Here is a 144,179-nt window from a genome sequence, read left to right on the forward strand (position 1 = left end):
CATTTAATCTATCCCTTGCCTGACTGTGTGCTCCCTTTGTTTGGCAGAGAAAACTTACCAAAAAAAATTTTGGAGGAAATCTCTGAAACTTTAGTTTTGTCAATCTCATGCTTGCTAATTTTAGTGCTTCAATATTGTATAGGCTAGATTAGAGCTCACATTACAGAAATCATTCCAGCTAAGCTGAGTAGAAAAGGATTTAACCAAGGAAATTTGGTGCTTACAAAATAATCGGAGAGCTGGGGTTGGGTCTGGCAGGCTCCAGGCTGAACTTCTAGGAATGATTCACAGAACAGCACTGCAAAACCGGCCCATAAAGAGCTGCCACCTTTGCTGCTGTCAGGAAACTGGGCATTGGAAACCACATAGGATCCTACTGTTTTGCCTCAAATTAAGCCAGCCATAGGAAGTCACTTGCTTCTGAACACTTACATGCTAAGTCACTTCCGTCATAGGTCAGCTTAATGATGTTAAGTTTTAATTTCCTCATCTGTAAATAGGAATGGTAATAATATGACTACTGATAGAGTCATTGTGCAACTTAAGGGAAATAGTGTTCTGAAGTGCTTAAAACTTCACCTGGCACATAGTAAGCCCTCTGATGGTGAGACTTGTTTCTTTTTTTTCCACCACCTTACTACTTTTTGTTCCCTTGATTTTCAAGTACACCATCTCTTTAAGTCAAAATCTTACATCTGCCACTGTTGTTCTAGAGGCAATTAACTTCCAACATCACAAAATCCACTGATCTTTATTCAGTCCTCATTCAATTTGGTTACTCTCCTTGATTTGACATCGTTCATTATTCTCATCCATTCTCACACCATTGACGCTGATGGCGCACACCAGCTTTCATGCTCTCCCTGCCCAGTTCCATCCCTCATGCTTAATCTGTCACAGTAACTACAGCAGTATTTGTAATCATCTTTTTCTTTTTCATCTCTCGTCCTGGAGCTAGCTCTCATTATCTTGTGCCTGTGCAGATTTTTGATTCACATACTGCTGGCTGACATTTTTCATTATCTTGGCTTCAATTCATTTTGTGTACCAACCAACAAAAGAATATCTTTAAAATACTGATTATGTCATTCTCGTGCTCAAAAATTTTCAATGACTTTCAACTGTCTATCAAATTAAGTTCGAATACATTGGTCTGGTTATCAAAACACTTCTCATTCATCTCCTACCGTGCCTTTTAGCTTGCCATCCAGTAATTTCTGAAATGTGGTGCTCATCATGTACTATGGTTCTATTGAGGCCTTTCTTCTTACAGAAATTTTCCTGGAATGCCCTCTCCCCAGCCATTTCCATCTCTTGAATTTTTATTTATGTCTCTAACTCTAGTTAAAATGCTTTTTACCCTTGACTAACCCCAATTAGGAGTAATCAGTCTCCCTTTTCACAACATTAAAGATTGATATTCATCACTGGGTGCACGACATACATGTTAGAGCCATTTTTTTGGTAAATATCACCTAACTGGTATATTATACCAGGGTCAAAAATCTTCCTTAAAGGCCAGATAGTAAATGTGTAAGTAAATATGGCTTAAGGACCATATGGTCTTTGTCACAATTACTCAACTCTTTAGTGAGAAAGCAGCTGTAGACTGCTTATGTAAACAAATAGGCATGGCCATTTTCCAAAAACACATAATTGACAAAACAAAAACAGTTGGCCAGCCCAAGGGTTGTAGTTTGTTGATCACTGCACTAGACCATCAACTTCTGAAATGCTGTATTTATTTGAACACAGTTAATACTACCACTCCAAAATCACTGCAGATGGTGACTGCAGCCATGAAATTAAAAGACGCGTACTCCTTGGAAGGAAAGTTATGACCAATCTAGATAGCATATTAAAAAGCACAGACATTAAAAAAAAATAAAATAAAAAAATAAAAAGCGGCGACATTATCTTGCCAACAAAGGTCCGTCTAGTCAAGGCTATGGTTTTTCCAGTGGTCATGTATGGATATAAGAGTTGGACTGTGAAGAAAGCTGAGCACTGAAAAATTGATGCTTTTGAACTGTGATGTTGGAGAAGACTCTTGAGAGTCCCTTGGACTGCAAGGAGATCCAACCAGTCCATCCTGAAGGAAATAAGTCCTGGGTGTTCAATGGAAGGACTGATGTTGGAGCTGAAACTCCAATACTTTGGCCACCTCATGCAAAGAGTTGACTCATTGGAAAAGACCCTGATGCTGGGAGGGATTGGGGGCAGGAGGAGAAGGGGACGACAGAGGATGAGATGGCTGGATGGCATCACCGACTGGATGTGCATGAGTTTGAGTAAACTCCAGGAGTTTGTGATGGACAGGGAGGCCTGGCTGCTGCAGTTCATGGGGTCGCAAAGAGTCGGACACGACTGAGTGACTGAACTGAACTGAATACTACCACTAAGGAGACATTCACTATTCCACTATAGTCTATTTCAGGAACTATGGCAAATGCTTTTATACATTGTTTATAATCACTGCAGTGACTTTAAAGGTAAGTATTGCTATATTCCTTTTGCAGGTGAGGAAATTAAAGTGCTTACCACAAATCAAAATTCTTATTTTTAAGTATTTGTTTACAGAATTTTAGTTTTCTCTAGAGGGAAACTATAAAAACAAAGAACACGTCTGTCTCCTTTGCTATTGTTTCTGGCACAACATAGATATTCAAGAAGTGTTTATTTAATCAATTAATGAAGGAATTAAGCACAGAACAGCTAACTCTTTTCTCCAGGGTCACACAGTAAACAATATGGCAAGAATTCAAATTCACATTTTCCTTCTCTCAACATTTCTTCATTTATTCCAAGCAAAGATTTCTTGAAAACTCACCATATGCCATGGGCTATGAAGAAACCCAGATTCAATTCCTGGGTTGGGAAGATCCCCTGGAGAAGGAAATGGCAACCCACTCCAGTATTCTTGCCTGGAGAACCCCATGGACAGAGGAGTCTGACAGGCTACAGTCCATGGGGTCACAAGAGTTGGACATGACAACTAAACCACCACATGAGTTTTCAACCACACAGGACTGCCTATCATATTGTAAATAAGAACAGGCAACACTTACAGAGAACTTACCATGTACTAGGCTCTGTTCATATCAACTTATTAACAATCTTATAAGGTAGGTATTGTTATTATCACCTCAACAGATAAAATTTAGGCTCAGAAAGCTTAAGCAACTCACAATATCTAGTAAGTGGTATAATCCAGTACTTTTAAAAAAGTATACTTTCTTGCCTTTTGATAAGTAGTTTCTAAATGCTGATAGACATTGATTTTTCTCCTTACCTCTTCTTTTGTACTAGTCAGTTGATTATGTTTTATAATAAGCTGCCTTACACAACACTGGGATCCACTGCCACCTAAAATTAAATTTTAATTCTGGTGACTCAAACCATCTCATTTTCACCTTTTCATTTGCTCTTACTACTTTCCTAATCTGGAATACCTTCCATTTTCTCTGTTTTTCTAAACTCTCTCAAAGTAGGGAGCTATATAAGTTTAATAACACTATCTCCTAGAAAATAGAAAATGTTCATTTAACCTTTAAACCAAGCTTGAATTCATTCAGTAATTAGTATTATTAGAATGAATTAGCCTGTATTGTTGCTGTTCAATGGCTCAGTCATGTCCAACTCTTTGCAACCCCTTGGACTGCAGCATGCCAGGCTTCCCTGTTCTTCACTATCTCCCTGAATTTACTCAAACTCATGTCCATTGAATCAGTGATGCTATCCAACCATCTCATCCTCTGTTGTTCCTGTCCCTTCTTCTCCTGCCTTCAATCTTTCCTAGCATCAAGGTCTTTTCCAACGAGTCAGTTCTTTGCATCAGGTGGCCTAAGTATTGGAGCTTCAACTTCAGCATCAATCTTTCCAGTGAAATTCAGGGTTGATTTCCTTTATGATTGACTGGTTTAATCTCCTTGTTGTCCAAGGGACTCAAATAAGCCTGTGAGTGAGTGAGTGAAGTCACTCAGTTGTGTCTGACTCTTTGCGACCCCGTGGACTGTAGCCCACCAGGCTTCTCTGTCCATGGGATTCTCCAGGCAAGAATACTGGAGTGGGTTGCCGTTTCCTTCTCCAGGGGATCTTCCCAACCCAGGGATCGAACACAGGTCTCCCACATTGTGGGCAGACGCAGGCAGATGCTTTAACCTCTGAGCCACCAGGGAAGCTCCCAAGTGAAAGTTCCTCAGTCGTGTCAGACTCCTTGACCCCATGGACTGTACAGCCCATGGAGTTCTCCAGGCTGAAATACTGGAGTGGGTAACCATTCCCTTCTCCAGGGGATCTTCCGAACCCAGGGATAGAACCCAGGTCTCCCACATTGCAGGCGGATTCTTTACCAGCTGAGCCACCAGGGAAGCCAAAACAGTGCCTGTGAAAAGTTGCTCAGTCATGCCCGACTCTTTGTGACCCCATGGACTACAGTCCATGGCTCCTACAGCCCACCAGGCACCTCCATCCATGGAATTTTCCAGGCAAGGGTACTGGAGTGGGTTGTCATTTCCTTCTCAAGGGGATCTTCCTGCCCAGGGGATCGAACCTGGGTTTCCCGCATTGCGGGCAGACGCTTTATTGTCTGAGCCACCAGGGAATCCCAAAATGTTCCGTTGAGCCCCTTTTTTTGGGGGGGTGGTGGGCAAGAATACCGGAGTGGGTTGCCATTCCTTTCTCCAGGAGATCTTCCTGACCCAGGGATCGAACCCAGGTCTCCCGCACTGTAGGCGGATGCTTTACCGTCTGAGCCACCAGGGAAGTCTAATAAGCCTGTAGGTCATACCTAATGTTTGACATCTTAACAATAGCACTCCATTTCACATAATAATGAGCTAGTAATATGAACAAAATTCTGCATTCAATTTTTATCTTTTTGCACATTATATATAAAATGTATCATTATAGATCAAGTGAGACATTAGCCATCCTTTAACTCTTCTTTCAGGTATTTAAATATGTCATTCTTCCACTTCTGGATTGTGATTTGGCTAGAAGCAGGTACTATGACTGATCCATCACAGTATTTTGTATAGAGTGCTCCTAGTCACATATGAAATGAACTAGATGGCTAGTTCATATATGCATATGCGACATCTACTTTATCTTCTTCTTAACTTAAATTAACCTCCTAAATACCTCTCAGACCTCTGTTCTTGTTCTTATTTTGCCACAATTCAGGCCCCCAGAGCCTTTCACCAACATTCTTAGAACAGCTATGAGCCAAGCCTCCTTATGCTTCACTTCGCCCAGCTTCTCAGTTCATCCTGTTCTTTGCTTCCAAACCGGGAAATTAGGTTTCATTATGGATTATATAGTTGGCTGTCCATGTCCACAGGTTCCATGAGTCAACATTATAACTTCAAAAAAAAAAAAAAATTCCAGAAAGTTCCAAAAGGCAAAACTTGAATTTGTCACATTCTGGCAACTATGTACATAATATTTACATTTTTAACAACTATTTACATAGTGTTTACATTGTATTAGGCATTATAACTAACATGGAGCTAATTTAAATTATATAGGAGAATATGCATATGTTGTAAGCAAATACTGTGCAATTTTATATAAGGGACCTGAGCATCTGTAGATTTGGGTATTTGAAGGAGGTAGGCAGGTGTGGTCTTGGAACCAGTTCCCTGTGGATACTGAGGGAAGATTGTACACCCTTCAGTGTCCTCCCTCCCATAGTATAGATGTGGGTCAAAACTCCTTACAACTGCCTATAAGTCCTTCCCCCACCCCACTCCCCTGCCCAGCCATCCTGGTTCATTGCTCCCGTTCACCTGCATTCTGTATCCAGTTACACTGAGTAGAGTACTTCAAACTTTTGGAACACCACAAGCTCTTCTCTTCAACCTTGACATGTGGAGATGTATTTCCTTCTGAATGGAATACCCTTTTTCCCTCTTTGTATGAAATGCACTTTTCTCCCAGTATGACACTTAAATATCATTTACCACATGAAGCCTTTTGCCAAGCCAAAAACTAAAACTTATTCTCTCTCCTCTGCTCCTGTAGCCATCTTTCTTTCTGAATATAATATGTTTATATAGCTGTTTTTCCCATTGAACTGGAAAATCTTTGAGAGCAGCAACCTTTAAACAGTTGTAGCCTTGTCACAATGCTGCCATATAGTTAAGCCAAAATAAGAACTTTTCAATGAATGATTTAAGTAATCAATCAATAAATCTATGCTGATGTTAAAGAGGTTAAATACATGCTATAGAGGTAAGTGTCATTCAAAACAAAATTTTGGAACTATAATGTTGACAAAAAGATTTTGAGTATATTCTTTAAAATCATGATATGAAAAAAATAAATAAATAAAATCATGATACGTGGTTATATATGATATCCTCATAACTTTATTTGGAAAGAAAATGTCACCTGTAAGTGATTAAATAGCTTAATCAAATAATAACTGGCATTTGAAAATAGATAACCTGAAAATTAAATTGTAAGAAGTTTCTATTTAAAAATGAACATATAAAGGAAACTGGCAACACTATAAAAATTAATTATAGACTTATATTAAATGTACCATGGATGTATTATTTTTCCTAAGTGATATTTAATTGTTGGTCTCCAATTTTCCTATTTAATTACTGCTAGTTGCAAATTTAATGAGTATTTACTTTGTTGAGAACAATACCAAAAAAACCTTATTTCAAAAGAAAAATCTATACTAAAAATTGGAAGAATTGTTAGGATACTGATGGGGCAGGTAGAGTAACATTCTAGTACCCTACCCTAGCTGCCCTACCCCATTTACACAGTTTATGATGTTTGTGTGAGGGAAACTGCAAGCGATAAAGTGTTTGCTTTTACTAGCCAAATCAAAGGAATTGTCTGGTTTATTTTATCATCAACATCACAGGAATTTGAGGCATCTTTAAGTTACTTAGTGGGACATTTGATCAGAAACAATCTTAGGAGACTGTCATAATATCGATCTTTTCAGAAAGAGAACTTTGATAGAGGGTGTGAATAAATGGTATCAAGATACCAGTCTTGGCAAGAGCACTTTTCCTCAAGTGGCTCCAAAGTCTGTTAGGAATCCAAAATGCCTCTGCCTTAGATAGTGGAGTAGAGGTTCATATTGAATCATAACCAAAGTTTCCCAGGGAAAATTATAATGCTTGAGCAAAATAAATAAAATTGTTGTTGTTCAATCACTATGTCATGTCTGACTCTTTGTGACCCTGTGGACTACAGCATGCCAGGTTCCTCTGTCCTCCACTATCTCCCAGAGTTTGTTCAGATTCATGTCCATTGCATCGGTGAGGCTATCTAACCATCTCATCCTCTGCTACTCCCTTCTCCTTTTGCCTTCAATCTTTCCCAGCATCAGGGGCTTTTCCAGTGAGCCAGCTCTTTGCATCAGGTGGCCAAATTATTGGAGCATCTGCTTCAGCATCAATCAGTCATACTAATAAAGTAGAAAGGAATATTCAAGTGTGGTACATTTTTTTAACAACTGGTAAGTGTTGTCTGGCAAAATATAGTATTTAGAGCTTAAGATGAAGTTATTCATCCAGTAGGTATTCAATAGATATTGGTTGAATGAGTGAATGCTGTAATTCAAGTTATAAATGTACCTTGAAATAACACACTCACTTCTCTTAAAAAAAGAAGAGAAGACTCCTAGTTGGAGAATATCCAATTTTAGGATGTCGGAGTTACATCCAATGAATACAAATTAGCCTTTCCAGTGGTTGCCAGTGAAACCTCTCACAAATTTTAACTAAATACTCATAAAGAACATGGGAAAAAATGTTTGATTTTCATATTTATTGACAGAACCTGGGAAGTATTATAAAAGATCATAATGATTCTGGTTTCAGCGAATAATTGATGGTCACAGAGTCAATGGACATAACTTTGAGCAAACTCTAGGAGATAGTGAAGAACATAGGAGACTGTTAGGCTACAGTCCATGGGATTGCAAAGAGTCAAACACAACCAAGCACCTGAACCAACAACAGACACTTCATCTCATGAAGAAATCCCCTCTCTCTGCTTAAAATAAAATTGGAAGACAATGTATCCCTATCCTCTACACCTTTGTCTACACCTTTGCCAAGAGAACCAAGACATGTAAAAACCATAAAATTTTATAGCTGCCTCTCCACCTTGGAAAGGTCACTAGCCTCCTGAGGACAAAGTGTGTTTATTTTAGATCACTGCTTAATTGATGGTGTCTGGTACCTACTTCCGTGTTTAGTAATTATATTTCAAAACAATGAGTTATCATAAAGCATTTTTTAGTATTATGTCTCTAATTTTAATTCTCCCTTCTCTCTGTGGACCCCACAAAGAAGATCTGAAGAAACTTATTAGTGTAAATTAGATAATGTACCTTTCTTTATGGTGTCCGATTCTTTCGACCCCATGGTCTATAGCCCACCAGGCTCCTCTGTCCATGGAATTTTCTAGGCAAGAATACTGTAGTGTATTGCCATTTCCTTCTCCAAGGGCTCTTCCCAACCCAGGAATAGAATCCAGGTCTCCTGCATTGCAGGCAGATTCTTTACCGACTGAGCTATGAGGGAAGCTTTCTTTATACATCACCAATTAACCAGGCAAAATGACTGGGAGAATATCCAGTTTTAGGATGGCAGAATTATGTCCAATGAATGCCAAGTAGACTACAAATTTTATCTAAGGAAATGGATATTCACCTGTCCCCTAGGAAATGAGGTGTTATATTAAAATATGTTTACTGTGTGGTATATCAACAGATTCTGAAGGTAGGATGTAAGTCCTCATTTGTGGTTTTTGTTGATTTCTATGGTGTATTTTAAGACCATATGACTTAAAGCAGTAATGGAACTGGTCCAAGATACTACTACCTCCATGTACTTATACCTTGGTAACAAACTCTTACACAACAAACAAACAAAATACATACATGAAATCAGTTCAGTCACTCAGTCATGTCTGACTCTTTGCTACCTCATGGACTGCAGCACACTAGGTTTCCCTATCCATCACCAACTCCTGGAGCTTACACAAACTCGTGTCAATTGAGTAAGTGATGCCATCTAAGCATCTCATCCTCTGTCATCCCCTTCTCCTCCTGCCTTCAATCTTTCCCAGCATCAGGGTCTTTTCCAGTGAGTCAGTTCTTCCCATCAGGTGGCCAAAATATTGGAGTTTCAACTTCAACACCATCCTTCCAATGAATATTCAGGACTGATTTCCTTAAGGAGGGACTGGTTTTATCTCCTTGCAGTCCAAGGGACTCTCAAGAGTCTTCTCCAACACCACAGTTCAATAGCATCAATTCTTTGGAGCTCAGCTTTCTTCACAGTCCAACTCTCATATCCATACATGACCACTAGAAAAACCACAGCCTTGACTAGATGGACCTTTGTTGGCAAAGTAATGTCTCTAATTTTTAATATGCTGTCTATGTTGGTCATAACTTTTCTTCCAAGGAGCAAGCATCTTTTAATTTCTTGGCTTCAGTCACCATCTGCTGTGATTTTGAAGCCCCCAAAAATAAAATCTCTCACTGTTTCCACTGTTTCTCCATTTATTTGTCATGAAGTGATGGGACCAGATGCCATGATCTTAGTTTTCTGAATGTTGAGTTTTAAGCCAACATTTTAACTCTCCTCTTTCACTTTCATCAACAGGCTCTTTAGGTCTTCTTTGCTTTCTGCCATAAGGGTGGTGTTATCTACATATCTGAAGTTATTGATATTTCTCCTAGCAATCTTGATTTTAGCTTCTGCTTCATCCAGCCCAGCATTTCCCATGATGTACTCTGCATAAAAGTTAAAAAAGCAGGGTGACAATATACAGCCTTGATGTACTCCTTTTCCTATTTGAAACCAGTCTGTTGTTCCATGTCAAGTTCTAACTGTTGCTTCCTGACCTGCATACAGATTTCTCAAGAGGCAGGTCAGGTGGTCTGGTATTCCCATCTCTTTCAGAATTTTCCACAGTTTGTGGTGATCCGGACAGTCAAAGTCTTTGGCATAGTCAATAAAGCAGAAATAGATGTTTTTCTGGAACTCCCTTGCTTTTTCGATGGTCCAGCAGATGTTGGCAATTTGATCTCTGATTCCTCTGACTTTTCTAAAACAAGCTTGAACATCTGGAAGTTCACAGTTCACGTATTGCTGAAGCCTGGCTTGGAGAATTTTGAGCATTACTTTACTAGTGTGAGACTTCCCTGGTGGCGCAGATGGTAAAGTGTCTGCCTACAATGTGGGAGACCTGGGTTCAATCGCTGGGTCAGGAAGATCTGCTGGAGAAGGAAATGGCAACCCACTCCAGTATTCTTGCCTGGAAAATCCCATGGATGGAGGAGCCTGGTAGACTAGAGTCCATGGGGTTGCAAAGAGTTGGACACTACTGAGTGACTTCACTTTCACTTTCTTTACTAGAGTGTGAGATGATTGCATTGTGTGGTAGTTTGAGCATTCTTTGGCATTGCCTTTCATTGGGATTGGAATGAAAACTGACCTTTTCTAGTTCTGTGGCCACTGCTGAGTTCTCCAAATTTGCTGGCATATTTGGTGCAGCAGTTTCACAGAATCATCTTTTAGGATTTGAAATAGCTCAACTGGAATTCCATCACCTCCATTAGCTTTGTTCGTAGTGATGCTTCCTAAGGCCCACTTGACCTCGCATTCCAGGATTTCTGGCTCTAGTTTGGTGATCACACCCATGTGGTTATCTGGGTCATGAAGATCTGTTTTGTATAGTTCTTCTGTGTATTCTTGCCACCTCTTCTTAATATCTTCTGCTTCTGTTAGATCCATGCCATGTCTGTCCTTAATTGTGCCCATCTTTGCATGAAATGTTCCCTTGGTATCTCTAATTTTCTTGAAGAGATCTCTAGACTTTCCCATTCGCTTTTATAAAGAGTTTCTTTAGTTCTTGTTCACTTTCTGCCATAAGGGTGGTGTCATCTCCATATCTGAGGTTATTGATATTTCTCCCAGCAATCTTGATTTCAGCTTCAGCTTCATCCAGCCCAGAATTTCACATGATGTACTCTGCATATAAGTTAAATAAGCAGAGTGACAATATACAGCCTTGATGTACTCCTTTCCTGATTTGGAAACAGTCTGTCTTTCCATGTCCGGTTCTAACTGTTGCTTCTTGACCTGCATACAGATTTCTCAAGAGGCAGGTCAGGTGGTTTGGTATTCCCATCTCTTGAAGAATTTTTCACAGTGTTTTGATCCACACAGTCAAAGGCTTTGGCATAGTCAATAAAGCAGAAGTCGATGCTTTTCTGTAATTCTCTCGCTTTTTTGATGATCTAACAGATGTTGGCAATTTGATCTCTGGTTCTTCTGCCTTTTCTAAATCAAGCTTGCATATCTGGAAGTTCATAGTTCATGTACTGTTGAATCCTGGCATGGAGATTTTGAGCATTATTTTGCTAGCGTGTGAGATGAGTGTAACTGTGCAATAGCTTGAACATTCTTTGGCATTGCCTTTCTTTGGGGTTGGAATAAAAACTGACCTTTTCCAGTCCTGTGGCTACTGCTGAGTTTTCCAAATTTGCTGGCATATTAAGTGCAGCACTTTCACAGCATTATCTTTTAGGATTTGAAATAGCTCAACTGGAATTCCATCAATTCCACTAGTTTTGTTCATAGTGATGCTTCCTAAGGCAGGATGTCTGGCTCTAAAAAAGATGTGCTTTTCATTATAGGAGACTAGAAGGCAAAAGTTGGAAGTCAAGAGACACCTGGAGTAACAAGCAAGTTTGGTCTTAGAGTACAAAATGGAGCAGGGCAAAGACTACCAGAGTTTTTCCAAGAGAAAGCACTGGTCATAGGAAGCACCCTCTTCCAACAACACAAGAGAAGACTCTACACATGGACATCACCAATGGTCAATGCTGAAATCAGAAAGCAAGAGGGTTCCAGAAAAACATCTATTTCTCCTTTATTGACTATGCCAAAGCCTTTGACTGTGTAGATCACAATAAACTGTGGAAAATTCTGAAAGAGATGGGAATACCAGACCACCTGACCTGCCTCTTGAGAAATCTGTATGCAGGTCAGGAAGCAACAGTTAGAACTGGACATGGAACAACAGACTGGTCCAAACAGGAAAAGGAACATGTCAAGGCTGTATTTTGTTAGCCTGCTTATTTAACTTCTATGCAGAGTACATCATGAGAAATGCTGGGCTGGAAGAAGCAGAAGCTGGAATCAAGATTGCCAGGAGAAATATCAATAACCTCAGATATGCAGATGACACCACCCTTATGGCAGAAAGTAAAGAGGAACTAAAAAGCCTCTTGATGAAAGTGAAAGAGGAGAGTGAAAAAGTTGGCTTAAAGCTCAACATTCAGAAAACTAAGATCATGGCATCCAGTCACATCACTTTATGGCAGATAGATGGGGAAACAGTGGAAACAGTGGCTGACTTTATTTTCGTGGGCTCCAAAATCACTGCAGATGGTGATTGCAGCCACGAAATTAAAAGACGCTAACTCCTTGGAAGGAAAGTTATGACCAAACTAGATAGCATATTAAAAAGTAGAGACATTACTTTGCCAACAAAGGTCCGTCTGGTCAAGGCTGTGGTTTTTCTAGTGGTCATGTATGGATATGAGAGTTGGACTGTGAAGAAAGCTGAGCACCAAAAAAATGATGCTTTTGAACTGTGGTGTTGGAGAAGACTCTTGAGAGTCCCTTGGACTGCAAGGAGATCCAATCAGTCCATTCTAAAGGAGATCAGTCCTGGGTGTTCATTGGAAGGACTGATGTTGAAGCTGAAACTCCAATACCTTGGCCACCTGATGCGATGAGCTGACTCATTTGAAAAGACCCTGATGCTGGGAAAGATTGAGGGCAGGAGGAGAAGGGGACGACAGAGGATGAGATGGTTGGATGGCATCATTGACTAATGGACATGGGTTTGGGTGGACTCCAAGAGTTGGTGATGGACAGGGAGACCTGGCCTGCAGCGGTTCATGGGGTTGCAAAGAGTGAGACCCGACTGAGTGACTGAACTGAACTGAAATCAGATTGATTATATTCTTTGCAGCCAAAGTTAGAGACGCTCTATACAGGCAGCAAGAACAAGACTGGGAGCTGACTGTGGGTCAGATCATGAACTCCTTATTGCCAAATTCAGGCTTAAATTAAACAAAGTAGGGAAAACTGCTAGACCATTGAAAGTGAAAGTGAAGTCGCTCAGTTGTGTCTGACTCTTTGAGACCCCATGGACTGACTATAGCCTACCAGGCTCCTCCATCCATGGGATTTTCCAGGCAAGAATACTGGAGTGGGTTGCTGTTGACCATTAGGTATGACTTAAATCAAGTCCCTTATGATTATACAGTGGAAGTGACAAACAGATTCAAGGGATTGGATCTGATAGGCAGAGTGACTGAAGAACTATGGACAGAGGTTTGTGATATTGTACAGGAGGCAGTGATCAAGACCATCCTCAAGAAAAAGAAATGCAAAAGGGCAAAATGGTTGAGGAGCCCTGACAAACAAATAAATGATACTGTAAAATGGAATAATATAAAAGTGTTCATCACTGTTTGCTAAGTACTATAAAATTCCTTTATTTGCTGCCTATCTATTCATGTATTATAGTATTTATTATTTTTATTATGAAAATGCTGTGTCCATAGCAGATTGTAATTTACTTATAAGGAAAATATTAATCCAGTTATTTATTCAAAAATTTATTTTTTTTGTCAACTGTATGAATTCTCTATATTATAAAACATAGTAGACTTACTACAGAGTGGGTTTGAAAACAGGTTTTTTTAATAAGCTAAATTCTTTACAGATTCTCTATAGTCCTGTCAGCTGCCCAATTTCCTCTCTGACTGATAGGCTCTTGGATATCATACATTTTCAGGTAATATTTGTTGTTTGCACTACTCACAAGAAATTTAATTTTTATATGTCTTTACCTATATTTACAGATAAAGAACTTATATCCAAAACACAATAAGTTTCTTCTAGGTAGAGATTGGATTTTATTGTTCTGGGTCTTTAGAACCCAGTCAAAAGATTTTTATGACTCAAGAGTTCTTTTATAGCTCTTTGGTTTCTAGAAAATTAGATTCTCAATAAATATTGGTTGCATTTAACAGAATGATTTTCTCAAGCTCTTAAATAATTCTTCAGTTTCTTGATGTAGCTACAAAATTTATATGAAAACTGAACATGTCACTGTTATAAAATATTGGTTTAAAGGCTATATTTACTCCTCCATTTTAAAAACTATATATCCAAAATATATTAATGTTTGGGATACAATGATAAAATGAAATTTTTCTAACTGGTTAACCATTGGATATAAACCATACCATATTGCCAAATATAAGAGAAATATATTTTATATATATATAACATTAATAAATTATTGAAATAAAATTGTTAGCCTTTCTGTTGAACATTTTTCCATATTAACAGAATACATTCCTTGAATATCTCCAAGTGTTCTTTAAATTAGGGGAAAAAATGATTCTAATAAAATCTTTAATGTTACAACCATACTAACTCTGTCTGTATTTTGCTGAAATAACAAAAGGTTGTTAATCTAAAAATATAAAGAGTTGGAACTAAAGCATTTTTGACTTTCCATCCAGATATGAGATACCTTGCAAACAAAGCTACTCATAAAGAGTGTGAGTCTGCAGTATTTCTTTTAAATTATGAAAAAACTAAAAAACAGAAAGAAAAGTGTAAACTGATTCTATGTTAGGTAATCTATTTTCTTTTCAAAGTAATGAATAAAGAAGTATACATGATCTAAGCTGACAATGCCATACTCCAATAAATATGCTCACAAGGGTATCATATATTTTATCAAGCAGAAACTATAAAACTGCCTTCTATGAATGTTTTAAATGATTTATTAAATGTCACATTTACTAACGTAAGGTGTGGCTTTAGAATTGGCATTGGTACAGTATCCAGTGAGAAAATTCACTTAACCTTTCTCACGATTATTCTGTTGTAGAATATGGATATTTTCCTCCCTACTCAATTGATGTTTCATTTTAATGTAAGTCCTATTTGATTTTTGAAGAAGTGATACATTTACCTATTCAAAAAAAAGTACAAAGTATACTGTAAACATTCTTTCTACTACCATTATCAGTTTTTCATTACCAATTCTCTTGTCTATTGCTGTTGTTCAGTGACTAAAGTCTTGTCCAACTTGAGATGTCATGGACTGTATGTAGCATACCTGTCCCCCACTATCTCCTGGAGATTGCTCAAATTCATGTCCATTGAGTTGGTGATGCTATCTAACCATCTTCTGCTGCCCTCTTTACCTTTTGCTTTCAATCTTTCCCAACATCAGAGTCTTTGCCAATGAGCCAGCTCTTTGCATCAGGTGGCCAAAGTATTGGAGCTTCAGCATCAGTCCTTCCAATGAATATTTAGGGTTGATTTCCTTTAGGATTGTCTGGCTTGATCTCCCTCCTGTCCAAGAGTCTCCTCCAGCACCTCAGATCAAAAGTATCTATTCTTAGGTGCTCAGCCTTCTTAATGGTTCAACTCTCACATCTGTATATGACTAGTGAAAAAAAACATAGCTTTTACTATATGAACTTTTGTCAGCAAAGAAATGCCTCTGCTTTTTAATATGCTGGCTAGGTTTTTCATAGCTTTCCCTCCAATGAGCAAATGTCTTTTAATTTCATGTCTGCAGTCACCATCCACAGTGATTTTGTAATGTAAGAAAATAAAATCTGTCACTGCTTCCACTTTTTCTCCTTCTATTTGCCATGAAGTGAGGGACCAGATTGCCATGATCTTAGTTTTTGAATGTTGACTTTTAAACCAACTTTTCACTCTCCTCTTTCACTTTCATCAAGAGGCTCTTTAGTTCCTCTTCACTTTCTGCCATTAGAGTGGTATCATCTGCATATCTGAGGTTGCTGATATTTCTCCTGGCAACCTTGATTTCAGCCTGTGATTCATCCAGCCCGGCATTTCACACAGTGTACTCTGCATAGAAGTTAAATAAACAGAGTGACTGAATACAGCACTGTAGTTCTCCTTCCCCAATTTTGAACCAGTCCATTGTTTCATGTAAGGTTCTAACTGTTGCTTCTTTATCTGCATACAGGTTTCTCAGGGGACAGGTAAGGCGGTCTGGTATTTTCATCTCTTAAAAAATTTTCAACAGTTTGTTGCTATTCACACAGTCAAAGCTTCAGTGTAGTCAAAGAAACAGAAGTAGATGTTTTTCTAGAATTCCCTTGCTTTCTCTATGATCCAGTGAATGTTGACAATTTGATCCCTGGTTCCTCTGCTTTTTCTAAATCCACCTTGTACAAGTGGAAATTCTCAGTTTATGTGCTGCTAAAGCCTAGTTTGAAGGATTTTGAGCATAATCTTATTAGTGTACTAAATGAGCACAATTGTATGGTAGCTGAATATTCTTTGGTATTGCTCTTCTTTGGGAATGTAACGAAAGCTGACCCTTTCCAGACCAGTGGCCACTGCTGAGTTTTCCAAATTTGCTGACATATTGAATGCAACACTTCAACAGCATCATCTTTCAGGATTTTAAATAGCTCAGCTAGAATTCCATTACCTCCACTAACTTTGTTTGTAGTAATGCTTCCTAAGGTCCAGTTGACTTCAAACTACAGTATGTCTGACTCTAGGTGAGTGACCACACCATCACAGTTATCTGGGTCATTAAGAATTTTTTTGTATAGGTCTTCTGTGTATTCTTGCCACTTCTCCTTTATCTCTTCTGCTTCTGTTAGGTCCTTGTCCTTTATTTCTTTTATTGTGCCCAATATTGCATGAAATGTCCCCTTGATATCTCCAATTTTCTTGAAGAGATCCCCTTGCCTAGAAGCATTAAATGTTGCATATTTTTGTTCTACCCTTCCCTATGCATAATATACACCAACATTTTTTAATAAAAGAAAAGATACCATTCAGGCCTCCTACATCTTACTATTTTTTGCAATTTAGCAATACATATTTTAGGAATCAGTTCTTAACAGTGCATAAAGCTCTTCCTCTTGTTTTTTTTTTTAGTAGTTCCATACATTTCTATTGAATAGCTGTTGCCATAATGTATTTAAACAGGTGTCTATTGATGACCTTTGAGGTTGTCTCAGTTTCTTACTAATACAGACCTTCCTTGATTTAAGATAAGATTACATCCTGACAAATTCATCATAAGCTGAAAATATTATGTCAAGAATTCATTTAATACACTTAAACTACCTAACACCATGGTTTGGCCTCTCTACCTTTAATCGTGCTCAAAAACTTATATTAGCCTACATTTGGGCAAAATCATCTAACACAAAGCTTATTTTATAATAAAGTATTGCATATCTCATGTATTTATTGAATAGTGTATTGAAAATGAAAATCAGAATAGTTATATGGGTGCAGAATGACTGTAAGTGCATTGGTCCTTTACCCTTGTGATCGTGTGTCTGTGTGACTAGGAGCTTTGTCACTCTGCAACTGTCCAGCATCATGAGATGTCTAGCCTGGCAAAAGATAAAAATTTAAAGTACTGTTTCTACTGAAAGTGTATCATTTTCCACTGTTGTAAAGTCAAAAAATTATGAATCAAGCCATTATAAGTTAGACACAGTTAGTATAAACAATGCTGATATGAGTATCATTGAACATACATCATTTTGCTCATGTGTGAGAGTATCTGAAGAATGTAGTCTTTGCAGTAGTTTTGTGGGGAAGAGGAATGTGTGCATTTGTAGTTTTGATTTTTGATGCAATAAAAATTGACTTCCATAGAGGTTGCATTAATTTATATTTGTACTATCACTCCAATAGAACATTTTCTTCTTATTCCCCAGTTAAAATACTTCTTACATTTCTGCCATTTTCATAGTTGAAAAACATAACTTCATTTTTTAAAATGAAAAATGATACATGTTCAGAAAAATGTGTAAAATATTAACTGGATTAATTCATTTTTACCAGGTGAACAAGTCCATATAAGAGAAAGGAATTAATGACTAAAGAATAAAAATAAAAAGATGAAACATAATTGGACTTAACAAAGTAGAAATATGTGTTCATTCCACTCTTAGTTTCTCTTTTTGAAAAATATAGTTTCTGTATTGTCTCATTTTAAACTACCCAAATTCCCCTTTATAAGCATATTACTTAATTTATTTAATATTAGACCCACTGTCAAATATTTATTGCTCACTAATGGTTCTTCTCTATAATGTCCCTGCCAGGACAGGATCAACTGAAAATAAGAAAATTTCTACAAGCAAGAAAATTCAGTGTCTGTATACCAAAATAGCATAAAGAAATCAATAGCTTTTCTATACACAGAAAAAAGAAGCATTTTAAAGATATAGTGAGGAAATGTGTCTATTCACAACACCAATACAATTATTAAAAAATAAATATAGGAAAATATATAAAATCTCTATTAAAAACTGTCACTGAGGGAGGCCAAAAAACTTAGAGAAACAGAAGAGCATATAATTTTGAATAAGAAAACTTAAAGATGAGTTTTTTTAGTTTAATCAAAAGGTAGTGCAAAAACAATAATAATACTTTTAACATTTTATTTTTAATCATTATTTCTCTTGTCTTAAGTGACTATATATAGTCAATACAATGTAATTTGCTATTAATAGATACAGTTTTTAAGTATTTTACAGCATAGTCTACATGATTAGTCCCAGAATAAGAAAGATTAGAACTACTGGATTTGGTTTTATTTCTTCTTGTGACTTTCTCAATTAATTGCTTTATTAATAAGATATTTTATCATTTAGCACTTAGATATTAATACTCATGTTTTTTTTAATACTCATATGTTATGTGTGAATTGAGGTCTTATCATTACAAAGTGATTCTTTTCTCATTTAACGTTTGTTTTCTCCTGAATTCAACTTTTTCTAAAACTATGATAGTGAGCCTTGCTTCTTTTTGTCTGCATTTACCCCATATAACTTTCTCTCCTTCCCTCCTGCCATTCCCCCATGTCTATATGTGTTTTTATGTGTTTGTATGTGTGTTTATAATTTTACATTGTTTCTTGAATATAACAGATCTAGATTTTGTGTTAGGATCAAGTCATTATAATCTGTTTGCTTTGTTTGGGGTACCTGTATCTTCTGTTATTTTTCAATGTTTCCTTTGCTTCTAATGGTTAACAAATGTGTATTTCTGTATAATACCCTGATTCTCTACTTCTTTAGATAATATCTATTGATTTCTCACCTTAACAAATGATGTCATTATTTTATCTTCTCCTGTTCACTCTTCCTTTTCCTTTCTCCCCTTTTCTCTTTGCAAATTATTTTATTTTTCTCCATGTTTTTCTTTGTTTTATTAAGTATGTTTGTACTGGATGTTATCCACTTGTTTCTCAAGAACTACTCACTATCTGTAATTCTCCATTCTAATCAGCGACCTAAGATGTTGACATATATAATATGGGCTGTATCAAGAGTTTCTGTTACCTTCTGGCTTGCATGTGGATCAGTCCATGGAAACCCCCATTGAGTGACCCTATACCATATAATGGGCTTCCTGGGTGGCACAGTGGTAAAGAATTCATCTGCTAATGCAGGAGATGCAAGAGACACAGGTTTGATCCCTGGGTTGGGAAGATCGCCTCGAGCAGGAAATGGCTACCCACTCCAGTATTCTCGCCCAGAGAATTCCATGGACAGAGAAGCCTGGCGGGTTACAGTCCATGGGGTTGCAGAGTCAGACATGACTGAGGACATACACACATACTATGTAATAGAAACTCCCTTGCCTTCATGTTTAGAGTACTGAGAGTTCCTCACTGTTGCTAGCTCCTGGCGAATTTACCATTTCTAGCTGGTTTTTTTTTAACTTTGCCAGCATTAAAAAAAAATCCACTTGCTAAATCTTCTCAGTTATCTCACTGAAGCATGTCATCTGCCTCCTGCTGAGACCCTGTCCAATACATTATTTTTAACCCTGCTCACTGATTTCTGATTTATCAGCTTCACATAGTATCTCTTGAAATTTTGTTAATAAATATGAGAAATTAAGCAGCTTATATTCCCTCTCATCATCTCTCCTCCTCCCACTCTTACTTTTTCTTTTTGAAAAATATAATTTCTGTGTATCTCAGTTTAAAATACTCACATTCATTTTATAAGTGTATTACTTATTTTATATTAGACCCACTGTCAAGTATTTAGTGTTCCCTGAACTAAACTGAACTGAACCAGCTCTTCTGCTATAACATCCCTGCCATCCTTGGTTATGGAAATTTGTATTGTGGTTTTATCTTTAAGAAAGAGTCAGGAGATTCTAACATCTCTCATTTCTTACTTCTTACATGTTGAAAATATTGGTGCTTCACATTTGAATTATATTTGGTTGAGTAAAAAATTTTAGGTTACAATTTTATCCCTTGAAAACTCTGTAGGATCCTCATTGCACACTCTTCTTCTCCATGCCCACAACATTCATATTTATGTATACTTATATATGTGGTTCAGACAGTAAAGCGTCTGCCTACAATGTGGGAGACCTGGGTTCAATCCTCGGGTCGAGAAGATCTCCTGGAGAAGGAAATGGCAACCCACTCCAGTATTCTTGCCTGGAAAATCCCTTGGATGGAGAAGCCTGGTAGGCTACAGTCCACTGGGTTGCAGAGTCGGCCACGACTGAGCGACTTCCTTCACTTTCACTTTCAATCGGGTAAAGAAGACGAAGATCTTCCTCTTTTAAAAATCTTCAACTTTTTAATACAGTTGCTATCTTTTCTAAGATTTGATTTTTAAAAGGATTACGAGATTTGACTCTTTGGCTTGATTCACACAAATTTTGTGAGGCAGGTGATTTCTTTTTTTAAATTTATTTTTAATTGGGAGAAAGTTCGGCACTTTCAAATCTTCTTTTAATTTTGAAAGTTTTCTCTGTTCCTTAATTGTTTATTTCTTCTTTGTGGAATCCTATAAAGTATACTTCAAATCTCCTTTTTAAAAATTTACCCATATTTATCATTCTCTCTTGGCAACTCACTCTAGTATTCTTGCCTGGAGAATCCCACGGAGATTGTAGAATGTAGCCTGGCAAGCTACATTCCATGGGGTCCAAAGAGTTGGAAATGACTGAATCAACAGCAGAGCACATCATTCCCTCTGTCAGGAACAGTTCAGTTCAGTCGCTCAGTCTTGTCCGACTCTCTGTGACCCCATGAATTGCAGCACGCCAGGCCTCCGTGTCCATCACCAACTCCCGGAGTTACTCAAACTCATGTCCATCTGGTCGGTGATGCCATCCAGCCATCTCATCCTCTGTCGTCCCCTTCTCCTCCTCCCCCCAATCCCTCCCAGCATCAGGGTCTTTTCCAATGAGTCAACTCTTCTCATGAGGTGGCCAAAGTATTGGAGTTTCAGCTTCAGCATCAGTCCTTCCAGTGAACACCCAGGGCTGATCTCCTTTAGGATGGACTGGTTGGATCTCCTTGCAGTCCAAGGGACTCTCAAGAGCCTTCTCCAACACCACAGTTCAAAAGCATCAATTTTTCGGAGCTCAGCTTTCTTCACGGTTGCGGTGGCCGAGAGGAGCTACCCCACGCCTGAGGTCAGGGGCGGCGGCCGGGAGGAGCTTCCCCACATCCAAGGAGCGGCGGCTGCGCGGGCGCAGGAGGGCCGAGAGGAGCTACTCCGCGTTCAAGGTCAGGAGGGGCGGCCGTGAGGAGATACCCCTCGTCCAAGGTAAGGAGCGGCGGCTGCGCTTTGCTGGAGCAGCCGTGAAGAGATACCCCACGTCCAGGGTAAGAGAAACCCAAGTAAGACGGTAGGTGTTGCGAGAGGACATCAGAGGGCAGACACACTAAAACCATTCTCTCTATAATCTTTGTCAAATGTCTATTATCCCCATTTATTTTGTTCATTTGTATTATTCTCACCTTCTATGCCCCTTACTGTGTTTTCAGCTACTTATTCTTTACTCGCTTTCAGTTTTATCTTTATTTCTTCTATTGTTCTCATCATCTCTTCCCTGAATGCTTGTATTTCTGCCTTGTACATTTTCTTTCATAAGAATTATTTATTGCATTACTAATTCTGAAGAGTATATAGCCATATTTGAGCACAATTTTCTCTTCCATAATAACATCTTTAAATTAGGTGATTTTCATCTGGAATGTGTTTTTCCTGTTCCTTATTTTTGCGTTTTCTCATAATATTGATATTGTGATCGTTCTTATAGATTCTTCATATTGGAATAAAGGTAGGAAGTTTTTTTTGTTTTTTTTTCTTAATTAATTATTTGCAGAAATTTTCTGTTGACAGATGCCATGGCAATGTTTTGGGCCAGCAGAAATTTTTCTTGGTATTTAGTAAATTCTTTTAGCCTTAACCTCTTTCATACTAGTAGATCTAAGTATCTGTAAGATTGCTGTCTACAAGAAGACTCTCTTTCCTACTCTGGTACTTAAAACCAAACAAGATAAACAGAAGAGACCATTGCTAATATTGTGTATCTTATGTCTTTCCTTGTAGATATGAGATTTTGGTTTTATATTTAACATTGTTTCCTCTACCTTTGGAGGGTTTACTCTGAAATTCTTCTGAGATCTGAAGCCTTTGGCATTCTCTCTCTCTCCCTTGCTTTTACTGTGGCAAAATATATATAACATAATATATACCATTTTAATCATTTTAAGTATACAATTCAGTGGTATTAAGTATATTGACAATGTTGTATACCATCACTGCTATTTGTTTGCAAAGCTTTTCACTATTCCAAAAGGAAATTCTATACTAATTAAATAGTAACTCACCAACCCTCACCCTAGCCGCTGGCAACATCTATTCTCTTTTTTATCTTTATAACTTTGCCTGTTCTATGTACCTCATATGAGCAGAATCATACATTTTTCCCTTTATTTGTTTAGTTTACTTCACCTAGTGCCATGTTTTCAAGGTTTATCCATATCTGCAGCATGTATCAGAATTTCATTCCTACTTAATGGCTGAATAATATTATATTGCATGTATATACCACATTTTCTTTATTTATTCAAGTACTGTTGGACACTTGCATTATTTCCACCTTTTAAAAGTTATGAATAATGCTGCTATGAACATCAGTGCATAAGTATCTGTTTCAGTCCCTGCTTTCGAATCTTTGGAATATATACCTAGGAGTGGAATTGCTTGATTAACTTTTTTTTTTAATGTTAATTAAACTTTTCACTTTTGTTGATGTTCATAGTTTGTGGTAATGCTTCCACATATATTATTGATTATATCCATAAGACAGCTTATGGATTTGTTACAGAATGTGTTTATATTTCTGGTTTTTATTTTTCTTGCTGATTTTGGGTATCATCTGAGAAGAAAATGATAATTTTACTCTACTACTTTGAGCCACAGCATTTAACCAATTCTTACTGTCAACTGATTTGTCCAGGAATACAATATCAATGCTAAATTGAAGTTTATCTCTATTTTTCATGTATACAAAAACTAATAATACAGTTTAGTCCCTAAAGAAAAAAATGAATAATAGTTCAGCACCTACTATACTCTGGGATGGATGCTTGGGGATTTAAAATTATATATTATTACTTAATTATTTAATTTAATCATTTAAGTACCCTTAATATTTATTACTCCTATTTGTTAGATAGGTTAAAATCTGTAACATAGAACTTGAGTAACTTTTCAAAGGTACATGTCTAGCAAGTTTTCTGAGAGTATACCCAGTTCTTCCTAACTCTATAACTCATGTTATTTTCTCTGTACCAAACTCTTACCCACTGTAACAGGTAGTTTAGTTTTCAATAAAATCAAATACCTCAGCTTAGATCACGAAAAATTAGAAAAGATAGGCATTAACCAATTGGCGACTTTTAGACATAAGTGTAAAATCTATTCGGTCTAATTCATTTTATATATACATATATATATATATATGTATATATATATATATATATGCACTCACACATATACAACAAAGCAAAAAAAGTCCAAAAAATATTAAGACGAAGTAAGAGTTTTGACTTGATTTAATCTCAAGAGACCAATGTCACACTTAAAATAAGAAAAACATAACGTCAGCAGTTACCTGGTTATGAATTAAAAGATTGACTCAACCTGCCATTCTATTGATCTTTTCATATTTCTCCGGCTTTTGTACATACATCACAGATAAACACTGAATACTGACATATCTATAATAAGGACTAGCAATGAACACATATATAATAAATAAATATGATATATATTATTCTGCTGCTGCTAAGTCGCTTCAGTCATGTCCGACTCTGTGCGACTCCATAGACGGCAGGCTCCCCCATCCCTGGGATTCTCCAGGCAAGAACACTGGAGGGGGTTGCCATTTCCTTCTCCAATGCACGAAAGTGAAAAGTGAAAGTGAAGACGTTCAGTTTTGTCTGACTCTTAGCGACCCCATGGACTGCAGCCTACCAGGCTCCTCTGTCCATGGGATTTTCCAGGCAAGAGTACTGAGTGGGGTGCCATTATTATTTATTTATTTATTATATTTATTTATTATTTATCTATATATCATATATATTATATATGAATTTAATATATATATATGAATTTTATATTTATATATAATATATACTATTAATATATTATATTATAATATATATTTTAATATAATTAACACATTATATTATAATATATACTGTATATAATTAATATAGTATATAAATACATATTAAATTCATATATATACATAAATATATATAACATATATTAAATTCATATATATAATATATATTGTATATAGATAAATAATAAATAAGTATATAATAAATAAATAAATATAGTATATTTATTATAATATTTATAATATAATATATAAAATATATAATAAATAATATATAGTAAAGTATATAATATATATCATGATAAATATAATAAATAAAAATAAATATTGTTTCTCTTGATGAAGGTCATTAATTAATATGCCTCAGTGAAAATATGTTTTCAATTTCAAAGTACATTTGCATGCTGTATATCTTGCATGCCACAACAGGTACACTGAACTTAGTGAAACTTGAGTGACATTTAAAATAAAATTCCATTTATAAGCCACTAAAGTAATATTTGTATAGTACTATAAAGAGAATTGTAATTTTAAATATTCTCATTTGTCTTTTTATTATACATTAATTAATTTTCAGATTTCAGTGTTTTTATGGATCTTAAGAAATATAGTCATATTTCTCATTGGAAAAGACCCTGATGCTGGGAAAGATTGAAGGTGGGAGGAGAAGGGGATGACAGAGGATGAGATGGTTGGATGGCATCACTGACTTGATGTACGTGACTTTGAGCAAGCTCTGGGAGTTGGTGAAGGATAGGGAAGCCTGGAGTGCTGCAGTCCATGGGGTCACAAAGAGTCAGACATGACTGAGCGACTGAACTGAAGAAATATAGTATGTATCTATGTACTGTGTTGTTTCAGAAATAATTTAAAGCAATGTATAAGTGGATATGTAAAATTAAAAAAAGAGTAGGGAGAATCGAAAAAAAAATAACTGACATACACATATATATAAATTATAGATCTTGATATGTTGAAGTACTTTCCCAAAAATATAACCAAAGATATGAACACAAAGGAAAATTTTTGTGAGTTTAAATATATTACAGAAACAATTTTTAAAATTCTATATATGAAATAAAATTTAAATAGAATAGGTTAAATATATATATATATATATGTTGTAGACAAAGTTGTCAAATATTTATAAGGAAAGATGAAATAAGTAAGGCAGTTTCAGAAATTCCTAGGTGCCTGGCCCAATTGCCATATCTTAGTAGTATAATATCTCAATTTATAGTAATGCAGTGTTTCATATTGTGGATTGACAAAGACTGATACTTTTGAAAAAATAAATTGTGTGAAGGATTGAAAACAAAAACTAAAGAAAATAAAACAAAAGTGGAAGTATGTATTGATAAGATAGTCCTCAAGTAAATTTGAATTGTATATGAGGGTAAAATTTGGAAGAAACACAGATGTCTGAAAAAAAATATGATCAGATGGATACATCCAGAGGATACTTAGTATACTTGTTACAGTGTGCACTCAGTCATGTTTGTTTCTGTGTCACCCCATGGACTGCGTCCTCCAGGCTCCTCTGTTCGCGGAATTCTCAAGGCAAGAAGACTGGAGTGAGTTACTATTTCCTTCTCCAGGCGATCTTCTCCATCCAGTGATGGAACCCACGTCTCCTGCATCTCCTACATTTGCAAGAGGATTCTTTACTCATGAGTCATCAGAGAAGCCCTTTGTCCAGAGGTTAAATGAATATATAATCACTAAAATGTTGTTGCCAATAAAATATTAAGATACAGGAAGATATTTATTATATATTGATAAGTAGATGTCTGGTTAAAATGTAGTATAGTTTAATTTGCAAATGTATACTGTTGTCTTTTTCCTATCTAAACATTTAGATATGGATTCTTATTTGGAGACTGTGTTGAGGTTGTGTGTGTGCTATGTCACTTTAGTCTGACTCTCTGTGATCCTATGGACGGTAGCCTGTCAGGCTGCACTGTCCATGGGATTCTCTAGGCAAGAATACTGGACTGGGTTGCCATTTCCTCCTCCAGGGGATCTTCCCAACCCAGGCATCAACCCGCGCCTTTTACATCTCCTGTATTGGCAGGCAGGTTCTATACCGCTAGTGCCACCCGGGAAACTCCTCTTGAGATTATTTATGGGTGATTTATTTTCACTTCTGATTTTTCAATTGATATTACCCTCTTCAAATTTTCTACAGTGATCATGCACTGCATTAGTAACCAGAAAAATTATTTCTATGAAATAAACCGGTTGAAAAATGAAAGAAAAACAAAGGTAGGGACATATGTAGGTACTGAGTATTTAGCAAAACATGGATCCTCAAATGACCTAGCCATTTAACCTGAACTCTTAGAAGCCAATAAGGAGTTTAACTTCATTCATAAAAGGAGAAAGGAATTGTTCAAAGGAAACCAAGCAGTCATGGTATTAAGGTCAGATATGAATTATTCTAAGGTTGCTTTTTAAAAACAGCATTCTGAGATGAAAAGCAATATCTTTGGTAACATCCTTAAGACAAAGGATTTAGTAATAGTGTACCAAATGGTCCTTTTCCTTGACCATTTTTCACTCATTCTTCAGATCTTTAATTGGGATAGTGCTTTCTCTAGCAAGGCTTTCTGAAACCTCCAGATTAAATCCAAACTTCTCTTCTTGGCTCCTAGGGCACCTTGCATTGTTCCCACAACAGCACTTTCCTTTCTAAGTTGTATGTATCAGTATATACCTGATATGCATACATCACCAGGCTCCATAGGAGCCAAAACATCTCTTTTGGTTTGCTGTCATATCCCTGGTCCTCAGCCCAGTAGTTACCACATAGTAGATGCTCAATAATTGTTGAACTAGACTGAATTTCATATGATGACCTGTTATTATAAATTTCAGTGTAAGCTGTTGGCATCATCAAATCAGAGAACAATTTACAATAAGTAATTTGGGATATGTAGCCTTTGTAGTATACTTTGTTTACCTCTCGCCTGGTCTGGCTTGGTATTTTAGAATATCTGAGAAGGTGAATGGACTGTTTGTTCTGCATAAAATTGTTCATGTACATTGTATCTCTCAAATAAATATTGGAAAATATTTGGTTTTAGTAAGTTTAAATTTGTTTAGTAACTGGTGCAAGGTTCTGATGCACAAATATTTTTTTCTTTTTCTTTTTTTTTTTGGTATCAGTTATATAAAGACTCATAAGCCTTAACAGATAATGGAAGATAATGATAAACATCCATCTTGAAAGTTGTCTGGAAACTCATCAGTAGGATTAACTCTTTTCTTTGAAATATTTTGATTTCATTTTTGCACATGAGCAAATTTAGATCTGAATTATGTACCTTATTTCACTGACGCAATGACTATATGCTTCAAATAGAAGTTAGGCAATGCAAATTCAACTGTTTTTGCAATCATTAGAAACGTGATAGGTCAAAAAATACCCAGTCATTTGATTTATGGCATTATGCTTTTTATAAAGAAGTCAAAATTTTGAAATCATTTAGTAAAACACTGTAGTGGTTTAGTCGCTCAGTCATGCCCAACTCTTGTGATTCCATGGACTATTATAGGCCTCCAGGCTCCTCTGTCCATAGGATTTCCCAGGCAATAATACTTGAGTGGATTGCCATTTCCTTCTCCAGGGGATCTTCCCAATCCAAGGATCAAACCTGGGGCTCCTGCATAGGTGACAGATTCCTTACTGATTGAGCTACCAGGGAAGCCCCTAACTTTACTCATAAAATTATTGATTTTAACTCTGTTTTTTGGCCACAATTATGCACCAGAACCAATCAAATGCTATGGCTTGAACTTCATCATGTGGACTACAATTGGTGAACCTAAATCAAGATCAATATTATCCTTCTAATTTTAATATTAACCAGGTGACAAATGTCCCTAAATATAAGAATCTCTTGCTAACTAGCTATACAAAAATGTTAATACACATTTGAACTGCTAATAAGATTGACGCTATTAACTCAAGTGACAAATGTAGATATTTCAGACTTCTATCAAAAAAGCTAGATAGTAAGGAGATTAATTAGAAATAGAATTAAAACCTATCATCAGTGCTTATTCAAGTGTGTTTGACAGTTTTTCAATTTCCATGAGCTTAATCTTTGTGTAAACCTACAATGTATCTTTCACAAAACTGAAGTAGAACCACTGTTGCTCACATGTTAACTGTAGTGCAAGAACGATCTCTATAACCCACTGGGTATATTTAATTACTTTGCAAAGAATTATTGGTTTTAGACATTAGCACTCAATCCATAATGGTTGATGATATTATTCTTCACTTTATCAATTCAATTCATATCAGTTGTTTTCAGTAGTTAATGTTATCATAGAATGTCATTTATTTAATAAGCTTGAAGAATATTTACTACTTTCTCCTTGCTTTATGTAGGGACACAAATGGCTAAATGACTCTCAAAATCCAGAGGTAGTTAGTGATAAAACTGGGACAACTTCTTCATTCTCTTAACTCTCAATTTAGCACATTTATTTCCCACAAAAGAAATTTTAAAATTTAGATGCAAATTATTTACTTATGCCTGAATGTATGTTTATAGAGATTTTTGACATATTTACTGAATCCTTGGGATACAATATTCTATAGACTTATTTTTGAATCATTAAATTCAGTTTTTATTTGTAGACAGATAAAAGAGAGATATGTCTCTGCATTACTCAGGACAAATTTTAATAATATTGTTTCAAGAGGAAGTGACTTAAGAGATAGCAGTCCTAAGAAACATCAGTATAAGTTGGTCTCTTCTCAAGAAACCATAGCCTTTGCATGTATTAGATTTTTAAATTTATTTTCCATATTGAACAAATCAGTATTTACATTTTATTATTTACCCTAAAATATAATGTTAAAATAAAATCATATTTATTTTTCCATTTTTGTACTTCTGAATTGCTCTGATACTTAACTTTTCAAAATATCCAGTTAGATATAAAGTGTTAAAGCAACTGCCATCTCATGACCATCATTCATGATACTGCTGCTCTCTGTCAGATGATGCAAGGTATATACAATACCTTAACAGATTCTTTTTAAAATTCAGGATGAACGAAAATTTAAGTCAAGGAATCAATCATTGAGGGGAGCACAAAATACTGTTCAACTATTTTTTCACCTTTAAAACTCTTGTTTTCAGAAACTGTTGGAAGCATATTTTGGTAATAGACAAACTATCAAAATCCATCTTTATATGAAAGAATGAGATATATAAGGAAAAGTGCTTGTAAAGGTCAACTGCTTCCTGATGTTTCCCTCAGAATTTCAAGTTATTCAATACAATTTGTGGAAAATATGATGGCAAATTATATGTAATCTCTCTGAAAAAGCATTGGTTAATTAACTTTTGACTAAAGACCAAATATAATTTGTTAGTTTCCAAGACATAAACACTATTCCTTGCACAGAAGCTGTTGGATTATTGCCAACATCTGAATTCACTTATTTAGCTTAAAACAACAGGTCCCTATATTCCTAACCACAGCTTTTCACAATCAAAACTGCCATATTCTTCACATAATTACATTAAACACATCATTAGCCCTCTTAACAATTGTCTCCATGTTGTTTTTTTTAAATTCTTACAATTGAAATCCATAACTTACCTCTAAATTTTTCTTAGCGTTCTGACATTTAAAAAGCAGCATGCTGTATTTACCATTCTATGTTAACTTCTTTGACCCCATGAATTTCCTCCTTTACTTTTTGCTCTTTCCTTGTTCCAGAGTTACCTTTGGTCTTCTGTGCCAATTAGTCTATCTCCAGAACATCCCGTTAATTTTCTTATCTTTCCTGTAATTTTTCTATCCAGAATAGTTTCTGCCTTCTTTCATTGATCAGTTCCTCTTGCAGGTTTAATCCTGGAAGACAACTGTTTTCATTATAGACCTTGTATTTTCTTACATATGCTTAAGACCCAGAGCAAAAAACAATATCCGGCAGCAACTTCTTATATTTATAGCATCATTCTTATGTCTACTTATTCACTGAATAGACACCTTTCTAGATAGGGGGTGAATAAAGATCAATACAATATTATCCTTTCCCACATGGAGAACTAGTTTAGTAAGGAAAACAGTTATAAATAAATAAGTGCAACAATACAGGTTTCAGTCAAGAAACTAATGAATCAAACATTTTACATGCATCTGATTGAGGGCCTGCATAAGGCAGGCAATGTACCAAGCCCTGAGAGAAGATAAGAAATAAATAAATAAATAAACATGGTTTATCCTCCCTTGTGGAATTTATATCTCAATGAGGAGATAGAAATTGAATGTAGTCATTTAAATAGCACTTTGGAGACTGCTAATTTATCACCTTTATTTCTTTAATGCTGGAAGTACATTCTCATGCTTCATATTCTGAAGATAAATATGGCATTAAACAGAATGCTTTGACCTACATTTTATGTATATCAGGCTTCCTGTAATAATGGACTGAAATCACAATGATCATTACTCCCTGGCTATTATTTGCTGCAGCTGCATCTGTGAGCTGAGAGGCTTCCAACCATAAGGCCATGTGGAACTGTTATTTATCTTCATTCTGCAGGATAATATTTCATCTCACCAGTATCCCCATATTGACAAAGTTTACGGGGAACATTTTTTTTTCCTTATAAATCTCTGGGCTTTGGACATATTGAAACAAATTTTTCTAATTTATAGATATCATTATTTGCCAAAGAAAATCAAGGATAATGACAAAGTTTGCTTTCCTAGAGGAATGAAATCTCAGTGGATTAAAGCAATGATTCTTCATAAAAATGCTGTGGAATTCTGAAGTAAAATCAGCTAGTGAATCAAAAACACAACAATTTTGTATGTATTATCTGCTTTGATTTTTACAACAACTTTTTGGGAAAGGTAGGACGGGTGTTACAATCTTCATGTTAATAGGGAGAAATCTGAATGATCCAAGATCATTGTCCACAAGGGTCCTTTGGATTCCAAAGTGAGGGCTCTTCTACTACAAATGGAGAGAGGGATAGGAATGCATCTGGATAAGGGAGAATGTCTACTTTGTGTCAGGAACTGTATGGGTGGGTCAGGCATGTTATCCCACTTAATTAAACAAAAGATATAAGAGAGATTCAAGGATGGCTGACAAACTGATATCTAAAGAAGCCTTACAGAATAAGAATATAAGAATGTGCAAGTAGGCCTAAGTAGTAGGCTCATCTGGTTCTGTGTTCATATCTGCTTGTGCCACCTAAGTGCAGGGCATCTGTGACTGGACCTCAAAATTTTGGTGTATTACCTACTATAGTGATGACAATGAACAAGAGATATATGTAGAAGATACTAGCCTGGCAAGGTGACCTAGGTTCTAGTTCCAAATCCCCAGCACATTCATACACACACACACACACACACTTACTACTAGCTTTATAACTTTGAAACACTCAAATTTCTCTGAACTTCAATTCTCATGATCTTCTCTTCTCATTAATATAGTCATTTTTACCCGTAATACTATATTTATTATTTATTTATTTAAAAATAATTTTGACTGCACAGGATCTTCATTGCTGTGTGTGGGCTTTCTCTAGTTGCAGTGAGTGGGGGCTTCTCATCATTGCTGTGCAGAGTCTTCTCATTGCAGAGTCTGCTCTTGTTAAGCAGCACGGGGCCTAGATGCATGGGCTTCAGAAATTGGGGTGTGAAGGCTCAGTAGTTGTGGTGTATGGGCTTAGTTGCCCAGTGGCATGTGGGATCTTCCTGGACCAGGGATCAAACCCATGTCCCCTGCATTGGCAGGTAGATTCTTAATCATTGGGCCACCAAGGAAGTCCTTTACCAGTGATAGTTAGAGTGGCGTTATAGTTACCATAAGAAGCCTAAAGTCACTGACTCATTGAGTTCACTGACTTCTGAACATAGTTTAGCTGACAAGGATTAGAGAGAGGTTTGCTTAGGGGTAAAATACCATCTGCAGCAAAAAGAAAACTCATTTATTTTGTTCCCAACCTCATGTTCCTTTGAAGGCATATAGGCAACTTCTGATCCTGATGAAGAAATTGTGGCAAGGAGATAATTCCCTGGTGCCAACTCTCATTGCTGGTTCTGCAATCCATATAATTATATGCACGATTTTCTTCTTTGTTAGCAATAAAGCTAATAACTAGGCTGGCTTATCCAGGGTATTTCAACAGCATTCTAGGATTGCTGTTCCACTTTACCTCTGCAGAATTCTGCTAAAACATCAGACTGGCTATATTACCAAGATGCACCAATCAAATGCTTGGTAGAACTGATGAAAAGTTTTCCAAATAAATACCATAGCAAAACAATTCTACCAATTTGGCATAAAACTGTAAGATGTTTTGACTTTATGATAGTTGCTAGTCAGAAGCTCACTATTGTTTTCCATGCAGAATTTCAAAATTGACATTGATCTTGTCAGTGACATCCTACAATTCATTTTTTTCCTTTAACATGAAAAGAGTACTTTAATTGGTGAGCAGACACAACTGTGGGACCTTTATGTGGCAGAGTCCTGTTGATATTTGAGCCTCAGCATATATACAACATCCTTCATTACTCTTTATCTTTGTACTTTTTCTCCTTTTCTTTCTCTATGTGTTGATTTCATGGGTATCCTTGATGGGAGAACGAGGATGTTTTTCAAAAGATGAAGTATACTGGAGTCTTAACATCCTTTACACAGCAGGGAAACCAAATAAAAGTTCTCTTTTTCAATGTTGTGCCTAACTGTGCTCTCAAGAATGTTAATTAATTGAGAAAAACTACCAGAAATAGAGGTATAAGCATTAGACTTTGAAGATGAACCTGGAGTCACATATGTATTTGTTAATGGATAAAAGAAAAGAATGCTTTCAGGAGGGATTGCTGAGTCTTTATAAGGTGTTTTTAAGATAGATTGAATGTAAAAGGTTCATATCTACTGGGTACATTTTTCTCAGTTCTTGTTCAAAAACAGCAGTTTTTGAAATGAATGACACCAGCCTAAGATATTATATAATGTGATATCCTAAAAATAAAATGTCTGAACATCAAATTTCCTCAGTGTCCTGAGGTTCCCAAGATGAGTGGGAAAAAGGCTCTAAAATAGGGCATAGGACAGTGAGCTGTGAAAAGAAAGTAAAAACATACAAAACAAGGGCAAAGAAGCTTAGAAAGCACTTTTATCTACTCATTTCATCTACATTTCTGCTGGAAGTAGTGTTTCAATTAACTAATCAATCTACTTTCTCTTTGATGTCATAATGCAGTTGTCTTTTATTATTTTATTTAAAATATTAGTTTTCTTACATTTGTATTTCATCTCAGGATAGTGTTTGCAAACTTACAAGGGGTTTGATGTTTCACATCCTATTATGCAAAGATTCTAAAGCTATACATTTATATGCCAGTTTCTCATTTATCCCATAAACTGAAGTTACACGGACTTAAGCAAGAATGTACACACATCCTGACTCATTATTTAACTCTTCTCATGCCATCTCTAGCCTATTGTTACCCATAACCCTGCCTTGATTACTTTCCACATTTACATTCTTGAAATATATTAGACTGAGATTCTGTGATGTTGCATACTATATTTCTTGTCTTTAACAAGTATAACTGGGTTTAATAAATATGAAATAGAGGAAGGAAAGGGATATAATCTCTCAAATTATATCTCTCAGGTAGCAAAGCAATTTGTGACCTTTTTATTTTCTTTGGCAGAAGTTAGCTATTTCTTCAAGAATTCCTTCAAGATGCTCTGTGTATCGATAGTAACCATCATTACAGTACAAGAATTCTGTTCATGTCCCAGATTCCCAGATAGAGTTTTGCAGGTTTTTTACTTTGTCTTTTCTTTTTTTGATGCTGTTTCTGAGCACCACCAGTCCTGAGTATCTATAAGTAATTCCTGCTATGAGTGGTAGGAGAGAAAAGGAAGAATAATTGTATATTTTTCCCTTGTAATTTTCACTTTTCTTGTTCCATGCCTTAAGAAGCATCAGTCTAGGAGATCTGAAGGTTTATATCTTGCTTAGAGAGCTTTCAAAATTAATTTCTCCTATTATCTCTCTCACAACACTGTATTATTTTCCTGTAGGACACTTATCATAATTTGTAAAACTGTGTATTGGGAATGGCCTGAAGAGAGAAAACTCGTTTGAAGGAGAACTCCAAATAATAAACACAGACTTTCTCCCCTCCAGGAGGTGAAGCTGACTCTCCTCCATTTGAGTGTAGATTGGACTCAGTGACTCCTTGCTGATGAAGAGTAAAGGAAGGTAAAAATAGTAACCTTCCAGTGGAGAAAACTGGCTCTACTTCTTGGCCAAGGTTAACATCACCAACGATATCCTGCTGAGAGCATGTATTTCCTGGTATAATATGATGAAAGTGTATTTTACTGCATTCCAGTCCCCTATAATAAAAAGGACATCTTTTGTGGGTGTTAGTTCTAGAAGGGTTATAGGTTTTCATAGAACTGTTCAACTTCAGCTTCTTCAGCATTACTGGTCGGGGCATACACTTGGATTACTGTGATATTGAATGGTTTGCCTTGGAAACGAACAGAGATCATTCTGTCGTTTTTGAGATTGCAACCAAGTACTGCATTTCAGACTCTTTTGTTGACTATGATGGCTACTCCATTTCTTCTAAGGGATTCTTGCCCACAGTAGTAGATATAATGGTCATCTGAGTTAAATTCACCCATTCCAGTCCATTTCAGTTTGCTGATTCCTAAAATGCCTATGTTCATTCTTGCCATCTCCTGTTTGACCACTTCCAATTTGCCTTGATTCATGCTCCTAACATTCCAGGTTCCTATGCAATATTGCTCTTTATAGCATCGGACTTTACTTCCATCACCAGTCACATCCACAAGTGGGTGTTGCTTTTGCTTTGGCTCTGTCCCTTCATTCTTTCTGGATGTATTTCTCCACTGATCTCCAGTAGCATATTGGGCAAATACTGACCTGGGGAGTTCATCTTTCAGTGTCCTATCTTTTTGCCTTTTCATAGTGTTCATGGGGTTCTCAATGCAAGAATACTGAAGTGGTTTGCCATTCCCTTATCCAGTAGACCACATTTTGTCAGAAAAAGCAAGAGAGTTCTATAAAAACATCTACTTTTGTTTTGCTGACTATGCCAAAGCCTTTGATTGTGTGGATCACAACAAACTGTGGAAAATTCTTGAAGAGATGGGAATAGCAGACCACCTGACCTGCCTCTTGAGAAATCTGTATGCAGTAAGGAAGCAATAGTTAGAACTGGACATGGAACAACAGACTGGTTCCAAATTGGGAAAGGAGTACTTTAAAGCTATGTATTGTCACCCTGCTTATTTAACTTATATGCAGAGTACCTCACAAGAAATGCTGGGCTGGATGAAGCAGAAACTGGAATCAAGATTGCCAGGAGAATAACCTCAAATATGCAGATGATACCACCCTTATGGCAGACAGCAAAGAAGAACTAAAGAGTCTCTTGAAAGTGAAAGAGGAGAGGGAAAAGCTGGCTTAAACTCAACATTCAGAAAACTAAGATTATGGCATCTGGTCCCATCACTTCAAGGCAAATAGATGGGGAAACAGTGGCAGACTTTATTTTTGGGGGCTCCAAAATCACTGCAGATGGTAACTGCAGCCATGAAATTAAAAGACGCTTGCTTCATGAAAGAAAAGTTATGACCAACCTAGACGGCGTATTAAAAAGCAGAGACATTACCTTGCCAACAAAGGTCCATCTAGTCAAAGCTATGATTTTTCCAGTAGTCATGTATGGATGTGAGAGTTGGACTATAAAGAAAGCTGAGCCCGCAAGAATTGATGCTTTTGAACTGTGGTGTTGGAGAAGACTCTGGAGAGTCCCTTGGACTGCACGGAGATCCAAGCAGTCCATCCTAAAGGAGATCAGTCCTGAATATTCATTGGAAGGACTGATGTTGAAGCTGAAACTCCAATACTTTGGCCACCTGCTGTGAAGAACTGACTAATTTGGAAAGACCCTGATGCTAGATTGAAGGCAGGAGGAGAAGGGGACGACAGAGGATGAGATGGTTGGATGGCATCACCGACTCGATGGACATGACTTTGAATAAACTCAGGGAGTTGGTGATGGACAGGGAGGCCTGGCGTGCTGCAGTCCATGGGGTCGCAAAGAATCAGACAAGACTGAATGACTAACTGAACTGAACTGTACTCCTGTAATATCTTCCCCCTAACCCACAACCTCAGTCTAGCCATGAGAAAAACATCATACAAAGTCAAATTAAGGACTATCTACAAAATTCCTTACCAGTATTCAAGCTCATGAAAAATAAGGTAAAGCTGTCACAGATGGAAGGTGACTATGGAGACATGATTTAATGCAATGTAGTATCCTAGATTGGGCATGAGAATAGAGAAAGAACACTAGTGGAAAAACTGGAAAAAAAACAAATAAAATCTCTGGTTAATAGTATTTATCTAGGCTAATTTCTCACTTTTAGCAAACATGCCATAGTTATGGAAGATGTTAATAATAGGATATCAAAATATCCTATTAAATATACTATTAAATAGGATTACTATTTAATGTACTATTAAACTGAAATGTACTATTGAAATAAATAGGACCCTGTGGGGCTTCTGAACACATGATCCCCATTTTTATTTGTGGGTAATAGACACACAGCTTCCATGACCTTCCCTGAGTTGCAAAGGGCAGATTGAAACAGTTGCTAATCAGGGAAAGGAAGGAATGCATAGACAGAGGAGAAGCAGTTAAGAAACAATAGTGCAGCCTTGGGGCAGAGTCCTGGTTTCCCTCAAGGGATACTGGTAACAATGTCTTTAAGCTCTTCTGAGTGCTTCACAGATGGTGTTCCCAGTGGTGAAGAACCCACTTGCCAGTGCAGGAAAGGTAAACTCAGGTTGGATCCCTGGGTCCCTGAAGGAGGACATGGCAACTCATTCCAGTATTCTTGCCTGGAGAATCCCGTGGACAGCGGAGTCTGGCGGGTTACAGTCCATAGGGTCACAAAGAGTCGGATACAACTGAAACGCCTTAGCTTAGCTCACAGCAGAACTAAAACCGCCATCAAATGAAAGATGTTTCAGAGAGAAGGTCACAGTTTGATAACCTAGAGAAGTTCAACATGGGACCACCTGAGGCCAGATTAAAGGAACTACCAAAACTCATGAGAATACCATCTGAGGCCAGGTTAAAGGAGTGCAAGCCCTTCACATACCTTGATCCTTATCAGCACTCCCCCTTGAACTGTTGCTATAAAAGTCTTCACCTAACCCTCCTGGGTTGGGACACACAATTTTGAGGCAGGAGCCTGCTGTGACCCCTTTGCCTGGCAAAATAATAAAGCTGTTCTTTATACTTCACCCAAAACTGTCTCCAAGATTTGATTCAGCAGAGGTGCACAGAGGACAAGTTTTCAGCATCAAATTCTCTCCTTCTTTTGTGTAAATCTAAAAGTATTTTACAATAAAATTTTTAAAGGAGAGTGAAAATATTTATTGGGTACAGATTTGTTTAGTGTCTACCTTGCTCATGATACTGTAAGCTTTAAGAAGCCAAAGAACATGACTACTATATAAATCTTTTTTTTTCCCCCCTAAGGCCTGGAATTGTAGTTTCCTGGTAAGACCTCAGGAAATTGTGATGTTAGTCACTCAGTCGTATCTGACTCTTCACTATCCTATAGCCCATCAGGCTCCTCTGTCCTTGGAATTTTCCAGGCAAGACCACTGGAGAGGGTAGCCATTCCCTTCTTCGGGGGCTCTTCCTGACCCACGGATCAAATCTGGGTCTCCTGCATTGCAGGCAGATTCTTTACCATCTGAGCCACCAGGGAAGCCTGCTTGTTTAAATAAGTGTGTAACTGATTCGATAGACATGGATTTGAGCAAACTCCAGTAGATGATGAAGGACAGTGAAGCCAAGTGTGCTGCAGTCCATGGGGTTGCAAAGAGTAGGAATGAGTTAGTGACTGAACAACAACAACAAAATAAGTGTAAGTGCATGCCAGGATTTCTCCAATATCTGCCGTTTGCTGACTTTACCAGGATTTATACCCACACTGGGGTGAATTCAAGACAACATGAGCATAATATGAGACCCAATACATTCTCTCATTGGAAAAAAATGTGTACTTTGTCCTATTGTTTCTGTCACAGAACTAGGTTCATATGCCTGACATATAGCAAGCCAAACACTAAAGGTTTATAGCAGAGAAACGGTTAAATCACAAGGCAGCCAAGCAAGGGGGTAGGGAAGTAAATTTCAGATTTGCTTCTCCAGAAGAGAAGGGTTAGGGCTATTTTGGTGGCTCAGCTGGTAAAGAATCCACCTGCAATGCAGGAGACCTGGGTTTAATCCCTGGGTTGGGAAGATCCCCTGGAGGAGGGCATGGCAACCCACTCTACTGTTCTTGCTTAGAGAGTCCCCACAAACAGAGGAGCCTGGCTGGCTGAAGTCGATGGGGTTGCAAAGAGTTAGACATGACTGAGCAACTAAGCACAGACACGGCATGGGATAAGAGGCAGAGTGGTCTAAGGCATGGGCAAAGCTGATTGCAGGCAAGAGAAGTGAGGTAATGAGTGGTCTGTGCAAGCGTGGTCTAGCTTCATGGCTCTGTAGGACTCAAGTTCAGATCACATTCTGAGGGTGGAGTATTGGGTCCTCTGAGGTCAAGAGGTCACCCATGGGACACTCACATAGGCCCATTTGAATGGTTGGTGGTCTCAACAGGTCTGAACTGGGCGAGAACTAGCTAAATGTTCCTTAAAATCAACTTAAACATTATAATGAGGAGGTGGGAGTTTAGTTCAAAATCAATTGAAAGCCAGTGACTAAAAGCAAGTGAGGGCACTTCCCTGGTGGTTCAGTGGCTAAAACTCTGCTCCTAGTGCAGGTGGCCTGGGTTCAATCCCTGTTCAGAGAACTAGATCCCTGACCTCAACTAAGATCTGGTGCAGACAAATAAATAAAAGCAGGTGAGGTGGATTATGCTTGGTGGTATTAAGCAGGGTCACCCCTGCTTTCATTTTCATTGATCACATTTTAAAATTTCTATTTCTGATGCAAATTTCTTTGGTATGTTGATGGAGTTCAGGATAAGCTATTCTAAAATATGACAACTTGGGATTGAACCCAGGGATCGAACATGACAACTTGGTTGGTAGGTCTAATTGCTAAGCCGTGTCTGACTCTTGTGACCCATGCACTGTAGCCAGCCAGGCTCTCTGTCGGTGGGATTTTCCAGGCAAGAATACTGGAGTGATTTGCCATTTCCTTCTGCAAGGGATCTTCCCAACCCGGGTTCGAACCCAGGTCTCCTACACTGCAGGCAACTATTTATCATGCTATGACAACTTAGCATGATAAATATTTGAAGCTGAAGGAATTTGAGAAATGGCATATGCAGGGAAGACTTTCTGACCTTCCCTTGAAGTCGGCCTTAAAACTCTCTTGTGAGAAGTGATATCCCAATACTCAGAAGAAAGGAACTTTCTTATCTTGGAAGATGAAGGGACAAAGATAGAACTCCAAACAAAAAGGCCTTGCTAAGCTTCCCTCAGTTTACTATACTTAGCTCACCTTTGTCCTTTCACATCTTTCTAGGACTTTCCATTATTCATCAAACTTAGCACGAAAACACTCATGTTTATCTATTTCTCTGTTTCTTTATTTTCTTCTGAAGCCTCCTTCCTCATAATATTCCTTATGAAGTATTATGTCACAAAATATTTATGTTAAATCTGTATGTTTGTCTCTTATAAGTCTGTCTTCTGTTAGGAGGAATCCAACTAAGAACTTAAACAAGTAGGAAAAAAAAATGATTTTTTTCCCACTATATTGTTTTGATCCAATTACTAAAAGCCAGATCTGACAATGAAGTCTGCCATTTGGAATCTTAGCATTTTAGAGCTAAAAATGCATTCAAATAATAAGGGCTTACTTTATCTTTAAACAAAACAGTTAGTGAAATTCAAAAGGGGGTCAAGAGTTCACCTGCTCTATTTTACTTGAAATCCTACTTATGTGACTTCCTCCTTATACTTGCAGAACTTCAGGAGACCTGGAGCTCTGTGGAACCCAGTTTGAAAACCAGAGCCATCATTTTATTGCTAGGGAACACTAAAGCCCTAAGAAGCAAAATGATTTGGCCAAATATAACTTATAGAAATTTTGATAAGATCAGGAGAAAACCAAAACTTTCTTGAGAATCATTCCTAATGAATTCAGTTAAGTTGCTTAGATGCAAAAGAACTGGGCATGGAACAACAGACTGGTTCCAAATAGGAAAAGGAGTACGTCAAGGCTGTATATTGTCACCCTGCTTGTTTAACTCATATGCAGAGTACATCATGAGAAATGCTGGGCTGGATGAAGCACAAGCTAGAATCAAGATTGCTGGGAGAAATATCAATAACCTCAGATATGCAGATGACACCACCCTTATGGCAGAAAGCAAAGAAGAACTTAATAGCCTCTTGATGAAAGTGAAAGAGGAGAGTGAAAAAGTTGGCTTAAAGCTCAACATTCAGAAAACTAAGATCATGGCATCCAGTCCTATCACTACATGGCAAATAGATGGGGAAACACTGGAAACAGTGGCTGACTTTATTTTGGGGGCCTCCAAAATCACTGCAGATGGTGACTGCAACCATGAAATTAAAAGATGCTTACTCCTTGGAAGGAAAGTTATGACCAACCTGGATAGCATATTAAAAAGCAGAGACATTATTTTGTCAACAAAGGTCCATCTAGTCAAGGCTATGGTTTTTCCAGTGGTCATGTATGGATGTGAGAGTTGGACTATAAAGAAAGCTGAGCGCACAAGAATTGATGCTTTTGAACTGTGGTGTTGGAGAAGACTCTTGAGAGTCCCTTGGACTGCAAGGAGATCCAAACAGTCCATCCTAAAGGAGATCAGTCCTGGGTGTTCATTGGAAGGACTGATATTGAAGCTGAAACTCCAATACTTTGGCCACCTGATGCAAAGAACTGACTCATTTGAAAAGACCCTGATGCTGGGAAAGATTGAGGGTCGGAGGAGAAGGGGACGACAGAGGATGAAATGGTTGGATGGCATCACCAACTCAATGGACATGGGTTTGGGTGGACTCCAGGAGTTGGTGATGGACAGGGAGGCCTGGCGTGCTGTGGTTCATGGGGTCGCAAGGAGTCGGACACAACTGAGCAACTGAACTGAACTGAACCGATGCATTTTCTCCATCATATTGAAAGTCAAACTTATTTTCCCTAAAAAAAAAAAGACATTTTTGACCAAATAAGATAAGAAAAATAGTACTCTCCATCTGCCCATCTTCCTCCTGCTTTTCTTCTTTGTTTTATGAGATTTTATTTTCTTCTTTCAGAGCCCACCAATATATATATCTATGGGCAGAGAGATGTTGAGGTCTTTCATGTAAACTTTATAAATTATGTTTCTCAAATCTTAGTTTTCATGATGATGGGCACACTCATATGAAGACTTACAAATTTCTCTAAAAGTTGATCTACCCTGTGTACAATGAAGTTAAATTTTAAGAATGACATTTATATGAAGATTTGTGAATCTTTCTGAAAATAGACCCTTCCCAGTATATAATGAAATACAAGCTTAAGTGGGAAAAAAAAATTAGAGTGTGTATTCATCCTTTCTAGGTAACTCAGAAAGAAATAAATGACTTCAGGGCATAAACTATGTTAACTGAAAGTAACAGTATAATACAGTAGAAAACTTACTTGAGTAGAGCATCAGGGAAATCTGGACTCTACCTCTGATTGTTTCATACATTCTACATATTCATTTTGAAATTTCTGAGCTTTGAAGGGGTAAACAGGAAAAGATGAGGTCCTTTTCAAATGTATGTCTAAATCTGAATTTACAATAACATCTTTGCAGGAAGTGAAATGAGAGTTGCTTTTAAAGAGGCATTTCCACTACTTTTCCAGACCACCTGGAATACTTCAGACATGTGTAAAGAATTCTGATACCTGATCTTTACCTTCATGCATTTCTCATGCCATTGCACCTTTCCTATACTAATGAGGCTTTTCTGTTAAGTCTTTTCCTGCTAATGATGTCTAAAAACCAAAGGCCAAGTAATGAGCAGATCAATAGCTTCTATTAAAGTCTCCGTAGAAACTTTTCTAATTTTATCTCCTATGGTGTGACCTCCAATTTGCATAAGAGAGATACTACTTAAACTTACAGGCAGGATTGATTGATTGACTGAACCTGACAAAGGTGGGAGAGTGAATGCCTAATTTAAATCACATCCAAAAGATGAGGAAATGATTAAGATCTGTGCTATAATTACTCTCATAATTCTTATTTCTGCTATTTTTTAAAAAAATAAGTTTTATGTACGCATGTATTTATGTGGCAGGGCTGGGTCTATTTTGCCGTATGGGCTTTTCTCTAGTTGCCGTGAGTAGGGGCCACTCTCTAGTTGTGGTACACGGGCTTCTCATTTCAGGGGCTTCTCTTGTTGCAGAGCACGGGCTCAAGGGAACTCAGGCTTCAGTAGCTGTGGCTCCTGGGCCTTTAGAGCAGAGGCTCAAAAGTTGTGGCACACAGGCTTAGTTGGTTAGCATCATGTGAAATCTTCCCGGACCAGAGATTGAACCCGTGTCTCCTGTATTTGCAGGCAGATTCTTTACCACTGGGCCACCAGGAAGCCCTCTCCTGGTTTTTAAACTTAACTTTCTCATATCATTGTCAAATTAATACCCCCTAAATTTTTGTATCTCTTAGGTCAAGGAATAAATACCACTAAAATAATTCTAAATCAAAGGGCAGTGAACAAAGCAGCAGGCATTTCAGGTACTAGAAGCAGAATAAGAAATGCTTTATTGAAATATATTTTGTTGCCTAGAGTCCAAAATTTTACATTCTGGTTTGTAACATCCTCCTAGGGCATTCTTCCTATATTTCAACAGTCAATTATTTTAATGTGTTTGAGTTGGCCTCAGAGATCCCTCTACCGCATTCACTTTCAGCTGCTCCCTTATTCTTACATCATACTTCCAATGTTTTCTTTGCTGACCAGGGTCACATCTCTTCTTTCTTGGAGCCTCTCTTTCCAGATAATTCTCTCACCCATATCTCTTTTTGTGGAAAATGTCTATTTTACAGTCTAGTTTTTAATGCAATAAGATCCTAGAAATATTTTCTTGTATTTTGAGTGTTCCTATTCAATTTATCTTTCTCTATTATTCCTGTTACCATCACTGAATGAATGTCCAAGGTTTAGAGAAAGTACATCATTGGGCACAGTAGCATTAAATTGATATTTAAAATTATAGCATCTAATATATACCAGGTGCTTACTATGTGTCTGGTCTTGGGGTAAATACTTACTTAAATCTTCTGACTATTCTCATAACATCTTTATTAAGTAAACACCCAATCTGTCCCCATTTATGATGAGGAAGCTAAGCCTTGTTAAAAAAAAAAAATTCAACAGAGTAAATCTGAAGATCTAATTGGTTTTGTTTAATGACTCATAAACTGGGCAGCATCCCATCTAGACAATGCAGGAGTCGGAGACGACTGAGCGACTAACACATACACACACACAAGGGGTTGCTCCAAGGTGGAGCAAGAAGTTATGAGCACAGGAGAAGAAAGAATTGTTTCTGGCCAGGCCACCTTCTTTTGGGGAAATGGAAAGGCAGGGGTCTTTACCATGCCAATTATTTCCTGTTAACCAGGAAATTTTAGATTGACTCTTTTCAAGGTCACATTTCTGGGATGGGTTGAAACTGCAATTGAGCATTGTTTTGCTGTCATATGGGGCAAATGACTCCATTCTGGCCTTGTTATTTCTTTCTAACAATTCTTACCTTTGATAAAACTCTCTGCCTGAGAAATGTGATCAAAATTGACAGCATTAAAGCCACTCTAGGCTACTGCTCTATAGTTCTTACAGGATTTTCTGATCCTTTGTGTGGTATCATTAGGTCATGATGTTTTTGCTTAATCCCTGTGACATTCTCAGGTCAGGGCTTCAGGTTTGCAATCTTTAAGTTAGTTACTCTCTTGGCTTTTTTCTTGACATTCCAGTATTATGGAGATCATGTCTAGTGGTCAGCTGCTACAAAAAAATGCATTTAAAGCTTTTGATAAAATACAATGTGCCAGGAAGAATATACACAGGATAATTCCAAAAGTTTGGAGTGGGCTTCAGAGCTATGATCTCCACAAAGTGAAGTGAAAGTTGGTCAGTCGTGTCTGACTCTTTGCAACCCTATGGATTATACAGTCCATGGAATTCTCCAGGCCAGAATACTGGAGTGCATAGCCTTTCCCTTCTCCAGGGGATCTTCCCTACCCAGGGATCGAACCGGGATCTCCTGCATTGCTGCTGCTGCTGCTGCTAAGTTGCTTCAGTCCTGTCCGACTCAGTGACGGCAGCCCACCAGGCTCCCCCATCCCTGAGATTCTCCAGGCAAGAATACTGGAGTGGGTTGCTGTTTCCTTCTCCAATGCATGAAAGTGAAAAGTGAAAGTGAAGACGCTCAGTCGTGTCCGACTCTAAGCGACCCCATGGACCTCAGCCTACCAGGCTCCTCCGTCCATGGGATTTTCCAGGCAAGAGTACCGGAGTGGGTTGTCATTGCATTGCAGGCAGATTCTTTACTAACTGGAATATCAGGGACTCCCTGAGCTCCAAGACCTGAATCAATTAAAGAAGACCCTATCGAAGTTTCCCTAGTGGCTCAGACAGTAAAGCATCTGCCTGCAATGTGGGAGACCTGAGTTCGATCCCTTGCATCGGGAAGATCCCTTGGAGAAGGAAATGGCAACCCACTCCAGTACTCTTGCCTATAAAATTCCACGGATGGAGGAGGCTGGTAAGCTACGGTCCATGGGGTCACAAAGAGTTGGACACGACTGAGCAACTTCACTTATTGAAGGTCACCCTTTTAAGCCAATGGCTTACTTCATGATCTTATGTAATTGAGTTTCAACTTTCCCAGAATTTTCAGTCTGGATCCAACACAAGATGTTGGCCACAGCACAGACATCTCCTTGCTTTGCTAAAAGATAACCAAGGGCTATCCTGTTGTTGGGATTTCCCAGGTGGTTCAGTGGTAAAGAATCCACCTGCCAATGTTTGATCCCTGGTCGAGGGAGATCCCCTGGAGAAGGAAATAGCAACCCACTCCACTATTTTTGCCTGGGAAATCCCATGGACAGAGCTGCATGGCAGGCTTATAGTCTATGGGGTCGCAAAGAGTGGGACGTGATTTAGTGACTAAACAACAGCAAATCCTGTCATGAGTAACAACTTTCACCAGAGAGTCTATGGATGCTTTGGGGGCAACAATTTTCTTAGCAATGGAATGTGTAATGTTTCTAAGAGTCAATGAGTGATTTCTGATCACATTTTCATTTGTATTTACTCCTAATCAGGGACTAGATTTACTCTTGGGAATTTCTGTGTTTATCCATTTAATCCAGGGATTAGTCAGGTTTTTAGTGTATGTGAGAAGAGAATTTCCTAAGGCTTCCCAGGTGGCACTAGCGGAAAAGAATCCACCTGCCAGTGCAGGAGAGATAAGAGACATGGATTCGATCCCTGGGTCTGGAGAATCTCCTGGAGAAGGAAATGGCAACTCACTCCAGTATTCTTCCCTGGAGAATATTATGGAAAGAGGAATTTCCTAGCTTGAGATAAATTCATTCTCTGATTTGGAAAGAAAGTTGCTTCTGGTGAAATCTCTTATTGAGTAGGGGCAAATCTGACCTATATTAGCATGAGAATGTGGGGTGAAGAAAGGGCCTTGTCTTTCTAGGAAAATGTGAGAATAAAGAAAAGAAGAAAAGGGTTCATGTTCAGTAGAAGTATGAAGTCTTGATCTGTCATCTGGGACAAAAGGAGTCTACCTCAATGTCTATTTCTCCTCTCATCAATTTGATTCAGAGGTCTCCAGAATTCCTACAGGTGTTGTGTGAAATCTTTAGCTATGAGATGTGAATCCAGGGCTCATGGCCTTCTAGTTTTGCAGTAATGTGATCAGTGGTCAGGGGCACTTGCAAGGTCCTTTCCAATGTAGTTACATGAGTGTCTTAGTTCTGAGTGAGTGGGTGAAAATTGTAAACATTACTTTGGTGAATTGTAGCCAGATACTTGAGGAAACTAGAATTCAAACTTCAGTCCAGTTTAAGGTATACAACAAGACCCCAAAGACAAATAAGACTAGAATCTAATATCCAAAAAGGTTCAAACATAATTTTTCTCTGTACAATTATCTTTTCTTTTTAACTAGAGATAATCACAGTAAAATGAATTTGTTTGACAAGGAATATGAAAATAAGAATACTGACTGAGAGTTTCTGAATTCTGAGGAACAAGGTAGGAGAAAATGTAGATGCTTTACTTCTTTATGTAAAGGTATATCTTACCAATTACTAAAGTGTTGATAGTTGTAGAGAAAAGATTTCTTTAAATCTGGAAAAAAGTTAAGAACCTGTAATATTTTAAACACAAAGTCATAAAAATTATAATCTTCCTCATCAGTTCATTTAATTCCATGTATTAATTCTTATTGTGTTTTATCCATGTTTTAAATTCTTTTGACCTTGACTAATGATTGAGGGTAAGGGACAGTAATAACTCATGGATGTTTGCAAACTTTTCATTAAGACTCGTATGAGTTCCCAGTAAAGTGGGTGCTTGGATCACTGAAAATTTACCACAAATTAGAAAAAAACACTTTCTAACTTTCTTTGCCACTGTGATGGCATTAACTTTGTAACAGGGAAAGACTTTAACTCATCTGGAAGCTATATGTACAATAACAACAATATATTGATGTAGTTATCAACCCATACTAAGTGGGAGTTTAATGAAGTCCAGTTGCAGGTGTTCAAAGAATCTATAGAGAAGAGGTCTGAGGACTCTAGAGATGAAAATAATTTTTCTTAAATGCACTGTGGTGGGTGAAGGAATACAAAACCCAGAAAATGGGCTTTCTAAGGCACCAGAAGAAACCAAACAGCTGTCTTGTAGTTCCATGGCCAAGCCCGAAATGTTCATTAATTTACAGTTATATTTACTTATTCTTATTGCTCTAATTTAGGAGCAGACTATTGCCATGTTACTAGGACATCAGGTTGGCAAAAGTCTGACAATTGAGTGAGTGGTCATTTTTGCAAATGCAGAACAAATTTTACCTACTTTTTCCATAATCCTAATAGATTCTCTTGTTGCTGCCTTTGCATGAAAGTCAGCTAGGATATTTCCCTGATATTCAGATTCAGTCCATTTAGTGTGAACCTCAATTTTGTCATCAAATTACTTTCAGAAAAAGAAGAGCACTGAGAAGATCACCTATTTGTGGTCCATTTCACCATGGTCCCAGAGAACATCATACATTATAAGACAATGGCTAGAATTACAAGTGATAACATTATACCAGGGCATATCACCTTTCTAGGAATTTCACACAATTTCTAAACACTTCCATACGTATGGCAATACAAAATAGAGAAGGCCTACCATTTACTTTAAAATTATATTAAATATTTACTAAACACATAATATACCAATAGCACATTATACCAAACAAATATTTAGCATTAGAATATATTTAAGTATTATAGATCACAACTATCCTAGAACAATGTTTGATATATAACAGCTATCCGATACATATTTGTTGAATATATAGCTAAAAAAACTTCAAATGTATGAATCAATTTGTATCAGTAAAAAAGTAAGCCTTTAATATCAAATAGTGATCTGAAGATATCTAGAAGGTAAAACTATTACTGCTTGTGAGTCATTGTTAAACAATACGGGAGGATGACCCATATGTTACAGCAAACATGGGAAATTCCTTTTAATTTTACTTATTTTATTTTTGAAATTTAAATCACTTTAATTGTCAAAAAATATGCAATGCTCTTTTACTTGAAATATAAGGAAAGGAATATAAATTGTTGATCTTACTGTACTGTAACTGTCTCATAGGAACAATTATACATAAACTTTGAAATGTCTTGCCCACTCTCTACCATGTAATGTGCTAAGTCGCTTCAGTTGTGGCCGACTCTTTGTAACCCTATGGACTATAGCCCACCAGGATCCTCAGTCCATGGGATTCTCCAGGCAGGAATACTGGAGTGGGTTGCCCTGCCCTTCTCCAGGGGACCTTCCTGACCCAGGAATCAAACCCGCATCTCCTGAGGCTCCTGCATTCCAGGTTGGTTCTTTACCGCTGAGCCACCACCATGGAATAACCCCATTTAATTAAATTTGTTGTCATTTATTTTTAAATACTTTTTTCTATTCTTTTTCAAATTCTTTTCCCATTTAGATTTTTATAGAATACTGAGCAGAGTTCTTGGTGCTATATAGTAGGTCCCTACGAGCTATATACTTTAAATATAGCAGTGTATACATGTCAATTCCAAACTCCCAGTCTATCCCTCCCCCCAACTCTTGCCCAGTTGTAACCATAAATTCATTCTCTAAGTCTGCAATTTTGTTTCTGTTTTAAAGATAAGTTCATTTGCATCTCTCTTTTTTTTTAAGATTCTGCATTTAAGTGATATCATACCTTTGTTATTCTGTCTGACTTACTTCGTTTAGTCTGATTATCTCCAGGTCCATTCATGTCACTACAAATGGCATTATTTCAATCTTTTTTTATGGCTAATATTACATGGTACATATGTACCACATCTTCTTTATCCATTCATCTGCCAATGGACATTTAGGTTGCTTCCATGTCTTGGCTATTGTAAACTATGCTGAAATGAACATTGAGGCACATGCATACTTTCAAACCAAGGTTTTCTCCAGATATATGTCCAAGAGTGGGGTTGCTAGATCATATGGTAGCTCTATTTTTAGTTTTTTTAACAAACCTTCATATTATTTTGCATTATATTTTATTTGGCAATGCTGTCTAGGTAATTTAACATATCAAATAAGCTTAGGTACTTGAATAAATCATTTGGAATGTTCCAGAGACTCTCTGAAAAATTCCCAAGTTAGTTTGCAGTCAGAAGACTTCATGTAAAATTTGATTTGGGGAAGTTTGTCAAAATGTCAAACTGTTCTAAAACACTTGATGAAATAGGATTACAGATTATGATGACATAATACTTCTATTAACAAAATTTAGCTTTTTAATATTAAGAAGTTAATATTAAGCTTTCTTAAGTAATCAAATTTCCTGATAAAAACAGGAAACACAGATGTTTATCTTGATGTGACACGAAACCTTTGTTTCCTAGGCCAATCACTTAAAAGATAAAGAAAATCTTTGTTTACAATTTCTTATTAAGAGGTGATCAACAATCCAAGAAAAGTTGTCCTTTAAGGAGATAAAAGAAAACTGGAGTTTAGTTTTATATAATATAAAAACCTATTTCCAAAAACCAAAGTGTTCCAAAATAGCAACACTTTTTTAAAGCCAACTTGACCATTCAAGGAAAGAATCTCTCTCTCTGAAACAACCAAAAGTTTTAGATTAGATAAAACTACTCTAGTGTCTCTTAACAAGAATGTATCTCCATAGTGTTGGTCGCTCAGTAATGTCCAACTATTTGTGATTCCATGGACAGTAGTCCACCAGGCCCCTCTATTTATGGAGGTCTCCAGGCAAGAATACTGGAGTGGGTTGCCATTCCTTTCTCCAGGGGATCTTCCTGACCCAGTCATTGAACCCATGTCTCCAGCACTGCAAGCAGATTCTTTACCATCTGAGCCACCATGGAAGCACATACTTTTTCTTAATCAAAAACACATCCTGCTTCCCTTGCAAGGAAACAACTCTGTTGTTTCCTTTATTATTTCTAGTAGTTTCAATTATACACATCAATTTTTTTAACCTTTAGAAACCTTTAATTTCTAGTGAAAACTAAGAAATAAGCAATTATAGGCTGTGGATTGTCAGATTTATACTCCCTATAATTCCTGAAAAATGTGCTTTTTCATAGAAAATATCCAATGTGACAATAACAGATTTACAGTAGATACAATTTTATCTTTTGTTTCTCCACAATTGGAAGCCAAAAGTAGATAAACCTTGTAGCGTAAGGGAGTTAGAGAAGGCGAGGTTTGGAAAAAGAATGAGACCGGCACTTTACGGGCACAGATCACCTGTAATGAGGCGAGAAGGGGCAGCAGTCAGATTAGTGAGCTGCTGCACTAACCCAAGAAAAAGTAAGTATATACAGGCATATATGTGGAAATCTACTGTCTTAAGGGGGCCTGTTCTTCTCCAAGGTTGTTCGGAGTAGTTATCTCTTAAACAGCTGGGACAAGGAATTCTGGGGTTCGGCCGAGGCTGGACTGGCTGGGGAGCTGGGTATAATCAACTTTAATGTCCATTTTTTTTTTCTTCAGGTGAAGGAGTTCTTTGTTTTGCATAGAATGGTGGGGAGGACTTGGAGGAGAGTTTAAACTCCAGGCTATTTTGAGCCATGTAACTTTCCTTCAAACCTAGTTTAGTAATTAGTGTTTCATTATTTTATCTTGCAATACCATTCAGAGGTAGAAAAACATCAGACATCTACAACACACACAGACACACATACATACACACATATATATAGACAATCATGAACATATAGACAGACACAGAAGCTTCATAGCTTCCATTCTAAAAATTTAATCTTAGGATGAATATGGTAATACAAAACTTGTAACAGGGAAGAACAAAGTCTGACTCCATGTTGGATCTATTTCTTTTTAACCTTTGCTTTCTGTTGTTTCCTTACTATAATCGCTAAAAAATTTTGTCTATAGCTATACCGGTACATAATGGCCTGCCTAGGGGAACACTACCCCTCTGTCTGAATGTTAAACTAAAGTGCCTTTGTTCAGTTCACAGGGAAACATCCTGATCCTGCCCACTCATGAATGCCTGCAGGGTGGAAAAAAGAAATTAGCACACACCCCACCCCCAGACTGGCCAAACTTGGAGATACTTTGAAAGACTTTTTACTTTACTTTTTTACTACCTCCTCCTCTCTGACCTATAAAAGATACTAGCATCCAGAACCCGATAAGCTGGTACTTTAGGACTCTAGTCTGCCATCTTCTTTTATCCCAGCTTTCCAAATGAAGTCCCTTTCCGAGCCTCAACACTTGGTCTCCTGATTTATTGGCCTGTCCTATGGCAAGCAGACTGAGCTTGGACTCAGTCACAAACTCACTCATTTATAAAGGAACATTTGGATCCAAACTATTTTTCTGACATGAAGAATAAGTTGTTCCCTGCTCTAATGACTAAAGTTGGTGTGTGTGTGTGTGTGTGTGTGTGTGTGTGTGTTAAAAATTTTTGGAGAAGACACATATTGTTTTTTAAGTTTCAAATGACCTGTTTCTAATGACCTTTCCCCTTTCCCATGAGAATTACTTTCCTAAAGTTTGCATTTCAATGAATGGCTCTTAGGTCATAGAGAAATGACAGTAGAAAATCGGCATTATGAAGATAAAGATAAGGTGCAGGGAAATTCTATTTACAATGCCCTGATCTCTTCAAGTGGTTTGAGATGAAAAGTTAAGGCAATGTGTATTGGCACAGAAAAAAAAAGCAAGTGAGCTTTGGACCTACAGAGCCATATCATTGGCCTGTAAATATTTGATTTGTGAAACAAAAACAGCTGTATCATTTTGAATGTTTTTCTTTCTCTCTGAGCACATTTAAACTTATGGGAGAAGCCAAAAAAAATCCTATCAGGCTTTGAATATTAGCTTCCAATTTGGTCAAATTTCTGACTATAAAGTTATTAAATTCATTCAAATATCTTGTCAGGTTTCAGCTGGAAAATCAGTAAATATTTCTGGCAGTACTGAACAACTCCATTAATTTTAATTTATAATTTCCCCTTTACTGTTTAAGGTAATAAACTTAGCAGTTTAGTAGAAAAACCCCTCAGAGTCCAGTCAACTTTGGGAGGAATGCTTGTGGGAGTATTTGAGTTGATTTTGATGAATTTTCATTGAACCTTTGAGGACAACCTCTTATCCAATCTCCCAATTGATTACAATTGACATATCAATTTCTGGGACAGTGTTTTGATGATGAATCCCTCGGACAGTGGAACAGAGGAGACTCAGATGTTATTCTGGGTCTCTGGCCTTGGAGCTGAGGCAGCTACAAAGCTATTAACTTTGCAGATTTCTGTTTGAAATTTTGTTCCAGAGTCCTTTCTTTTTTTTTTTTTTCCCAGAGTTCTTTCAAAATGCTCAGCAATAGTCACAAGTTTAAGCAGGTTAATGGCCTCCTATCCCAGTTTCTGCCTTTTTAATCCACTAATTTCAGACGATAATCCATTCACAAGTGGGCAGCTAGAACAGGTTGGGTGACCTTAGTACCTGTATGAAACTCCAAATGCCTTAAAAAGAGAGCTTCCCAGTGGGCTTTAAAGTCTGCCACAGATTCATCTTTCTTTTGTTTACATGATTGAATAACAGACCAGTCTGGTGGGCAGGGAAGATTTTAGGAATGGATCATGAGTACACAGGTTAAAAAGAAAAGAGGAGCCCATGGTAGTCATATAAGTAGTCACATCAGTCCTTTCACCTTTTCTCTTAGATGTCCCTAATGTCTTTAATTTTTCATTAGCCTTGGGTAATGACTCTTTTAATGAAGCTATTTTGGAATCTTAAAGCCTTTTATGAGCTTCTGCATACTAATTAAAGTAGGAATTCCATTCTATCTGTCCAATTTGGGATCTCTTTCTCTCAAGTGCATTTTCTTAAATGAGTGACAGGTGTAATGGAACGTTACCCATAATGGCCATTATAATTATAGATTGTTTTTAGTAACATATGACCATCTTATTAAATATCTTAAACTTCCAAGACTATAGTCGTTAAACATAAAATGAACAGGTGTGCTGGAAGGTGGTACACTTAAGATTTGGATATAAAGGATCCCATTTTTTTTAGCTAGACTTTTGGTTCTCTTAGAGTTAAACAAATACCTAGAAGGGATAGCCACGGGGTTGGGAATTATGGGGTGTTTTACAGTGTATTTTGTTGCACAGAAATTTTCTTGAAGTTGGTGGGTGACTGGTGTCAATCTAACCTGTTCCATGATTAACTTATCCTATCACAGGAGTCTTCTTGAGATGACAAGCACTCTAACAGCTTTTAAATGCCTACACTCATGCTCATCAACTTTTGTGACTTTTTGGCTTCTGGGATTTCCATAAGCAATGTCCTTTATCTCATGCACATATCAACAGAAATCAGCAGTTAACTAGAAAAACTAGTGGCTGGGAAAAGGATTGAACTAAAAGTTTTCAGAGACCTGCAGATTGACTTCTAACAAATGGAGAACTGAAGCTTCCACCAGCAGTTCCCAGAGTGGGATCTGGGGAAGGAGTCCAAATAAATGAGGAACTACAGCAGTTTCCAATGCAGTGCCTAGGAATAGAATTAAGAGCTGAGGTTTCTCATCCAAGGAATTTTGGTCTAAAAAGCCCAGGGATTAGGCTTCAGGTAGAACTGTCTGTCAGATCTATTGGACTCCAAGCAGAATTGTTACTTCCCCTGTGGCTCAGCTGGTAAAGAAGTGGACTTCCCTTGTAGCTCAGCTGGTGAAGAATCTGCCTTCAATTTAGGAGACCTGGGTTTGATCCCTGGGTTGGGAATATCCCCTAGAGAGAAGGAAAAGGTGCCCCACTCCAGTAGTCTAGCCTGGAGAATTCCATGGATTGTATGGTCCATGGGGTCACAAAGAGTCAGACACGACTGAGTGACTTTCCCTAGCTGCCCTGCCCTGTAAAAGAAAGCCAATCAGACTGGGAGCCTGAACACAAAGAGGGGCGCTCAAACCAATAGGAATGAGAAAGTGACCAATGGTCCCTGAGAACTATAAGAAATGCAGTGAATTCAAAAGGATTTGTGGAGTGCCATCTCTGTGAATCTCATTTTCCCCAAATGCCACCAGAAGTTTGCCTCAGATCCCACTATAGCCACCAATTTGTTAAAAAATAAAGTTCAACAGAGTGCATTTGAAGATCTGATTGGTTTTGCTCAATAATTCATGAATTAGGGAGCATCCCGTCAGGTAAATAGAAGGGCATGCACTCAGAGGGCTATTCAAATGAAAGGTTTTTATAGGCCAAAGGAAGGTGGAGTAAGTAGGTATTAGCAAAAGAAAATAAAGAAAATAAAGTATTGTTTCAGGCTAGACCACCTTCTTTGCAGGGAAGGAAATGACATTGGTCCTTATCATGCAGATTACCACACTAGGGTTGATCAGAAAATTTTAGATTGATTATTTTAAAGGTCACATTTCTGGGAGGGGTTGGAACTGCAATGAAGTCTTGGTTTTCTGTCATGGGGGCAAATGATTCCATTTTGGGCTTGCTAACAGACTTAAGATAGTACAAACAGAAGTACATTTAACCCACAGATTTGGATGCTTATCAAAATTACTGAAAAGTGGGAGGAGAGGGCTGCACTTGGGGTCTCTGGGAACAACATCCACAAACATCACAGGACAGGAGTGATGCCTGGTGAAAGGTGGGGGATCAGGAGATTCTTTGCTAAACTACTGAGTCTAAGAACACATAGCTGGAAGTGCAGACCTTGGAACTAGAAGAAAGGACCAGGAAGCCCTTGAAGCCATCCCCTCTTGATACTAGACATTAGTGCACTGCTGTAGAAAATGCTCCTATTTCTATGATAATTTCAAGCAGTAGAGTAAACTAAGTGTAGTGCGGTCTACCTGGCCTACATGTTCTCTCCCCTACCTTTCAAAACTTTGGTGAATGCAATCAAAGAAGTGAACCTAATATGTCACCAGGTTCTGGCTACAAGGGAATCTGGGAAATGAAATTTTTAGCCTTTTGACTTCTACTGTAAAGGGAGTCATCGTAGCAGGAGTTAGAATAGATATGAAGTGCCAACCGAATAAGCTAAATCCAACAAAAAGAATAAGTGACTGTGACACAGTAGAGAGAGAGAGTAAATCGTGAAGATCAGAGTGCAACTCAGGCTGACTTGTTTGCAAAGTCTGACAATTAACCACTGTACTACACTGCCTCTACAGCAAGATGCTCCAAATTTCCAAACACGTGTTTTGAGAAACATTAATTTTAACAGGAAAAAGCACCCTAAAAAGGAATTGAAAATAGAAAAACTATTACCTGTTATCTTTCCTTTATTCAAAGTTATTAGCCTTATTACAGTAATTAATATACTTATATATATACATTTTTGATGTAGATAAAGACATGCTTACTTACTTCATGTAAATTATGCCAAACCAGAGAATGTGCCTCCTTTGAAATATTCTGTATTCAAATCTTATCATGCTGTGAACTGGAGGGAGGCAGATTCTTTTGATATTATTGTTATAATTTTATAGCCTTCACAATCTATAATTTAGAAGTCTAAATATTTATTTCAGGAGATTTTGTCAGATTCTGCTGGTATCTTCAAGGTTCTGGGATAAGCATCTACAACTGTCAAAATGTATCTGACTTTGGTACACATGGTGTCCAGAGATGAGCTGGGCTGACAGCATTCCTCCACCAAAGGAAGTGTAGGGAAAACAAAGATGCTAACAGCAGAGGCTACCCTCCTTCTCCCTACCAATGGGAAGTGAAGTGACAGATACTGCTACTGCTATCCCACCTGCCTCATGTTCTTTAAGATATTTATGTACCTTAGGTTTTTATATACCTGTAATATTTACTAAGCAATTTTCTGAAACTGAGAACTTTTACTTAGCCTTTAAAAAAGATATTGCTGTTACTGTTATTACCAACTTCAGTGACTTTTCTCTTTCACTGGTAGGTCTGTGGAAAATTCAATAACTGTATTGAGTGTGTTCATGAGACTAGGGCATGTGGCTGATAGTCAGAATATCTGACTTCTCTACCCTTGACTTAATGTGTAAACTGGACTAAGTCACTCCACTTCTCTCATCTCATTCATACTCAAAAAATAGAAGACACATCATTGGATAATATTTGAGTGAAATCAATATTAAAAAGAATCTCAAGATTCCAGTTTCACATATCTTCCTGGACTCCCTATTTTATTAAAATAATAAAGAAGATGGAAAAAAATAAAATAATAAAGAAGATGGAAAAGTCTTTTTACATAGCTTTCAATCACAGGGATAAGAATAAAAAGTTAATGTGGCATTTGCCATATTCATTAATTTTTTCCTTTCTTTGGTTTCTCCTTGCCAAAATGTTTTCTACTATGCTGCAAGGAAACTACTGCCTCCAGTAAGACAGGTAGCTTGATTTTCTGAAGAAAGAAGGGCAGTTATTTGAGAGGCAGAAGCTTGGAAATGTGCTCGAAGAAAATGCGATTTATGTGAATGTGTGGAAACTATTGTGTTAAAAGAAAAAAAAACAGGAAAAATTCCCATTCCTAGTTGCTATTTCTTTTTGATTTTCACAATTGCAGTGGCAAGATAATAAACAGGCTGCCAAAAAGTATGTAAACATACTCTTTTGTCTAGTCTCCTGAAACAGTCTCAATAAATAGGGTCAATTATTAATAATGATCTTTGCAGCCATGAAATTAAAAGATGTTTTCTCCTTGGAAAAGAAAGTATGACAAACCTAGACAGTGTATTCCCCTGGAGAAGGAATGGCAACCCACTCCAGTATTCTTGCCTGGAGAATCCCATGGACATAGGAGCCTGGTGGACTGCAGTCTATGGGGTCGCAAAGAGTCAGACATGACTGAGTGACTAGCACACTTTAATACTTTGACAGACAGTGTATTAAAAAGCAGAGATATCACTTTGCCAACAAAAGTCCATGTAGTCAAAGTTATGGTATTTCCAGTAGTCATGTAAGATGTAAAAGTGGACCATAAAGAAAACTGAATGCTGAAAAATGGAAGGTGTTGAATTGTGGTGTTGGAGAGGACCCTTCAGAGTCCCTTAGATTCCAAGATGATCAATCTAGTCATTCCTAAAGGAAACCAATCCTAAACACTCATTTGAAAGACTGATGCTGAAGCTGAAGCTCCAATAGTCTGGTCACCTGTTGTGAAGAAGCCAACTCATTGGAAAAGACCTTGATGCTGGGAAAGACTGAAGGCAAAAGGAGAAGGGGGCCACAGGGAATGAGAAGGTTAGATAGCATCATAGACTCAATTGACATGAATTTGAACAAAGTCTGGAACACAGTGGAGGACAGAGAAGCCTGTGCTCTGCAGTCCATGGGGTCACAAAGAGTCAGACACGACTGAAGTGACTAAGCACACATGCATTTGTTGATCAATGTGATCAAAATCTTTCTTTCTTACTTTTGGCTTGATTGCCAAGGACCTCTATTCTTTAAGAAGGTGAATATCCAAGGGAAAAATAACAAAATGAGGTAACAGTAGAAAAGTTCTCTCCTAAGATTTACATGGCAATTATGTAAGTTCATTCAGTTCTGTCTAAATTTGTCAATTGAACCAGAGTACTTTATAGATTACTTGCAATGGATGTAAACTTCTGAAATTCAGACTCCCCAAATTCAGGGAGTCAGTATGAATCTCTTTTTTATCATGTTTTAAAGCAAAGATAACTTCTGACTCTTTCAAATCAGTTGTAGCATTTTGCCTTCTTCTTGTGGCCCTGGGGAAGGATGTGGTTCTAACAAAATAGTAACCTCTTTGACAAACTGATCTTCTAAGGAGGGTTTTTCTCTCTTGCTTGCATCCCTTTTTGATTTTGTTTATTCTTCTACACATTGTTTAAAAGATCTTTCCACAAGAAGGAGTACTTTTCTTTGGCCAAGGGTATTTCTCTCTTTTTTACACCCACTATATTTTAGACTCACTGAAGCATAGAGTGGACGTTCTGTCTTAGTTATCCTTTTATTTTCCTATAGCTGTATTTTCTTTACCTACTTATAGTATAAAACAGCCATCAATCATCTTTATCAAATCTGTTTTTTTAAGTGTGACATTTTGGTTGTGTCAGGCTCTCTACCAAGTAACATAAGGTAGAGTGATTACTGACCTCTTTGAATTTATTTCCAAAAGAGGCACTGCTACAAAAATAGTTCTTGGCATTATTCATATTTTCATCACTATTTCATCATTTTTTATCACTTTCTTTTCCCTGGTATTCTGCTCAATTATGACCATATTTGTCTGTCTGTTTTTCCACTTGATTAATTCAGCGAGAGAGAGACCATCTTTGTTCTGTTTACCACTCTTATCAGCCACCTTGTGCTAATTGATTTTATATCCATTGTATCACTTAAACATCAAAAGCAGCCCATGTTTAGGAATCACTATCTTCCTTTTACAGACAGGAAAACTAAGCCTCCAAGATGTTAAGTATCATTTTAAAAGTCACACAGCTGGTAAGTAGGGAGGAATGATTATTACTAAGAGATCTGTGGCTCTCACACATACTTTCCACAACATCTCTACAATATCTCACTGCTGCTGGAGTTCTAAAAGTGGAAGAAAAATATGCTCTACATGTGATACAAGACTCTAGTTCACCTGTAATTCTGAATCTACCTTGTAACATGAGAACTGACAAAACTTGTTTTGATAAAATAACAGCAGAGACGAACAGCTTCCCACACCCCTAGATGTGGTCCAAGCATCCAGAGTGTTCAGTTAAAGGTGTTATATAAATAGGTAATCCCAGGTGGTGCAGAGGTAAAGAACCCAGCTGCCAGTGCAGGACACACAGGAAATGTGGGTTCAGTCCCTGGGTTGGGTAGATCCCTGGAGAAGGAAATGGCAACTCACTCCAATATTCTTGCCTGGAGAATCTCATGGACAGAGGAGCCTGGCAGGCTACAGTCCACAGTGCCACAAAGAGTTGGATTATATAGGTGACAATGTAATTTTTAAATTTTAATAGTTTTTATCTTGGTTTGTTTAATCCTTCTACCTAATTAGTTTCTTAAATATGCCACCTGACTTCATACTCTCCAGAGAACATTTGCTATTTATATTATTTAAATATATCCAAACTCATTTCACAGTAATGCGTAACATAATGACATTAACAGCTTTCATTCATGAAGTATTTACTCTGTGCCATCATTCAGTTGCTATCTTCAAAGCAAGACATTAATACTTTAAATAACCTTATGGAACATTCTATCCTATCATTATTCTCATTTTTCAGATAAGGAGACTGAGGCTTATTGAATTTTCTTCATATTTAAGGCTCAACTCATGTGTCACCTACTTAAGAGAGTTTTCCTAATCGCCCTGTATCAGTTTGTATTTGGGTTTCCCATGCCCCCACCATCTCGTGTTACATACCTTTACAAACAAAAACAGACATGTAGAACAGAGTAGTGGAAAGCTGAGTGCCGAAGAATTGATGCTTTTGAACTGTGGTGTTGGAGAAGACTCTTGAGAGACCCTTGGACTGCAAGGAGATCAAACTAGTCAATCCTAAAGGAAATCAGTCCTGAATATTCATTGGAAGGATTGATGCTGAAGCTGAAACTCCAGTACTTTGGCCACCTGATGCAAAGAGCTGACTCATTGGAAAAGACCCTGATGCTGGGAAAGATTGAAGGCGGGAGGAGAAGGGTACAACAGAGGATGAGATGATTGGATGGCATCGATGACTCGATGAACAAAAGTTTGAGTAAGCTCCAGGAGTTAGTGATGGACAGGGAAGCCTGGCATGCTGCAGTCCATGGGGTCTCAAAGAGTCTAACAGGACTGAGTGACTGAACTGAACTGAACACTACTATTTGTAAAATAAGTAACAAATGCGTGAAATTATAAAGATATGATTCTTTATATGTTTTACATATATACATATACACATGTATATATATGACAACTTTTTGTTGCTGTTCTGTTTTATCAAATTGCAACTAAAATCTATAATGCTGTGAGCTTATTTTGTTACCACTGTATCTCTAATATCTGAAACAGCCTACAGCACAGACTTAATGTTAGATAAATACTTGTTAATGAATAAATAAATTAATGAGACAATTGATTTAAAAACAATGTTCAGAGCTGAGAAGAAGGCCAAGGTCTTTTTACTTCTAGTTCAATTTTCTTTGAACTATTAATATATTATATAAGGTTAAACAAGGAAACTGAGTTTACAAAGTTTGGGAATAGAAATGCTGAGCTTCGTTTTTATTTTATTTACATCTATATCATTTCCCTTAAATTGTACTAGGTTAGTGTGATTGAAAGCAGAAGTTTTTAATCTTCTGGAAGAGCAATCTCTTCAGAGAACTGTGTGTGGTTTGGTGCTTTTATGCATAATTCAATTACATTTGTTTATGAGAGTAGGAATCCTTATTGAACAATAAGATATTACCCAAAGTTTGAGTTACTATACTATTCAGAATATATTTATTTTAATTTCTTTTAAAATTGCCTAAACTTCACACTTTTACGCTCTTTGATTAGTTGGTAGCAGTAAAGCCTTACTCTGTGTCTACATAGACTTCTTTGATATGGCTTGCCGTCTTTGAGTCAGAAAATTGACTTTTTATGAAACCTCTTTTAGTTCACTTTGCCACAAATTAGAAGAACTAAAGGAATGAGAGCTCAAGAACTGAATTTGTAATAGGGTGACTTTTAAAAGAACAAGTCAATTATCAAAGAAGTTTGCAAAGGTGGAATCATTTCCTTTGGGAATCTGCCAGGTGGGGTCCTAATGACTACATCTGATTAACTTGGCTGCTTTACTTTTCCAGAAACCCGTGTTCTAGATGGCTGAGTCTGGGGACCAAGTTGTAGCAAGGATTTGTGCAGCAAAGCTGCATATATTTTAGATGACATTTATTAGAAATTGATGCCAAATGTGGGTGATGGACCTTGTAAATTCCAGTTTGAAACACTGGATTTGCAAAGCATCTGCTGTATGCACTGTTTTTGCTTCAACTGGACTTCATTTTATTTTAAAATTCTTGTTGGGGGACTTGTCTGGTGGTCCAGTGGTTAAGAATCTGCCTGCCAATGCAGGGGACATGGGTCCAATCCCTGGTGCAGGAAGATCTCACATACCTCAGGGCAGCTGAGCCTGTGAGCCACGATTACTGAGCCTAAGCATCCTAGAGCTCGTGCTCCACAAGAGAAGCCACTGCAATGAGAAGCCTGAGCACCACAATGAAGAGCAGTCCCTGCTTGCTGCAACTAGAGAAAGCCCACTTTCAGCAACAAGACCCAGCATAGCCATAAATAAATAAATAAAAATTTTAAAATAGTTCTTTTTGGGTAGATGCAAGGTCATGGCAGAATTTCTCAGCAGGTGGATTTTATCACATGATCTTAAGGTTCTCAAGTGGCTACATGACTTTTCCTAAATGAGAATACATACACAGAGAATAACACACGTACTACCAAGTTTGGCATTTAACTGTCTCACACCAGCAATGAAGAAGCACCCTGTATTCGGAATTACAATTTTAGGAAGAGTGTAATGCATTGGGTGCTCAGTCTGGGAGTTGGCATAAGCCTCTGTGATCTCAGAACTGAGTTGAACCTGGGGGGCAGCAGGTGGGGGAGAGGTATTTTCCAAGGATGGAATGTGGCAGCAAAAACATGGCTGTGGACCATAGTTACTATTAAAAGGACTGAGTCAGGGACTCAAATTCAAAGTGTTAAGTTAAAAATTATCCTGGCATTTGTTAAAGATGGTAAGGAAGCCTGTATTTAAGGGACTACTGCAATGGTGTTTTGCAGTAGAGCAGAGGAATTAGACTCAACTGTGAATACAAGGAAAATTAGAAATTTATAGCCAAGGAGCATGTAGGGCATCTGTGGATGGAAAAATACTAAAGGGAAATATCAGAAGTTAAGGAGGGGGGAATTCTGGGTAATTAAACTGACTGGACAGGATTCTTGCTGAAGGCAGATTAGGGTGATCAGATATCACTGGGGGAATGACAGGAATGAGTAATTTGATCAAACACTGGGGATGGTCATGTATACAAGGTGGAGGAGCCTCTCTAAACTGATTTAGCATGGTTCTTGCCCTTGCAGACAAGGCCCAGGGATAGGGCCAAATCAAAAAACTGTCCAGAGGAACCTGCCTAAAGTTTGGTTAAGGAAAGAGTCTTCATCAAGGATAAGCCTATAAGTATGCAAAGGCAAGAAAATGGTTTATACAACCAAGGTCTCCATCAGGGACATCAAAGAATCAGCAGTGAAGGGTAGCTCAGGATAAGACTCCATGCATGCAGAGTGGTCAGTGGAGTTTCCTTTATATGCTGATGTCCAAGATCATGAGGGTGGTAGTCAGGACAGCTTGGAAGAGGAGGAGAGGCCTGAGTATAGTGATCAGTTCTTTGCTCCCTAAAATGAGGGTCCCCTAAAGCTAGCATTGTAATAAAAATGAAAGCAGTGAGTGAAAAAATTGTTCTTGTTCTCAAATATGAAGCTTTTGGTATCCTATCAGCTATCATCAGCCTTATCTAGATTTTTCATCAGCTTTTCAAAGCTATTATAGATGTGTTTTGTGGTAACACTCCCAAATCCTTCTTGAAGTCTATTCCCTTTCTAAGGTTTATAAAGGTGATCATTAATTTCCTAATATTAACTAAATTCAAGCAGTTTTCTTAATGAAAATTTTCTAGGTACTTTTATATACTTTATCTTGCAACAGTCATAAATGGTATGTGTGTGTGAGTGTTTGCATGTGTGTCCATTAATGTTCTTTCAGGTTAAGAAACAAAAGCAGAGAGGTAAACTGACTTGGTCAAGGGAAGTAGCAGCTTGGAAGTAGCAGACATGGGACTTAAACATGAGGTTTCCAAATCCAAATCCTGGACCTTAAAACAATATTTATATCAGAACATTAAACATAATAAAAAACATGTATGACTCTTTACAACCCTAAGGACTATAGACCCCCTGACTCCTCTGTCCATGGAATTCTCCAGGCAAGAATACTGGGATGGATAGCCATTCCTTTCTCCAGGGGATCTTCCCAACCCAGGGATTGAAGCTGGGTCTCCTGCATTGCAGCTGGATTTGGAAGATGTTATATTTTTTCTCTTGTGTTAAAATTGTGTCATCAAAAAATAGAGAGGGCTTCCATAATTTTCATACCTCCTTTCTCAAAAGATAATATACACAATTGCTTGTTTGATGCTTGCTAAGGACCAAAATACACTCCTGTTAGTGCTGGTCTAGTCATCAAATGATGGAAATATAAATGCATCTAATTTTTCAAAAGTATTTTCATCAAGCCACATGGAACCTCTGGGAGGCTCGATACCCACAAATTCACTAAGGGTCAGTTTTTGTCAGTTTAGGTGTTTGGGGCCCAGGCTAAAGAAGCCATGATGAAAGGCAAAGCTCTTGGGAGAACCAGTGGACTTTCTTCTGCACCAGTGTCAGGTGCCTCACTAGTAGAGCAGTGTCTGACTGCTCTACTAGTGACTGAAAGGGAAACTGCAGCAGAGAACTCTTGAACTCTGGCTGATGGATTGATGGGCTGGTTCATTTACTCACGTACAGTCTACTTTACACTTCACAAACTATCGGCAATTCTAAGAGGAGAGACAATGTGGTCCTCTTTTCAAAAAGTTTATTATTTCTTGTTCGGTGGTATGGAAATGCTTGCAATATCATGAAATAAACAGAAGCTGGAAGTGCCCGGAACACAGAACAACAGAATGTAGGAGAGTAGCATGGACACCATAATTAGAGTACAGACTCTAGGGTTAAACTGGCCAGTGTCCGAATGCTCTATGTACAACTTACAAGCTGTGTGACATGAGCCAAGATATTCCACCTCAGGATCTCAGCCTGGTGCTCTTTGATGAACTAGGGGGTGAAACGGGTGGTTAGATGGGAGGTTCAAGCAGGAGGGGAGGTATGTACACCTGTATACTTGTGGTTGATTCATGTTTTTGTACGGCAGAAACCAACACAATGTTGTAAAGAAATTATCCTTCAATTTAAAATAAATTATAAAAAAGATATTCCACCTTCTTTTGACTCAGTTTCTTCATCTGGAAAATGAGCATGAACTTACAGTGGTAGGGCTAATTTGATGATTAAATAGGTCATTATTTTTAAAGAGCTTGGCATTTAAGCACTGAAAAAGGTTTTGCTAAAGAAATAAAATTAGATATCTTGAAAGGCAGGAAATAAAATTGGAAAGGCGATCAAAATGAACATTGTGGAGTATTTGTGAATGCCAGGTACTCTATAACCTTTAACTCTTAGCTGTCAAAGTGACATGAGTCAATAGGTTTATGATCTCCATAATGCAGAGTTCTTCAACCTCAACACAATTGACATTTAAGAATGGATAATTCTTTGTAGTGGGGAGCTGTCCTGTGTATTGTATTATATTAGTAGCATCCCTAGTTTCTGTTCACTTGATCCCAGTGGCACCTTTCTCCTGTTTGTGAAAATAAAACATGTCTGTACAATTGACAAATGTCCCCTGGGATACAAAATCGCCCTCAGTTGAAAATCAATGACTGCTAAAAATCGGGAAAATGAGGCTGAGAGAGGTTAAGCAATTTTTCCAAGTTACACAGTGAATTACAGTAAAACAACAATGGGAAATTAGTCTGTATGACTCATGTAAAGACAAGGATATAATGAATAATTTTCTGTAAAGATGAGAGAATAATGAATAAACCTTAAGGAAGTTCCAGTATTGGGTTGTGAAATCCGTTCTATAGTGACTGACCTGATTTTTCTTTGGGCAATAGAATTAATTTGATCAGGCATATGTTTTGTGTATAACATGACACATAGATTGAGGAAATGAAGAACTGAAAAGTGAGAAGTTATGCAATTATCTAGATGTGGCATTTGAACTCAGGCTATATAGAACAAAAGAAACAACGAATAAAACCATTGCCGAGTACAATTTGTTGAAATTCTTCATCACTGTATTCAGGCTATGTGAAGGACTCCATATGCCCTTCTGATTTTACTTTTGGTACCCTTGCCACAAGATAAAGATGCAAGCTTAGTCACTCAAGTCGAGACTGATTCTTTGTGATCCTTTGGACTCTATAAGCCTGCCAGGCTCCTCTGTCCATGGGATTCTCCGGGCAAGAATACTGGAGTGGGTTGCCATTTCCTTCTCCAGGGGATCTTCCCGACCCAAGGATGGAAGAGAAACTGTTCTTTGACTTCACACTTTAGAGATGTGGCTCAAGTCCTGACAGATTAATTACAAGCACACAAGGTCATCCAGATAGTCATTGGTTCTTAGTCTTTCATTTTAATCCCTGGAACACCGTGTCTCCTTACACTTCCTTCTAATCTAAATGATCTCCTGTTACTGACTGCAAGAAAATGGATACTTACAAAGCTAATCAATACCAGTTTAATGTATCTGCTTCAATCCACTTTACTTAATAATGGCACAATCCTGAATAGCCTTTTCAAACAGGAGAGATGCAGATCCTCTCAACTGTTAAGTCTGATATAAATCCCTTCTTCCTCTTTCCATTTATCTCCTTGCCTTCCCTCCCTCTCTCATCATTTCTTTTCCTCTCCCTCTTCTTTCAGTGTGATACAAATTTTACAAAGTCCATTGAAGTTAATAATCATTATAATAGGATCAACAAAACAACTAACATTTATTAATATTTTGCCATGTGCCTGGCACAATTTTAAGCTTCCTGCATTTTTAGCTCATTTAATCTTTACCACAGTTTTATAAGGAGGATATAATTCTTATCCCCATTACACAGATGAAAAGCCAGGCATACTTACTTCCCAGCATTTTGAGAGTCAGATGAGTTAGTAGATGCACTAGCAAACTGCAAGACATGACAGATTTGAGCTGTTGTTATTAATTCACTTTTCTGACTTCATTCTAACAAAGTGAAATCTGACAACTCTACTTAACCTAAACCCTTAAAACCTACAAACAATAATTGGAATGGAGAGCAGATGCTTGCTATTTAACAAGGCTTGTTCTAACAAACAACAAAAGCTCTATGGTTCCTATTTACTTAGTTGAAAATGAATTTTGGTTCACTTTAAATCAGGTCAGGCATAATTAGGATTAAGGACTAACTGGACTTGAAAAATGATTGAACATAAGTGTCATCTATCTGGCCAATACACCTGTATTAAAAGAATTAACATGAATGACTGAAATGCACTGACCTTGTGCATTTGATTTCTCTTCTCTATTCAAAATATTGAGGGATGGACTTGGTGAGAAATAGACTTTCCACCAGAGGCTAATTTTGCTTCTCTACCTTATCACAGCTATTAAGACTAAGTACACAAATCAAGCTAAGAGGAATATACTATGATGTGAAAATCTGATTTTCTCTTAAAACTTTAATATACATCACCAGCCCACACACACTGTCATGGTGTGACTTCTTTTCTGTTGTGATCTCTACTCATTTTTCATGAAAGGGCTTCCCTGGTAGCTCAGCTGGTAAAGAATCTGCCTGCAATGCAGGAGACCTAGGCTTTTGATCCCTGGGTTGGGAAAATCCCCTGGGAGAGGGCATGGCAACTCACTCCAGTATTCTTACCTGGAGAATCCCCATGAACAGGGGAGCCTGGCGAGTCATAGTCCATGGGGTTGCAAAGAGTCGGACATGACGGAGAGACTAAGCACAGCACAGCACAAGCTATGTTAAGCAATTCAAGATGGATTCACATTGGCCAAGGTGAACTCCATGATAGTTGCTTTCAAGGGTGTGATATAGGACTGCAAGTGTCTCTGTGTGATAAATAAGACTTTACCAGAACAAAATTAGCAACTATGTGCTTCCCAGATGGCCCAGTGTTAAAGAATCCGCCTGCCAAAACAGGAGATGCAAGAGAAGCAGGTTTGATCCCTGGACCAGGAAATCCAGATCCCCTGCAGAAGGAAATGGCAACCCACTCCAGTATTCTTGCCTGGAAAATTCCATGGGCAGAGGAGACTGGTGGGGCTACAGTCCATGGGGTTGTAAGAGTCGGGCACGACTGAGTGAACACTCATACACACACAGGAGCAAATGACAGAGAGAAGACTTCGTAACCATTGTGATAGAGACAATCTTTCTAACCAAGGGTGTAACCATTAGGGAATACTAGCAGATTCCTTAAAATGAGACCACTGAGCCAAGCCACTTGAAGGCTCCTTGTGCGAGGCCTTGACTCCAGGCTGCTGGGAGCTGCCTTAGTTGGCACTTTCAGAAGCCCTATTGGAGCAAAGGCTGACTTTCCACTCAGATTCTTTTGAGATCTGCTGCAAACTGGACTCACTGCTCATCCTGAGACACCCCATTGCCCGAACTTCTCCCTGGAGTGGTTTCTTACCTCCTTTTCTAATTTCCCCACTTGGATTAACCTGTGTTGTGTACTGATCGTGTACAATATACTGAGTGATTTGTGAATTGATTAGCTACTTTTCAAATATTTCCAATCTGTGATCTTTACCTGGGTTTACCTCTGGGCCCTGTGATGCAACACACAAGCTATATCTCATCTCTTTTGCCACAGTATCATAACTATCTTCTCTAAACTGATTTCTTTTCCATCGCATCCAAGTTGAAATGGTCGTATAAGTGGTTCCATCAACTACCAAGGAATGTCTGGTGGTCGGATACAATGGCATCATGTCGGGCTTCATCCTTTCAACTATTCTTCACCACTTTTCCTTGAACTTGCTTCACTTTTCTCCTCTTCACTCCTGAATTTCTGCTTTCTCAGAATATTCAGTTTAGAGTGTCCATCTCAGTCTTTTTTCTGTCTCCTTCTCTTCTCTTCTCCCTACTTGCCTCTTCCTTTCCCTCTCTTCCTCTCCCCACTCCCTCCCCCGACACTCCTGTCTCTTTCTCTTTTATTCTTTCCTGTAGACTCAAATGATACATTTGTCTAGATGATGCTTGAACTCAAATGCTTTATGACTTTATAAATGTTCTCATAGTCCTCAAAATAGAGGCAGTCTCCCTCACTGAGCTAAATTATACTTTGATGTCTCTGGTTGTGATTTAAAATATCTCAGGACATCCATAGACCAAATCCAGTGATATGGTCTCACTTTCCTTTAATGCTTATGAAACAATGCCAAGAAATACTTATTCAGTTCTTGTCCAAGGTGGGATTTATCAATGTTCTGAGAAGTCCAGCCAGGGCTAGCTGAGTGAAAAAAACTGCATAAAGAAGGATTCTTGCTGGTTGCCAGGCACCTATGAGCAACTCTTTCATCAAAAAAGAAGGATTTGTTCAGACTCCTTTCATTATCCTTCTTGTGAAGAAATTAGGCAACATCCAAGCATAATTTTGTTTGGCTTTATTCAATATTCAAAGGGACATATTTTCCTACAAGTTATTTATTTAGGCATAAATATACAAAGATAAATAAACATGATTTCTAAGTAAAATGACTTTTTAGTAGGAAATTTGCAGATGTTGTGTTATCTCTTAATGTGAGAAAAACGGCCTACCTCCTTGGAAAGGGCAATCACATTACTAAGAATCTCTTACTTAAGACCAATAGAAAGTAGTCACCATTGTTAGTTCAATTTGCTTTCAAAGCAAAGAAAAAATTGCTACTTGGTGGTATAATGGAGAGGATTCTCCCAGAATAGTCCTCTAACACTACGAGGTTTGAGCTCCACATGTATTTCCAATCTTTTAGGCAACAACAAAGAGATGGCAGGCAGATTTTTTAACCAAGTTACAGACAAAATTAAATTTACTGATTTAATTGCAAAATCTGCTCAGTGACCATATTTCCAGGTTCAAATTATATAGTCAACATCAAGCTAACCCTTCAAACTACAAAACTCAAAGTTGATTTTTTTTCTTTTCTTTCTTCTTTACCCTACATAAGCAATCAGTTCCAAAATCCTGCTGTCAGGCATTATTTATTGAATATTAAGTCCATGAAAGTTACAAAGACCTCCACCCCTTTTTCTATCTTTGCCACTGCCTTAGTTAGCTCTCCTATGAGCCTATTGCTGCAGTCACCTCACTAGTATTCTGGCATTCAGTTTCTCAGCTTCCAATTTTATCTTTCCTCTGTTTCCTCCCTTCCTTTCTACATCTCTAGGCTTAGCTCTTCCTATTGCTTCCTTGAATATTTTACTGAACTTTTATATTTTCTAGCCCTTTAAACACTTTGTTCTTCCTTTTCCCCAACTCTTGCTTGTATTTCATACTGTAATATAGATGCTGCTTTATTTCTTACTAATTGCTCTTCACTAACCACTCTCTTGAAAAATCAAAAATAAAATAAATATGAAAATCCATAGCAGCTGAGTTAGGAAATTTCCCTAATGTGCTCAAAGGCCTTTCTCCTTCCCCACCGTAGTACTCATCTCATATAGCAATGTCATTGCTGGTGACACAGGTACCATTTCCTTTTTCTCCCATAAGCACCTGTCCGTTCACCCTGTTATGCCACTCACAATGAATATGCATCAGTCTGCTCACTACCCAGATGTTCCATGGATATTCATAACTCCGTGACTTTAATCTTTCTCCTGGTTCAATATTAAATATGCACCAATAAATTATTTGTATTCATTCACTTAATAAATACTTATGATTTGTTAATTGGATGTATGTTAGCTATTGGGTTGATGCTGTGGGTTCACACATCATAGTGCACCTTCTTTTGGATCTCATTCTCATTATTTTGAACTTTTATCCCTAGACTGTGGTTCTCAGCTCATGTCCATGAAATCTTTCCTGATAACACCATCACATTTAACGCTCCCTCTCCCCCATCTCCATAAGTTGTTTCAGTCGTGTCTGACTCTGTGTGACCCTGTGTACTGGAGCCCGCCAGGCTCCTCTGTCCGTGGGATTCTCCAGGCAAGGATACTGGAGTGTGTTGCCATGCCCTCCTCCAGTGGACTCTTCCCAACTCACGGATAGAACCCACGTCTTTTATGTCTCCTGCATTAACAGGTGGGTTCTTTATCATTAGCACCACCTGGGAAGCCCTCCCTCTCCTCAACTTCTCCCATGTTCACAAGTCTACTTACTACTTATTCATTCTGCTTTCTATTTGTGGTCAGTTGCTTACATAAATCTGTCTCTGTTAGACCTCTCAGAAGACAGAATATGCTCTATTCACTTGCTGATATCACAGTTTCAAGTTCATATAGGTTTGAAAAAAAGCCTTAATAAACATGGAAACTCCAATTACCCAAAACAGCAATTGCTCATCAAAGAGAAATGTTGCCTGAGAGTTTCCTGTAGAATGTAATAAAGAAAAAAGTTTACTATACCCTGGCTTATTATACCCTGGCTAGTCTGTCACAGCATAAATTCCGTTTGTTTGACTCACATATGTGTTCTCAGCACATGATGCAGTGCCTGAACATCCTAGGCTCTCAATAAATAGCTCCTCAGTGAAGAAATAAATTACTTACTCTTCTGTTGACTAGCTATGTGCCTAAAACGTCAACTCTTTGAGCTTCAATTTCTGTTTATAAAATGTTAAAACAAATTTTAACCCACAAGCTCTTTGTGAGGCTTAAACAAGTTAGACCTCACTTGTGAATGATGAGCTATTATTATCATTATTTGCTAATTTAAAAATCATGTCTTGGGAGTCTTAATCACAATTAAGGTCAGCATGATTTGTGTGCTCATTAATGAGATAATTTAAATGAACACACTTACTGGTCTTCTACAATTTTTCTTCATTTTCTCTGCTCAAAAAATGATGTGTGCATACTCAGTAGCGTCCAACTCTTTGCAACCCCATGGACTATAAACTGCCAGGCTCCTGTGTCCATGGGATTTTCCAGGCAAGAAGACTGGAGTAGGTTGTCACTTCCTTCCCCAGAAGATCTTCCCGACCCAGGGATCAAAGTCTTATCTCTGACATCTTCTGCATTGGCAGGCGAATTCTTTATCACTGAGCCACCTGGAAAGTTCCCTAGAAAAAGTGTACAGGTAATCAAAAGCAGGCGGTGTTTCATATTCCCTGCTTCACACCCTGGAATTCTAATATATGGCTCATTTTGACAAGGAAGTTTCACTGTATTTCATAAATATCATATATATTCATATAATTCACATTAATATATATTTCATAAATATATATACAAATATATATATTTTAAGACTGGTTTGGACCATTGTAGTCAGCTTATTCTTTCTCCTCTTAATGAATGCACAATTTAATTTTCAATAATCATTACTTCTTGTCACCAAACCTCAACCTTAATACCTCTGACACTAGAAGCTTAAATGCATGATGTCTTGCCTTCTCTTGTAGTGAAAGTCTGCCCTTTCTCAGTTTTCCTTTAACTTTTAAGAATTATTCCTGTTCACCTTCTAGAGCTGCACTGGAAAATCCTACTTCTCCTTCTGATCATCTGAACCGTCACCGTCTCAAGGCAGTTATTAATTCATCTTTAGATAGTTTTTATCCAGCTAAGTATTTCCAAATCCTACAACCAACCTCATACTATATGGTTCTTGTATCTTCTGGTATTTTGAATGTCTTCCTGCTAAATCAAATTAACTTTTATTTTCCAGATAGTGTTGTCTACATAATTGGAGGGGGGCAGTACAAAATGAGAATGTGAAACCTCTTGTTAAAAATCTTCATAATTTAGTGTAACAATAGCAGAATCCTAAACTAACTGTAGAGTCCTTCTAGGTATGGAAATCTGTGTAACAGCACAAGTTGCATGCTGATGAAATTCTGGAGAAATTTCATTTGCATAGTCTTTCCTGACACCTCAAAAAGAGCTCTGAACTCTATTGTGTGGTCACTTTGCACACTATTTTCCTTTGTGTGTGGTTTAGTCGCTAAGTTGTGTTCGGTTCCTGCTATCCCTTGGACTGTAGCCTGTTAGTCTCCTCTGTCCATGGGACTCTACAGGCAAGAATACTGGAGTGGGTTGCCATTTCCTTCACCAGAAAATTTTCCAGACCCAGGAATCAAACCCAGGTCTTCTGCATGGTAGGCAGGTTATTTACCAACTAAGCTACAAGGGAAGCCCTTCCTTCATATATGGTGACATATATTCTATTCCTGATTCATATCTGTTTCCACACTACAATTTTTATACTGAAACCTTACACTATACTCGTTTGGATATTAAACCAAATGAATATACTTCTGAAGCAGGAATCAAATCTATTTTGTCCATCCCTGTATTTACTAATCCTTCACAGTGCCTATAAAATAATTGACCATATAGTAAACTAAGTGATACTGATCACAATGAGAGAAATTGGGGAGAAAAGTTTGGCACATTAACAACTAACACGAAATCTCAATTTTCTTTAACTTTTGTGCCATGATGTTTCATATCAATTTGTATGCTGCTGTGCTATGCTAGCATATTACAAAGCAGAGACATCACTTTGCCAACAAAGGTCCATCTTAGTCAAGGCTATGGTTTTTCCAGTGGTTATGTATGGTTGTGAGAGTTGGACTGTCAAGAAAGCTGAGCACTGAAGAATTGATGGTGTTGGAGAAGACTCTTGAGAGTCCCTTGGACTGCAGGGAGATCCAACCAGTCCATCCTAAAGGAGATCAGTCCTGGGTGTTCATTGGAAGGACTGATGCTGAAGCTGAAACTCCAATACTTTGGCCACCTCATGCGAAGAGTTGACTCATTGGAAAAGACCCTGATGCTGGGAGGGATTGGGGGCAGGAGGAGAAGGGGACGACAGAGGATGAGATGGCTGGATGGCATCACCGACTCGATGGGCATGGATCTGGGTAGACTCCGGGAGTTGGTGATGGACAGGGAGGCCTGGCGTGCTGCGATTCATGGGGTCGCAGAGTCGGACACGACTGAACGACTGAACTGAACTGAACTGTACTATGCTTAGTTGCTCAGTTGTGTCTGACTCTGTGACCCCATGGACTGTAGACTGCCAGGCTCCTCTGTTCATGGTGATTTTCCAGCAAGAATACTGGGATGGGTTACCATGCCTTCCTCCAAGGGATCCTCCCAACCCAGGGATTGAATCCCAGGTCTCCCACAGTGCAGGCGGATTCTTTACCATCTGAGCCAACAGGGATGCGTGGCGCTGCTGCAGTGAGCAGCCGCTGCGTGGCGCTGGAGCGGCAAGCTGCCGAGAGGAGACACCCCATATTCAAGGTCAGTAACAGCGGCGATGAGAAGATACCCCACGTCCAAGGTAAGGAGCAGCGCCTGCGCTTTGCTGGAGCAACCGTGAAGAAATATTCCACGTCCAAGGTAAGAGAAACCCCAGTAAGACGGTAGGCGCTGAAACAGGGCATCAGAGGACAGAAAGACTGAAACCACAATAACAGAAAACTAACCAATCTAATCACATGGACCACAGCTTTGTCTAACTCAGTGAAACTAAGCCATGCCCTGTAGGGCCACCCAAGATGGACAGGTCATGGTGGAGAGTTCTGACAATATGTGGCCCACTGGAGAAGGGAATGGCGAACCACTTCAGTATTCTTGCCTTGAGAACCAAGGAACAGTATGAGAAGGTAAAAAGATAGAACACTGAAAGATGAACTCCCCAGGTCAGTAGGTGCCCAATATGCTACTGGAAATCAGTGGAGAAATAAATCCAGAAAGAATGAAGGGATGGAGCCAAAGCAAAAACAACACCCAGTTGTGGATGGGACTGGTGATGAAAGCAAGGTCTGACACTGTGAGCAATATTGCATAGGAAACTGGAATGTTAGGTCCATGAATCAAGGCAAATTGGAAGTGGTCAAACAGGAGATGGCAAGAGTGAACATCAACATTCTAGGAATCAGCAAACTAAGATGGACTGGAATGGGTGAATTTAACTCAGATGACCAGTATATCTACGACTGTGGGCAGGAATCCTTTAGAAGAAATAGAGTAGCCATCATAGTCATCAAAAGAGTCCAAAATGCAGTACTTGGATACAATCTCAAAAATGACAGAATGATCTCTGTTCATTTCCAAGGCAAACCATTCAATATCACAGTAATGCAAGTCTATGCCCTGACCAGCAACACTAAAGAAGCTGAATGGTTCTATGAAGATCTACAAGACCTTTAAGAACTAACGCCCAAAAAAGATGTCCTTTTCATTATAGGGGACAGGAATGCAAAAGTAGAAAGTCAAGAAACACCTGGAGTAACAGGTAAATTTGGCCTTGCAGTACAGAATTAAGCAGGGCAAAGGCTAATAGACTTTTGCCAAGAGAACGCACTGGTCATAGCAAACACCCTCTTCCAGCAACACAAGAGAAGACTCTACACATGGACATCACCAGATGGCCAACACTGAAATCAGATTGATTATATTCTTTGCAGCCACAGATGGAGAAGCTCTATATAGTCAGCAAAAACAAGACCGGGAATTGACTGTGGCTCAGATCATGAACTCCTTATAACCAAATTCAGACTTAAAATTGAAGAAAGTAGGGAAAACCACTAGAACATTCAGGTATGACCTAAATCAAATCCCTTATGACTATACAGTGGAAGTGAGAAATAGATTTAAGGGACTAGATCTGATAGACAGAGTGCCTGATGAACTATGGACAGAGGTTTGTGACATTGTATAGGAGACAGGGATCAAGACCACCCCCAAGAAAAAGAAATGCAAAGAAGCAAAATGACTGTCTGAGGAGGCCTTACAAATAGCTGTGAAAAGAAGAAAAGCGAAAAGCAAAGGAGAAAAGGAAAGATATACCATTTGAATGCAGAGTTCCAAAGAATAGCAAGGAGAGATAAGAAAGCCTTCCTCAGCAATCAATGCAAAGAAATAGAGGAAAACAATAGAATGGGGAAGACTAGAGATCTCTTCAAGAAAATTAGAGATACCAAGGAACATTTCATGCAAAGATGGGCTCAATAAAGGACAGAAATGGTATGAACCTAACAGAAGCAGATGATATTAAAAAGAGGTGGCAAGAGTACACATAAGAACTGTACAAAAAGTATCTTCATGACCCAGATAATCACGTTGGTGTGATCACTCACCTAGAGACTGTCGGTCCTTTATTGGACCGGAACCTGGTGGTCCGGAGTCGACGATGAGAGAGTGAAAGAAGGAAAGAGGCTAATATTTCCTGGGTTACGCAGCTGGCTTTCGTGTTCCAGGGAATCAGTCAGAAATAAAAAGAGAAAGAGAGGAAGACAAAGAAAGAAAGAAAGACACGGGGACCAAAGCTCTGGTGGAGCAAAGGTGTTTTAATCAACATGGCATGGGCATATATACTGTCTTACAAGGTAGTTATTCTCAGCAAAGATAAAGATTAAAATTCCAGACTTACAAAACACAAGGCAATCCCTATTAAAGAGAGAAGAGGGTACTTATTACCATAATGAGAAACTAACGAAGGAAACACCTGGATTCCTCAGCCCCAGGAAAGGCGTGCCTCTCCTCTTAATTCCTGAATATTCAGGAATTAATAAGGGCCAAAGGTTTCTTGACAGATCCAAAGCAGCACACAGGAAGCCTCCTGTTAAATGCATCCTGACAAGAGACAAGCATCCTAGAATGTGAAGTCAAGTGAGCCTTAAGAAGCATCACTATGAACAAAGCTAGTGGAGGTGATGGAATTCCAGTTGAGCTATTTCAAATCCTAAGAGATGATGCTGTGAAAGTGCTTCACTCAATATGCCAACAAATTTGGAAAGCTCAGCAGTGGCCACAGGACCGGAGAAGGTCAGTTTTCACTCCAATCCCAAAGAAAGGCAATGCTAAAGAATGCTCAAACTACCAATAGCACTTATCACACTTGCTAGTAAAGTAATGCTCAAAATTCTCCAAGCCAAGCTTCAATAATATGTGAACCGTCAACTTCCAGATGTTCAAGCCTGTTTTAGAAAAAGCAGTGGAACCAGAGATCAAATTGCCAACATCTGCTGGATCATCAAAAAAGCAAGAGAGTTCCAGAAAAACATCTATTTCTGCTTTATTGACTATGCCAAAGCCTTCGACTGTGTGGATCAACATAAACTGTAGGGAAAATTCTTCAAAAGATGGGAATACCAGACCACTTGACCTGCCTCCTGAGAAATCTGTATGCAGGTCAGGAAGCAGCAGTTAGAATTGGACATGGAATAACAGGCTGGTTCCAAATAGGAAAAGGAGTACGTCAAGGCTGTATATTGTCACTCTGCTTATTTAACTTATATGCAGAGTACATCATGAGAAACGCTGGGCTGGATGAAGCACAAGCTGGAGTCAAGATTGCTGGGAGAACTATCAATAACCTCAGATATGCAGATGACCTCACCCTTATGGCAGAAAGCAAAGAAGAACTAAAGAACCTCTTGATGAAAGTGAAAGAGGAGAGTGAAAAAGTTGGCTTAAAGCTCAACATTCAGAAAACTATGATCATGGCATCTGGTCCCATCACTTCAAGGCAAATAGATGGAGAAAAGTGACAGACTTTATTTTTGTGGACTCCAAAATCACTTCAGATGGTGACTGCAGCCATGAAATTAAAATATGCTTGCTCCTTGAAAGAAAATTTTTGATAAACCTAGACAGTATATTAAAAAGCAGAGACATTACTTTGTCAACAAAAGTCCTTGTAGTCAAGGCTGTGGTTTTTCCAACTCATGTATGGATGTTAGAGTTGGACTATAAAGAAAGTTGAGTGCCGAAGAATTGATGCTTTTGAACTGTGGTCTTGGAGAAACTCTTCAGAGTCCCTTGGACTGCAAGGAGATTCAGCCAGTCCATCCTAAAGGAAATCAGTCCTGGATATTCATTGGAAGGACTGATATTGAAGCTGAAACTTCAGTACTTTTGCCATCTAATGCGAAGAGCTGAGTCATTTGAAAAAACCCCGATGCTGGGAAAGATTAAAGGTTGGGAGGAGAAGGGGATGACAGAGGATGAGATGGTTGGTTGGCATCACTGACTCAATGGACATGAATTTGAGTAAACTCTGGGAGTGGTGATGAACAGGGAAACCTGGTGTGCTGCAGTTCATGGGGTTGCAAAGAGTCGGACATGACTGAGTGACTGAACTGAACTGAAATCTAGTATGTGCTAACACTGGTCCTGTGGAGAGGGGACTACAATGGATGTAGAATTGACATAATTCTAGAAGTAGCTCTACTATTGATTGGCTGTATTACCCTAGGCAACTCATTTAACTTTTCTTAGCTTGAGTTTTCTTATCTATAAAATTATATAACTAGATTTTAAAAAGCAAACTATATTTTGCCCTCAAGGTCTAATATTCTCCAATTCTGTGGGTTAAGTGCTTCTGTTGTACTATAGAGTATACTGCTTGCTTGGTTGTTCAGTCACTAAGTCATCTGACTCCTTTGTGACTCCAAGAAATATAGCCCACGAGGCTCTACTGTACATGGGATTTCCCAGGCAAGTATACTGGAGAGTGTTGCCACTTCCTTCTGCAGGGTATCTTCCTGACCCTGGGAGCAAAACTGCATCTCCTTCATTGGCAGGCAGAGTCTTTACCACCGAGACACCAGGGAAGCCCATAGGGTTCACATCTGAGGTCTATATGATTTGATTATATAGAGCTTTAAAAGAAAAAAAAAAGAGTTAATTATATTCAGTTCAGTTCAGTTCAGTCGCTCAGTCGTGTCCGACTCTTTGCGAACCCATGAATCGCAGCATGCCAGGCCTCCCTGTCCATCACCAACTCCCGGAGTCTACCCAGATCCATGCCCATCGAGTCGGTGATGCCATCCAGCCATCTCATCCTCTGTCGTCCCCTTCTCCTCTTGCCCCCAATCCCTCCCAGCATCAGGGTCTTTTCCAATGAGTCAACTCTTTGCATGAGGTGGCCAAAGTATTGGAGTTTCAGCTTCAGCATCAGTCCTTCCAATGAAACACCCAGGACTGATCTCCTTTAGGATGGACTGGTTGGATCTCCTTTCAGTCCAAGGGACTCTCAAGAGTCTTCTCCAACACCACAGTTCAAAAGCATCAATTCTTCGATGCTCAGCTTTCTTCACAGTCCAACTCTCACATCCATATGTGACCACTGGAAAAACCATAGCCTTGACCAGACGGAACTTTATTGGCAAAGTAATGTCTCTGCTTTTTAATATGCTATCTAGGTTGGTCATAACTTCCCTTCCAAGGAGTAAGCGTCTCTTAATTTCATGGCTTTACAGAAGCCAAAATAAATTCATGCAAATATGAGACTTTGTAAATGTCATAGGTAGCATTAGAAATCAGTAAAAATTTGAGGCATTAAATAAATTGTACTGGCACAATTGACTTATATACAGAAAAAAATAGTATTGATATCCTATCCCACACTTTATATAGAAGTAAATTCCATGTTGATTACAGATAAAAATGTGCTAAGCAATACTTTAAAGCTTTTAAAAGAGAATGCAGGAGACTATTTTTAAGTCCTATTTGCAAAGACTTTATAAATAAGTTAGGGGAAAAAAGTAACAAACCGTAAATGGGAGCATCAATAAGTCAATGCTGTAAACAAAATTAAAAGAGAAACCATACCCTGGGAGAAGATATGTACAATGCATGTAAGAAAATAAAATTCACATTCAATATATGTAAAGAAAATCTACAAATCAGTAAGTAAAAGGCAACCCATTAGTTAAATGGATAAAGGATGTGGACAGAAGGCATAAGGATATACTTAAATAAAGGGCATTCAACCGTACATTTTCACACCCATCAGATTTAAAAACTTAAAAATCTGCTAACATAAAGTATGCAAGATTTAGAAAAGAGGAAGTGTAAATTGAGAATGGTATTGTACTCATTGGAAAAGGAAATGGCAACCCACTCCAGTACTCTTGCCTGGAAAATCCAATGAACAGAGGAGCCTGGTAGGCTATAGTCCATGGGGTCACAAAAAGTCGGACAGGACTGAGCAACTTCAATATTGTACTCAAAGACGGGGCATTCAGGTGGCCTTCCCAGAGATTTTGGAGGAAGCGATTTAGGGGTCTGTCATTTTAGACAAAGCTTGCTGAAATGTGACTAGGAATTTAACAGGTTTCTCAAGTGGCGCTAGTAGTAAAGAATCTGCCTCCCAGTGCAGGAGACTTAAGAGGTATAGGTTCAATCCCTGGGTCAGGAAGATCCCCTGGGGGAGGGCAGAGCAACCCACTCCAATGTTCTTGCCTGGAGAATCCCTTGGACAGAGGAGCCTAGTGGGCTACAGTTCATAGGGTCGCTAAGAGTTGGATGCGACTTAGCATACACACATGCACATTTTAACCCTAGAACATCTAAGGCATCAAGTCATGGAGGTAGTAAGTGGTTCCTAAAGTTGATCACTTTAAGAAAAAAAAAAAAAAAGTATAGTAGCAAAAGAGGTGGAATCCAAATGGTTAAAAAAAAATCAGATAACCTTATGCATGTTTTGCCATTATCCAAACATGAAACTCTTTACTTTAGGCTTGTCCTGAATTTGCCTTCTAGGACCTTATGCCACTAATCATTTTGTTTTATTCCCTTGGCATAATGTTTCCAGTAATAGCTCTTCCCCAGTGGCTCTGATTTTATAACTTGGTTCTTCCTTCTCCTAGCTAACTGCTAATTGATAGCATTATATATATTCATATTCAGAACATACATATATGTATCTCTGCTCAGCCATTCCACCTTTTTTCATCACCCATCAGAGGCCAGTTTTAGTCAATTTCTGACCTCTTCTACCACAGCTTCAGACCTGGGTTACCTGTTCTTCAGCCTAGGACCTGAAATACCCAGTACATTTTGGGAAAACACAAGAATCCCAGGCTGGCTGAAATAGATTAGATTCATAAAAGGACATCTTGAAAAGTGTGTTGGGGCTACATGATGAGTGACTTGATAGTAGACTAATGGTTTGGCAAGCATTTGTTCCACCATATGAAATAATAACTTTGGTTGGATCATTTGTTTTTGTCAACTGATTGTTTCCTGTGTTTCAAATTCAACAGTTACCTCTGGCTGATTTATTTTTTTTTCCATTTCCCTGCTTCACTAAGAAAATAAGATTTCTTCCCCTTCTTCAGAATTTATCTTATTCTTTGTGACCTCTGGCTTTCTCTGATAAATCAGGTAGCTACATTACTTGCTGTTGTCTCTACCATGGAGACACTTTCTGTGTCACTGCTGACACCAAGATTTTTTTAGGCTGACGAGTTGTTGTTGTGTGAAAATATTTTGCCTTCATGACATGAACACAATACTCCTGGGTATGCAAATGGAATTAGGCTTGCTAGGCTGAATCAGTGCTGGTTCTGAAATAGGGGGAGAAATAACAATAATTCACATGAGGAAATAGAACTTTGGAGATTTAGAAACAGATTTTGAATCGTCAGGTCAGTCATCTATGGGAAATTAGAAACATTAATTAACCTTTCTGAATTTTAGTCTTATCATACAAAGTGAGTAAATTGTCACATTTTCTTAATTTTAAGACATCAAACGTAAGGCATGTTAGCAATTTGATAATAGCACTTCACAAAAATTATAGGCTATATCAAATGCAATGTATGCATCCATATAAAATGTATAAACAAGGTTTTGTAATAAAATAAAAGTTCTCTTTATAGTAGGCACATCTGTAGGTATATATGGCACATAGTAGCCATCTTATCCTTATTTAACTGAAATATCAAATTATATATCACTATTTTAAAAAAAAATTACAAAACTGACCTGAACCTACAAAGTCTAGTTATGTCTAATGTCTTCCTGACATTTCTGCACATCCATCTGGATTTACACCCTCCCTTCTAGCTCTTGTTCCTGGTGCTTGCTTCTCTTAAGCTCTGACTCATCTCATTTTCTGTGTCTGTTTTCTTTTCTCACCTCTGATTTTCCTTTGATTTTTTTCTCTCACTTAGGCTTTTGTGTATATGAGAGGCTTTATGAATGTTTAGAGTAACTGGATTTGATCACCATAAAATATTAAAGATGAATTATAAGCTAGTTATTTCTGTTCATAAAATCCCCTTGTCTGCTTGGTCAGAAATTCTTTCCTAGTTATGTTTTCCTCTGAGTTGAGTTCTGCCATGTTGCTTTCTTTCACCAGCACATTCTTCATTTCCTACTTTTTCTGCTACAAAACCTTGGTCATTTCTCATGCAGAGTACTTTTTTTTCTCTATGCATATTTAATTATATCATTTTAACCTATGTGCTTAGAGTTCTACGTCCTGCATCAGCAAGACTAACCAATATACACTCTGACATATACAGAATTCTCTTCTTAATAAGTCAGATGCTGGTTTTCAATGTATTCTCCCAAACAGTTACAGTTTACGCAGGACATGTTCAATGTTGTCGAAAATGTTGAACCCAACTTTCCGTCTATACTCTACCTACACCCATACAACTGAATATGGCCGTAGAGAAGCAACAACTATGCTGACTGGTCTTACTTTAAATTTATGACCATGATCTTCAGATATGCTCTTAGTGCTGCCTAGAAATCATACTGTGCTTCCTCACTCAATACATTGCCTCCATTCTCATAAATGGCCACTTCACAATGCCTCATTATTTAACACACATCCATGCATGTACATACACACACCTCCCTTACCACACTTCCTCTCAAGCTTACTCCCTTGTATCCAATTGCTTACATCATATCTCCATGTGAAAGCCAGATAAGTATTTTAAGTTTCTGTGTGGAACTGCTGCTTCCTCATCCCTCCTCCGCAGTTCTTTCCATTGATTACATTCCAAATCTTAATTGATGGTAACTCCATTCACTCATTCAGACCTCAAATCTTAAAATTTGATGCTTCTCTCTATCACATGCCACCCCAAAGAGCAAATTCTGTTGATTTTGTCCTCCATATATCACAGATATAACCACTTCTTAGGACCTTCTTTTCTATCTCTCACCATCATTTAGCTACTGAACTATTATAATATCCGCTTAATTGATCTCTTTTCTGGCTTTCCCATAGATTCTTCTCAAAAGCATATTTAGAGATATCCTGTTAAAATCAAGTCTAATCCCATCATGATTCCACTAAAAATGCTCCCATGGCTCCTCAATTTCCCAGAGTAAGAGCTAGTCCTTTTAATGATCACAAGGCTCTGGTAATCTCTCTGCCCCACCACCTCTCTGTCCTCAACTCCTATGAGTGGCTCATCTCTCACTCTACTGCAGCCACATCAAGAGCCTGACGCCTCCTGAAACTCACTAAGCGCCCTCCTCCCTGAGGATGCTTGAAGTAGCAGCTCCTTCTGACAGAATGCTGTCTCCTCATTATCCACACAGCTCATACCCTTGACCCCTTCAAGTCCTTCCTTTAATGTCACCTTCCACTAAATCCGACCTCCAATACATCATTAAAATTAGAATTACTTTCTGTACCCTGGCATTCCTGAAAACTTTTACTCATCCATTTTCCACATAAAATTTATTATTTTCCTGCTTAACATTTAATTTACTTACTTTTTTGTTTAATATTTTCAATATCAGGGTTTAAGTTTTGCATCTTTTTTATTATGGATCTCTAGTAGTTGGAATAACAATCAGCAAAGCATAGACACTTAGTAAGTATTTATTGAATGAATAAATAAGTGAGTTGAATTGAATTACCTATTGAATGAATAAATACATACAATAATTCACTAATTCATTCAATTATAACACAGAGAAAGATACTGAAGCTACAACATGAATACATTTTAACAACTGAAGATTTTATTGGGAGAGTTAAGTATATAAATAAAGGTAGCATGAAACAATAAAATATATCATTAGAGAGTTATGAAAAAGAACTCTGGGAGCATATAGAAGACTAATGTGGAAAATATGGGCAACTTTAAACAATGTTTTGATGGTTCATAGGCTATAACTGAGAAATGAAAGAGATTATAACCTAAATAAAGAGACTGACATGTATAGTAAAAGGCAATGAAAGTCTTTTTATTCCATTTGTTTCTAATACTGTATGACTGATCAAGTCAATTCAAAAGAGGTGTGCTCCATAAGTAAGACATTTCTGCCTGCTGTATTCACTGCTATACCCCCAGGACCTGGAACAATATTTGGCTATGGTGGAGTCAGTATTTCTCTGTAGAGTGAATGAATGGACTTCCTGTCAAAACAAGAGGGTTTTGTCAAATGAATTTAAAGTATTTTTTAGTTACATTGTCCTAAGTTACAATGAGTATGCTTTGAATTGTCAGGAAGACCCTCAGTGATCAGACCAGCCTCAAATCAAAGTGGTGTTAGAGAAACTGGTAATCTCCCTTTTCAAAAAGGCTTTGGCTGTTTAAAGGTCTACACGATCCCTTTCCAAGACATTGAACAAAATATTTCTGAATTTCATCAGGAGTTATGCTAATGCCTGTCTTGAGTTTGAGGCTCTGAAGATGACTTTAAAAAAAGTCCATGCAGTCCTCTCAGAAGCCATATAGTGAATGAAAAAAAAAAAAAAAAAGCAACAACTAAGCTTTTGCCAGCTCTGTGCTTCATTTGGATAGATCCCTGGTTAGCCCATAGTTTTAGGTGCTGTTGTTGACAAAAGCATTTACCTGAATGTGGGCTATCTTTCATAGCCACATAAGTAATTAAATTGCAACTCATACTTAGAAGAGAAACTCAGAGAAAGTATTTAGAAACTATGGTCACAGTTCTGTGTCCACAAAGTTTTCTTAAGACCTAAGGAACATAAAAAAAGAAAAACAAATGTTATAAAGGAGGATAAGTTTTATATTGTGGAAATTATAATAGAAATGTTACCATTAGGCAATGTATATGTATTAATAACTTCATTAGTGGCTCGTATTTATTATAGGACCTCAGAGATACTGTTTATATTTTTAATTCAACAACCTCTAAAACCAGCTGAGTCTGCTCAACACACACCTCTGTTGGAGTGCCATTTAATCACTAAAGAGGACTCAGAGGTTCAGGTCATGACTCTGATGCAGGAGCCCCCTGTACTGACCATCTGATACAAAATGGACAGTTTTATTTGGACTAATTTTACTTAAAGCTTTTGGTTCTTATTGAAATGAGAACTTGTTTACAAGTCCCTTGAGTATCAGACTCTAATCCAAATAATTCTACAGTTTTCCATTGTCTCCGTGTTTTTTCCTTGAGGATCTTATGGCAGAGAAAATTTTAAAGTTCTGCAAACTCTATTTCTGCTGAAATTCACCCCTACCAGGTAAACTAGACAGGATGATGAATGAACTTTTGGGGAATTTTTCTTTTGGCTTTCCCCTTTTAACTCTATAAACTAGAGCCAATCCAATCACTCTATACTTTCTTTCCTCTTTGGAAAGGATGCATTACAGTTTATTGATACTAAGCATGGACTCCAGTAACAGACACACCTATTTGACCTATGTTCTAATCCTAATGCGTAATACTGACTTTGTGATTTTGGGTGTATTAGGTGACCTTTTTACACATCAGTTTTCTCATCTGTACAATGAGAATAATAATACTTGCTTCATAGTTATGAAGAATAATTGAGATCACATGCAGTAGGCATAAAGTACCTTGTCTGACTTATATACTAAATATATTATAAGTTACAGTAATTTTTATGCAGGGCAGTTCATTCCTCACTAACCCTCAGTTATATCATACCAGCTATAGGATAGAGTAGAGCAAATGGCTTTAATCCAAATTTATGTTTGATCTATTTAATTTTTCTATAAAAGATTTCACCTCCAGTCCTTTGAAGAGATACAGGGAGTTCCCATGTAGAGCCGCCTCATTTATTCAATTTTTCTTCGCATACGTGTTTGATGCCAGCACATCCACATGACGTTAGACCAAAAGGCAGGGGGGTGGGGGGGCGGGCTCTCTGATCAACACCATTTCCCTTTAAAGTGTTCATGCTTCTTGAAAAACTTGTTTCTATGCCATGTGGTCATCAAGGTGAAAACTTTTGGGGTTACAACTTTGCATTAAAAACAGAGCTTAGGAAAAATAAAATAAACATTGTATGCAATGTTCTATAATTGAAGATACCCAGTTAATCTGTCATTCTATGAGGAGGTTACATTTCTGAGAACTACTCAGTGGTCTCAGGGGACAGATATCTAGAATATTATCCTGCTGCCACTGCATAGGATGAGAAGAGGAGAATGACTGATGGGTCCCTGGGGCTATTCAGTGATACTGTGCATTGCCAGAAATAGGACACACAGGGGACAGTGACACAGTGAATATCTTTTTATCAGAGACATGCTAGCTACTCTTGTGCTGTGGGAAGAGAGTAGAAGGAACCTGGATCTTCCATCTGGACATCCAGGTGACACTATGCAGTTGCTGCAACCAGACTGGTTGCAGAATTCCAACCTGGTTGGAATGCTGGTTGGTTCCCAGAATTCCATACTAGTGAGCCCCTGAAGTCATTTATTCATCCAGCAAATATTGACTGAGTGCCAGCACATTCCCAGATGCCAAGAACACATTGGTAATCAAGGCAAAAGGAACCCGTGCCTTCAAATATGTTCTACATCAGAAGACACATAAAATGAGAGTTGCTATAAAACTCATAGAAGTTGGGACCACCGATTCCCCACTCCTCTCATTTCCATCTTTTCTCGCCCCCCTCACTCCTCATTAATGTCTTCCCCAACAACAGAATGCCTGCCTGAATGGTGAATTGCAGGGGAGAACTGAGAAACCCTCTGGTTTCTCTCTTTTGAATAAAGAACCTCAAGGGATTGCATACCTCTGAATCCTCACTTCTCCAAGAAGATAGTTCAGCAGAGGGATTTTGGACCTACATAGGGAAAGCTAGAAATGGTAAAGATTGGTTTAATTCAGACTTCAGTATCAGAGCCAAACTACATTCTCCAATCAACTTTACATATCTAAAAATGAGCTAATATTTTGATAATCATCCATCTGTCCTGAGCTTAATTTCTCAATAGATTCTAAACTTAGAAGAGAAAATAAACATGTTATTTATTGATGTCCCTTATACGCCATCATCTTACAGTATTTCCCAAATATCTGAGAAGTGTGTGCAAGAAACCGGCATTTAAGAACCAAATTAATCCATTGCAAATAGAGATTGAGGGTTTTGACTTAAACTGAGGAGATACTGAAATTGGCAGTGCTTTAGGAAGTGTACCTGTGTGGGGCTTTGACTTTTGTCACTAGAGATGGTGACACTGGCTTGTCACCAGGGACTGCAGCCTTTATGACTGACCTTGGGATGTGATCTAAGAAGACACATAGGGATCAGGTCATAGAGGAAAGAAGTCTATGTGTCCTACCTAAACCTCATCTTAACATAGGCAGTACTTCAATACATTGGCTTTTTCAGGTCTTACTGAGAAGAACAATTTTTTCCTGCATTTACTGAATTTCTCAATGAAAACTACAAACTGAATCTTCAAATTATAAAGACAGCTAATCTCAGTGAGGGCTACCAAACACTGATACATGTTTTGTGTCAGGCATAGGAAAGAAGTGCAAGCTTATATACCCCAAATTCTGCTTTTCTCTATGTAGACCATGGTTTAGAACTAATTGGGGGAACAAATCATGGCTAAATTCTAGGATTTGCTTAGGTTATCTACAAGCTTCTGTCTCAGGTTAGTACTGATTTATTGGTTACTTAATCCTTGACCAGACTTCCCTGGTAGCTCAGCTGGTAAAGGATATGCCTGCAATGCAGGAGACCTGGGTTCAATCTCTGGGTTGGGAAGATCCCCTGGAGAAGGGAATGGCTACCCCCTCCAGTATTCTTGCCTGGAGAATTCCATGGACAGAGGAGCCTGGCAGGCTACCATCTATGAGGTTGCCAAGAGTCAGACATGACTAAGCACAGCACAGCAAGCCTTGACCATGGTTTTTAGATTACAAAGATTCATACCTTGGTATTGATCACAGAAGTGTGTTAGTTTTTATTAATTAACAATTAATTAATATTTTGAAAGCAATGCAGAATCTGGCTTCTTTTTGAATTGACATAGAGAAACAACTCCATGAACTTTTTGCAAACTCATGAGTTACTCATATATTACTCAGCCTTTAAAAGTCAAACTTGCTGAACAAATGAAACAGGGAAAGATAATTTAAAAATCTGTGTATTTCTTGTCATTGGAATAGTAACAGTAGAAAAAATTAAATTCAAAAGGATCAAAATGAGTTAAAGAACATGAGAGTTGTATTATTTCTAGATCAATAATGATAATGAAGTACAATGAACAGAAAAAGAGAGTTGAGTTTTTAGAAGATCAAGGGTTACTTCTCTAAAGGAGCCTGGAAAGGCAAGGTGTTGAGGAGCAGATGGCAGGTGTTTTGGTTCTCACTAGGCCCGTGTTGCTCAGGTTCAGAAGCATCAATAATATTTACAATGCAGGAAACTGATGATTCTTTAGTATAAACCAATATGGAAAAGAGATACCAAGTGTTAAAGAATTTTCATCACAAGGAGCAGTGGCAATGACCAATATTGCAGAATACAAAGATTTCTCATAAGAAGAGGGTGGAGCCTATGTCACTAGACAAAACACACAACCCAGCCTTAATGCTAGGGAGCTAGAGGGAGAGCAGGAAGAAGAGATTTTGTATATGACAGAGGGGGAAGAGGCAGTGTCTAATAAGATCTCATGATGGGAGTTGCTACTTGTTCTCAGTTCTATTGTCTTTGAAAGATGGCAGGGATGTCTCCAATGCTGTTCTCCGAGGCTTGAGATAATATATATAGGTAGATCTTTAGTCTCTATTCTCCCCTTGGAAATGGCAAACATAGTATTACAGTTAAACTTACAGGAGCTTTTTCTAATAAGAGTTTGACTTCATAGGCGGAAGCCTTCAGATAGGCTTCCCAGGTGGTGCAATGATAATCTGCCTGCCAGTGCAGGAGGTGCAGGAGAAGTGAGTTCGATTCCCTGTGTCAGGAAGATCCCTAGGAGGTGGAAATGGCAACCCACAGCAGTATTCTCGCCTGGGAAATCCCACGAACACAAGAGCCTGGCAGGCTACAGTCCATGGTGTCACAAAGCATCAGACATCTGAGCCACTAAGCAACAGAAGCCTTCAGATAACCGACACAAAGTAACAGGCATCCTGGCAAATCTCTAAAATGATTTCCCTGTATCACTCCTCTTTCCTCAGCTACTAAGCTTCTGCTCTCATTTTTCTGGCAACAGCAACATGGGTCTGGACTGCACAGAGTTTGGGGTTCTGGGAACTATATCTCTGTAGAGGCTAGAGATTCGATTTTTAAATTTTGTAGGTTGGGATTGATGTTGTGATATTCTTTTACATCTGAATATTAGAAAAAACTATGGCACATAAGAGATTTTAGGTTGGATTAATTCCACAATGAACATGACTTAGAAACTACACATTTTAGAAGAAGCTGTCTACCCAGTCACATCTCTACCCAGTCATAACACTGGAGAGCTCTCTGAGTCAGAATGAGCAGAATAAGAAATCGGGTGATTGTGATGAAAGAATCTTACATTCTATTTGGTCTTAACTTGTAAAGAAAAAATAATATAATCTTTAGATCTCCTTTCATATACATGTTTTTCATAATAGGAGACTTTTTTTAAATTCAAATTTGGGACTACTTTAGGATTGCTTTTAGAGAACGTGCCTAGTTGTAAATTAGGATGAAAAACTAAATAAAGAATCGAGTTTTATCCAGGGTTCAGAAGTTGGTTCCATTCTGGCCCAATTCAGAGCCTTTTAGAGGCAAAAGCTAAACTGCCCACCAGTTGCCTGGAAGGACTTTGAAGGATAAATGTCTGATATGATGAAGTAGCCTCAGAAAGGTGATAGCATTATCATCCTAGTATCTTCCCACCAGTAAACCAGCGACATCAATAACTGACCATTTACTTAATGAATAAACTTAGTGGGTTAAAGAAATAAAAAGCTGGGGACATTGGAGACAGATACTAATTTTACATTCCTGATTTTTCAAAGGGACGGGGACTGGAGAGAGGAGAGAATTCCTACTCAGCTTCTGGAAAAGAACGGTTAGATAGAAGGTTCTCAGTTTCCCTCTAGTTCCCCCTCTACAGTGCCTTGTCTGACACATCAGTTTCGGAGAAGAGATTCAGCTCAGTCCTTCTGTTTTTCCCCTGCTTTGGGAGCAACTCTCTGGCCTGCTCTTTACAACGCCTGCAATTGGGAGATTAAGTCTAGTTCAGAGAGAGTTGTAGAAGTCCATCTGGCTGCCAATTTATAATTATATTATTCAGTCAATTTTGCTTTCTCTGTTTGTCTTTATCTTATTTTTCTCAGTTGGCCCTAATTTGAGATTGAGGCAGGGTTTTTATTTATTGCCTCTACTGAAACCATAACAATGGCAAGAGTATACAATATTGGCTTTCCTGGTGAACCTTTTAAATATTTAAACAAATATAAGTTGTTGGGCTGGGCAAAAAAGTAGTAAGGATAGCTGGTAGTGGAGCAGAGAGCTTCCTAGACTAAAGGGAATAGCTATGCCAGGTCAGGTCATGGTGCTGATAGGGCAAAACTCATTAATAAACTGAAATAAGTACAATAAGATCAGAGCAAAAAAAGTACTAAGTAAGTGTATCTATACTAGAGAAACATTATGTAGAGCTTGGCTATGAAGTTGAGACTTTTGCCCTAAGGTGGGTTTGCCAGATTAAGTAAATAAAAATATAAGACTGTTTAATTTGAATTTCAGATAAAAAATAATTTTTGGTGCAAGTATGTCCCATGCAACACTTGCAATATGTGGAATATACTTACACTAAAAAAGTATTCCTTGTTTATCTGAAATTCAAATTTAACTAAGAGTCCTTTATCTTGTAACTCTATCCTTATGGAAATGGCAAACCACTGAAGTCTTGAAAACATTCAAGTGACATGATCAAAAATCAGAGAGAAAGAAAATTAGTCACAGCAACAGGCCAACATCTCTTTCCAGATGTTCTGTTTTCTCTAGCACTCCTTCCAGTGGCCTCACCATAAAACCTATAACAACGAGAGCCTGTAATATCCCATGACTCATGATAATATTGTCAATATAGCTTGATAAAGATAACTTGCAATCTCAGTAATATGGCAAATGAGGTTGACAAAAAAAAAAAAATTGGAGCTTGGATTCTATCTCTTGGCATTTGTGATCTGTAGAGAAAAAGCAATATACACAAAAGTGCCTGACAAACATATTAATTTCACTTGCCGAACTGGGCACATTCACTTTGCATCCATTAAAATCTAGATTCTACTCTTCCCTAATCTTCTACAAAGCCTATGTTTATTGTGCCTGACATTTTCAGAATGCAGTGACTTCTGCTGAGTTCATGGCCATCTCAATCTTATTCACAGCAAAGTGTTTTAAATGGACTGACACTGCGATTATTCAAACATGAGCCATTAGAAAACAAACCGAGGCTACCTGCAGGAGAAATGGGCACAAAGTCAGTGAACAGAAACTGTTCTCCTGACTTACTATCCATTTGCTAAACCCAAATCCTCATTTTCATTATAACTTCATGTGTTTCCTAAAAACCTCTATGCCCCTTCTTTGTAACCTTTTCTCTAGCAGTTCTCTTTTATGGCAGTTGTTAGGATTCTAACTGCAACTCTCTGGAACAGAGTAATGGTCCAGTTGGAACAAGTTATTATCACCAACCAATCAGTCAATTTGTGGGCTTGCAGCTCTGTGAGTACATGCATCACCAGGAAACTAGTCTCTCTATAGGAGGTCAATAACCGTGAGCAGTAGGAACAGTGTTAAAATGGAAAAGAAAAGGCCAAAGACAAAGTTTGAGAAAGCACTGACATCTTCTTATAACAAGGCCAGGAACGTAGCTGCAACACATTGTAGGTAGTTGGGAACACCTCTCTATTCCAAAAATGTAACACATCATTGCTGATGTTCAGTATGTCCATCCGGTCCTAGTATCAGTATTACAAAAATGAAAGTGAGGTACAGGAAACCCAAACCTGAGTATGTGGCCAGAATTTCTAGCTTTTCAGGCAAGCCAAGATCATTCTACTTGAACAGAGTTCAGCAAAGTAATATCAGCTTTGGCTAACACTTGATGAATGCTGACCATGTGAGGAACTGTCATCAAAACTTTAATTATAACTATTTAGTGACAACTAGAGCTTCCCAGGTCAGTAGTAAAGACTCTGCCTGTCAACACAGGAAATGAGAGTTTGATCCCTGGGTCTAGAAGATCCCCTGGAAAAGGAAATGGCAACCCACTCCAGTATCCTTAGAGGGGCCTGGCAGGCTACAGTCCATGGGGGTCGCAAAAGAATCAGACACAACTTAGTAACTAAACAACAACAATTTAATACTTACTACAATTCTACAAGGTAGGTCTTATTATTTTTGCTATTATACAAGTGAGAATTGAAACGCATGAACACAAGTTATTAGCCAAGATTACACAGCTCAAGAGTGACAGATGAAAGATATAATCCAGGCAATTTGACTCTTAAAGCTGTACTTCACATCACTAAACTACTCGTTTTCTGGGAAAGGAGCCCCTTTTAACAGTGGAGAGCCCTTGCATGGTCTACAGAATACGAATGGAGACTAACTTACATTGCTTTGCTTTGGTAAAAAGTTTAGGTCTAACAATTTTCTCAGTTGCCCTTTCCTGTTCCATGATTCTAAGTAACTTTGCAAGAATTTATCTTACATACAAAAAGTAGGTATGGTTGTGAAAAATACCTGCTCAAAGCAACAATCAGTTCTGTGCTTTGATTGAATCTATATCCAATTCATTGAATCTATATCCAAATACTGCTCTTTATTCAAAACTCATGCATGGAGTGCCTGCTGACTGAGGTGCACTAAATTTGGTTATCAAGACATTGCTCATGATCACAAGACTTGAACAGCCTATAGGAATATATAGGCATGTGAGGAGACAATTAGAATGGTAATTACATTGGCAGTTTAAGCTTTCTAATTGTAGGCTAGGCCTTTAATGCTCTGTGAAAGTCTTAATTGCTTAGTTGTGTCCAACTCTTTGTGACCCCATGGACTGTAGCCCACCAGGATTCTCTGTCCATGGGATTCTCCAGGCAAGAATACTGCAGTGGGTAGCCAGTCCCTTCTCCAAGGGATCTTCCCAACATGGGGACCACAGATTCTTTACCATCTGAGATGCTCTAGAAAATTGTAATTTAGTGCTTTAAAGATTCTCTTGCTTTTCCCCCAACTACTCACTTGGGACCATCTCACCTCTTGCAAATTATCCCCAGTGATTTCTAGAAATAACCATGGATGCTTCTTTTGGTAAAGGAACTGAACCATTAGCTACAGGGACTTTATAGTAGACACACTGATTAGGAAAGCCACAGGAGGAGAGAAGGAAAACTGTCTTGTTTTCATTAAATTGCTAATGGGAACTTCACTAGGGCCACTATTGATGGTGGCCCTAAGCCACACCTCTCCTTTGGACCACAGTGGTGTAGAAAAATTGCCCATGATCTGATTATGAGTTACTTAGTAGGATTTGGTTAGTAGGGCATTCTATATTATAGCCCAGTGGTACTCAAGGTCTCAGAGACTCTCAGAAAAGCAGTATCCACAGTTGTGAATCTTCTTTTCCTAAAAAAAACAACATATCCAAAGGATCAGGCAGGAACATATGTTTCATTGTTTTTCATTTTTGTTTCTCTCTTAAGAACTTGAAACAAACCGATAAAGCACAAATAAAACAAACCTTTCCCTTGTTCTTTAGCCAAAATACATAAAAAGTTTCATGCAAAATATTCATGTGAATTGTGGCCACCAGCCTGCTAATAACATGCACACCCTGATTTAGTTTGGATTCAAATAGGACACCCTGCTATACATAGGACGTGGTACGTGACATAAGGCATGCAGAGGATCACTGCCATGTCTGGGAGTTCTGGAAATCTTTGTCAACCAGTGACTGTTAGGCTCGATCATGAAAACTGAGCAGTGGTTTATTGTTGGATGAAGCGACATTATGGCATTTGGGATAGGAAACTGTATAAAGGGTCTGGGTATATGGAAGAACCTGGAATTCTGGGATGAGTGGGTGGTGTAATGCTTGTGTTAGGCTGTCCCTGTGGGGATGCAGTTTGGAGAAGTGAGACTAGGGGAAAAAAAAAGAAAAGAAAAGGATGGGACCAAACTCAGAGAGGCCATTATTCTGGGATATTTTCAGTCAAAACTTTTCTAAGTGGATCTCAGTTTAAGAGAGGAAAAAACTATTTTTCCTTTCTATCCATCTGAGGTTCCTTGGCTGGGGTCCTATAAATCAGACTAATAAAAGACAGATGACAAAGAGGAAGACAAACAAGTGTATTAGCATGCACATCATAGACAGACACAGGGGGGTACTCAGATATGAGTAACTCATAGGGGTGGGTAGCACTTGAGTTTGTATAGCATCTTTTTTTCTTCTTCTTCTAAGCTTAATTCACTTTTATTTTAAAATAAAATATTTTTCAAATAAAAAAATTGAAATCAATTTTGTTTTAAACTAAGAAATTTGGGAGAAAATATATTATGATTACCTGAAGAAAGAAGATGTTATTTTCGTGGTGGGTGTGTGCTAAGTTGCTTCAGTCATGTCAGACTTTTTGAGACACTATGTACTGTAGCCCACCAGGCTCTTCTGTCCATGGAATTCTCCAGGGAAGAATACTAGAGTGGGTTGTCATTCCCTTCTCCAGGGGATCTTCCTGACCTAGGGATCAAACTTGGGTCTCCTGTATTACAGGCAGATTCTTTACCATTGGAGCTACCAGGGAAGCCCAATTTTATGATACATGTGGGTAAAGGAGGTGCTTTTAAAGGGCAGTATTTAATGCTGGGTTTAAGAGATGTATAGGAATTCAACAGACAGGTAATACGATTGGAAGAAAGAGAACATCACACATAAGGCCATGAGGAATTGGATCTTCAGGGAAGAATAAGTCCTCTGTGCTCATAGTGGAGTTCATCTATAGCATCTTAACAAAGTAGTAATAAATTTTAGAGAAGTGACAAGACAAAAGCAAAGAGCTTGTAGCTTCTAGGAGCAGCATATGCAGAAAGCAAACTTATGGAAAAATGAATGGTCGATAAGAACCAGTTTGAGCAAGGTTTGTTACGTTGGTTCCTTTAGTGTCTTCTCTGTGTTGATACGGATTTAGACTTGTCTCCAATAACTAACTTTTCTTTTTCTTTTTGTCTGTGCTGGGCTCTTCGTTGTGGCATGGGCTCTTTGGTTGTGGCATATCAGCTTAGTTTCCCTGTGGCATTTTGGATCTTAGTTCTCTGACCAAGGATCTAACCCAGGTCCCCTGCATTGGAAGGCATATTCTTAATCACTGGACTACCAGAGAAGTCCCTCCAATGATTAACTTTTGTTCTTCCTTATGCAGGGGGCAGGGGAGGATAACTTCACAAGTTTATGTCCTACTTTTAGGCAAATATTGGGAGGGCAGAAAGCTTTTCTCATATCTTCATATTATCAATTGACTTAGCTATTAATCTCTACTGCTCACATTGCTCTCATATAAATTTCCCCTTTGATCTTCATAATAAGTTCATGGAGTTGGAAATGCAATGGCATTATTCCTATTTTATAGATGAGGAGACAGTACCCACCCACCCCCCAAAATGAAATGGCTTACTCAGCCTGTTTCACTTTCTGGAATCCTGCATTTTGTCATTTAGAGAAATCCACCCATATCCTGGATGCCCAGTCCTACCTTTATAGTGTTACAGTAGGATTATAACTTTGGAGTGGTGAGGGCATTGGCATGAAAAAGGGAGGCTTCATATCTTTGCTCTGGCCCCTACTAGCTAAACCTTTAAGTGAGTTACTTATGGTCCTTGGAGCACGTCTCCTACTCTGTGACATTAAGATGGCAATCCCTGTCTCTCAGGGTTGTGTGCGTTAACTGAGAAAGTATATGTATTAGTATAAACAGTGCCATACCTGGTACTTAATAAGAACTAAACATATCAGTGCTTAATATCATTATTATGAAGTAGCAGTAAATAATAAGAAATATGCAAATGAAGGGACTTGTAGATTCAGGTATTTTTTCTGATTCCCTGCCATGACTTTCAAATTCAGATTCCCTGAAAACAAATTTTTACTTCCATCCATATGTGCTTGCATTTGAAAATTCAATTAGGTCTGATGGCTGCTATTAATGCCAGAATGCTGGCTGAGCTTGGTTGCTTTACAGTCTCTCACAGCTTTGTAAAGTTAAAAAAAAAATCCCTGAATTATTGTGGGGGGTCATATTTATGTTATTATTTGTGTTGCTGGACCACTGTGAGCACTCAAATTTGTTTTTATGATCATGCTCACTTTTGTGTAACTTAAGGTTGTTTATTTGGTCAACGAATGAGTGCAGTATTAATAAAATTATGAGGTAATGATCTAACATCACTATTCCAACAAAATGACTTATTGATATGTAATGTAACATTAACATTGCCTTAGAAAATCTCTAATACATGCTTTGAACATGTATATCCATGTTCTCCCCTGAAAGAAAATTCTATTGCTTATTTAATAAGTCAGTTAAGCTGAAACCAAAGACTATATTCTATTTTTCTCTGTATATAGAAATAGTAATGTAATTTGACCTTCTGTCATCAAAAGTAAATGTATGAAGAAAATCAATAGTCAACATTTTCCAGTGTAAGCTTCAGCTTATTCTTGTTGGCTGTCTGAAAGGGGCTGCTGCTATGAGAGGTGCTTGTCTTAAAGATTTCCCTATGCTTGACACCTGGGATAACTTCAGTAGCAGGAGCTCTGAAAATCTAAATTACTCATCTCTGCTCTGTGTTCATTGCTGTCATTCAGCTGAATGAAATTAAACTTGCCACTTGTATCATCACACAGAAGAAAATGATAAAACAACTTTTTTTGAAAAATGTTATTTCATTTAATTAAGGAGTAAATAGAATTCTGTCCTACTTCAATTGTTTGGTATAAAAACTACAACATAAAAAAAGGGGAAGTAGTAAGTTTCCATGAGAAGTTCAGCAAGTAGAAGAAAAATCACAGATGGGCGGTACTTTTAGATATTCTTTGTACTTTATTTATCAGAAGGACTCACCAATAACTAAAATTTTACCATTCTTGCTTCCTTGTTAAATTCTGTCCTTAGTATTTGGGGGTGGGAGTGGGGAAGAGGTTCCTCTTGAAATTACTTTCATTTTTGGAGATGTTTGATTAATTTCTTTTTTTAAATTTTTCACAGTTGAAGGATAATTACAATACCATGTTAGTTTCTGCTGTACAATGATTGTAAATCAGCTACAAGTATAGATATCTGGACCCTCCCTCCCCCTCCCCATCCCACTCTTCTACCTATAGGTCATCACAGAGCGCAGAGCTGAGCTCCCTACGTTATACAGCGGTTTCCCACTAGCTATCTATTTCATACATGGCAGTGAATATACTCAACAGGGAGAAAACAATAAAGAAGTCTGGGGCAGATCTTTTTCTTGGTTCTCATACTTCTTTTTGTGTTCACATTTAAGAATGCATAAATTTCACATGAAAATTGGGATTGGTGGGTTGTTTTGAAAAGTCAGAAAAACTGGCCATGCTAAGTCTATGTTTTGGCACGACAAACATCAGTGAGCAGCTGCCTTCTTTGAATGGACACTTGAAATCCAACCGGCCGCAGACCTCACCAGTCTCTATTGTCTCTCTGCTCAACCAACCTGCTTCACTCAGTTGAATTGCTGGCATGAACCTGAAGATATTTGTATTTTTATATATATTGACCTATCCATCTATATTTGAATTGATATATATTATTAGTATATTACCATTTTTTAACAGCTGAAGAATACCTACAAGGACAAAGTCTATCTCTGATTACTTTAAATATTTTTCTAGGTTATTGATGACTTTAGGCATTTCACATAGATAATTTTTTCATTTGTAAAGCTGGAGATAGTTTTAACAATTCCTATCTTTTTCAGTTGTATGACAATTAATAATATGATGCATATAAAGCATATTGCAGAGTAGGTATGCAATAAGTGTTGGCTACAGTGTTCTGTGATACAACAAAACAAACTTGGCTTTAAAAATTGATTCTGCATTCCTATCACTCCATTTCATATAAATGATGCCATGGATCAAGATCTTTGATTTTCAGTTGCATTTTCCCCCTTGAGTGGTCGGGGATAATTGCCAATGGACATGGGGCTTCTGTCATTCTGGGTGAATCTTTTGGTCTTGAGCTTTGAGCGGGATAATGAATGAATTAGGAAAGCTGAAGCAAACATGTGGGTGGATAGCCCTTGTCAGAGCTTTGATTTCAATTCCTTACAGAACAACAGAAATATTCGTTATATTTTCATCCCTTTCAAAATGCAAAGAATAGCAGAGCTTCAAAAACAGGACAGTAAGGCACTATCCTAGAGGAAGTTGTTTTAGCCAATTTAAAAGCAGCCTTCAGGAATCAGGGCATAGATGCTTTCCTCATTATTCTTCCTGCTCATTATTTGGCACCATTATCTGTTTTGATCCCTTTCTACAGATTTTTCAACGTTAATGTGCTGCAAACATGACTCTTGGATCCAATAGAGGGTCTGCACCTCATGCTAATGAACACAGTAGATCATTAAACAGATTTCTGATTTACTACCTTTAATTTCTTCTTCAGGAGCAACAACAGAAGCTTGTGGGTGGAGGTGGAGGATCTCTGATTACAATCATGGATAGAGAAATGGTTTCTTCTGACATTTTTCTTTCAGAGAGACTAAGCAAAATTGCAGTACAGTTTAACAGTACTCTTAACTCACTGCAGGTTACTATGGAAACAGGAATCTGGCACCAACATGAAAGGCATTTAGGGAATCTGTTAGGCTTTAACATTAGCATGATCTAAGCATTCTTGCTCACCACTAACAAGTCTAGCATCTCTTTTAGAATAACATTAATATTCATTAAATTTCTCTGCATGTGGTTTGGGGATCTTCATATCGAATTTGAGGTCATTTTTTTTGTGAGTGACCAACTCATCAGAGAACATGCATTTTGTGGAACTATACTTAGCTCATCTAGCATATGAAACAAGATTCACTCTCCTTACACTGTTATTTTCCCATGATCCAGATTTAGATTTTAATAGAGAAGAATATGATTGCAATGGCAATTAAAGAAATCTGCTAATAATTAGGAAGTTTATTTATAATAAAGAAGAACCAAATGGGAATTTTTGTTCTATAAAAAAAAGTTTAATAGAAACAGGCCCTTTGATCATTTACTTGTGCTAGGTAACTTTTAGGTTAGCTCTCATGTGTAAGTTTAGTTTGGCTAAGTATGTACATATATATTAGTATTTGTTTTTGACGACAGTTTACTTTGGAATCTTATAACACTAAAAGCTTATGTTGTTGGCAAAATCAGTTGGACTTTTTGTTTTTCTCTCAAGGGCTGTATGACTGTGATTTAAAAGCCACCAATTTGTTTAAAGCAATTATAGCAATGACTAAATTACAATTTTCTTTTGTTTCACAAAAGAAGAAAATTTTTGGTGGACTTATTGGAAAAAAATGAGACATTATTTTTGAATTATGTTTCAAACTCTTCCAATTATTTTTATGTGAATTAAGTCACTGGTTCATCAGTTAGTCTCCTTCTCCAGTTGACCTCCCAAATTGGTACTGTGTCTTTCCTGTTGAAAGTTTCTGAGTGGTATTTAATGCCCATTCCTAGGGCAAGCAGCAAGTATTTTGTGATGAATACATCAGATTTGGAGTCAGAAAGCCCAAGTTCAATTCTCAGCTCCACTTTTTTCCAACTGGATGGCATTTTGGGTAAGGTATCTAAACACTTTCATCCTGTGGTTGTTACAAAGATTGAGATAATGCTTATGCAGTACTTAGCAGATTTCTGCTATAATATATACATACTAACATATAACACTCAGTGAATTTTAATTACATCATTATTATATTAATTTTATAGTTTGAATAATCTGACAAGACTGCTAAGCTAATATTTCCCTTTTTATTAAAACCAAACATCCTAGCAGAAATTAGTTCTTTCTTTTTCATGAGCTTGCTGTTCATTTTCATGAAAAGTGGATTACAATTAATAAAGTCTCCAAAACTCAGAAAACAGGTAAGAAATGAAAATAATGAGACCATGCACAAACTGGAAATTTGATTGGTAGGTGACAGGTTAAACAAAACCAACCTACTCTTCAGCTGTAGTTGAGAAGAGTCAAAATGCGTCTAGCAGCAGTCAAGTTGCTGGCTCATCTAGCTTTTAGACCAGAATCAATTTGTCTGTAATAAATTATTTATCATGAACATATTCAGAATCTATGATTATTTTAACTTGATATTTAATTTCTTGAATGTTGAGTTTTAAACATGTAAATTAAGTATTTCCCTTTCCAAGCCACCTGACATGGAAGCAAAGTGTAAAAACAAAATGGTATTGAATGGAGACAAAAGGTGAACTCGATTAATGACATAAATAATTAGCTCTTGAGAATATGGCTTAGCTTTGGGGTAACAGTGGAATTTTTTTTAAGTTTCATCCCAGAATTAGACAAATGTAAACACCCAGGTACTGGAAGCACTGGGAAAGAGTTTTAGGGGCCAAGATCACTACTATAAAACTTGTAGCATGAATGAGAATAGAATGATGGTCACAGTAGGCAGAAAGCTTCCAGAGACAAAGGCGAGAACAACTGAGATGCTGAGGTCCAGTAGATGCTCTGGCCAACATCAGACTGGAGTACATGCTCTGTGGAGGCAGGCAGATCCAAAAAGAAAGGAGTGGGGAGAGTAAAGCCAAGCCAAGCTTTCCCAGTTTCCTATTGCCCAAATCACCAATCAGATGAGAGGAGTGACTGAAGTCGGAGTATTATTCTGATCGATGGTCCTCCACGTTGGTAGAGAATAAATGCATTAGGTGATGATGCTGTAACAAAATATCACAGAGTGGGTGATTTAAGCACCAGAAATGTATTATCTCACAGTTCTGGAGCTAGAAGTCCAAGATCAAAGTGTAGCTTTGGCTTTTTTCTGAGCGCTCTCGTTCTTGTTCCTTTGGTCTTGCAGATGACCCCCTTCTCACTGGACTTTCCTTTGTGTACTTATAGCATCGGTGTCTCTTTGTGTGTCCAAATTCCCTCTGCTTATAAGAATATCAGTCAGATTGGATTAGGACCCACTTAATGACCTCATTTTAATTAATCATCTCTTTAAAGGCCCTATCTCCAAACACGGTCACACACTGAGATACTAGAGATCAGAACCTCAACATAATTATTTAAGGGGAATACAGTTCAGTCCATAACAATCAAAGTGCCCCATAACAGCCTAGTAATAACTAGAGATTGCACATCATGATTAATTCTTCTGTAACTTCCTTTTTTCTTTTCTTCTTTCCAGGACCCAAGCTGCCTTCACAATGAGGCACGATGAAGGGCAAACCTGTAGCCAGTAACTTATAGTATTAATGATGTACAGAAACAAAATGAGAAATTGCTAAGGCTATCTTTAAAAGACCATTTACCACCTGGTTTCTTGATGGACATTTTAAATTCCAGCAAGTTCAAAATGTTCCAAAATGGCTAATCTTTTCAGAAGTGCCAATAAAAACGAAAGGATAATTTATTTTTTGAAAAATGAAGGATTATATTTTACCAGATATATTTTGTTATATTTCTGTGTGACATGGAGTTCTAAAATTGCATTGAAACAATTTCCTGCTGGAGAACAGTTTGTTTTAATAAAGCTAAACACAGAGAGTAAGAATAATGATAAAGCCTGTTAGCTTTGGAACAAATAACTATAAATGAAATGAAATTAAGTGAAACCATAAAGAAAAATCTTTTTTTTTTTTCCACAGCATCTTTCCACAGAGACATCAAGAACTTTATAAATGCTCATTAGTTAGGTTATCTGGTGCACTGCACCGTGGAAATTGCCTTTGTAGTCAAATCTAAACTTTTCAGATCTTGCAACCTGACCATGGAATCCAGGAAAAAAAGAAGTTTCTTTAAAAATTTCCAGATTCATACCTTCGTTCCTATGTTCTTCTCATTCTTTGTGTATGCCATGTAAATGGGAAAGGTTTATGACCAGGCCTTACCCCAAATTTCTGGATTTCACTTTAATCCATAGGCAGATATTAGAAAAAAATGGAATCTGGAAAGAAAAAAAAAAAACTCAGTCCCTATTTTTTCATTGCGTTTAAATTACTAATTTTAATATCAAGAATTAAGACTAACTGAGTACTATACTAGACATAATTCAAACTACTTTTAAACACAGTGACCATGGCAGTCTGGGTTATGGAAATACCAACATATAGAATGAAACATAGTGTCTAGTCCCAGGGTGTTCACAGTCTAATTGGGAAATTAGACATTAGCAACTGTAGTATAATCATAGGTTATATACAATTTTATATATAATAACTGTAGTACTTGCTTATGAAGTCTAGGTTATTTAATAGTAACATAGGAAGCAAAGACTCACTTTGTTTAGATAATCAAGGAAAGGTTCTCAGAGGAGAAGACAATTAACCTGGGACTTGAAGGATGTGAAGAATTTTGTAGGAAAGTATTTCCCCAAGGTTAAGGCAGAACATAAGAGAACAACAGAGAAAAATACATATAAGACACAGTGATGGAACACTTGGTGTGAAAAATCAGATAATAGAGGATTTTGACTAAGACTTTGAGAAATGGGAGAAATAAAAATACTTGTTCTCCTGGAAGACGGTTCTAGAAGCATGTGAGGGTGGCATGCACATAGGAAAGCAAACAGGTAGACGATTTTTCCTATGAGAGTTTACAAGCCAGGTTTTCAAGGGCAACATGAACATGATGTTCTTTCTTAGTTAACTTCTTGCTCCAAATATCCAAGAGCTTTGAAGATGTGGTCGCTTTAACACAATGTTCTCACACAGTCTATCATCTCCTCCTTGAGGAGCATAACATAATCATAAACAGATAAATTCTGATTTGTCTCATCAACACAAAATCTAAATTCTTTCCAGACCACTCCTTTATTGAACACTTTACATGTTTTCACATTGTTTATGGTTCTCATTTTTCCCCAGACTCTAAACAAAATCCTATTCAAAAATCAGGTAGTCAATGATAAGCATGGCTTTTTGTCTCCACTTTACAAAATCTCTCTCTCTCTTACCTCTGCTACTGTTGACATCTCTTACTTGGTTGTGCCATTCATTACATTTTTCAGCCCATATGCCATTAAAAGTGCAGCCAAAGGTTGGCTGGAAGCCATTCTCAGATGTTTTAGAGAAACAGATTGGTTAGCATCACAAAGTGTTTACCCCCCACTTCTTGGCTGGTGAAACTGGGGAGAGATTTCAACTTCACACTAAGGCTTTTATTTTTTTAAACAAATTCATGATGTCTGTTGATTAATGTGTGTGAAACAAATTACACTGGAGTCTGGGAGTTTTTACCTGTGCTGGCAAATTGCTCTTAGTTTTTGATTGGTCTTCACTCAACGATAACTCTAAACTGTAGAATCTCTTTGTGTATAGTCTCTAGCACAACCAAATGTCTGGTTGACACCTCCACTTGGATTTATCACTGACATCTGAAATCTAACATGTCCAAACACAGGCTGCCTCCCACAGCTCTCCTCTCCATTTTATTAAATGGAATCACTATTCATCCAGCTGACCAGGGTTTATACTTCGGAGATGTCCGATGCTCCTTTCTTTTTCTCATCCTTTAAATGCAATCTATCACCAAGTCTTATTAGTTGAAGTCTCAAAATATATCCCAGCTATAAGTTCTTCCTACCAACTTCACCACTGTTTACCAAGTAAAATGGCCTGAATTGCTGCTTAATCCTTTCAACTAATGTCCCTGCTTTTGTCCTTGAGATATACCTCCATTCTTACTGTACCAGCAAAGCAATACATCTTATAAACATGTAAATCCTATCCTATAACTCCTTGGCACAAAATTCTCCAATACTTTCCTACTGTGGTCAAAAAATATCCTTTTCACAGACCACAACTAAAGTCCATCACCCTTTACCCTCCAACTGGGCAAACTGATTAGAAGGCTTAACTGCACCTTCCTTTGGTGCAGGTGAAAGATTGAAAACACACAATATCCTGACAACATGGGAGCTATTGGCCCAACCCTCCTCCAACCACAATGAAAACCCTAAGTCAATCTCCTTTTTTGCACTGTCATTTTTGAATCAACTCAGGAAGCCTACCCTGTTCTTCCAGAAAGCTATGTAAGGAACAAACCTTCTCATACTCTCTTGGTGTGTGTATGTGGTCATTGGTCTTGACAACCCAAACAAATTTTGAGTGTGGGGGGATCCATCCTTGCAGTGCTACTATCTATCAATCTATCTATCTATCTATCATCTATCAATCATCTATTTATCTTCTCTCCTCATCATCTGGAGTTTTCATATGTGCCTCATTTACTTTTGGTGGTGTGTATACCTTTTGCTCCAACTTCTCTACATTTAAAATTTCTATAAAAAGACCCCTATCATTTCTACATATAGACTTAGAGTTTAGGCCTTTATTCCTTCTCCTAAAAACTTTCTTTATATCATTTATTACAAATTATTATCACTGACAATGACTCTCTCCTGAACCAAACTCTGATAGGCTCCTCTGAGCCTGACTCAGCCCCATCTTTGACATGTTTTCAAGATTCTGGTTTAGTAAAAATCCTGTGTAATCAGTTTAGCAAGGATTCCCCTTCCCCTGGTGTTTATACTTAGTAGTTTTCTATCCACAGACCCCTACCCTGCTCTTTGGCTATAAATTTCTCTTTTTCCTTTCTGTTTTTAGAATTGAGCCCAATCTCCCCAATATTGCAAAAATCTATTGCAGTAGTTCCTACACCTACCAAGATAGTTTTGAATAAACTCTGTCTTTCCGTTCTAACAAGTGTCAGAATAAATATTTCTTTAGTACCAACCTTGGATATTTTGAGAAGAGAGAGAGAGCTCTCTTCCGTTTATCAGCTTGCTTGTCATTAAGAACAGTTCATTTGCCCTAATGGGAATTTGACCTTCTTCTATTTATCTCTGTCAAATTTTCTAGCTTTTGAGAAATTAATTTTAAGTACTGTCATCTTATGGTCAGAAAACACAATGTCTGTCACTTTAGTACAATCTCTATTTCTACAAACTCATCAATTTTCTTGGTAATCATTTCACGCTTTTGATAATACTGACCACCCATATGAGCACAGATACTCAAATCCAGAGTCTCTAATAGTATTCACCTACAAATAATACTTTAATGTGTAGTTTCTCTGATTGTTTTTGTTTATTTCCAAACCTGGATACCAAGAGTAAATGAATTTACTCCACATTCCATACTTTATGTTATACAAGTGCTATATTCTCGGGAAAATTTCCTCATTTGCATTTATAAGGGGCATATAATCCCAAATCTCATCCTCATCGCTGCATAATAATAGCTGTAGTTTTTGTTTTGACATTTTTTATCTTTCTACAATAAACACAAAAAATACCACTCCCCTCTTGGCTTGGTGATCAGTGTTTTCCCATCCGCCATGGCACACTGGCTGTCACATGCCTTCCCTTTCTCCATGGTAAATGTCTTTTATGCTCTGAATAATGTTTCAGAATTCACTCAGAACAGTTTGCCAGGTGGCTGTTTCAATATATTTAAATGATCTCAAGAGATAACATCTATTTACCATTCAGTGTCATTGTCAAAAACCCTTAACATAATCTCTTATCAAAACACTTCCCTTTTTTCTTCTATCTTTTGTAGTTAATGACTGAGACCTGAGACAGCTTTGCTGAGCTACTCAGTCCAGGCTTTATGATTGAGCCTGGATCAGAATCCGGGAACCAGTCTTCTGCTTGGTTAGTTACAGTACCGGTTTATTGATGCTCTCAGAACTGAGAAAGCTAAAAATTCCACTGACTGAGCTCACAAGAAATTGAAACATAAAACAAAATGTTCCTCTATAAATAAATAAAACATGATAAAACTAACCAAAGACCAGAATGTTTATACTGTTTGATTAGCACATTCTATTTCTATGAAAACAGCTGTATGGGAAACTGTAGTGTTTTCATGTGAATCTGATATGACAACAAGGCTATCATAAAGGCTGGTATCAGAGACCTACCATATTGGGATGAACCGCCTCCATGTTCAGGGACAATTCTGACAAGCAGAGATTCAGACCTTCCCTTGGATGGTTTTCTTCTGTCCTAGTCTCCAAGTAGACCACTTTCTCTCCATTCACATATTCCTTCATGGGACAATAGCTTCAAAATAATAATAATAATCTTATAGTAAGTGCCTATAATGCTCCTAATGTTTTAAGAAAATAATAATAATGATAATAAACATATTAATTACAAATTCCAGATGTTGTTCTAAACAACTTGTTTATCCTCATAGCAACCTGATGAAGCAGGTACTTCTTACAATCTTTATTTTAAAAACTATGTTGGGAAACACATATTCTTTACAAAGAGTGTATAAAATGTAAATATTGGTAAAAATAAGCACCTAAATATCCACTACCCAGCTTAAGAAACAGAACATGAATCTCCCTCCTTTCCTACATTATCTCAATGGAGCAGTATCTTGACTGTGTTGTTAGTAACTCCCTTTCTTCTCTCTGGGCTTATTCGATTGACTTTTTATCTTATTGATTTGCAAGGCTTTTTTCTCCACTATATTCTGAATATCAGTATTTTATGTTTCCTATAAAATGCTAATATCTTCTCCCAGTTTATGGTTTTTCTTTTTACCATCTTTACTGTATATTTTGCAATTAATTTTAATGTAGTCCAATTTATCACTCTTTATAATTTAAAATTATTTTTTCTTGAAAAAAAGCTCTTCCTAAACCTGAGCTTGTAATAATATTATTCATTATTGCCTTCAAAAAATTTGATGGTTTGGCTTTCACCCTTTAGAAATGATTTTTATGAATGTTGTAGCAGGAAGGTAATTATTTACATATTCTAGATAAACAAACTGAGGCAAGGACATTGTCTTACTCAAGGTTTTCAGATGTTAGGTTGTAGAGCTAGATTTAAACCTAAGCAGTCTGCTTTTGAAGTCCATACTTCTATATCTGCCTCAGAGGCAGACATAGAGGGTATATACTCAGAGGGTATTATTAGAGAAATTATACAGACATGGGAACTGAGGCCCAGCGAGGTTAAGTGACTTGCTCAAGGTCACAGAGTCAGCAAGAGTTACAGACAGTATGCAAACTTCAACATGCCTTAGACCAGAGTTTGTATATTTCTCTTTATACGTCCTGTCTTCTAGGGATCACATGCTGGTCTGTGGATTCTATTCCCATGAATGCTCTGCTCTCTGTTTTATTTTGGGAGTCATTTTTTTCTCTTCTGCAAAGAACTGGCTTTACTTGTACTCTTTGCACTTCACTTGTTTAACCCACAAATTAAAAAATTTATCTCCTGGTTTTGTATTAATCTTATCTCACCTTTTTCTGATTCATCATATCACTTTATTTATTAATCTGAATTGATATGTAATTTTCACCTCTTAGAGCCCCATCTGCTGACCTTCTAATATTCTGCATTCAGATTCTATTTATAGAGGATAATCTTACTTTGAGCTTCAGGTTACCTCTTTTTCAGTGATTGCAATTGACACTTCAAGGATTTCTTTGATCTTGCTCCTTCCCTTATCCTTATGTTCATCTTTTACTATTTCTTCTACTTAATTTTGTTTCATTCTTTCCTTCATCCATTCAACCAGCACACACTCAATTCTACATCCCAAGTCTAAGGCACTGTTCTAGTGCTGAAAGAAAAACATGCTCTCACCCTCATGAAGCTTGCATTCTAGTGGAAAGGCAGATAATAAGCAAACAAGTAGATGCATAACATGTCAGATGATGTAAAGTGCTATGGGAAAGGAAAGGAAACATATCAGCTTGAGTTGTTTTTTTTTTTTAATTAATTGATTTATTGGATGCTATGCAAAAGGAACTAACAACTGACAAATATCCTAAGTCCTAGATTTGGCTTACTGTTGTATTTATTTAGAATTTTATTATTTTTCAAATATTTTTGTTCAATTTCACTTACACTCAGCTATTTCTCTAGAGCCAATGAAATTAGCTGACTTTTCCTTGTCATGCCTTGCAGGGGCAGAGTTAAAGGTAAACTTGATAAAAGTCGACTACTGTTTCTGACTCTTAAAGATAATATAAATGTTCCCTTTTGTGGTTACTGGCAGTTCAAAGGAAGCAAACCTGTCACTTCTGGGTTTTAGGGTGTCCTTGATTCAGCCTAAATTATCTCAAAGTACAGCCTTTTATGCATACAAGTGACTCTTTCTATTTTGCTGATATATATACCTCTGCTCAAAATGCCATTTGTTCTGTTGTCACATATTGAAATTCTGCTCATCTTTCAAAATCCAAATCAAATATCATCACCCCATATCTTGCAATGAAAATTTCTCTGACTATCTGAAGCAAAATCCAAGTGCATACCCAAGCATGCTTCATCTCTCTTAGCTCATTATATCTACTCTTGCAGTGTTTTAGTATCAAACACATGGAGTCCCTTAGTATATGCAATTGCAATTTCCTTAGGGTATAAAAAGACTGACTTTAGGGCACCTCAGTTACAATAATATTTCTTATTTAAGACTGTAAGTTCTCCAACAACCACAATCTAATAGACTTATTTTATAAACTTTTAGATGTATTTATTGGACAGAGTTGAATGGCATGATTAGTTGGATTGAATAGTCTTTCCTTCTTCCATGAAATCATTTAAGACCTACTCTATGCCTTCAACTGTGTCATGAATATAACAGAGATCCTGTCTCATAGACTGGTAAGGGAGACAGATGAGATGGCAACATGCAGTGTGGTGGAAATGGAGAAGCAGAGAGCCAGCACAATTTCTTAGTTACCAGCTTTGACACTTGCTTTTTGTGCAGCTTTGGATATGTCTCTTAATCTATTGGTACCTAAAATTTTTCATTTACAAAATGAGAAGAGTAAATTCCCATCTTTCAAGGAGATTTTTAGGTGTAGAGATAAAGTCCAACATAATTATCAATAAATGGGAGTCATTATTATCACTGTAGTATGATCTTGCAAAAATGTGAAAGTGTTAGTTGCTCAGTCATGTCCAACTCTTTGTGACCCCCATGACCTGTAGCCCGCCAGGCTCCTCTGTCCATGGAATTCTCCAGGCAAGAATACTGGAGCAGGTAGCTATTGCCTTCTCTTCCTGACCTAGGGATCAAACTTAGTCTCCTGCATTGCTGGTAGATTCTTTGCCATCTGAGCCACCAGGGCATATCAGCTAATTTGAAAGCAGACAAGACTGTTAAACCAGTTCAGGCTGGAGGATAAATTCAGATGATAAAGTCAATACCGTGGTATGTACACTCAAACCAGACTTGTTCTTAGGGGCACAACACTGCTTGTAGAGATGACCACTGTCAAGATGATCTCAAAATTCATGTTTAAGAGAATGGGAAAATAGGTAACAGTTATTGAATCATCATTGCTTGTTAGATTCTTATTAAGTGTTTCATGTACATTATTTCATTTGATCTTCACAATAGCCATTCAAGGAAGTGGGCATTGTTATTCCCTTAGTATAGGCATAGAAAGTGAGTTTCAAAGAAGCTAAATATTTGCATTTCTAACATTATAGTCTAAAAACAGCCAATTATACTTCAACAAATGTGTATGTTTGTGTATAATACATAAAGAAACTATAGCCATTTTACCACAGAGCATGCTATGAAACAGTGATTTTCAACATCTCCCCTCTAACTATAATTCAGGTGGGTTTATAGAACAATGCAATCCCTTTGCCAAGTCAACTGATGCATAATGTACTGTCTAGCATAACAACTAAAACCTAAGGTGTCCTTTGAAAATTTCCAATCTGACTTTTCACGATGTAGTAGACATAGGACTACTGTCCAATAGAAGAGTCATCTTTACCCTTTCACATAAGTAGACAGTTATTGTACCTCCTAGGTAGTAGAATAGTAGAATATGATTTCTAGATGGAATCATCTATATGTTGGGATCATCCCTGTCATTACATAATCTAGTCTATGTTAATACAAAAAGCATAATTAAACATTGTTATGACTTTTGTCTGTACCTCCAGTGGCAAACCAGAGGCTGTTCTCTTTGCTTCTTTTTCTTTGAATTACTAGAACATTGTTCGCTGTACCTTGTATTTCATATATCCTGAGAGATAGTCAAGCCCTTGATATTGTAGTCCTTTAACTAAGAATATATTTAAAACTGCTTTTATGAAAGAATATTGATGTATATTCAAGACTGAACATTAGTGTTCTTCTGCTCTGCCTCAATGATTTTTTTAAAAAATGTAGATTAATATCTATGTATGATATATATATATTTAATGTTGTTTATTGATGTTTTTGAACTTTGCTGCTGGAGAAGACTCTTGAGAGTCCCTTGGACAGCAAGGAGATCAAGCCAGTCAATCCTAAAGGAAATCAACCCTGGATATTCTTGGAAAGACTGATGATAAAGCTAAAGCTCCAATACTTTGGCCACCTGATGTGAGGAGCTGACTCATAGGAAAAGACCCTGATGCTGGGAAAGATTGAATGCAAAAGGAGAAGAGGGCAACAGAGGGTGAGATGGTTGGATGCCATCCCAATTCAGTGGACATGAGTTTGAGCAAACTCTGGGAGATAGTGAAGGACAGGGAAACCTGGCATGCTGCAGTTCATGGAATTCTAAAGAGTCAGACATGACTTAGCAACTGAATAACAATGTTCTTTATGTAAATGAATACTTTAAGTGTGTCCATTTGAGTCCATCCATCAACAATTTTCTTCCCAATAAACAAACAAGATAATAAATAATGAGGATACTTTTTTGAAAAAATGAGCACAGTGATAAACGCTTCCTTGATGATTCAGTAGTGAAGAATCCACCTGAAATGCAGGAGACACAGGAGACATGGGTTCAGTCCCTGGGTCAGGAAGATACTCTGGAGGAGGAAATGACAACCTACTCCAGGATTCTTGCCTGGAGGATCCCGTGGACAGAGGAGCCTGGTGGACTACAGTCCACAGTAGTGAGGAGTTGGACATGATTGAGTGGCTGAGTGCACACACACACACACACACACATACACACAGTGACAAATGTGCCCAGGTCTTCAAATCTAAAGATCACTCAGCTAGCATTTTTAATATCAAAGATAAAAATGACAAGTAAAATAAGTATCTTTTTCTATGATAAAAGGTAGATGACTGTTTCAAGTTGAGATCTGTCATAACTGAAGTGGCCTCGTGGTATTGCATCCTTAGGCCTTGGCAACAAGGACAGTGAGAAGAAATAAAAAAGACAGGGCCAGGCTCTGGGAGACTGGCTGTCTTAGCATACAGGCCCTAGCTTGGTTTGGGCAGACCTCACCAGGCTGTGCTCCTGGAAGGAGTAGGAAGAGGAATGTCCAACCTGGCCTGAGAGGCACAGCATGGCCTCTGAACAGTGTGGGTGGTGGGCACCTATGATCAATCCTGCTGTCAGGATGCTGCAATGCCTCTCACCATCTTGGACAGGAAATCAAGGGACCACTGAAGAAAGGAGAACAATCAGCTTGTAAGAGCTGGACACTTTCAGAGCAGTTCAAGTTATTAAGCAAATGGAGAAGGCTAAGGAACTTACCTTGTCTTCTGGAGATAAAAGTATAAACATAGTATAGAGATTGTGGAGCAGAGAATTTTGTCTCAGAAGCATTTTGGACTTAACCAGGAGCTTTTCCATGCACAGTGACACTGGGCCCATTGACTTCATAATGCAATTCAAAGCCCCTCACATGACAGCAAGAAAGCTGCTATAGCCTCTGACTTTGCCACCACTGACTCAGAGAGACAGAGAGGTAGGCAGAGAGCTTGAAAAGGTAAAGTTGGCTGGAAATTAGATTGACCTGTAATTGTAGTCTTTTACTGACCTATCAGATAGGTCTGCCTTGAGAGGCAGAAGGAATAACTGCTATTCTGCATTAAGGCTAAAGGTATGCCCTTTGCAGCTAATATTTCAAAATTCTTCATTAGGGATTTCGCAATTTGAAAAACAAAAATCTTCCTATCCATATCTCCAACTCAGCATTTTGGGGGACCATAGTTACCTGAAGAAAGAATAACAGAGTGAATGTCAAAAACATAATGACTTAGATTAAAGGACCAAGGCAAAGACAACCTTCATTTCTGTGATGTTTTTCACATAACCGAATGTCCCCAAATACTTCACAAAGCATTTAATTACATGCTAGCAGCAGAGGAAATGCTGGCATTGCTGTGTGCCAGCTTCAGCCCACATAAAGCAAGGAATGTCAAGTTAACTCACTAAGTGTAAGGAATTTACAGAAAGCTCACTCCCAGCCTTTTCTCTTGGAAAGCAAAGCACAGCTTCTCATTTCTTATCACTTACACATTTCATGGGGAAAATAGCCTATATATACTGCTTCCTACCAGGCAGTCACGGGATGGTAGTCAAGACAAAGTGGTAAAAGTGGTTCCTATCTGCAACCTAAGATTCCACAAAAAAAGACCTGAACATCTACGTGTATGTAAGAATGGTGGGGAGGAAAGCATTTGAGAACTTCAGCTGGAGGGAGACAGAATTGGCAAGGCCAGGTATATATAAAATAGGCTGGGACATTTTAGATTTTGCTTTAAAGGTTGGCCTACATTTCAACACACCCACTCTCTTTAGATCTATAGGTAACAAAGAGTTCCCACAAACTCTTTGCAGGAGCCTTTAGTGCAAGGATAGCATACTTGACCAGACCTTGAAATAGTTCAGCTATGGACCTGGGTGACCCATGACCTTGAAGCCTGAAACTCTAACACCCTTATGTATAAGAACTTCTTATATTTTGGTAGAATGCATGCTTAGTCACTCAGTCATGTCCAACTCTTTGAAACACCATGGACTGTAGCCCACCAGGTTCCTCTGTTCATGGGATTCTCCAGGCAAGAATACCAGGGTGGGTTGCCATTCCCTTCTTCAGAGAATCTTCCCAATCCAGGGATCAAACCTGCTTCTCCTGCATTGCAGGTGAATTCTTTACCATCTGAGCCACCGGGGAAGCCCTTAGTAGAATGTGATCATGAATAAATATATAGATAGCAAACAGTCTAGATTAAGCAAGAACCTTATGAGGAAGAAGCTGATATCCCACTGAAATGGGTTCAGGGTTTATTTTGTAGACAAAGGGCATCTATTAAAATATTTTAAGCAAATGACAAGATATTTATGTATTCAATTTCTTAGAAAATATGTACTAAATATCTGCTTGTGTGCCAGGCACTGGGAATAAATGAAACAGCCTTCATGGTAGTGGGCTTCCCTGGTGGCTCAGACCTTAAAGAGTCTGCCTGCAGTGCGGGAGACTAGGGTTCGATCCCTGGGTCAGTACAACTTAGTAGAGAAAAATTTTTGTGTAAATAAATTTGTATATTTAGATATCAGTAGTACTATAGTAGTATTATATTTTATGTTTATTTAAGGATGACAAAGAGGTAAAAGGAGTTGGTTAATTTAAGCTGAATGTTTAATGTTAGAGGTTTAAGAAATACAAACTAAAAGAAGGGGTTCATGAGAAACTTCTGAACGATCAGTAAGACCTCATTTGGTAAAAGAACAGAAAAAGGGCATTCTGAGTACAGACCAAAATGTGGTCAGGGGCATGAAGACTTCAATCAGGCTGTCTTGTTTTGGAAACTGGAAGTAGTTGCGTATATCTGGAATGGAGAGGTGAAGCAGTGTGTTGGGAAGCAGCTAGAGGGGCAGATAATCATCATGAAGTCCGCACTTGAGGTTTTGAGTCTAACAGCAGTGTGGAAAACAAGTTAAGTTTGAGGTCATTGAGCCAGTTAAAAGATTGTCATAATTACCCATTCAGGATAGGTAAGAAGAAAATATTTGCAAAACACACATATGATAAAAAACCATTATCAAAAATGCACAAATAACTCTTAAAACTCAACAGTGAGAAAATAAATGATTAAAAATTAAGCAAAAGATCTAAAAAGACACCTCACAAAACAAGATACATAGGTGCAAAATAAGCATATGAGAAGATACTCAACTTCATATGTCATTAGGAATTGCACATTAAAAGTAAAAATGAGATATCACTACATATCTATTGGAATGGCAAAAATCCAAAACACTGATAACATGAAGTGCTGGTGACATTTTGGAGCAACAGGAACTATTATTTGTTACTGGTGGAAATGCAAAATGGTTTAGCCACTTTGGAGAAAAGTATGGCACTTCACACAAAGCTAAACATACTCTTTATCATCACACTCCCTGGCATAAACTCAAATGACTTAAAAACTTATGTCTAAACAAAAACTTGCACGTGGATGTTTGTTGTTGTTGACTAGTTGCTAAGTTGTGTTGGACTCTTTTGTGACCTCCTGGAAGCCCACCAGCCTCTTCTGTCCATGGGATTTCCTAGGCAAGAATGCTGGAGTGGGTTGCCGTTTTTTTTCTCCAGGGTATCTTCCCAACCCAAGAATTGAACCCATGTCTCCTTCATTGGCAGGCAGGTTCTTTACCACTGAGCCACCATGGAAGTTTACATCAGTTTTATTTATAACTGCCCAAACCTAGAAGCAACCAAGATACCATACAATAAGTAAGTAGATAAATAAACTGTGATACATCCAGACAATGGATTCAGTCCTAAAAGGAAATGAGCTATCAAGCCATGAAAAGACATAGAGGAAACTTAAATGCATACTTCTAAGTGAAAGAAATCAATCGGAAAAGACTGCATACTGTGTTACCCAAATACATGACATTATTAGGAAAGGGGGATGGAAAGGGAAACAGATGACAGAGGATTTTCAGGGCAATGAAACTACTCTGTACAATACTATAATGGTAGATATATGTCATTTTGATGTTGGGATCAGTTCAGTTCCGTCACTCAGTCATGTCTGACTGTTTGCGACCCAATAGACTGCAGCATGCCAAGCTTCCCTGCCCTTTACTATCTCATGGAGCTTGTTCAAATGCATGTCCATGGAATCGGTGATGCCATCCAACCATCTCATCCTCTATCATCCCCTTCTCCTCCTGCCCTTAGTCTTTCCCAGCATCAAGGTCTTTTCTAATGAGTCAGTTCTTCACATCAGGTGGCCAAAGTATTGGAGATTCAGCCTCAGCATCAGTCCTTCCAATGAATATTCAGGACCGATTTCCTTTAAGATGGACTGGTTGGATCTCTTGGCTGTACAAGGGACTCTTAAGAGTCTTCTCCAACACCACAGTTCAAAAGCATCAATTCTTTGGTGCTCAGCTTTCTTTGTGGTCAAACGACTTCCCTTGTAGCTTAGTCTGTAAACAATCTGCCTGCAATACAGGAGACCAGGGTTTGATCCCTGGGTCAGGAAGATTCCCTGGAGAAGGAAATGGCAACCCATTCCAGTATTCTTGCCAGGAGAATCCCATGAACAGAGGAGCCTGGCGGGCTACAGTCCATGGGGTCACAAGAGTTGGACATGACTTAGCGACTAAAACCACTAAAACCATCTCATCTCCATACATGACTACCGGAAAAACCATAGCTTTGACTCTATGGACCTTTGTTGGCAAAGTAATGCCTCTGCTTTTTAATATACTGTCTAGGTTTGTCATAGCTTTCCTTCCAAAGAGCAAGCATCTTGTAATTTCATGGCTGCAGTCACCATCTGCAGAGATTTTGGAGCCCCAAAAAATAAAGTCTGTCACTGTTTCTATTGTTTTCCCATCTATTTGCCATGAAGTGATGGGGACCGGATGTTGGGAAGGGATTGAATATTGTGTCTGTAATTTAAATCTTGAGTATTATGAATATTTTTGAAACCTGAGTACTATGTAATTTAAGTATTATGCCTATAATTTGTATTCTATTCTGATTCACAGTCTAGTGATTACTGTACTGAACCAAAATTGCCACTTTTTAGACAGAAGGGAAAATATAGATATCAAGCCACAGTCATATACCTAGGATTGAATCCATCTAACCACATGTACTCTGGGTCTGTACTTTTGAAATGGTAATATCTTTCTCATGAGGCCATTTTATGCTTAAAATGAAGTGAGATGATGAAATGTCCCACAGAAGACATTCAACATGTTAAAGGAATCTGCTTTGATCATATATTGCCCTAACTTAATGCAATTCTTTACATTTTTCATTCCTACCAGTTGCTACTACTAATGTAGTAGATGACTACAACAGAATCTAGTCATTGCAGTATTGTTAGATATGATGCATAAAGGCTCTTTAAAAAACTCTTCTCTCTTGTACTCCTTAAGAAAATCTGAACATTAACAAGTTACAAAAACGTGCCTCAGACTAAATTTTGTAACAGATGGTCATCTACTAGCAGGCAGACATGCTGATGGCCACGCACATAATATATGAGGAAGGTAAAAGAAAGTCTCAGGTCTCTATCATTCTAGGTTCTCTAACAGTACCTGAGTGAAAGATTAACTTCAGAGAGTTACAAAAGATCCAGTGGCAGGATTCTAACCTTATTGTTGTAGTCTTGTGGGAAAAATTTCGTGAGAAAAAGTGGTCTAACAAAGAGCCAGTTATGAATTCTAACCCTTGGCCACTCTTCTGCCTGATATAACTATTGAGTTCAATAGGCATCATATATATAATTAGGTTTAATACACTTAACATTTAAATTTAAAAAGTCATATACTACAAAATAAAAGGGAAGTTCCATGAAGCAGATGAAAAAAACTCTTTGGAATTAGGACATGTGAGTTTTGATCTCAGTTCTGCCAAAAATGGGCAGAATAACTTTGGGTAAACCACATTGCTTCTCTGAGCTTCCATGAATTTTATAGCACATTGCAGTGAGTTATAGAATTTAATATAATATCCTTTGTAAGGGAGCTTTATAGTCTCTAAATTTCTAAGTAGTTAAAGATGCTATCTTTGTTATAAAATAGTCAACATCATCATTATCACTTCAAACTGAAATTTAGTTTCAAGTTTAGATTATTAGTCAAAATTGGAATGTAACTCAACATCAGTAGGGATGGTCTTGAACAACACAGTCCACTAGAAATATTATGCAAGACACATATACAATTCTAAATTTTCTGGTGGCTGTAATTAGAAATGCAAAAAAATTACACTAAACCTTAAAATCTGATATGTATTTTATACTTTATCCCATCTCAATTAAATACTAAATATTTCATCAAAAATACTTGATCTGTATTTAAACTTCCTAAAATGTAGAGAAAAGGTAAAATCACATATCCAGCTGGCTCCAAACATAAAGTTTACCCATAACTGAATTTAGTGTCAGTCTCATAACTATTGAAAACTTATTTTTCAGGGTAGGAGGGAAATCTTAACCTATTTAAAAATGAGAAATTGATTTCAACACTAAGAATGTGCCCAGGCAGAGTCAAAGTCCTTATGGCTCTGGCAGAGAATTCCCTTAGGAAGAGCCACATCCTATAAGAAGCTTCCCACATGAGCTTTCTCAGTTCCATTGATCGTAGCAGCTTATTTTCTTCAAGAACTTGAAGCTATCTTGCTCCATGTTTCTGCTATCAAGCACATCTATTTGCTATCTCTGGGCACATCTGCTCCACCACTCCAGCTGTCTCAAGTGTCTGATCAAGAGGCAGGTGTGAGTAACAGGATCTTCTTTCTCTGGCAGGGAAGGTTTATTCCTGTAGTGGCCATGTACCTCTCCATCTGACAGCTTGGCTCTGTTGGTTTTGATTCTGAGACCCTCCACATAAATCTAAATCATCATTTCCTTGTTCTCCTGAAATAGCAAAGAGCAAAAAAAAAAAAAAAAAAAGGTAGATCATTTTTCTCATTTCCTCTCTATCTTATATTCATTGGGCTTATCCACATTGCTGTGCTGAAGGTTACATTTAAAATATCATATAATACGAAATTTCCTGCCCATTGAGAATGTGTCAAGAATGTTACTTAGGGAAAATAAATTTCTTCTGGGAAAAAATTAGATATAGAACTTAAGAAATGAAGTTAAATTAAATGGGGTGGTTTAATTTATATGAAAGTTCAGTTGTGTGATATAAAAAATAAATATTTTGTTCTGAATTTCATCATCATGGTTTGTATAAAATTTTTCTTTGTGTTATAAAAGGGAGGGAAAAAAAGGACAGACTCAAAATGGAAAAAAGGATAGGAAAAGAGGAAATAAAAGAATAAAAAAACTTAGCACTTTGGGATCTTAGTTACTTCCATCACGTTTTATTCTGGCACTGCATTTTACTTTTTATAATCAGCCTGCCCCTGTTCCATGAGCCTTCATGACATAAAATCAAACATCTAGCACCCCTCATAAGGACCTCATCCTAAGCCTCTTTTCCTGACTCAGGCTGTACACCACACTGAACTTTCTCCAAATGATCATTTTTGGATCAGATGCTTTAGCAAAACACTTATAGCTTCAACTCAAGGTTTATTCTCAAATTATGATTAAAATAGTCTCCAGACTATAATGCCTCTGCTTCTCTTTATTTCCCCTTCCTTTTACAGCTCTGAACCTGCTCATCTGCAGGGACTGCTAATGTAATTATACTGAGAGACCATCCTCTGGCTCAGGAGATATTCCATTTGTGTGTCCCCAGATAGAGGGGAGAGAACACTCTGTGGGAGGTCTTGGTATTGCTAGAGCTTGTTGAATAAGTGAAGGGTGAATGGTTGGAAGAACAGACTGATGCTTGAGTGATAGGATATGCAGAACAGATTGGAAGAAGGAAGCAAAACACGAAGTGACTATATGTGCAAGAAGCTCTTTGTTACCCAGTATCCTAATACTTGGCACTTCACCACTTCTGCAACACAGTGATAACTGAAACAGCCGAAAGTGGCCCTGAGGCTCTGAGAAAGCTAAAGTGCTTTCTGAATTCTCAAAAGAAAAGTACATTCAAAATAATTCCATGCTCAGGATATTGGGTTCAACTCAAAACTGAACTGGTAACCCAAGTAACTCTGAGGTATATAACATAGATATGATTTTAAAAATCATAGAAATTAGAGATGAAAAGGTAATTTGAAAATTATTTAGCCCACCAGTCTTATTTAATGAATTATCTATATTTCCTGTGTCTACTTGCTCTTTAATTATTCACAAGAAAGAAAGAGAAGTCACTCAGTCGTGTCTGACTCTTTGCCACCCTATGGACTGTAGCCTACCAGGCTCCTCTGTCCATGGGATTTTCCAGGCAAGAGTACTGGAGTGGGGTGCCATTTCTATCAGGTTTGTTCCCATTACTCTCTCAAATCGCATTTGTCATGGATATCAATACCCTGAACAGTACCCTGAACAGTACTAAATTCTAGGGTAAAGTCACAGTCCTTGCGGTATTCAACCTATTAGCAGCTTTTGAAACAACTGATCACTCTTTCCTTGAAGCTACTTCTTCACTTGGTTGTTATACCTAGTCCATGGGTCCCTGCTTTTCAGTCTCCTCTGATGGTTTTTCTGTGGCTTGTAAACCTTGCTTAGGACCCTTATCTTCTCTACCTTCACTTCACCAACTTTAAATTCTACGGCTGTAAATTTATCTATGTTTAAGTCATTTGCAGATTTTAATTTCAAACTTTGAGCTCCTCTGCTTGTATACTCAATTATCTTACTGCTGACTTGAGATTTCCACTTGTATCTATCTATATCTGTACCCACATCTCTATCCATGCCATATATGTGTATCTATGTCTAAGTCTATGTCTATTTACATCTAAGATGGATCTTTTGTTCTTATGCTTTTCTCAGTGTTTTTCACCTCAGTAAATGGTGCAAAATTAAATCATCACAGATTATTCTATTGTACATCTCACATCCAATTCATCAGCAAAAAAGCTATGCTATCAAATCTATCTTCAAAATGTATCTGAAATTTATCTCTGCGCTCTGCTTTATGGGCTCCCACCCTAGCCTAAATCATCAGCAGTGGTTCCTACCTAATCTTGCCTCTAGATTTGTCCCCCTAACAATATTTACTCCATAGAAGAGTCAGAGTGCTTTAAAAGAGCAATCAGATTGTACCTCAAATCTGCTCAAAATCCTTCAATGGGTTTTTCTATAACTCAGAATAAAAAGGAAACATCTCACCACTTGCTACTGAATGGCTTGGTCCTGCCAACTCTGACCTTGTCTCTTTTCACAAGCCCCTTCTTCACTCTGCTCTGACCACAACGGGAGTCTTACTGTTTCTGGAACATGATAAGCGTGATCTTGCCTCAGGCTCCTTGACCTTGCTGTTCGCTTTGCCTGGAAGGCTCTTTCTCCAAAAATGCACAGGCTCGCTGTTCTCTGCTCAACTATCACCTTATCTGAAATGCCTTCTCTGACCATCCCATTTCAAACTGACTCCTCTTGCTTCTTTAACCTCTTTATCCTATTTCACTTTTTATAACTCTTACAGCAACTTGACACACACTCTATGCCTACCCATTTGTTCTTGTCGCCTCAAATACAATGGGAATTCCATGAGAAAGGGACTTTGCCTATTTGGGCCAACAAGGGACTTCCCTGGTGACTCAGTGATAAAGAATCCACCTGCCAATGCAGGAGACATAGGTTCGATCCCTAGGTTGGGAAGATCCCCTGGAGAAGGAAACAGCAACCCACTCCACTATTCTTGCCTGTGAAATCCCATGGACAAAGGAGCCTGGAGGGCTCTAGTCCATGGGGTTGCAAAACAGTCAGACATGATCTAATAACTAAACAACAACAACATCCTCAAAACCTAGAACTGTGTCAGCCCCTAATAGTGACTCAATAAATAAATATTTTAAGGTATGTGAATGAAATAGAGGCTCAGACACCAGCTTGGAAAGTCAATAATAGGAACCGGGCCTTCTGACTCTTAGTTTGGTGATATCCTGCCTGCACACTAATACACCAAAAACCCAATCTCTGACCTGGTGGGATTACAGAAAGGGTATTGTGCTCACTCGTATACTGAGTGTAGAATATCAACAATTCATTCAGTAATCATTGTTGTGTGCCCACTTTGTGTCAGGCACAGAAGAACTGACATGAATAATACTGAGCCCCTTCCCTCAAACTACAAATTCTCAGCTGCTTGTGGTGTAGTTGGAATGCAGGCAAAAAATTCTTCCAGACTCATAGGTGTTTGTGTCATCAAAAAATGATGTCTGGTAAGCCATGCAGAATAAAGAAATAGTGGCCAGGTAGCCAAGAAAAAAAGGTATCCCATTTAGTATGATGACACACGTGAACCCCCAGAGTCATGAGAGCACCCAGCACAGCTAGGAAATTATAAGTGTGGGTGAAAGGAAAGCTGCAAGGAGAGGAGTGAGACTGAAGAGGTAAGTAGGGACCACAGGGTGGAATGCTTGAGGGGATAAGTCTACAGCATGTGGACTCTAATGCTGAAGGCTGGTGGAAGACTCTGAAAGGCTTTAAGTAGAAAAACAGCATGCAAAGATTTGCATTTCAAAAAGAAAATTCTATTTGTCAATATTGAGGTGCACTCTTGGAAAGGAGGCAGGAAGGCCAGTTAGGAGGCCGCTGTCATAGAATTGGCACAAAGTAATGGGGATCTAAAGCGATGACAGTGAAATTTATTCTATTATGCAAATCTTATTGGGATTACAGCATTTCCAGTAAACATCAACATGATTCCTCTACGTTCCTGAAAGGAAGCAAGGATGGCAAATTAGGATCATGATAATGATAAAACATCCTTTATGGCCAGCATCCAAACTTTCTCTCATTCAGAAAGCAGAGGCATATATATATATATATATATATATACACACACACACATACATATACATATACACACACACATATATATATATATGCTCTCATTCAGAGAGCAGAGGCATATATATATATATACACACATATATATATATACACATACATATACATATATACACACACACACACACACACATATATATATATATATATATGAGAAAAGATTAACATCTTGATGATCAACTCTGACAGCAGAAGTTGGTAGCAGTGACAAAAGTAGAAAAGATAAGGAGCTTGTAATGGTACATCTGAGATAAGCACGTAGGTTTTTTGACAAGACAGAGACAAGCAGAGGCAATTCAGACACCCGCCTGTAAGATTAGGGTGGACTGAGGTATGGTAAAAGAGGTTTCCAGGGAAGTTGGAAACAAGACACTGAAAATGATATACTTTTGGGGGCTGAAAGGACCCCAAAACCCAGTGAGAATGTTGTCACCATTTGTACCGCCTTGATTTATGAAAACTTGGTATCTTTCTTGTTTTTTTTTTTTTTTTTTTTGCTGTGCCACACGGCATGCAGTATTTTGACTGGGAGTGAACCCATGCCCTCTGCAGTGGAAGCCCAGAGTCTTAACCACTGGACAACCAGGGAAGTCCTCAACCCTACCTTTTTTAGCCTTGCATCGTTTTTTAAAGAAAAATAATTGCAACTGTGAACAAAATCTTACAAGGGAGAAGCAGAAAGATTGACAAAATAATCTTCTGACTGAGAGAATGATTTTCCATGATGTAAGGCTCATTGGCAAGTGGCTTGTTTCTTCCTAATAAAGACCAGATTTTTGAAGCTTGAGTTCTGATGTCTAATGATATATGTGTGAGCACAGGGAGAGAGATTTGAAGAATGTCAGAGAAATTAGAAGATGAAGTTTGAAAGGTTTGTCTTCTGAATCATAAACATCTTTGTTCGTTTTTCCTCTCACATCTAAAGTAAGGGTCATAGACTCTACCCTGTCTGCCACAGAGTGTGGGAGAATTAAAAGAAAGATGAAGCCACTTTGCAAATTGTATATTATTAAATAGCTCCTTTGGGAGAGCTTTCTAAATGATAAATAAATCATGCTGTATGTTAAAAATTTAAAGCTCACATTAAGCGATACTTTTTCATTTTGCTTTTGTTGCTCATTTTCCCTCATGAAATGCTAAAGTCATACTGAGTTGTAAATGTTCAAACACACACACACATACAGTGAGGATCTGGCTTCCTACTTAAGTTGCCGCTCTATTTTCTCTTGTCCTTTTCTTAGCTACTTTTAAACTATTTGTTCAAAGTGATCATCGGCCAGCAGGTGCATCTGAATAGGACTTTGTAGCTTCCAAGATGACAGGCACACAAGATGAACAATGAATAAGTGTAAAGAAAATGTGAATAAACCTCAAATGTTATCTTTTCGCACAGTCACTGGCTATAGGATTTTCAATATTGACTCTGACAGATGCACACCAGCGATTGTACACCTAGGACTCAGATGCTTAGGAAAAAACAGACTGATGTTAAACCCTATGATCCATGGAAGCACCCTGATTCAGTTTAAAGTTTTAAGTTCAAGACTTCTTAGAAGTTTGCAGGCACTAGTCCCTTCCTGTCCCTGCTTCCTTTACAAGGTGCTATTTCCAAAAGATATAAAATGTTGGGAAATGTAATTGAGAAGAAATATGTCCTTAATGTCAGGGGTAAATATCAAGACTTGGTTAGCAGAGCAAGTCACTGATCCTATAGTCAAATCCCTGGCTGTATAGGCGTAAGGCACCAGGTAAGCTAGTCGGGACATCAGAGCGCTGATGAGAAGAAAAGGGTGGACCATGTATCTTGGGCAGAGATACAACTGTGCCCTGACAGCACATGTGACAGCCGGGAAAGCAGGTTAATTTGCAGAAATTAAAGCAACTTAGTATGTGTGGAGCCTAGACTGAAAAATAAAGTGTAAGAAAGCAAGATAGGACTAGACGTACAAGGGAGGCAGGACAGATGGGCTTTCAATCAGTCTTAATGGCGGCTCTGGGCATATGTGTATGTGTGTGTGTGCTCAGTCATGTCAGACTCTTTGCAACCCCATGAACTGTAACCGGTAAGGCCACTCTGTCCATGGGATCCTCCAGGCAAAAATACTGGGGTGGATTGACATTCTCCTCCAGGGGATCTTCCTGACCCAGGAATAGAACCCACATCTCCTGTATCTCTTACATTGCAAGCAGATTCTTTACCACTGAGCCACCTGGGAAGCCCTAAAGGTGGAGGATTGTCCTGACTATTCTGCATTGGAGCAACGCCTGGACTGTGGTGTGCAGAGCAGCTCTGGCTTTCGAACACACTGGATCAGGGCCTGAATGGCAGCTGTTTGCAGGGTTTTTTGGTGGTTGTGCCCTGTCACTTCATGGTTAGGAAGGCTTATGAAAAAGAGATACTTTAGCTTGAAGGTTAAAAATCTAGTTTTCTGCCTGAATCAAAATTTCAGTGAGCTATGCAGCTTTGAGCAGTTTTAATTAGCTTCTTAAGTCTCAATTTCTCAAACTGACGGAAATAATAGTGCCTATTTCATTCAGTAATTGGGGAGGTTACAAGAGTGTTTAGCCTAGTGATTGGAACATATAGGCAAAAAGCAAACTTGTTTGCATGTATTATTACAGTTATTATTTTTGTGACTTCTACAGTTTCTCCAGCATGGAACATACTTGTGTGTGTGTGGTTAGTTGGTCAGTCATGTCTGCATCTTTGTGACCCCATGGACTGTAGCCCGCCAGGCTCCTCTGTCCATGGGGATTCTCTAAGCAAGAATATTGGAGTTGGTTGCCATGCCCTCCTCCAGGGGATCTTCCCAACCCGGGGATCAAACCCAGGTGTCCCACATTGAAGAAGGATTCTTTACCATCTGAGCCACCAGGGAAGCCCATAACATACTTATTGAATACCTGAAATGGGTAAGGCCTGCAAAACACTGAAGACCACCCACTTTAGCAGTGTAGAACAGCTATGCAATACAGTCTGCCCTCTGTATTTATGGATTCACATGCAAGGAGTCAACGAAGTATGAATGAAATCTGCATATAGCAAACCTGCAGATATGGAGGACTGACTATTCATGGTACTTCGTCGTTTTATGTTAGGGACTTGAGCATCCGTGGATTTTGGTCTCAGAGGGGGCTCCCTGTACTTAGGGACAACTGTTCAGGCCTTTGGTTTGAATAGAGCTCAGGGCACCATTAACACTGACTTTTATCCACAGAGTCTCAGCAAGCTTCTAGGAGTCTTATTTCCATTTCAGCCTGTTGGCAGAAGCTGACTGTCAACTGAGAAAAAAGAGAAATCAGATTTTGTGCTCCCAGGAACACGGGAATCTAAGGGCGGGGGGGGGACGTATTTAAGCAGGATCAGCTGGTTTTCAGCTCGGTCTCCATTGGGATCTTAGACCTTATATTGTGTCTCTCCTGTAGAGTGATCTGAGATTAATTGCAAACTCTCTTCATTATGCCTGATGGAAGTATAGGTCCACATTCAAACATTTTCCTGATGACCAAAATATCTAGAAATTTTTTGGAGACAAATTTGTCTTTTGCAATAATTACATGTGTGTGTGTGTGTGTGTGTATTTGTGCACACATATATACAGATCTGAGAGATTTTGTTTTTCTCTCTGTCGAGTGAATAAAATTAGCATTTACTATGCATCAGGTACTGTGAAAAGTGCTTTCTATACATTACCTTATTTTACTCTCAGACTTTTCTGTTCTTCACTTTGCTTTTATAAGTGAGATCTCATGGCTTTTAAAGGGTGAAGCCAGATTACAACCTAGACTTGTCTTATTCAGTTAAAGTTCATAACCATTATACTAGAATGTCTACTGTGCAATTTTCTGTTAGGATTATAATCCAGATCCCTATAAAGACTTCTATTTGTATTTCTTCCTTTGGGATTACCATCCACATAAAATATAGGGTACCATACACGCTTATATAAATCTAAATGCATGTCTTTCAGGAAGAAAGACACCTTTACCGAAGACAATCACAACATACATTTACATATCAATGGTGGTCAATAAACTGTGTACATGCAAACTATTAATAATTTATACTAATCATTAGTATAGTCTTCTATCTACAACTAATTCACAGGGAAATTCCTTTCATATGCCCATGAGAGGACTTTTTCATTTTATGAGTCTCAATGATTTCTCATAATTTCACATCTTGTCTATAGGATGATATTAATATCCTCAATAACAATATCAATCAATAATGTCAACAACCACAACAATAATAATACAGATTACTCATTAATATCGATGTTATATGATTTATAAAGTAAGGTATGTAAGATTTATAAAGTAAGGTATGTAAGATTTATAAAGAAAGGTATGCACTACCTGAGCATATTATATATGTCACTATATATGCATAAATATATATATATGCATATATGTAAAAACTACGTCCATTTACCATATGAGGAAACTAAGATTCACAGAGCAATGTGCATGGGGTGATACAGGCAGCAAATGGTGAAGTCAGATATCAAATATAAAGAGAAGTGAATCCAAAACTATATGTGTTCTTTCTACTTCCTGGCCTCTACCAGAAAGATTTTTTTTTTTTCATTCAGCACCATTTGCTCTTACTACTAATCACACATATTTTACTCTTCAATGTTCTGGAGGTATTTAGAAACATTATTTTCTTCAATCTCCCCTCTTCTATTATAGGACTGAGGGAAGGCATAGCCCACAGGGTTTTATGAGGCTAGAGCTAGAGAAAACCTTGGGGAAGGGGAGGGGAGGGGTGTAGGGGTGCTGAAAATAAATTGTAAAACAAAATAGGTCCCAAATAGAATACCAAAAAAATCAAAACAGTGAGTCTAAAAACTCTGTGAAGGTTCAAAGAAATGGAGTCTTTCTTGCCATATCAGTAAACAAGGCTGTCACAGTCCTCAGTGATTCTGGCCCTCCAAACGTGAATTCCTGAGCCCTGAGGACACTCAGGAAGGAGAAAGAACACCAGCATGATCTGCTGGCCATCAGGCTGCAGTCACTCCCTATGGTGAGCACGGAGGAACTCAGGATATGAAAAGCAAAGGGTACTGGCACCCAATAGCTGAGATGCATGTGAAAGGAATGATTTCAGTAAGCCCAGACTCTCACATCTTCCTATACATAGAGCATGTGTGCCTGCTCAATTGCTTTAGTCATGTCTGATTCTGTGTGACCCTATGGACTATAGCCTGCCAGGCTCCTCTGTCCATGAGATTCTCCAGGAAAGAATACTGGAGGGGGTTGCCATGTGTTCTTCCAGGGGATCTTCCTGACTCAGGGATGTAACCTGCATCTCTTCTGTCTCCTGCATTGAAGGGTGAGTTCGTTGCTGCTAGCACCACCTGGGAAGCCCTCCCATACATATAAAAGCCCTGAATTCCTTAACTTGGGATATCTGGTTTTCCTTTAATTCACAATAATCTTTTGAAGTTCAGACTACCTGACCTTTGTTGCAAAACTTCTATGTAACCTGGCTCCTCCCTTTGACTCCTCTGAGTTAGTTAAGAGTTAGTTGAGATGCTGTCTCCTGGGCTAAAATTTTCTGCTGAATAAAACATAACTCTCAACTTTTAGGTTGTGATTATTTTTTAAGTTGACAATTCAAAAAAGCTGAGAAAGCCAAAAGATTTTGACATCTGTTGTATGTATGCAATTTATAAATTTGAAGACAATATATGTGTGTGTGTGCATGTGTGTGTGAGATGTATTTGAATTTGTAATCTAGAGGTAGTCATTTTAGGAATTCACAATTGATAGGAATTTGAGAGCAGAAAGACCTTGCTCCAGAGATGATTGTTACATGAGTTAGCTATATTTTCTTTCTGATCAATACCAGAGGATTTGCTAATTAATTTAATAAATATTAAAGAATGGGTTTTTAATGGTGACAAATTAGTAGTATTCAAGATCTATGTTTTGTCTAAGAATTTGGAGACATTCCTCACCCTAGCACAAATAGGAAGTCCAGTGAAACCTCAATTCTTCACTCTTCAGGATAGTGCTGGAGGCTAGATTCTGAAATTATAATGTCAGAAAAATCTGTTTACCTGCTGGTGATTGTAAAACTAATTGAATCCTGCTTCTATATTTCACATCATCTCAGTGAACCCAGAGACAACATGTTATGCTCACAGAACCCAAAGAACAGGGAACTGGTACATCTTTGAATTTACAGAGGAGGGCTGTTGAGCTGTTGTCTAGTTTTTTAAACAAATAGTATTTCTAAAAAATATCTCCAAGTGTGACTGAATCCTCTTTGACACTTGCTTTTATAAGTGTTAGGTTTTGATGTTGTCAAAGAGTAGCTAACACTCATCTCTAACCAGAGCAGCTACCAAAATCTACCACAGATAATCTAATAAATGTACACAGACAATTGGCTTAAGTTAGTTCCTAACAACAACAAAATTCTAAACCATGGAAATGAGAAAAGGGATAGAGGCTTGAATATAAATAGAGAATGATCTCTGGCAATTTGTCAGAGTAGGTATCAATGTCTTCTTTTTGCAATTTTGGCACCAGCTGCCTGTAAACATCTGAGCTGTAGAAAGTGGGGTGAAGTTGATACCTTCTTATAGCCAAGATTTCCTTATCGATGATCTCAATTTGCTGAATAATTATAAGAAAAATGAATTATCAGCAGCTATTATCTCTGTCATATGTCAAATGCCTGGTTATTTCCAAGAACCCAACAATTTGTCTCCATGCTCACCTAACAGGCAAGCTACCAATTCTCCACCTTAATATCTGCCTAGACCAGCTTCACATCCTTTCATTAAACATTTATCAAGTACTTAGTTATGCTGTATATCTATGACTGATTTCCTTAGTGAAAAGCCTCAATAAACTTAGTGTGGTCCTACAAATTGTTCCGATCAAATGGTCATCTGAAACAGAGTTTAGTTCACTGTAGAAGTTGATGCTGTTCTCAGTCTTCATGCTGACTTTCCGTTTCCCTAAATACAAGTCACATTTTGGATTCACTTTTCCATGTCCTTTTCCATTAATGTCACCAAAGATCACAAACTTTCTGGAGAAAACCAAAGTCTATGTGAAGCCTTTCTGTAATGAATGTAGGTGAAACGTGCTCTCAACTCTTAAGATTGCTATAAACACATCAACATATAAAGGAACCATTTTTCTTTTCCTTTTTTTTTCTTTCCCTCATAAAGCAAAAATAAAGCAAAAGAACAAACAAACAATGCACACACAATTCACACAAGCAAAAACAAAGAATCTTTTCTTAATGACTTTCTCTGGAATGCTAGAGATCTTTTGCTATAATATTGAGAGAGGGCTAGAAACCGATCAACTTCATGGCCCTTTATTGCACTGTTCAGCCGGTATAAGTCATACTGCATAAATCTGTTCCTCTTTCTTTAGCATGTCTAAAAAAAGAAGCAGTAAAACCCATCAAAGTGTATTCTAAAGAGAGCCAGTTTTCTGCTTTGGTTCTACCTGTTTGTGCCTGTGTTTACCTTTGCATTCAGCACAGAAAGGTCAATATTTGGAAGAGAACAAGAAGGATATTTATGAAACTATAGGAACACACATTTCATTTGGAAGTGCTAGCTGTGCCTTCCATACTTTTCTGAGTCATCTCCATAGGAAGCCAGCATAAATGCTACCTATTATTTTTGGGAATTGAGCTCTTAATTTGCATCTGTTTTCTATTGGATAACTCCGGGAAATTGAGATCACAAAGTTTAAAAAGGAGAATATCTGTTTAACGTTCCATGGCAGTCAGATTTTGTGCTTGATGCTTGCTCACAGCAAAAGCCTTGCAGGCAAGAGGCAGAATGAGCAATTTAACCAATCATTGACTGCTCAGAGTCCATTATGTAAATGGAAAATAAGGCCATTGTATTAATGGGGAAAAATGGAAAAATAAAGTCCTGTCTTAGAAGTTCATTGTTTAAAGAGGGACTTATTTTAATATCTGTCATATAAAATGGGTTTTTTAAAAGCAATATATAAAAATGCAAAAGGGAAGTCTACTCTGGAATTATAAACGTACATGAATCTAAAGTTAAGTTTCTAATACAGCATTGCTATTTTTTCTTTGTTGTATCTAATAAATACTGTAGGAATCACAAATATTAAAAAAGATTGCATTTTGAAAAGTTTATAGACCTTTATCGAAAGTTGACTTCTTCAGTCTCAAAAACCAGCCCTTAGTAAGTGCTGCTGTAATGCCAGGTGCTTTGTGTATTTGTTTTAATCCTTACAATAACCTTGTGAGGCAGTACTTTCTTTCGTTTCTGGTGAGGGCATGATGTTATAACTATCTGATGATCTTTCAGTTACGTGTTGTTGAGTAACAAATAACCACAGCTCTCCATGATATACAACAGACAGTTGATAACATACGCATCTGGATCAGCTCTCCTGATCTTGGCTGGCTTTCCACACATGTATAGACGTTGCCTGGCTGTCAGCTAAGGTGACTGGAGCAATTTGGCTATGGCCCATGTGTCTCTCAAACTGCCACAGGCTGCCCCAGACATGTCCTTCTCGTGGCAATAGCAGAGATATAAGAGGACCAGACCAGTGGAAATGTGCAGTTCCTGTATAAGCTTCTGTTGGCTCATTCCTATTAACATCTCATTGGCCACAGTGATACAGAGAGAAAATATATTCTACCTCTCGATAAGAGGTGCTCCAAAGTCCCAGGACAAGGAGTGAAGAATTAAGTCCATTAAAACAATCTTAATTAAAGCAATCAATCTCAAACAGATGACAATGGCTTAGTACTGTCTGTTTATTTAATCAAATTGCTGTTCAGGTTCTACTGATTTAACTTTTAACCTACCTGTAATAGTTGCAACTTTTCTATACAAACTAAAAAACTAGAAACCAAACCAGACTCTAAACAGTTATTTCAAGGATCATTTCACCTTTCCAAAGCTTTCCCAACCCACTTATTATTTTTCTTAGTAATGAAGATGATGGTAGTGGCCATCACCATTTATTGACATCTACTATATGCCAGACAGTAAGTAAACACTTATAAATCTTACAGTGATCCTACTGAGTGAGCACTATGATCCCAGTTTTATAGATGAGGAGGAAAATGAGCTGTAAGGAGATTGAGGAATTTTTACAAGTTTGTCCTATTAGTAAGTACTGAAACTTAGATTGAAGTCTGGGTTGTTGGATGTCAATACCCAGGCTTTCAACAGCCAGTCTACCACATTTTAATCTATCCAAATGCTAATAGTTAGAATTGCCTACATATTGTTATCTCCTGTCATCCCTCTGTTAGGAAGATTACAAATATTTCTGTTTGCTTTTGGACTATTGAAAAAAGGCTATGTTGTTCTAGTGACACACAAATTCAAACATATTCTGGGCATAATTGTATCAAAATTTTTTTCCCAACAGACAGGATTTGTTCTAATTATGCAAAGCACTCAACTGTGGCCTGCAGAGGCTTCCTCTTTCCTTCTTTCCTGTCTTTGTACAGACTGGCTTGGGCCCTTTCTAAGAGTATGGCCATTTAACCATCTGCCTTCAAAATGTCTCTAATTCAAGGAATTAAAATGTCTACTCCAGTGAAATGACACTTTCAATTTGTAAAGCCATTAAGGAGTTTACAGAATGATTTTACATTTATATATATATTACTCACTTTCACTTTTTTTCACACATTTTTCAATTCAATTACAAGTATAAGGGCAGATAAAAATAAAATAATAATAGGGTTACTTCTGTCTATTGAAAATAAGGGAGGATATCCTTCCCTTCTTTTATTCAGACGATTTACTTTAGAAAACTTAAATTTATAAGTACTTTCTCTTCTTTTTGAAATGCATATAAATTCTTTGAAAAACTAGATAGGTCCTTTGTCAGCTTTATGACCAGGAATGTCTTTCTCAAATACCCGGGAACCATTTACTTGGAATAAAAACATCAAGGGAGATAGCACCCCTACCTCCTGGTTTCAGTGGTAGGGTAGGAACTCAACTTCATGGGTTGCTCCAAGTTGCATAACTGCTTCCTTTATTAAAGATATGAAACGTTTATTTTTCTTCTACATAAAGTCAATTAACTAATACAGATGGTTACTCCAACTGTGAAGTGAAAGTGGGATGAACTATGTGTGGCAAATGGTATTGTGAAGTCTTCTTACTTGAGAACTCTTTATTCTTTATCTCAAGCACAGGTATGTAAGATGAAAGGGTAAGATTTCTTTCTGTCTTTGCAGTCTCTTAGCATATTGTCTGTGATGTGCAAAACTCCGTTTAATGTTTTTTTTGTTTGTTTGTTTTAATAATAAAACTGTTTTCTTTCCCTACTAACTTTGTAGAGAGGATTTTTAGGTTGGGAGAAAATTTTGTCTTTAATTATATTTCTCCAGCACAATCTGCAAGCTAAGTATTACTACAGTCATTTTACAGGTTAGGAAACCAAGGTTCCAAGAGATGAAGTAACTTGCCTATACAGACAGTCTATACAGCCTATACAGAACTAATGGGTTTATAAATTCATGAAGATTGGAATCATGTCTATCTCTCTGATAATTTTATTCCCAGTGCTCCATGAAAATTTGGCAATATGAATGCACGCTTAGTCTTTTTGGAAGAATAAATATCCCCAAATCCCAAGACCTTTCCAATATTATATTTGATGTTATTTTTTAGCAATTTAGAGTTACAGTGTGGTAACATCAACAGTTAGGAAATTAAAGAGAAAGATTATTATGTGACTGGGAACGAGTGAGAATGAAATATAATTGATCAAAGTAGAGATATTCAAAAGCTCTGAAAGAGAATATTTTAACACCTAGGACTAAACTAAATTTATATTTTATACCTTAAATATAAAAAAAGATATAAAGAAATAATGCAGTAACATTTGGGGATGGGGTGTGCTCAACCATGGGATCACTGAAAGGTAATAGATGTCAATTTTAACAGGACCCGTCCTGTTATTGGTCACATTGGTAAAAGCAACTTCAGCCAACAGTGCCCATGGCAAGTTCAGCCCTAAAGTGAAATGAGAGGATCAGATGATCTTGTCTTGATCCTGTTAAATTATATTACTAATCCCTGTAGTGCCTGGATTAATCAATAGGTTTCAAATTCTTTTAGTCTCTATTATTTTATTTTCTTACAGTAAGTCAGTTAGTAGTTTCCAGTTCAAGTGTGTGACCAGTTCATCAGGTGTGACTAGCATACGATAATATTTGACATGTCATTTTTATGTTGTCTCAGTACCATTCTAGTTTCACTAGCCCAGCTTAGCCAGTCACTCTGGACTTGACCCCACTGGGCACTGACATGAGTGAATTTCTGGGACTTCAAAGAGGAGAACCAGATTAGATGGGCTCTCTCTTACACCACTTGGTCTCAGTCCATTTTATGAAAGACATACATGACAAGATGAGCTCAGGAACCTGAAACACCATCTCCAGGAACCATTCCCCAGCTCTAACCTCTCCCTTTGTTGCCCACTTGAGAAAGTTAATGGGAACATAAATAAGAGGACATTACAACTTAGAGTAGACTTTCACAAGGACGTGCCCCATAAAAAATTTCCACACTTAACCAATAAGCATGCTATTAGACAAAAGGTGGGGAAAGCTGAATAAGTTTAGAAAATTGTGGTATGACTAAGCAGTAGTTTGTTGGAGCTGGTTCATACCAACTCACAAGAGCTAAAACTGATTTGTCTGTTTCTGTCTCTGCATTCAGTAATGCCACATGGATTCTTTGAAATAGGCCAAGGCATAAGGGTATTTGACATCATAAAAATATACAGATACAACAAATAGGAGATATTTTTTCCAGAGAGCAGTTTATCAGCATACATTAAGATGATAAATTTTTATCCAGTTCCTTGGATAAGAGATTTTTTCATCATAATACCCCTGATGTCTTTAAGATACTTGGCCATAAAAAAAAAAAAAAAAGATACTTGGCCATGAAATACTTTTGGCAGCAATGCCATATTGAGACAAAATTAGACCCTTCATAAACTATAAGAAAAATGAATTAACTTAAAAATTATATTATCAAATATTTACTGGTTAATTTTATGTGACATACCACCCTTTTTATCATATCTTCACTTATTGATGTATTTATTCAATAATTATTCAAGAGCTTCCTAAGCAACAGATACCATACCACCAAGATACAATAGCTGAATACGGTCCCCCAATGCCACTTCCAGCTGTTAGAATATTCTGAGTTTTACTGTTTCACTGTTGAGATACTCATCCACATGTCCCTGAAAGCAGATACCCTTTTAGGCATGGGCAAACAGTGGGATACTCCATGCCCCCCCACAGGACTTAATATTCAAAGCATCATGTTAAGTTCTTTATATGCATTCTCATGTTCCTTCCTTGGGTTTCCCTGGTGGCTCAAATAGTAAAGAATCTGCCTGCCATGTGGAATACTGGGGTTCAATCCCCAGATTGGGAAGATCTCCTGGAGAAAGGAATGGCTACCAACTCCAGTATTCTTGCCTGGAGCATATCATCCAATCCTTATCTTTTGATGGCTCTGTATTTTATTATCCCAACTATTACAGGTGAGGAAACTCAGTCACATAGAGATGAAATGATCTGTTTAAGGTCACATGACAACAAATGCTAATGTCAAAATTCAAACCTAAAAAAAGAAAAATAGATCATAGGTATACTTAACACTATGCTTTGTCACCTCTTGACAAGATATTTAAGTTTATATTTCAACACCTCCACACACTTAGAGGGGAGGAACAGGCTGAATATGTTCACTCATCCGTTCATTAAGCATTTACCCAGTAGTTACCTTGAGCTATGTTAATTGTGTTTCTCAAAATACATTGTATACACCAGGTGTGCTAAGAAGTGCTCCATGGGGGCTCCATGCAGAGTCTCAGAAGAAATATAGCTCATCTTCCCAGAATTCAAAATTTCTAAGGAATGGAGAATATATTCTCATGTTAAAACAAACAAAAGATGTATTGGGAATAGAATGCAAAGTTTATATAAGTTTTAGGAACACTAGAAAATTCTCCAAGATTTTACACTTTGGAGGAGTAGCTACTTGGTCTAAGTGTTAGAATTTTTGTGGTCCACTACTGAGCTGACAACACTTTGTGACTGAAAATCTGTTATCTATTTTATTAGAATGCAGCTTCCAGAGTCAGAGGACATGGATTTACCCGACTGATCTGGGTTTTGTCACCTTTCCTGCTCTGTTCCCCAGGTATACTGGACTTCTTTCTGTTGTTATTACTCTTCATCTTGGCTGGAACTCTCTCTGGATCTCATGCCTGGTCTGCCTCCATATTGAGTTTCAACTAGATTTTCATTTATTTAAGTTTTCTTTGACTCTCTCACAGTCTAGTTCTATCTTCTGTTTTGAGGAAACTTTGTAACATTTTTCTATTGTGGTTGCACCAACTTGTGTTGCCACCAACAGCGCAATAGTGTTCCCTTTTCTCCACATCCTTGCCTTTTGCAAAAACACAGAAGGACCAAAAGTAGTAGGGACCAAAGACATCAGTCAGTTGAGTTCAGTTGTTCAGTCATGTCTGACTCTTTGCGACCCCATGGACAGCAGCATACCAGGCCTCCCTGTCCATCACCAACTCCCAGAGCTTGCTCAAACTCATGTCCATTGAGTCAGTGATGCCATCCAACCATTTCATCCTCTGTCATCTCCTTCTCCTCCTGCCTTCAATCTTTCCCAGCATCCAGGTCATTTCAAATGAATCAGTTCTTTGCATCAGGTGGCCAAAGTATTGGACTTTCAGCTTCAGCATCAGTCCTTCCAATGGATATTCAGGACTAATCTCCTTTAAGATGGACTGGTTGGACCTCCTTGCAGTCCAAGGGACTGTCAAGAGTCTTCTCCAACACCACAGTTCAAAAACATCAATTCTTTGGTGCTCAGCTTTCTTTATAGTCCAACTCTCACATCCATACATGACTACTGGAAAAACCATAGCTTTGACTAGACAGACCTTTGTTGGCAAAGTAATGTCTCTGCTTTTTAATATGCTGTCTGGGTTGGTCATAACTTTTCTTCCAAGGAGCAAGAGTCTTTTAATTTCATCTGCAGTGACTTTGGAGCCCCCCAAAATAAAGTCTGTCAGTGTTTCCACTATTTCCCCATCTATTTGCCATGAAGTGACCAGTTCATGAGGTCACAAAGAGTCGGACATGACTGAGCAGCTGAACTGAACTGAACTGAACTGAACTGATGAGACCGGATGCCATGATCTTATTTTTCTGAATGTTGAGTTTTTAAGCCAACTTTTCACTCTCCTCTTTCACTGTCATCAAGAGGCTCTTTAGTTCTTCTTTGCTTTCTGCTGTAAGGGTGGTGTCATCTGCATATCTGAGGTTCTTTATATTTCTCCTGGCAGTCTTGATTCCAGCCTGTGCTTCATCCAGTCCAGCGTTTCTCATGATGTACTCTGCATATAAGTTAAATAAGCAGGGTGACAATACACAATCTTGACATACTCCTTTCCCAGTTTGGAACCAGTCTGTTGTTCCATGTCCAGTTGTAACTGTTGATTCCTGACCTACATACAGATTTCTCAAGAGGCAGATCAGGTGGTCTGGTATTCCCATCTCTTGAAGAATTTTTCACAGTTTGTTGTAACCCACACAGTCAAAGGCTTTGGCATAGTCAATAAAGCAGAAATAGATGTTTTTCTGGAACTCTATTGCTTTTTCTATGATCCAACGGATGTTGGCCATTTGATCTCTGTTTCCTCTGCCTTTTCTAAATCCAGCTTGTACTTCTGCAAGTTCACAGTTAACATACTGTTGAAGCCTGGCTTGGAGAATTTTGAGCATTATTTTGCTAGTGTGTGAGATGAGTGCAATTGTGAGGTAGTTTGAGCATTCTTTGGCATTGCCTTTCTTTGGGATTGGAATGAAAACTGACCTTTTCCACTCCTGTGGCCACTGCTGCGTTTTCCAAATTTACTGGCATGTTGAGTGCAGCACTTTCACAGCATCATCTCTTAGGATTTGAAATAGCTCAACTGGAATTCCATCACCCCCACTAGCTTTGTTTGTAGTTATGTTTCCTAAGGCCCACTTGACTTTGTATTCCAGAATGTCTGGCTCTAGTAATTACATCATTATTATCTGGGTCATGATGATCTTTTTTGTACAGTTCCTCTGTGTTTTGTTGCCACTTCTTCTTAATATCTTCTGCTTCTGCTAGGTCCATACCATTTCTGTCCTTTATTGTGCCCATTTTTGCATGAAATGTTCCCTTGGTATCTTGAATTTTCTTGAATACATCTCTAGTCTCTCCCATTCTATTATTTTCCTCTATTTCTTTGCACAGATCACTGAAGAAGGATTTCTTTTCTCTCCTTGCTATTCTTCGGAACTCTGCATTCAAATGGTTTATCTTTCCTTTTCTCCTTTTTTGGATAGACCTAGAGGGTGCTATACTTACTTAAATAATTAGAGATAAATACTGTATGTTATTATTTATGTGTGGAATCTGACAAATGAAATGAAATGAATGTAACAAAAGAGAAACATAGATATAGAGAAGAAACTAGTGGTTACGAGTAGGGAGAAGGAAGAGAGAGAGGCAAGATCGGGGTAAGGGATTACAAAACACAATCTATTACGTATAATACAAGATACAAGGACATATTATAAGCACAGGGAAAACAATTACTATTTTATGACTTTACTCAGAGTATTAGCTGTACAAATATTGAATCACTACACCACATAACTAAAACTAATACATGGCTCAGTGGTAAAGAATCTGCTGCTAATGTGGTAAAGAATCTGCTGCTAATGTAGGAGTGATTTCGATCCCTGGGTAAGGAAGACCTCCTGGAAAAGGAAATGGCAAGCCATTCCAGTATTCTTGCTTGGGAAGTCCTATATAGAGAAGAGCCTGGCAGGCTACATTCCATGGGATTGCAAAGAGTCAGACACAACTTAGTGACTAAACAACAAAATTAACTATCCTTAAATAAAAAATAATTTAAAATAAAGTCACACTCTATTACAATATCCACTTCATTTAGAGCTATATATATATATATACATATATCAGTATTGGAAATTATCTCATTCATTTTATAATTTTTTTTCATCTCTATCTCTTAAAGGAATTTAAGCATTCTAAGAGTGAGAACTTGTCTATTTGTCCACAGTTTTATCCTTAATCCCCCAAACAATACCTAGTATAAAAAGGTATTTAATAATGCTTGTTAAATAAGTTAATAATTGATGAAGTATATAAACATTTGCTACTTAATTAACCCTTCTCCCTCAGGTTCTATATCTATTAAAAGAGTGAAAGTATGGCAGTTTTCATAGCATCATCATGAAGATTTACAAAATATATAAAACATGCCTATAATAATGACCAGCATATAGCAAGCACTTAATAAGTTTAAGTTATTGTAACTGAAAGACACAAAAAAAGAAAGTGTACAACAATGTGTACAACAAAGAAAATCACTTTTCTATAGTTTCTGTATTTCATTGGGACTGTATTGAAGAAACATTCTAAATAAAAATACTCAGATTCTTTAAACCCACTTTTTCAAAACACAAGTAAGCATCAGGTAGATTTACGTTCATCTTGTCATCGTGGACATAAGCTGCATTATTCCCAAAGAGTGGTGCAAATCATAAAATTCTTCTCTCAAAAAAGGCTATAAAGTGTTAGCAATAACGTAAAAGTTGATGGCCATAATGATTCATTGCAAGGGCATGGGCAGAAAGCTGTGTCATCTGGTTAGTATGTTTAAAATGTTTATGAGTTGTGGATGTATTTGTTTATGCTTTTATGTATTCGGTGCTGACCATTCACATAGAAAAAAAATGACAGTGATGCTTGCCCTTTTGTAAATTTGAAATCGCAAAATCTTTCATTTAAAGCTGCTACACTGCTATAAAAACTAGCCTGTGTGTTCATTCTAAAAAACTTTCATTTTTAGATTATCTTCCATGTTAATAGAAACATTTTGGTGTAAAGTAGGCATTTTACCCTAAAATCCTATTTTACAAAATCTATCCAAAAATTGGGGTTTATTTAACTGTTATAATTTAAGAATTACAGTTTAAGTTGGGATTTTTTTTTCCACAGGTTGATAAACAGTCATATCTAGTTCATTTTTGAGCATTAAAAAATACTGTTGGCTAACCTATTATGAATTCTGTTATAGGTAAGGGGGGATAAAAGCCACTTATATGGTAAACCAAGTCCCGTCAATGATGTTCACATTCTAGGGTTGGAGAGAGGGACAAAAGAAAGTAAGTGTCCAGAGCATTCTGAATTTCAACTCTGGGTCAAGTGGTCTGGTGGATCTGAGGGACATTGTTGAAGTTTTGGCATCTGAACTGATAGGCAGCCAGAGTAATTGCCATGTTATCAAGCACTGCTTTCTAACGGTAAGTTAAAGAAGCTTCTTTCTTAACACAGTCCTCCAGTTACTTAACAGCTGGTACTAATTAACTCTGTGTATTTGCCTTTCCTTCAGTGGTAACAAGAGTCCTCCCTGCCTCTTGCACCTGCTATTCTTGTTGTCATAGTATTTCTTCTCTATTTATGTGGTTCAATCTTTTTCTGCTTCACCGTCTCTGTCTGTGTACACCTACTCTACTGTGAACAAATTGACTTTAATTTTTACAATATTTTTTTTTCAGATCATGAAAGAAATACATATTCAATGTAAGACACATAAAATTTTATATATATATATATACATATATATATATATATATTAAAAGGAACATTAGTACTGACCCATAAGCACAAGCCACATGTAACACTTTTGTTATAATGTGTTTGTCTACAATCTTTTCCCCCACATGTATATCATTGCTAGGCAAATGATCTTTTTGAAATTGCTTATGTTTTCTAAATTGTTGAGGAAGCCAATTACAGTATCACTCTGGTTCTTTATTTATCTATACACGGGTTCTTGGTCTTCTTAAAGGAGGAAACACCAGATCGGAGAGTTTAGAAGAGGAAACTGATGCATGAGTTGTCTAGCCCCTTCCTCTTTTCCTCCTCTTGGGACTCAGTGGCCTAGAAAGGAGCACACCGCTTTATTCCTCCATGTGGTAAGTCTTTGGGATTCCCTGGTGGCTCAGATGGTAAAGAATCTGCCTGCGATGCAGGAGACCTGGGTTTGATCCCTGGGTTGGGAAGGTTCCCTGGAGAAGGGAACGGCAACCCACTCATAGTACTCTTGCCTGGAGAAACCTGAGTCTTGGTAACGTGGTTACTCAGTGGGAGGCCTGTCCCAGCCCAGCTCTGCTGAAAACCGAATGGGAAACTCTAATTCTAGAGTGTTACAAAGACCACATGCCATTTTCTTCAACAGCAGCTTTTTTGGTAATAAAGATGTTATTTTAGCCTTGATCATGGGGAGCTTTTAATCTTCCTTTATCAGTTTGCTCAGTACTTGCACAGGAAAGAAGGATGTTGCTTTACTCTTCACACAGAGACCAAACACACGTGCTCTATGATGGATGCTGTGATGAGCCATCTAGATGTCTCTTTCATAAAGTCTTATTCTCTCAACTTCTGGAATTAGCACCAGCATAGGATGGAGCGCCCCTTCAGGGACCATCTCAGGTGCAAAGAGTATCCCGTCCAAGGTTGTGAACTTACTTTGGAAGCTTCCATTCAATAACTGATTGATGTGTGTATGTGTGTGTGTGTGTGTGTGTGTGTGTGTTAGTTGTTCAGTTGTATACAACTCTTTGTGACCCTATGGATGATAGCCCGCCAGGCTCCTCTGTCCATAGCATTCTCCAGGCAAGAATACTGGAGTGAGTTGCTATTCTCTTCTCCAGGGGATGTTCCCAACCCTGGGATCAAACAGGGGTATAATGTCCTGACCCATCCTTTGAGACATTCAATGGTCATTCTAGCTCCGGAGCTCCCTCAGCATCAAAGAGATTATCACTGGGCATAAGCCAGTGGTATTTGGCTTGGCTTTTCCTTTTCCTCACAACTGCTTCCTTTTTCTCTATCATGAAGATGTTCCCAGGGGCTCTCCATAAGAAATATTCAGCATGCCAAATTCTGTCTCTAAGATTGCTGAGTTTGCTTACTGAGAAACTTAACCTCTCATATTTATATGTACAAATACATGCATATCATTCTATTAAAGGTATTTGTTGTAATAACCACATATTGTTAAAGAGACAGTCTAATAATAGAGGAATAATATTGTATTCAATAATGATTCCATAATTATACTAACTCTTGTTCTTGGACATTCTTTGTATTTCTAATTCCTGCTGTTTTAAACATCACATCACAAAAAATATTTTGTTTACAAATATATTTTGCACATATCTAATTAATTGTGAAGGATAAATACATTCAATAAAAAGTGAAATTACTGGGTAAAAGAAAATGCACATTAAAAAATTTTTGACATTATTGTCAATTTACTCTCTGAAAAAATCTCACACCAATATACACTCTCACCATCAAGGAATGTGAAAATCTATTTCAGAGCACACTTACTAACATTTATGTTTTAAATTATATATTTTCTAGTTATTTAATTATGTTTTTATTTTCCTTATTAATGAATTAGAAAGTTTGTTTATATATTTATTAGCCAATAACTAGTATCTCTTTCTTTGCGGATTATGTGTCTACAAACTTGTTTATTCTTCTAGATTGTTTTTTTCCTTAAAAAATTTTCTAAAACTTTTCAAAACTGAAGAGTATTGACATTTGTATAGTACTGAGCTTATCATGAGAGAAACTGATTGTTCTATCCATTTAAGAGGTTCTTTCATGATACAGTGTATAACAATATTCTCAACTCCTGTCAATTTTGCCTCCCAGGGCATCTGGCAATGTCTGGAGACAATTTTGATTGTCATGACTTTGAAGGGAGGGGAGGAAAAGGAGGTACTACTGAAATATAGTTAAAATCTAGTGAGTAAAGGCTAGGGATGCTGCTAAACATCTTACAAGAGGGAAGTCCACTAAGACAAATACCCAGCCCAAAATGTGATGCCAAGACTGAGAAACCCTGGTCTGGTCTGTACAGAGAGTTCTGCAAACTTCCTGCATGAGTTTATTCATAGATTTGTCTGTGTGTGTGCACGTGTGCATGTGTGCGCATGCACAAGTGCAGACATATACTTTTTTTTTCAATTATATTTTCTGACTTAATGTTGGTTGAAATAAATCACTCTTCATGTGTATGTTTTGAAACTCTAAATCTTTTTTTGGTATTTGCATAATTTTTTTTTTAGTCTGCTGGGTTTTCTATCTAATGATTTTGTTCTTGATAGTAATATAGGTGTTGCAATTTTGAAATTATTTTGTCTATAGTGTAGGTAAGAAAAATAGCTAAGTGTATTGACATTATTGGAAATCAGAGTTTTCAATTCCATTTGTACTGTGGTGTTGGAGAAGACTCTTGAGAGTCCCTTGGACTGCAAGGAGATCCAACCAGTCCATCCTAAAGGAGATCAGTCCTGGGTGTTCATTGGAAGGACTGATGTTGAAGCTGAAACTCCATTACTTTGGCCACCTCATGCAAAGAGTTGACTCGTTGGAAAAGACCCTAATGCTGGGAAGGATTGGGGGCAGGAGGAGAAGGGGACAACAGAAGATGAGATGGCTGGATGGCATCACCAACTCGATGGACATGGGTTTGGGTAGATTCTGGGAATTTGTGATGGACAGGGAGGACTGGCATGCTGCGATTCATGGGGTCACAAAGAGTTGGACACGACTGAGTGACTGAACTGAACTGAGGACCCTACATTCTATAAAGCACAACTGCTATTTTATGTATAGTATAGTGCTATTTTTTTTCTAATATAAGGGCTTTCCTGGTGGCTCAGATGGTAAAGAATCTGCCTGAAATGCAGGAGACCCAGGTTCAATCCCTGGGTCAGGAAGATCCCCTAGAGAAGGGAATGGCTACCCACTCTAGTATTCTTGCCTGGAGAATTCCATGGACAGAGGAGTCTGGTGGGCTCCATGGAGTCCATGGAGTCACAAAGAGTTGGACACGACTGAGTGACTAACACTTTCACTTTCTAATATAATAGCATCCCTAATAACAGCTGCTATTTATTGAGTCTCTCTGATGTCTGTCTGGTTTTGTCACTCTACTCACTGATACACATGTAATTTTCCATCTGTTCCTCACAATAATTCTATGAAGTGGTTATTATTTCCCCTACTCTACCAAAGAAGTTCAGAGATTATAAAAACTGTGTCAAATGCTTGTGCTCAACTCCTAGGCTATGATCTTTCTATTTAAATATCAAAAATGAAGTTAAAATAGCTTAGTATTCAGATCTTTAGCCTACAGCTGATACTATTTGTTCTTGCACAGGAAATTTGAGGATCCTTTTGCCAGATACTATATACCTCTGAGACTTTGATCAGAATTGGACAAAGAAGTATATTTAAGTTATTTTCAATTATCCATTGATCTAAACAATAAATGTTTCCTGTCAGGTCAATAATAAGAGACACTGATACTTATCTTTCAACAGCTTCATGTTGAAAGGACAACAACTGATATTGATCATCAGTGTGAACATTACTTCAAAGTCACAAATTTCTGAATAGCTTTTGGGTTTTATCGGCATTGTTTGTTTCCATATATCATTCTTACACAATATGTCAATTCCTAGCATGTTTATTTTTCTCTTAACCTTCCTCAACATACATAAAATGTCAGTCTGGAATAATTATAAGTAGAGCAAATTATGAGTCACTGTAAGTGACAGGCATCTAACAGCTTCTAGGACCTGGTCACATCGTAATTCTTCTCTGTTGAAGTGCTTTTCTGCTTCCAGGGAAAGTTCTTTGAGGCTGAAGCTGTTCTCTCCTCCCAGTTTGAGAGACAGCGATGAGAAAGTTAACTAGTACAATTATTTGCAAGTATAATTGTTCATAATTTGAAGAGAGCAAACATCCTGCTTTCTGGAGCTTATAGGAAAGAGAGGAAAGATTAACTAAGAGAAGTGAAAGGGCTTCCCAGGTGGCACTAGGGGTAAAGAACCCGCCTGCCAATGTAGGAGACATAAGAGACGTGAGCTTGATCCCTGGGTTGGGAGGACACCCTGGAGGAGGAAATGGCGACCCAACTCCAGTGTTCTTGCCTGGAGAATCCCATGGACAGAAGAGCCTGGTAGGCTACAGTCTGTGGGGTTGTGAAGAGTTGGACAAGACTGAAGCGACTGAGAACAGCACGCAGTTCACAAGAGAGACGGAAGGAGAAGAGGATGGCAGAGGGTGAGATCACCAACTCGACAGACATGAAATGGAGCAAATTTCAGGAGATAGTGAAGGACAGGGAAGCCTGGTGCGCTGCAGCCTGGGTCACAGAGTCGGATACAACTTAGAGACTGAACAACAGCAACAAAGAGAGGTGAGCTTCCTTTGTCATTTCTCTTCAAGGAAGCTTCACACTTAGCACCGAGGGACAACAGAGGTGTTAGACCGTTAGAAAAATAATTGCAGAACTGAAGCTGAGGACTGTCGTGAATAGTGGCAAGTGGGGAGAATTGATAGAGCTCAGGAGATGCAGCAGTGGATTCCTGTCCTGACCAGTTTATAACGAGCTGTGTTAAAACCCAAGCGGCTCTAGAAGTCAGCTGGACTGCGTGGTCTGTTTCTGTGAACTACCCCTAGAATCTCATCATAAATTCTGTTTCGCTTCAGCTAGTTCAAATGGGGTTCTTTCATGGAAACCAATGAGGTTTAACTAATTAAAGACTACAGTAACTAACTCAAGATACTGAATCCTCTGGGAAAAGGTAAATTCCCTTGTTTGAGCATTAATCCTTGGGCTCTGCGAGACCGGCAAAACATACATGGTCCCTCAAATGAAAAACTCAGCTACTCCATGAAATCTATTTGGTTAGCTATAGAGTTCTTTTGCCAACTGGTATACTGAATAGCTCGAATCTATGAGCCTTTTTCATGGGGCAGGTTGCATTTCTACAATAGGTCAATTAGACAATGAAAAATCACTTTTCAAATTTAATTCAACACACCCCACTGCCCTTATGTTGGTTTCAGCAAAATGTCTAAGATATATATTTTGAACAAAAGGGTTCAGTAA

This window comes from Cervus canadensis, chromosome 2 (assembly GCF_019320065.1).
Source record: "Cervus canadensis isolate Bull #8, Minnesota chromosome 2, ASM1932006v1, whole genome shotgun sequence".
Taxonomy (NCBI): Eukaryota; Metazoa; Chordata; class Mammalia; order Artiodactyla; family Cervidae; genus Cervus; species Cervus canadensis.